Source organism: Paroedura picta, chromosome 2, assembly GCF_049243985.1.
Source record: "Paroedura picta isolate Pp20150507F chromosome 2, Ppicta_v3.0, whole genome shotgun sequence".
In the NCBI taxonomy this organism is placed as follows: domain Eukaryota; kingdom Metazoa; phylum Chordata; class Lepidosauria; order Squamata; family Gekkonidae; genus Paroedura; species Paroedura picta.
This window is the reverse complement of record NC_135370.1, coordinates 88,280,358-88,424,536: the sequence shown is the minus strand read 5'-3', so window position 1 is coordinate 88,424,536 and position 144,179 is coordinate 88,280,358. Positions and strand designations below refer to the sequence as shown.

General features: G+C 42.9%; 1 long non-coding RNA gene across 1 annotated transcript; it reads right to left on the bottom strand.

Moving 5' to 3' along the window:
- Positions 1 to 82,316: 82,316 nt before the first annotated feature.
- LOC143829912 (uncharacterized) lies at positions 82,317 to 139,161 on the bottom strand. Its single transcript, XR_013228280.1, has 4 exons — positions 139,134 to 139,161; positions 134,995 to 135,101; positions 124,453 to 124,540; positions 82,317 to 85,502 (listed from the first exon to the last, which is right to left on the bottom strand). It is a non-coding gene; the product is annotated as an uncharacterized LOC143829912 (long non-coding RNA).
- Between the last annotated feature and the right edge of the window lie 5,018 nt (positions 139,162 to 144,179).

Below are 144,179 nucleotides of genomic sequence, written 5' to 3'. Positions count from 1 at the left end.
CATCACTTAAATTTTATCATTCTCTTCCCAACCACAAAGAAAAGACAGTGTGGCTCACATCTGGAAACTGGTTTCTCAATGCTGGAACAAAGAAACAAACAGTCCCAAAAATTGTGTGTCTAAAAGATGCCTATTATGGAAGAGACCCTTTAACATATTTAGCATAACTGAAAGGATATCAAAATTAGGCAGAAGTGTTCTGGAGCCTTTACAAAACATTAATGCTTTCATTTAACTACGTGAGGGATCTTGGTAGTACAGAAACCTTCACAGGTAGAATTGTCTAGAAAACCAAATTCAAAACCTAATTTTGAATTAGGGCTCTCATCCAACAAATACACGAAAGAGGAAAGTATGGCAAAGGATGAGATGTGAGGAGGTTCCTGCACATCAAGTGGGATCCCTAGATTTTGAGGGGTGTGGCAATCCCCCACCCTTCCTGATTCTTTAAACTATGCTCAGGCAGCTCCTCTTCCTTTGTGTATAAAAAACTCTATGGGAGATATTTGAGTTCAGAGGATTTCAAACACAGTTCCCCCCCTCCCCAAGTATCAACAACTAATAAGGACTGAAGCCTTGTAAACAATGCCTGCCATATAGCAATGGCTAGTATACAAGCAGCTCTGCTACTTGCTTAAGATTAAATAATTGTTTTTAATGACATTGTTGGGAAAAATTTATTTAAGTAGGTCACTGAGATACATATTTACTCATTGTCACCTCATTCTTGCAGTAGGTGCCCTGTTCACATGACCATGCTTGAGATGTCAGGGTCCCAGTATGGGAGTTTCCACTTACAGTGGTCTTAAAGTCAAAGCATACTTGTGCAACTTTCCACAGGAAAAAAAATGTACAATATAGGCCCTTTCAAAAACTTGCAAAATATTACCCATGAAAACATCATTGGAGTAAGAGCATATTATGGATTTTCCTTAAAGTCTAAATGCTAAGTGTATTTCTTTTGCAGCTGTTGTTGTTATGAGCCCTACTAAAGTAGTACACTCTGCAGGTTTTGGCTTTGTTGATTCTTATGTCTTTAAAATGATTGTAATGGCTTCTAATAAATAGAAATTGTGGTTTAAATATGAATTTAAGATACTCACCAAAGTTCTGTTTGCCTTTGATAGTGACAGGTCTGTTGAGATAAAGTTGGCATCTATAATATGTTATTATGTCTCTTCACCCTTGATAATATTTTTGTATATCTTACACCCTCTTCTATTAATCTGGGGTCACCACCAATGATATCAGTATTGTTCTTTATTATTCTTTATACTACTTTTTGTTGAAAGTTCAGCAAACACAAAGCAAAACAAAAAAAACATTTTGCATTATGACTGGATTATACAATCAGCTAAATGAAGTGAAGAAGAATGCTTTTACTGGAATACTAGAGGATGGTTCATTATGGTCTTTCCATGGAGTTAATGCAGTCATAGCTTGGCTAAGTTCCATTGTCTTTGTGAAACATAAGAAAAGAAATTCCATTTATTACTCTCAGAAGACTTGAGTGGCTTCCTAATCATTAAAAAAAATTGTTTAGCATCTTACTTAATCCTTATTGAATCTGATGAGTCACTAGCTTGTATATATTGTAGGAAGTATAGAAATTAGGAGTCTCTTCCAAGGAGTTTCCTGGAAAAACAAGCTGAATTTCTCCAAGTGGACTTCCTAATAAGTACAGCAAACTGAATACTACCAAATACTTGTGGCACAGTTGTAAGCAAAATACACACAAACGTGTGTGTGTGTGTGTGTGTGTGTGTGTGTGTCAGCAACAGTTGCCACCATTTCAAAAAGACTCAGGAGTCATCCTACATAGACTATGCAGTTAAAATCAAATCAATTGGAGATGGAAAAAAACAGAAAATGTTAAAATCCCCCCTTCTGTCTCGTTTGAAATTCCAAAAGCAGTGCTTCTCTATCACACGGATTTGTTAAAGGATATTAAAAGTGGGATTTGTATAGAATCATAGACTTGACATGGGCTATACAGGCCATCTAGTCCAATCCCCTGCTCAATTCAGGATCAGCTTAAAGCATCTAGGATAAATATCTGTCCAGTGGCTGTTTGAAGATTGTCAGTGAGGGGGAACTCACCACCTCCTTAGGCAGTTGATTCCATTGCTGAACTAATCTAATTGTGAATTTTTTTTCCTGATATCTAGCCAATATTGTTCTACACGTAGTTTAAACCCATTACTGCAGATCTTATCCTCTGCTATAACAGGAACTTCCCTCCTTCTAAGTGACAACCTTTCAAATACTTAACGATAGAAATCATGTCCCCTCTCAACCTCATCTTCTCCAGGCTGAACATTCACTTCCCCAGTCTTTCCTCATAGGGCTTTGTCCCCAGGACCCAGATCATTCTTGTTGCTCTCCTCTGCACCTGCTCAATTTTGTCCACGTCCTTCTTTAAGTGAGGCCTCCAGAACTGCACACAGTACTCCAGGTAGGGTCAGACCAATGGGGTATGCATCAGGACTATGACAACTTGTGATTTTGATGTGATGCCTCAGTTGATACAGCCCAAGACTGCATTTACCTTCTTTACCACCACATCACACTGTTTGCTCATGTTTAGTTTACAGTCCACAAGTACTCCAAGATCATGTTCACACACACAGCTACCCAGAAGTGTATCTCCCATCCAGTATTCACACTTCTCATTTTTGTGACCCAGATGTAGCACTTTTCACTAGCCTTGAAGGATATCTGGAGATAGTTGTAGGATTCTTATCAGGTGCCAACATGGAACGAAGTCATAGGTCTCACCAACAAATCACCAGAACAGAAAAGCTGTTCAGGTCACATTTGTAGTAGAATTACATGACTGCATGAGAGAATGTGGTTACATTTCTCTCCCAGTTGAGAATCTTGCCCTTTAATGAATTCCACTGCAAGAAGCTCACAACCGTATTTACATTAATTTTGTTCTCACCTTCAAGGAACTTGTATAGGTGAAGAACTGTACTGGTCACCAACAATCTGCTTAAAACTGTCATAATCTAGAATTACAACTGATTGTTCCTTGCATAAAATGACTGTTTTGGAGGGCATTCGGAGGGTATTCTATGGCATTATCCCCTGCTTATGTACCTGCCTCCCCCATCCCCTCCCCAGGCTCTACCCCCAAATTCCCAGGAATTTCCCAATCTTAAGTATACTTCTGGTTCATTTGTGGATTTATTGTGCTCCAAACTGTATCTGAAAGGGACTAATGTTAAGACTAAAACCTAAACAATTAAGAAATGGATCATATGCCATGAACAGCCATGAACAGTACTGAAGATCATAAAATATTCATGCCAGTTTCCCATCCAAAACCTTGCTTCATGAACTGGCCAAAGTCCATGATGAACTTTAGTTCATGAGTTGGTTTATGCCCATCCCTAATCAGTTGTAATTCTGAGAGAACTCCAGACGCATCTGGAAACTGGGAAGTCTAACGGGCCATTCTGCACCCAGAAAATATTGTGAAATGCTTACCTCTTGCTGATGTCATTTCTTTTGGCATGTTGCATGACATTGTCAACATCCAGCATCCCAGCAGCAAACCTCAAGCAACATCCTCCATTTTAAAGTGCCACTTGGAGAATCACATAAAGTGGATTATGTAGCGCGAGCAAAGACGAGCAACCAGCAAGCCACATGTGAAGGAAATGTGTGGAGCTGAAGTAGCACTATCTCCACCTCTAGTGCCCGCCCTCATATTCGCCTCCTTCTCCTGGGGTCAGGGCTTAAAAAAAAACTGCCTGGAGCAATGAATAGATGTTAAATTGTCCAAGCAGAGCAAAAAAAAAAACCCCTTTTCCCCCACCAGTTAACACACAAAGCATGCCTCCCTACGCCCCCTCCCCCCAAAAAATCAGGAACAATATTACTTTATTAAAGCTTCAAGGCTCATAAATCCAAAGGGGATTGCAGTAAAATAAGCACTATGCATCTAATCATAGATGCATAGGCATAGCAACGGAGAAGTTTTACTTTAAAAAAAATTCTGGTAACCTTGGGCACACCACAGCATTGATAAAGCTGTTCTGACTGAGCAGCAAATATCAGGGCTCAAGAAAAGTGGCATATAAGAACCAACCCTTCTTCTGTGGATCAGCTGTTTTGGGCAGTAATTCAGGCACCTGAATTCGCATCTATTTGATTTTTTTTTTTAGTTTTGCCCAGCCAAATGCTCATCCCTACTCTCCATTAGTTCAAAAATGGCAATAGCAGCTGACCATGGATTTTTAAAAATCTGGGTTTTTTTCTACTCACAGAAACTGGATAATATTAAAAAATGTCTTAACTTTCCGTTGAAAACTCTGTATTAGCCATCTTTCCTTGCTTGTGGCCTGTTTGTTTCCATTCACAAAGGAAAATTGGCTTCCTTTACAACCCCATCCCCATCCCTTTCTATTGGCCTGTCATGGGGATGTACTTAAATGAATGACAAGAATGCCTTTTGGGAACAATGGAAGAGGACTGAAGGTCCACTGGATGTAATGGGAGCCACAAGTGCCAATTGACTTGTACAGACTCCACTAAAATATTTTACAGCATATAGAAGTTGCAAAGAAAATGTGGAATAGATTACAAGAAACTTGACCTGGAATGGCATCCCCCAGAGTGGAATGCCAGTCCATGAGCATACAAAACCAATCCCTGGGCCCAATAAAATACTCTGAGATTGGAATGACAGTCCCTGGGTTTGGATTCAGTGCTCTGTGGATTGACAAACTGTTAGGGACTAAATGACCAAATAATTATATCCCTTCCAGAAAAACAAATACTGATAACTCTGGCAAAACACTGAGAAATTTCTAATAAATTAACAATTTTTCTTAATATATTGTAATATACTTAATCATACATAGGAGCATAACTAATCATATACAGGAAATTAGCAAAGAGATTGAGTGGCAAAAAGAAAAAATATTGGATAAAACATTGAGAAAAGTCTTCATTCTTTGTTGTGGGAGATAGAAGAGAAGGGAATGTAGGAGGAAAAGGATTTAAGGAGGATTTGGGGAGAGAGAAGGTTGGGAGCATAAAGGAAATTGAGGGAATTAACAGATAAAAGGGACAATGGGAAAAGATAAAGAGACAAAATGTCAGGGAAGAGAAAAATATGCTTTGCACAATATGCTATAACACTCATAGAAGAGGTTAGAAAGGAAAGAGGGTTTTCAAAGGGAATTGAAGCAGGCCATAAGAGTTTGCTCATTTGAGGAAGGAATTGTTACCCACTGAATTAACCAGGTAAACCAAATGCAAAGCTGGAGTCAGTCACCATTACTAACATATTAATGTAATTATGGATATATTGACAGCTTTCACAACTTGCTTTTCAACTAGCTAAACAACTCCAAAGAACATTCCAAATGATTCACAGCTGATAGAGAAATGATACTGTTCTCCCCATGGCAGCTTCTACCTGAAAAAAATTGTGGTTGACCCATGCTGCTGACCCAAGCCAAGTAGCAAGGTGAGGTGCCCATACAGACGTATGGGGGGAGGGTACCTCATTTTCCAGTGTAGCCTCTCATCTATTTCTTCTTTCCCTCTTCAGGGCAATTGCCCCCCCCCCATCTCCACACCGTTCCCTGCTTCCTTTGTACCTACTCACTAGCCAACCTTTCCTCTGCCCCCATATTTAGCTATATTTATTATTTATTCACAACATTTAAACTCCACCTTTCTCCATAATAGGGATGAGTTCTTCCTGAAAGGCCAAATCACCCCCAGGAAAGGATCCTCTCACCATTTATTAACAGAAACCAAGGTTTGAAGACCAGCAATTCCATTTCAAATTCCATATTTGATCATAGTTGTTTGTCTTGTTGAGCTATTTCCTCCTTCATTCTCAAGACTTATTGCCTATGCACTAGCCAATGTAGATTTTGACTAATTGGGCATATTCCTTAAATTTTCCCCTGGAATTACGAAATCTTGATATTTTAGTATGCTGATTCTACATATTTGTGCCAGGTTCATAAATGCCTCCACTGGCAATTTGAGTGGAGAGGCATCTGTGATGATTCTTTGCTGATATCTTCTCCAGATTTTTATCAAATGACCTTTCACCGGGTATGTATCATTTGCTGCTTTTTCCTTGCCCTGGGGCCAGAGCAGTTTATGTAAACCCAGAGTAAGCCTGACTCTTTCAATTTCCATATCTCTCTTTGTTGGGTTGCTAATCCAGTCTGGTGAGGGTCACAGCATGATGGTACAATTTCAAGTTCAGAACTCCGTGCCCTCTCTTATTTTCTCATCTTGCAGGATCTTAAACACAATTCTTGGCCTTTTATAGTAGTTCCATATAAATCTGTTGAGTTCTTTGCCACCTCTGTAATGTTTGTTCTTTAATATCTAGAGGAAGTGTTTGAGCCAAGAAGTTCATTTTTGGGAATACAGTCATTTTTATCATCACCATCCTGGCCAACCATAAGAACTGTTGCATGGTCCACCTCTCATGGTTGGCCTTTATCTGGAACCAAACCCTGTTGTGATTACTTTGCATTAATTTTTTCAAAATTTTGTCCAGGTAAATGCCTAGATATTTGATCTTATCGAGATTTACTACACAGTCTATAGAAGATTCTAGCTCTTTTATTTTTTGATCTTCATTTGAATAAAGAAGAATCTTTGTTTTAGTTCTGTTGATTTTATATCCTGAAACTCATCTGAAATCCGCTATGCTGTCCAAAGGTTTGTAGATAGATACTTGTCCAGTTCTTCCACAGAGAGAACATCTGCATAGCTTCTTATTTCGTATTTTTGATTTTCTGCTCTTATGCCTACAATTCCTGGGTCAACTCTTATTTTATTTGCTAGCACTTCTAGTGTTATGTTAAATAGAAGTGGAGTCAGTAGGCAGCTTTGTCTCGTTCCTTTGTTTATTTTGGATTGACTCTTCAGTTGCCATCCTGTTGATCAAAATTTTAGCATCCTGCTTGGAGTATATTAGATGAATCCACTTTATAAAATTATTACCACAGTCCATTTGCTGAAGATTAGTGTATATGAAATCCCAGTGGACATTATCAAAGGCTTTTTCTGCATCCAGAAAGAGAAGGGCTGCTTCTTTATTTTTGGATTTTACTAGCTTCATAGTGTTTAATATGAAGCAAATGTTATTTCTTATATATCTTCTTGGCATGAAATATCGATTTTCTGAGTCTTTCTGCTAATAACTTGGTGAAGATTTTATGATCAACTTTTAGCAGTAAGATCGGTCTGTATGACTGTGGGTTCAGAAGGTCTGGCTCCTTCCAGGACCAGGATTATGATAGCTTGCTCCCAGGTACCAGGAAATAACCTATTTTCCTGGTTGTTCATTTCATTCATTATTTGTTGTAATGGTGGAGTAACAACATGCATCTTTTTTTTGTAATAAATTGCTGGAAGACCATATGGGCTGGCGCCTTTCCCATTTTTAAAAATGATATTGCCTCTGGTATTTCCTGAGTTGTGATCCTCTGGTTCAGTACTTTTTGATGGTCAGACATGAATTTATTCATAGAGACATTTTGAAAAAAAAATTATCTGAGCTCAAATCTTTTTGTTCCAGGAATGTAAAAAATTTTTGAAGAAATTTACAAAGCATTGTTGGATCACTTCTTCATTACAGTATTCTTTGCCCCTGAATCTAATTAAAGAGAAGATGTTCATTCTGATCCCTTTTCAAATGCTCAGTGCTAGCTGCTTCCCCAGCTTATCCTCCAGCTTGAAGTTTTGTTGTGTCAAGGTATGTAGCTTCTTCCTCATTTCTTCAGTTTCCAGGATGTCCCTTTGCACTCTAAGCATTTTAATTGATTTTAACAGAGCTTAGTATGAATTATTTCGATGACTAGCTTCCATGGCCTGGAGCTGATTTACTGTACTCTGAAGTTCTTCTTTCTTCTAATTTTTTAGAAACAAGTTGTAACTGATTAGCCTGCCCGTTATAAATGTTTTGCTCGCTTTCCATGTCACTGTAGGTTTCATATCAGTTGTGTTATTAAATTGGAAGAATTCTTTTAATTTGGCTTTGCATTTTTCTAATCTTAGATTGTCATCCAACAAGAATTCATTCATTTGCCATCTTCTTATTCCTTTCCTCTCATATCTCATTTCAACTTTCAGGGGCTTATGATCAGCGAATGCGAATGGCAGTATCTCAATGTCCATCATGTCCATTAAGCTCTTAGAGATCCAGCACTGGTTAATTTTGGAGTGTGATTTATGCTGCTTGGATGAAAAAGTATAGTTGCTTTTAGTTGGATTTCGTTGCCTCCAGAGGTTCACCATCTCATGTTGTTCCATATTCTGCAAAGCCTTCTTTGGCATTCTGGCACCTGTTATATTACTTGATGTATCAATTCATGGGTTGAGGACAGCACTGAAATCCCCTATCATCATTGCTTCATTGTCCACAAGATATAAATAATATTGAAAGAGTGTTATATAAAAAAGAATCTTTCCTCAGATCTTTCTTGCTGAGGTCTTCCGGTGCCCCACAATGTGAAGATTCTTCATTCTTCCTTGCACTTCCAGCAACTCTAGTCTGCCCTCTGCTAAGCTTCTCCACTCTTGTAGTTCCTCTACTTCTTCCACTGTCTCCTGGACCTTGTTCTTCATGTCCTTTATTTGTTTTGTGTTTGCTTCAACACTCTTTTGCAGGTGTTGTTCTAGATTAAAGTTCTTTCTTACAGTTTAATAATTCATTTTTAACATCTGATACTTGCTTCCTAATTTTGGAAGCTTCTTTTTTGTAAGAACTCTTTTTTGTAATTCAGCTTTTGTTTCATGGATTTCTCCTGTATGATTGCCTAGATTTTCCAGTACCATCTTTAGTTGTGCTTGAATTGAGTCTTCTACCTCTTCATCGCTGTCTGATCTGGTAAGCTTCTTTTTTCCATTTCCTGTTGCCATCTCTCTCTCTCTCTCTCTCTCTCTCTCTCTCTCTCTCTCTCTGAGCTATCAGCTCTGTGACTGCTCTTCCTCCTTTGGGATATTTTAAAAAATAATACCGTGTTTTAAGATGTGACATACAGGTAGACCACTTTAGGAACACACAGATCCTAGACTATGGCTCAAAACATTTCTGCTTACTATTTGTGGCAGTTCTTTGGTTACACCTAAATTAGGAATTTACGTGGAATCTTCTGCTCTCAAGGTTTTGTTAGGATTATGCTGAAAGAATTTTCAGGTAATTATTCAATCAATTATTTAATAAATCAAACATTTATGTAACTATACACCGTATGAATACCCACATTAAAAAAATTAATTCAGACTACATTTGATCTATTATTTGTCTTTAGTTGTCTATCCAATTAAGAAACCCAGTTCAACCTAATGCTGCCATATTCCTCCCCCTAGTGGCCCAAGTTACTGTTCAAATATAAAAGTAAAGATTGGAGACTTTAGGATAGAAAGTTATAGAGTACTTAGCTATAACACGCTGGCTGGGTCATCTGACTTCCTTCAGTTAACTTTGCACATCTCCCTTCTCTTTCCTTTTCCTCCGTGTCTTCCTTGAATTTCCTGGGGCTACCTGTTCTCAGCTTCTTGAATAGACTGTACTTTATCTCTGCAGCCTCAGGATTTTAAAAGTACCTGTTTTAGTATTTTTGTACTTTCTGCTTCTCTAGGCAGTGTCTGGCTTACAGGCTCTGTGGTTATTTTACTTAACTATTTCATAATATCATTCCCAAAGTCTGGAGTCGCATAAGACTTCTATTGGGATGGTTTGGAAATCAAAGAGACTGTGCAAAGAAACAGAAGCACTGTTATATTTCTAAGAAAAAGGAATAATGAGAGAGGGGAAAAAGTAAAAGAAGAATCAAATAGAGGTTGAAAAAGGAGCCTTCAAACTACTCACCAGTTCTTTGCAGGTCTCAGTTGCTAACAGTGGTTTGCCACTTGTCTCTTCTTGCTTTTATATATAGAGATGGGTCTAGCATCACCCTTGGGCAGCATGGCAGAAGTGCCGGCCAGTTCAATGCTTAAAATGAACCAAATCGGGCTTGTCTTTTCTCTCCTTCCTTACAGAACAATTGAGAACACCTCCCATGGCAAGAGTGAACATGGTGGCAAATTAATCTGGACAGGACAGTAACAGCTCCAAAATTCCCTGTGTGGAGGAAGAGGCCTTCTAGTAACTCTCCCTGAAGAAAAATAAGATTGGAAGATATAGATACCCAGATACACTTCATTATAAAAGGTTCAGATTTGAAGCAACCCACAAAGATTAAGCTTAGGCACAGCCAGTTTTAAAAAATAAAATGGTGGAGATATTAAAATAATTTGTAATTTAAGATAGCATCTGATGCGTTTTATTTATGTGTAGTATATGCTTGTATAACTACAAAACTGTTAATAAAAATATTTAAAGAAAATGAAGACTGGCAATTCCATTGTGGCTGCCTAGCAACAGCTACTGAAGGCATTTGTTTCTTAAACCTTCAGGTGTCACTTCTATTATGTGGGGGGTTAACTCCCCAGTGTTGTGTGGGGGGGGTTAATGTTATATTTTTCTGTGGGAATTCCACATGCTTGTAGAAAGAGCTGTCTTCATCTCTCCATGCTTAAGTCTCTATATGTAAGCATCAATAGATGGAACAGCATTGAGAGTTAGATATATTTATTTAGCAATTAAATGATTCTCAAAGTTCTCTTATAATTTTTTTATTTTTTATGTATTATTGAATAATATACCACAGTTCTCAACCAGCTAACTCAGGGTGGTTCACAACAATAAAAATACAAATAAACTGAACCAGAAAAGCAAAAAAGCTCAACTAACACACACACACACACCAGCTCTGCCATGCATTGTATTGTGAGCACTAACACTCCCATAACTTGGGGACACGTCAGTGAGATCAGAAGATCAATGGTCAATGTTCCTATCTATCTCACTAACTCTAAGGTGAAGAGAGTTCCTGTTAAGAGTCTCAACTCAGGAGAGTTATTTCCAACAAGCAGTTGGTTACTAAGTCAAATAAACAGATAAGAGATTGGATTCTTGGGAATGAAAAGTAAGATTGAAGAGGAAGATGTGATTTAACAGGTTGGTAAGTAAAGTAGAGACTAGTGAGAAAGTTGTAGGATTACAAGGACTGTTGATGAAAGGTGATAGTGATAAATGTTATTTAGTAGAAACAAAATACAGTCTTGGATTGAGGGGCAGGAAAATATACAAAAGCTAGTTGAAGATATGACTATGGAGTTGTTAGTTCAATTTTTGGAAGAATCAGTGAACATAAAAGGTAGGAGGAATAGTAAGAAAAGTAATAACGGTAGATGGAAGATTAAGGAAATCAGCTGGACGAAGAGAAAAGCTATTAGAAAATATGGTTATAAGAAATTGCAAGATTGTATACACAAGACAGGGAAAAGGCAGTTGAATATGTGTTGGATGGAACTACTTGGCACAAGTTCTAGATAGCAATGGAGGAAATTTTTGAAGCATATTGGAAGACATGGGAAAGTGTTAAGCAGTTTGAAGATTTAGGACACTTTCAACCATTTGGAAAAGCTGATCATATTGTTTTAGAGATTTGATTTTTTTTCAGTGAGGTGTGGAAAAATTTAGAAGTGCAGCAGGACCAAATAGGATTATGATAGCAAGTCTGAAAAGAATGGATCCTGGGGGGAGGAAGTTAGATGAATTGTTTAATGTATGATTGATTATGGGTTTTATTCCTCCAGTAATTAAATAGTAAGGTAAAGGTAAAGGTATCCCCTGTGCAAGCACTGGGTCATGTCTGACCCTTGGGGTGACGCCCTCTAGCGTTTTCATGGCAGACTCAATACGGGGTGGTTTGCCAGTGCCTTCCCCAGTCATTACCGTTTACCCCCCAGCAAGCTGGGTACCAATATTAATTCCTAAGGACTAATGATGAAAAGGATTTATTGGAATTGCAACTTAATTGGTTGTGCAGTTTAGAAATTAATCCATTTATGATTTTGTTAATTTTTATGCATGGTTTCTGGATGATATTTTCTTAATTTTAAGTGACATAATAGCCATAGGGTCTTTTGTAAAATGAGTGAATGAGCAGTTCCCCACTATGGAGGGAAGGAACTAAGAAGTTGAGCTGTACAATAAAATAATGTAAAACTTGTTGGTTATTTATTATGGTGCACAATTTAAAACAGAATTAAAACTTCATAAAAACTATACAAAACTAACAGCACATAAGACCAAACACATTTCGACCCTACTGGGTCTTCTTCAGTGGTCAGAACTGTGATGATACACTCTTATATTAAATATCTATATTAAACTCTTTATAAAGTGTAGCTGAGTGGTTAAATGGGATCTGTAAATTATGGCTCCAACCAATACCCCACTATGACATTTAAAGCTAATACTGATAAAAAAAGAAATACCTTTTTAGACACTTTGGTTTTACTTTCTGATGTGGGCTTTTTAAGTGTTTCCTCCAACAGAAAACCATTGGATAGGAATAAACTTCTAAACTTTAGATCCTACTACCCATTACATCTCAAAAGAAGCTTACTTTTTGTGACATAAAATAATTAATACAAGCCAGGAGTCTTATAACAAATCTGCAGATAACTTAGAGAAATCACTTTTTGAATGGGGTCACTTGATTGAAATCATTAAATCAGCTAGATCCAGGGCAAATAAAATCCCTCAGTAGTCTTTTCTTAGGTATAAGGCTAAGGAACCAAAAGATTAGTCAAATATAAAACAGGAAGAGAGTTTTCTTCCCAACATCCCCTTCATTATAATCCTCAAAACATTTTTGATGAAATACAATGGGCATTTCTACACAGAGGGTCAAATCATACAATGTATCCTACCTACAATAGCGGGATAGTAAATTGCGCCACTTTAAAGCCTTCCTGCCACTGCATCTCGCCTTTTCTACTCATTAGTGGTGAAAAAAGCAGAAGAGAGAGCAACACGCTCTTTTATTCACTGTTCCTCAGCCTGCCAATCAATGGAGGCAACCAATAGCACTTTTTCAAATAGCTATGCATATGAATGTTGAGCCTCTTGTGGCGCAGAGTGGTAAGGCAGCCGCCTGAAAGCTTTGCCCATGAGGTTGGGAGTTCAATCCCAGCAGCCGGCTCAAGGTTGACTCAGCCTTCCATCCTTCCGAGGTCGGTAAAATGAGTACCCAGCTTGCTGCTGGGGGGTAAATGGTAATGACTGGGGAAGGCACTGGCAAACCACCCCGTATTGAGTCTGCCATGAAAACGCTGGAGGGCGTCACCCCAAGGGTCAGACATGACTCGGTGCTTGCACAGGGGATACCTTTACCTTTACCTTTATGAATGTTGAGTTCCTGACTTTGCTAAGGTTGGTTTTCATTCCCTTTTTGGTTTTGCTATGCATATGAATTGCCATAGAAGTTAAAGCAACAAATTAAAAAAAAACAAACACAACCAGCCTTCCTTCCCTGAACACTTCTTAAGTGGGGGTGCTGCCGCCAAAGTACCTGAGCCACTGCCTACACGCCACCCAACCCACTGCCACACCGACTGAGCTACTGCCTCCACACCACCCAACCAGCCCCCACCCAAGGTAGCAGTTCAGGCAGTGTGGCAGTGGGTCAGCCGGTGCAGTAGGGTGGCTTGGGCACCATGGCAGCAGTGCCCCCACTTCAGAAGTGATCAGGGAAGAAAGGGAAAGCAGGAATCCTAGGCTATTGGGGATGGGAATGGCTGAGCAGCAGAAAAGCGGACCAGTGGGGGGAAAGAGAGAAGCAGAAGGGATGAGGGTCTGACAATCGAGAGGAGGAAGGGAAGGAGGCTCTTACTAAAAAACACTATAGATAACCTTAATGGAGGTTGAACTGACACAGGGATGGGAACCTGCCTCCCCTGCAAAGGATGAGCAGCAGGGGTCCAGCCAGGCTGAGACCCAGCTCTACATTCTGGGGAATTTTGGGCCTTGAGACAAGTGGCCTTCCAGCTTGGTTGATTTACCAGAGGAGCAGTACAGCAAGACTCAGGCCAAGACCCCAGCAAGCCCACAGCAGCATCGTCAGAGGATGCGATCTACCTTGACAGTTTTCAGAAGATCAGCATGCTTGGCAGATTGCTCTCAAGGTAGATGAGGCCTGGCTGCAGTTCCTTCCTCCAATAAGGTTAATGTCAGCTACAGGACCTCTGGCTAAGGGCTGCCCCACCCAGCTTCTGGCTCTATCAGGAGGGCCTTTAGGCAAGGTCCTTCATTGGTGCAATGTGTGCATTCTCTGCCTGTCTTTCCAGACAACCCCTTGTTCTGGTTCACTTTGACAAAGTTCTGCTTGCCTGACTCCTAGCTCCAGACCCTTGGCTCTGGTTCCTGATTACACTCCCAGCTCTAGACCTATGGCTTGGCTTCTGACTTCATCCCTGGTTTCTGGCTACAGTTTGGCTTTGACTGTTTCTCTACCCCAGCTCAGCTTGACTTCACTTCCTGCCCCATGGCTCCCAATCTTCTGGACTGGACTCTGGACTTTGGAAAACTCTCTGCTCCAGCACAACCACCCAGCTGTGCAGGTACAGCCCAGCAGGGAAGCACACTTTTGTCCTGTTCCATTTGACAGTACTTTCATCAAGTGGGAGGGTACTTCATCCTTTGTCCTAGGAGTTTGTTGGCAAGCTGGAATCAGCAGCTATGTCACCTGACTAACACATGTTGCTGGCAGAGCCTTGTGGGAATTGTAGTTCATGGGTTTTCTGTTCAGCCTTTGGTATAAGACAGTTCAAGGGAGGAGACAGAAAACACAGTAACATTTATGCATTGCCATAAAAAGCATCCTTGGAATCAGTGTAAGGGAAAAAGTCATAACAAAGCAAGTTTACAATACTGCAAGAAAATGATGCAGAAAATAAATGCTTGCTGTCATGAGGGCTGAGTGCCATGCAGAACCCCCCCCCCCCGACCATTCCTTGAGGTTCCCCTAGTGCCTACTTTTACTGTCTTTCACACACCAGATCAAAATATATCTTTTTTATCTAGGTTTTTAACTGGGGAGGGGGGATATTTCCAGTTTAAGGTCTCATCTGGGGTCTGTTGCATGCCTTGTTTTATGTCCCTGGGCTTGTGTAATGGCTTATTTTTTAATGTATTCCTAACATTATTTTCATTGACAGCCACCTTAAGTAGGACTCTGCTTAGGCAGCATCTCTTAACTAAATAAACAAGTTCATTAAGAAGCTCTTGGTGACACCATGCCCGTTAGATGATAGATTAACTGGGCTTAGAGAAAGGTTCTAAGAATTAGCATGGTCTGGCCACCCTGACTTCATACGGTAATATATATTTTGAAATTTGTATTTTGGTGCCAGTGAAACAATTCTGATCTTCAGTCAGGAGTGAAGTGTAGTTGAATGGGGAGGGGGGTAATGATAATATAGCTAGATGTTTCACTGCTAGTTTTCATTGTTATTTTTAAAACTGCTGATGCTTATGCCAATGATACCAGGCTCCAATGTGGTTACACATAAGCACACGGCAACTGCAATAACGCTATGAATGAAAAAATGTAAATTAGTTACAACAGATGGACAGAAGAAGCAAATGTTAAGTGTGGATCAAAGATGACCTCTGTAGTATGGAATATTTGAAACATTGCTCCATTAAAAATAGCCTGCTATGACTACACTACAGTGAATTTTACCTCTTCTTTCATCAATGCCATAAATCTTCACTTAATAAATGTACAGTTTTATTGTATTAAGTACTAACTTAATGCTAAGTAGTATTAAATAGTTATCCTTGCCTGATTGGCAGCTTCTCCTCTCCCACTATTTATATTCCCTGCCCATGTCCATTCATAATAGGTTTGCAGGATCAGAAAGCAAGTGCACTGTTTTCATACCCCCTGCCCTCTGCCATCTGATCCTTTCTTCATCCTCAGAAGCATTAAATAATCAGCATGATTTTTAAGGCATGTTTGAACTTGTCCTTAAACACTCCAGGAATAATCCTTGAGAGTTTGCTCAAATGTGTGTATCCCTGGAACAACAGTTTAGCCCTGGCTCTGATTAAGGTCACCCCTCAAATGGGACTGAAATGCCATTCTCGAAAGATGCCATATAACAGTGGCCCAACATGCTAGTTCTGGCGCCATTGTTTTGTCTTCCAGTGCTATCTATGTGCAAAGTGAAGCTTCTTTCAGCAGTGCTTGAAATCAAGTTTACCTTCAGAAAAGAACATACAGCTCCATGAAGATCTGGATAAGAACCGAACTGTTACTTTCCTGTATAAAGAAAGCATCTACTTAACAGCATGTGAAGGGTCTTGGGAACACTGGAGATCTATTCTCAGATGTGTAGAGTAACTTTGTAGGAAATCCTAGATATTTAACCATTCTGAATACTTATGCTGGGTACCTATAGGATCGTTTGTCTGTGTGTGTGTGTTTGTGTGCATAAACAGTTCACTATAATTAAGCTTTATTACACTCCATCAAAATATTAAATTCTCCCACTATGCCTTACCAAAAGACATGCCATTTCTGTAGAATACTGCTATTCAGCACCAGTGAGATTCAGGGGAAGGAAATTCCATTACTGAGGTAAAGCCAGTAGGAGGGAACATCTGCCTGTTTCTACTTGGAAAGATGGCATGCTGAAAAAGATATGCTTACAGACATCTTAGAGACTGCAGCCTTGGTGGTCTCTGATATATCTGAGACAACCCAAGTAGAGTTGCCAACACCCTGGTGGGGCCTAGAGTTCTGCCAAATTATAACTGATCTGCAAAGGCCTGTTTCTCTGGAGGAAATGGTAACTTCAGTGGGCAGATCCTTGTTGTTGTTATGTGCGAAGTTGTGTCCGACCCATCGCGACCCCATGGACAATGATCCTCCAGGCCTTCCTGTCCTCTACCGGCAGATCCTATGACATCTCATTTCTGCTGAGCTGCTTTCTGCAGGTTCTATCCTCTTCAGGACCCCCCCCCCCCAAATCTCCCAAAACTGAAGCTTAATTAAATTAATTAAAAAAAATAACTTCCAATCACGTTAAGCAATTATTAACTATTTGGTTTACATTTCAGATACCCTAATAGGCCTTCCAGAAACCCAGTTTTAAAAAATCTTTACATGGTAGGGATGACTCTCCAGGATATATTTATAGGGTAGCCCTGAAAATGTACATGCATCTCTCCAGTGCTTTTTTGTGTCTTCTGTATATATAAAAAGGCACCCATACTCATGTATAAGAATACACCCATTTCTACCAATTCCCTTGTCGGGATGTGGCAGAGCCCTAGAAAAAAAATGCTGCTGGTACTCAGTACCAGTGAGCACCATTGCACAAACACACACCAACCCCCCCTCATCTTCCTTTCTGATGCTAGAGAGTTCACAGTGTAACACAAAGCAGACATAGTAAAGAAACCTCTGGCACATGAAGTGTGAAGAGGCTCACAGTGTCTCATGAGATAATAATTTCTGTAAAGCAGTGGGAATGACCTCCTGCCCTGATAGAGTACACTGGAGTGCACACTGTTCAAAGGAGAATAGATCTTTTCAAAATGTTCATGAATTGGCAAAATATTGCTGCAGTAAAACATTTATGTCAAAAGTAGGTTGCTGACAATAGCCTTGTACACATTTATTGCATATCTATGTTATACCATCAACTTTCCTAGAGAAAATGCTATCCATAAGCTGTGCAGGGTCAAAGTTGTTCAGCGTGATCAAGAGATAATTGCCTCAAATGTAGAGAGAAACAGGAACACTATACCATAATGCCCAGTATTATGTACTAAGTACAACTAGGATGTATCCTTCAAATCAGTGGAACAGGCTTCCTTGGGCGTTGGTGGGTTCTCTGTCTTTGGACGTTTTTAAGCAGAGGCTAGATAGCCATCTGACAGAAATGCCGATTCTCTGAACTTAGGTAGATTGTGAGTGGGTGGGCAGAAGGGACAGTGTTCATGCTGGGCTCTTATGGCCCTTTCTTGCATGCCCAGGAAAAATCAGACTGCCACTTTGATGTAAGAAGGCAAGTTTCTTCCAGGCCAGACTGGCCAAGGATTCTGGGTTTTTTTGGGGGGGAAGTCATGATCTGGGCATAGGACTGGGATCACTGCGGATGGAAAGGTAGTTGTGAGTTTCCTACATTCTGGTTGGACTAGATGACCCAAGAGGGCCCTTCCAACTCTATGGTTCCATGAAATCCTATGCTATATTTGCTGAGATGTATAATGCAAATGTGAAATCTGTCGCAAATTCAATGGATTTCAAGAAATACTTACATATCTATTGTTCTTCGACATAACAGGACAAAGCTATTGATCAGAAATAACTCTGAGAAGCAGATTATTTTCATAACATTTAACCTTAATCTGCTTTCAAATGGTTGAAACTTTGTCCAAATCTTCTTCATAAAGATAGACTTATCTTTCCTTCTCTTTTTATGTAATGATTTATTTTAAATACTTATATCTTGACTTACCTCACTGGGTTTAATATGACTAAGAAAGCAACAAAATCATCCAACAATAAAACAAATATTATTCTTAAAACACAGAGTGCACAGAGCACAACTAAATATTTAAAAACAACTTACCCTTTACATGTGAGTGAAATCACCTATCATACCCACGCTAGTACACCATTCCAAACAAATGGACCTACCCCAGAGATTGCCCATGACCTAACTATTTCCATGTTGTTGTTGTTGTTGTTAGATTTATTTCCCGCCACTCCCTGAGAGGCTCGTGGCAGGTAACAACAGTCTTCACCCCATTAAGTTCTGAGCCTTCGGGGAGGGCGGTATATAAATCTAAATAAATAAATAAATAATAAATAAAATACCCATTAAAAGACTTTAAAAATCCCAACATGATGGAAAAACAATCTCATCCCCCCCCCCGCCCCCACTACCAGAGCGGCAGAGAGAATGGAGAGGAATGAAGTAACTTCCAATGCCAGGGGGGAGGGTGATGGCTCTAGTTTGCTGACCCCCAGCCTCAACTGTAGGCTTGGTAGAAGAGCTCTGTTTTACAGGCCCTGCAGAAAGCTGGCAAATCCCGCATTTCATACCAATTAAAGTTTCTGATACATTTTCAAAGGCAGCCTCATATAGATTATATCTCAGTAGTCCATTCTGGAGGTTATGGTAGCATGGGTCTGTGTGACTAGATTGACAAATAAGGTTTATATATAGCTGACAGAAGGCACTCCTAGAAACTACATCAACCTATGTATCCATTAACAAGGCAACTCCAGATTTTTAACTTGATCTACTAAATAAAAGAGTTAACTCCATCTAAGGCTGGCCATGTCCAGATTAAGCTTCAGCTTGTTTACCATCAACTATCAGACCACTGCCTTAAAACACTGGCCCAGAACCTTCACAGTTGTTTCCATAGGTCTGAATAATGAGATATAAATATGAATGGTATCTACACGCTATTCTTTTCTGAGTATTTTCAGCGAGCACAACAAACTGTAAATATTACCACATACTTAGAAAATTGGTCTTTCCATTACGACCAAACCAGCATTATGCCTTTTCAAGACTTGAAAATTAAGCTTCTGTTAATGCAGCCTAAACTGTGGCTGACCTCTCATGTCATAATACTCATTCATTATCAGTTTGTTATCCATTTTAAACTTTAAATCCTTCTTGGCAAGCTGGCTGTCTAGCCAGTCAGCCACCATTTTGTACTTGACCCTTTGGCTTTTCTTTCACAAGTATAACACTTCATATTTGTCCTTTAGAAATATCATTCCTTCAGGAGCCGTGTAGCTGTTCAACTCTCTAAAATAATGTTGAATGTTCAGCCTATTTTTTTTTGCAATCTTTCTAAAATTTACAACATCAATCATGTTCATGCATATTGTCTACTCTTTAAGCCAAGTTTTAAAAAAAATTGCATGTTACCAAATTTCTGCAGAACCTTACTTGACACCTCTTCTATTGCTTATTGTGTTCAAGTCAAGTGGGTAGCCATGTTGGTCTGAAGTAACAAAACAATAGCACCTTTAAGACCAACAAGGATTTATTCTACTCAATTCAATGTGTTCAACTCAGTATGCCTTTGAAATATAAGGTTTATTTTAAAAACAAGCAAATACATGATGTTGTGTTAGAGTACGTCTCTTATGATCAGAGTTGCCAAGTTGTAGCCCACAGAGTCCACCTTTGGAAACTGAACCATGAATTAAGACAGCAATGGCTTTCTCCAGCTTATTGTCTTACCAGTCTTGGCGTGTTTTGCTCTCTTATCTGTTGTACCCCCCTTGTAATTACGTAGGCATGGGTAGAACCACAGAACTGGGGGAAAGCAGGTCTGAGAAGTTTCAGTTGTCTCATCTCTCATTCCAACAACTTATTCAAAGGTGAATAGACAATTGAGGGGTTTCACAAATCAAATGCTCCTGTTTTCTTAGGAGTCCATGTGGATTGAGGTCAAGGAATTTGCTGAAGTGAGGGTATAATATGTCTACTGATGTATCAAGTAAATAAACCAGATAATGTTTATAAATTCTCATTTTTATAGTTAACACAATGTGTTCCTTTATATTTCTGTATACGTGTAAGTGCCATCGTCACAATCAACCTATGGTGACCCCAGCAAAGGGCTTTTAAGTGAGAAACAGAGGAGTTCTGCCATTGAAAACATCAGCAGAGTCTTCTTTGTATCTCCCACCTAAGTACCAACCCTGCTTAGCTTCAAAGATTTGATGAGATCAATTTCCACCATGCCACCTTCCCTACCATTATATTCCTCTAAAACCATACATGTGAATTCTTTCCACATTCAGTCTAATGTATTGATGCCAGCCCATATGCTTCAGAGGGGGAAAGTCACAAAAATAATTCATAGCATTTTGCAAAGTGGTTGCTAGTAAGAATAAGAACAATAAATAAGATGAATAGTTTGAAAGGCAAGTGAGAAACCCTAGCAACAGATCTACATATCTAGATTCATTATTCACTTCCATGTGCCAAGAAAGGCCTTTAAAGGCATTGTATTTGGGGACAGTCAAAGTAGTTCAGCAGTGGAATAGGCTGCCTAAGGAGGTGGTGAGCTCCCCCTCACTGGCAGTCTTCAAGCAAAGGTTGGATACACACATTTCTTGGATGCTTTAGGATGCTTAGGGCTGATCCTGCATAGAGCAGGGGGTTGGACTAGATGGCCTGTATGGCCCCTTCCAACTCTATGATTCTATGATTCTACAAGTGGCTCTTTGAGTGGGTATTGGTAAGACAATAGGAAGATATAACAACAGGAAGAAATAAGATGAATTTTACTCTTTTTCCCTCATGCTCTCTTGCTTTTGCTGTTGAAAATGTTCACACGTACACCCACACACACACACAATGTTTTAGGACTTGCTTCAGGGAAAAGGCAGGTATCTGTCTTTTGTCTGTGTTTTTTCTCTACCAGAGCTCAAAGTGGGCAGGAGGTCAGTTCTGATTACAGAATCAGCATGGGGAAGAATTACCCACCTTTCCCTGGTGTCATGGCTCTGATTTAGAATACAGGCCGTTGTGACTAGTTTTTGAAAGTTCAGACTATATGTCCTAAAACTCCTATATTACATGTACTTTGGCATTCAGCAACTAAACCCAACCTACCGACAATTCGTCTTCAATAACTGCAGTGATGTCTGTTTCAGACCTTCATATTAGATGTCACGACACTTTATAATATCCTGACTTCCATTCTATCATCACTTAAACAAAATCTATATTTCATTGGGGTAGCAATTAATATTAATAGATCATAGAATCATAGAATCATAGAATCATAGAGTTGGAAGGGGCCATACAGGCCATCTAGTCCAACCCCCTGCTCAACGCAGGATTAGCCCTAAGCATTCTAAAGCATCCAAGAAAAGTGTGTATCCAACCTTTGCTTGAAGACTGCCAGTGAGGGGGAGCGCACCACCTCCTTAGGCAGCCTATTCCACTGCTGAACTACTCTGACTGTGAAAATTTTTTTCCTGATATCTAGCCTATATCGTTGTACTTAAACCCATTACTGCGTGTCCTCTCCTCTGCAGCCAACAGAAACAGCATCCTGCCCTCCTCCAAGTGACAACCTTTCAAATACTTAAAGAGGGCTATCATGTCCCCTCTCAACCTCCTTTTCTCCAGGCTGAACATTCCCAAGTCCCTCAACCTATCTTCATAGGGCTTGGTCCCTTGGCCCCAGATCATCCTCGTCGCTCTCCTCTGTACCCTTTCCATTTTATCTACGTCCTTCTTGAAGTGAGGCCTCCAGAACTGCACACAGTACTCCAAGTCTGATCTGACCAGTGCCGTATACAATGGGACTATGACATCTTGTGATTTTGATGTGATGCCTCTGTTGATACAGCCCAAAATGGCATTTGCCTTTTTACCGCTGCATCACACTGCCTGCTCATGTTTAGTTTACAATCCACAAGTACCCCAAGGTCTCGTTCACACACAGTGCTACCTAGAAGCGTATCCCCCATCCAGTAGGCATGCTTTTCATTTTTCTGACCCAGATGCAGAACTTTACACTTATCTTTATTAAATTGCATCTTGTTCTCATTTGCCCATTTTTCCATTGTGTTCAGATCTCGTTGAACTCTGTCTCTATCTTCCGGAGTATTTGCCAGTCCTCCCAATTTGGTGTCATCTGCAAACTTGATGAGTAGTCCCTCCACCCCCTCATCTAGATCATTAATAAATATGTTAAAAAGTACCGGGCCAAGCACCGAGCCCTGAGGTACCCCGCTACTCACCTCTCTCTAGTCTGATGAAACACCATTGACAACAACTCTTTGAGTGCGGTTCTCTAACCAATTCCCTATCCACCTGACTATCTGAAAATCCAGATTGCAGTCCTTCAATTTATCCATCAGAACATCATGGGGAACCTTGTCAAAAGCTTTACTCAAATCCAAGTAAATGACATCAACCGAATTTCCCCGATCCAGCAAACCTGTTACTTGGTCAAAAAAGGAAACCAGGTTGGTCTGGCAGGACCTGTTGGAGGCAAATCCATGCTGACTTCCTTGGATCAACAAATTGTCCTCCAGATGTTTGCAGATCGCTCCCTTTAATATCTGCTCCATTATCTTCCCCACAACAGAGGTCAGACTCACTGGTCTGTAGTTTCCCGGGTCATCCTTCCTCCCTTTTTTGAAGATCGGAATAACATTTGCTCTCTTCCAGTCCTCCGGGACATCTCCAGTCCTTAAAGAGGTTCCGAAGATGATGGACAAGGGCTGTGCAAGTTCTCTGGAAAGTTCTTTGAGTACTCTCGGGTGCATTTCATCCAGACCAGGGGATTTGAACTCATCCAGTGCAGCTAAATGCCTCTCGACAACCTCTCTATCCATGTTAACCTGCCACCCAGACACAGTCCTTTGGCTATGGCCATCTCTAGATGTGCCTAAACCCTTTGACCTGTGGGAAAAAACATATGTAAAATAGGCACTAAGCCTTTCTGCTTTCTCTGCATCTTCCATTAGAGTTTGTCTGTCCGCACCCAACAGTGGGCCTATTGCCTCCTTTACTTTACGTTTGCTCCTCACATAACTGAAAAATCTTTTCTTGTTACAATGGGCTTCCCTGGCCAATCTTAGCTCACTCTCAGCTTTGGCCTTTCTTATGATTGATCTACAGTGCCTAGTAACCTGTAGGTACTCTTCTTTAGAGCTCTGTCCTTCCCTCCATTTCCTGAACATTTTCCTTTTCTTTCTTAGTTCCTCTTGAAGTTCTCTGTTCATCCAAATAGGCTTCTTAGAGCTCCTGCAGTGTTTTCATCTTTCTGGGATAGTCATTGATTGAGCATGCAATAGCTCCTGTTTGAGTAGCGCCCACCCTTCACATGCTCCCTTCCCTTCCAGCATTCTCGTCCATGGTATGACACTCATCATGTCTCTGAGTTTATTAAAGTTTGCCATACGAAAATCCAACATCCGCGTCTGGCTACAAGCTTCCTTGGCCCCCCATCTCAAAAATTCTATGAGGACATGGTCACTTCCCCCTAGGGTCCCCACCTCCTTCACCTCATCCACCAACTCTTGCCTGTTGGTCAGTATTAAGTCCAGTATGGCTGAACCTCTTGTGGGTTCATCTACCATTTGATAAATGAAATTGTCAGCTAGGCAGGTCAGAAACTTGCATGACTGAGGACGCTTCGCAGAGTTTGTTTCCCATCACACATCTGGGAAAGTGAAGTCACCCATGATGACAAGGTCCTGCCGCTTGGATATTTTCTCAAGCTGCTCACAAAGTGCAGCATCCACATCCTCTCGTTGGTCAGGCGGTCAGTAGCAGACACCAACCACCACACTGTTTGTTTTCCCCTTGCTTTCCCCTGTAGATATGCTCTCCTTCACTAGAATTTCCTGACAGGTAAGCCCTTTCCTCACATACAGTGCCACTACTCCACCTCTTCGATCTATTCTGTTTTTTCTGAACAGTTCATATCCATCCACCATTACATTCCAGTCATGAGAATCATTCCACCAAGTTTCTGTAATGCCTACTAGATCATACCTTTAAATATGAGTTATGTCCCAAGAGGAGTGCTCCTAAAGCAATAGCAATAATCCTAAAGACACTTTCCTGGGAGTATGCCCCAGGAATATTGAATATTGGACTTAATTCTGAGGAGAACTGCTTCGCATCCCCCCCCCCTTGTAGAACTGATCCATTTTGGGCACTATAAAAGTAAGTACTAATAATTATATCTACCACACTCTAAAATGGGCAAAGAACCAATTCTGAGTTGGTTCCAGGGAAGGGAGAAAAGTTGAGATGAATTTTCCCCAAGTGTCCTTTTCCATAGCTTCAGTAAACAAAGTGTGCAGCTTACTTCTCTGTAAATGCCAAATGAACAAGAGAAAATGGAAGAAATAAATCCAAAGATACCTTTCTCCTCATTACCAGCAGGGGTCATGCATGTGACAGCATCCATTCAGGTAATAACTGACAAGTCCTATCAGTCCTACAGCAAGAAAGACTTGCTGATCTAAAAGGCCTTTATTCCTATACAGAGCTTTTCTCAGCTTAACTCTCCATGTGCCATCCTGTCTCCCATTCCAGAATGTTTCTCCTTTGTGTCAGTTCTACTAAGACACAGAGAGTTCAAAGAATTAGCCCTCAGTGGCACTATAAATCGTAAAGGATGGAGATGAAGAAGAGGAAAACTAAAGATTTGTCATCCCCTTTTCCTCCTCATCTCTCCAAGTGTGTGGGCGTTTTACGGTGCCAATTAACAACAAGCTGGAGTAGGTGGGAGGTCAATTCAAGAAGTCTCCTTTTTGCCCACCGCAGCACTGTGTCATCTTCTATCAAGCATCTGCCAACTCAGTTTGGTTGGTGGAAGGGAAAAACCAGCAGCTTGTTTGGTTTTCTTTTCTTTGTGGGCACTTTACTACTTCAAAGGCTTTCCTTTTAGTTCACACAGGTCAGGGGGCAAAGGTCAATGGGCACAGCTTGACCTCCCTTTCACCCACCAAAGAGGAAAGAGGAGGGGAGAAACACTTTTAAAGTTTTATCTTTCTTCTCCTTCTCATTGTCCCACAGTGTTTTGTGGAAGACAACAATAGGCTCTTTGTAAGCTCACACTTCCACATGAAGCTCCCCTACACTGAACAAGTAAATAGGACACACAAAATCAACCAAAATTTCACCTGAGGGACAAATGAGATTTAAAAAAAAATCAGACTGGAATGCAGCGACTATGTTGACATTTTTTAAGGAAACAGTTGTTTTATTTCATATTTTAAACACACAAATACACAGAGACGCATGGTGTCTGAATAAAAAATGCTCACCAGCCCTAGGGTATTGAGGAATAAGTTAACATTTCACAAAGCTCTCCACAGCTGGTGATTATATCCCTTGCAATGTGTACAAAGACATTGAGAAAAGGAGCAGAGAAAGTAAACAGTATCACTTCTGGGGAAGATTGGGCGGGGGGTAGAAAGGAGGGGGAGAAGCAGATGAAATTTAATCTGGCAGCCAGCCCAGCCACCAACTTAAAACAATACAGAGAAGGGAAGCCAAAAAGGAAAGAAAAACAGAGGGAAGAGTGTGGAGAGACGGCTTTCACAAAAGGAAAGGGGGGAAAAAGAACCCTCCACAAAGGTTTCAAGAATCTTTGGGGGCCACTAAATAGCAGATTAGATTGCAGGACTAGGCTTCAGGGGGCTGCATTCCTGTCTCATTATATAATCTGTGCATGAGCATTCTTAATTGAATTGGCAGAACCCCCAGCTGTTTACCTCTCATTGGAAAAAATGAGAGGAAGGCACTGGGCCTTGAAAAAGGCAGACATAAAGTCGTGGCTTTGGCATCCAGAAAAAGAAAAGTTGAAAGGAGCAGTGGGTTGGCTTCTAGCTTTACAATTCATTTTATGATCTCTCAGCATTTAACCGTATGAATGTAATTTCAGTGTTGTGTATTTTTATGCAAATCTCACCTATAGCATTTACACAAGGCACCAGATAGCAATAGGTGTGTGTAAGTATGTGTAAGTACTGTTAAGTCAGTTCTGAGTTATGACAACCCTATGAATTAATGACCTCTAGAAAGCTCTATCGTTAACAGTCTTGCTCAGGTTTTCAAACTGAGGGTTGCAGTTTCCTCGATTGAATCAATCCATCTTCTTTTGGGTCTTCAATTTTTCTGCTTTCAACTTCCTAGCATTATTGTCTTTTCTAGTGACCCTTGTCTTCTCATAATCCGATGAGTGCCTAAATTTGGTCATTTTAGCTTTTAGGGAGAGTTCACCCTTGATTTGATCTAGAACCCATTTATTTATCTTTTTGCCATTTCCTCCATACTCACCACTCGACCTTTCTTTTATCCTCCTCCCAAAGCCCCTCTTTCTTCCCTCTTATCTTCTCACTTCCCTGTCATCGGTCCTTGTGGTTGCCTGTTCTCCCCCTGCTTCCCCATTCTTCACCTTCCAACTTTCACACCCATACATAATAATGGTGTAAATTACTGTGATCTTGGTCACTAGTGACACATCCCTATACATAAGATTCTTTTTTAGTTTCTTCATGGCTGTCCTTCTCAGGCTCAGATTCCTTGGTGTAGTGGTTAGGAGGTAGACTTCTAATTTGTTGAGTCATGTTTGATTCCCCACTCCCCCACATGCAGCCAGCTGGGTGACCTTGGGCTCCCCACAGCACTGATAAAGCTGTTCCAACCAAGCAGTAATATTAGGGTTCTCTCAGCCTCACCTACCTCACAGGATGTCTGTTGTGGGGAGAGGAAAGGGAAGGTGATTTCTGGTAGAGAAAAGCATATAAGAACCTTCTTCTTCTGATCGCATGGATGCAGTCTCACTTTTGGTTGATATGAGAGCAAAGAAGGAAAATCTTGAACAATTTGAATTTCTTCATAATCAGCGGAAAAAATTGTGTAATTCTTTAGCAGTCTTTATTTTTGAGTTCTTGATGTTTATTTATAATCCTGCTTTGGCACTTTTTGCTTTAATCTTCATCAGTAGTCAAGTCTTCAGAATTTTCTGTCAACAGTATGTTAATATATGCATATCTCAAATTGTTAATGTTTTATTCTGCTAGGGGTGTGCTTTAAAAACTTCCTGAGCTGAAGATATACTCAGAAATCACTGGTTCCAGTTCTTAAAATGATTTCCCAGAACAAATGCAAAACTGGGATTTGGGGATCTGTGTTTCCTTCCTTCCTTCCTTCCTTCCTTCCTTCCTTCCTTCCTTCCTTCCTTCCTTCCTTCCCCTTCCTTCCTTCCTTCCTGTTTATGAAAAATGCAGTCTCCACTCATGTTTTTCTTTAATTCTGCTACATTCACAAGCAATGGCCTTTCTCTAGTCTAGTCATATTCTTACAAAGGAGAGACACTTTTCCAGCCTTTCACCTTTGCAGACAAGCTGCCATGAGTTGCCATTTTCCTGTGTTCTGTAGGGTAGCTGTAGGCCCTTCATTCAGGGGCCCATAAACTTACATTGCTTGGTCTAATTCACTTGAAATTTGAAATTTGAAATTTGGTAAAGAAATTTGGTAGGTTTTTAGTGGACCATCAGCACTAATTTCACTTTAACTGTTGCGTCATTTGATTGAAAAATAGCCACTCCCCCCTTTAAAAATCCCCCCTTCTTCACTTTTTGAAAGGGAAGAAAAGAACAGACCACAGAAAGGAAGGATGGCAAGTACAGAGTTTTCAAGGGGGTTATAGGCAGTCAATCACTGTTAAAGTTGAAAATTGAAATGAAAGCTGGCAGGTTGGGGGGGGGGGAGGTTAGTGATGGAAGCTGGCACCATTTCCCAATAAGAAGAATTAGTGGAGAGAAGTGCAGCTGAGTCAAGAGGGACCTTCTTGGTCCAATTCTCTTGAAATTTGGTAATCTTTAGAGGGAGAACTAAGTTCTGTGCAAATTTAGTGCCATTATCCTTATAAACAGTGGCCCCGTGGCATTCAATGAAAGTAGAAGAATGCCATTCAAATCTCAGCATCCAACCATTTCCTTAACCCAATGCATAGGAGGCATATATAGAAAATCCATCCTCTTAAGAGAGGGGCTTATCCATCTGAGATCCACATAGACATTCATCCAAATACTGCAATTTGCAACTCAGTTGTATTGGTGACCCAATGTAAAATGAGTAAGAATAAGAAGAGTTGGTTTTTATTCCCAGCTTTTCATTACCCAAAGGAGTCTCAAAACAGCTTATGGTTGCCTTCCCTTCCTCTTCCCACATAAGATACCCTGTGAGGTAGGTGAGGCTGACAGATCTCTGACAGGACTGTTGTGTCAGAACAGAATCAAACCCAGCTCACCAGATTAGAAGCCTCCACTCTTAACCACTACACTACACTGTAGTAAGTTTTTGCAAGAGGGCCACATGGATCAGAAAATCCACAGAAGCCAACACCAAGATAGCTCAATGGGAAAGAAACATCTACATTGCAAAACAAAATATGTGGGCTGAAGTGATCTCTCCAAGACAAAGCTTTAAGTGCTCTGCCAGAAAAACTTATTTCGAATGCACAAGTACTAGAACCCAAAGCTCTCATTCCACAGAATAATTCCCTAACCAAATAGAAATAGACAGACTCATTACAGATCAGGAGCTGAGACACAGCAGAATCAAGTGAGTAGTGCATACCTCTGATCAGAACATGACATTTACTGGTGTTTCAGAATCCAGTAATGTTTACATGATATAATAGAAATTTACTGGCTGACTGGCTATCTTAGTTTGGTTGGTGGACTAGTTTTTGCATCAATTTATCAACAATAATTCCATCACTGATGTATTTTCAGATGATTGGGGATTTCCTGGCCCCCAGTGTTTGTTTCCTGCCATGACACAAAGTGGTGATAGGAGACATTTAAAAAAAAAATGCTGTCAGGCCATTAGCATGACGTCAATTTTCTCTTTGAATGACTCAAAATGTTCTGGTTTTGTCACAGAGTTTCCAACAATTCCTGGATAGGTGGGAGCAGTTCTGGGTTTTCCTGGAAGTGCTATGACACTGTCACCAGCAGCTACACTGCCACCCCAGCCTTCCCAGGCAATAACTGGCTCCCAAGGATCTAATCTTTACCATGCCTGAGAATACCAATGGCTGACTTAAGGAACAGACATAGAAGAAGAAGAAGAAGAAGAAGAAGAAGAAGAAGAGTTGGTTCTTATATGCTGCTTTTCTCTACCCGAAGGAGGCTCAAAGCGGCTTACAGTCGCCTTCCCATTCCTCTCCCCACAACAGACACCCTGTGGGGTGGGTGAGGCTGAGAGAGTCCTGATATCACTCCTCGGTCAGAACAGTTTTATCAGTGCTGTGATGAGCCCAAGGTCACCCAGCTGGCTGCTGCATGTGGGGGAGTGCAGAATCGAACCTGACATGCCAGATTAGAAGTCCACATTCCTAACCACTACACCAAACTGGCTCTCATACATCCCAGGTTATATGTTACACTTAACTGAAGCTATGATAATGTAAAAAGATGAGCTACAAAAGATAAGTAGAAAATCTTGCAATGCAAATTCAGCACCCAATACTTCTGAGAGAGCTCAGACAACTGAGAGCACATGGAGAGAGCTGCTGGGGAGTGCTGCTGCTGCTGCTGCTGACCAGGTGAGGCTATTGTGGTGCTGAGTGAGATGATTGCTGGGTGATTGCTAGGAGGATTAAAAAGGGCTGCACCTTGCCAGAGGCGTGAGAGACAAAGGGCTCTTGGCCTGTGGCTCTTAGTCTGGGGTTCTTGGCCGAATAATTAGAATCAGTAGATTATATTTCCCTAGCAGTTGCACTGCCTAGAAGTTACAATGGACCTCCAAGACACTCATCCCATCATCTGCAGTCAGTGTGACATGATTTCCTTCCTCCCAGAAGACAAGATGGACTACATCTGCCCCAAGTGTAAGCTGGTAAGACATTTGGAAGAAAGGATTAGGGATTTAGAAGAGAGGATTATTACTCTGACCCAAATTAAGAAAGGGGAGGAGTTCATAGACCAGAGCTGTGCAACTCAGAATACAGAGGATACAACCAGTCCTGAAGAGGATAAGGGGATTGACCCCATTACAGAGCCTCTGCAGATAGTTAGGAAAAAGACTCAATGGCGTAGAGTGAGATGCAAGGGTCAACAAGGGAAGGGGTCCCAAAACAAAGTCTAAGACAAAGTGAAGAGGCCACGGGGATAGAAGGAAATGGTGTTGAGAAGGAAAAAAAAGGAGAGTACTGGTAATTGGAGACTCCCTGCTAAGAGGAATGGATTGCCATGTGGCTGGGCCCGACCCCCTAACCCGAGAGGTGTGTTGCTTGCCAGGGGCAAAAATTAAAGACATTTCCGAATGGCTGCCCAAACTCCTCAAATCTACGGATTGCTACCCATTTGTGATGGTCCATGTGGGAATGAATGACATGTCCATGAATACCATCGCTCCTATTAAAACAGACTATCAAGATCTAGGGAGGAAGCTCAAGCAAATGGGGGCACAAATGGTATTCTCTTCAGTCTTGCCTGTCAAGGGAAGAGGAATGCGTCGGGAGAGGAAGATAATGGAGGTGAATTAGTGGCTGTTTAGTTGGTGCCGGCAGGAGAGATTTGGTTTCTGGGACCATGGGATAGGCTTTCTTGAGGAAGGCCTACTAGCACCTTATGGACTGCACTTATCGAAACTGGGGAAGAATGTGTTTGGCAGGAACCTGGGGAGATTCATCAAGAGAGCTTTAAACTGAAGCCCAGAGCCGTAGGGAAGGGCGGTATAAAAATATAAATAATATAAATAAATAAATAACAAGGGGAAGGAGACGTTCAACATAGGGAGTGTAAGAAAGGAGAACAATCGGGGGCAGCCCAACCAGGAAGGCCAGCTCATAGGGAACCAAAAGTAAAAGGATTCAGATGCCTTTATACTAACACCCAAAGCATGGGCAATAGGAAGGAAGAGCTGGAACTTCTCATGCTGATGGAAAGGTATGATCTAGTAGGCATCACAGAAACTTGGTGGAATGATTCTCATGACTGGAATGTAATACTGGATGGATATGAATTGTTCAGAAAAAACAGACTAGATCGAAGAGGTGGAGGAGTGGCACTGTATGTGAGGAAAGGGCTTACCTGTCAGGAAATTCTAGTGAAGAAGAGTATGGCCTTGTCTTATATATGCCACTGCTTATATATGCAATGGCCTTGTCTCAGACAACTGAGAGCATGTAGAGAGAGCTACTGGGGAGTGTTGCTCCTGACCAGGTGAGGATATTGTGGTGCTGAGTGAGGCGATTGCTGGGAGGATTAAAAAGGGCTGAGCCTTGCCTTTGACGCGAGAGACAAAGGGCTCTGGGGAGATTCATCAGGAGAGCTTTAAACTGAAGCCACAAAGGGAAGGAGATGATCAACATAGGGAGTGTGGGTGAAAATAAGCGAAGGGAAAACAAACAGTGTGGTGGTTGGTGTCTGCTACCGACCGCCTGACCAACAAGAGGATGTGGATGCTGCACTTTGTGTGCAGCTTGAGAAAATATCCAAGTGGCAGGACCTTGTCATCATGGGTGACTTCAATTTCCCAGATGTGTGCTGGGAAACAAACTCTGCAAAGCGTCCTCAGTCATGCAACTTTCTGACCTGCCTGGCTGACAATTTCATTTATCAATGAACCCACAAGAGGTTCAGCCATATTGGACTTAATACTGACCAACAGGCAAGAGTTGGTGAAGGAGTTGGGGACCCTAGGGGGAAGTGACCATGTTCTCATAGAATTCCTGTTGAGATGGGGAGGGAAGGAAGCTTGTAGCCAGATGCGGATTGTGGATTTTCGTAGGGCAAACTTTAATAAACGCAGAGACATGATGAGTGTCATACCATGGACGAGAATGCTGGAAGGGAAGGAAGCATGTGAAGGGTGGGCTCTACTCAAACAAGAGCTATTACATGCTCAATCAATGACTATCCCAGAAAGACGAAAACACTGCAGGAGCTCTAAGAAGCCTATTTGGATGAACAGAGAACTTCAAGAGGAACTAAGAAAGAAAAGGGAAATGGAGGGAAATGGAGGGAAGGACAGAACTCTAAAGAAGAGTACCTACAGGTTACTAGGTGCTGTAGATCAATAATCAGAAAGGCCAAAGCTGAGAGTGAGCTAAGATTGGCCAGGGAAGCCCATTGTAACAAGAAAAGATTTTTCAGTTATGTGAGGAGCAAACGTAAAGGAGGCAATAGGCCCACTGTTGGGTGTGGAAGGACAATCTCTAACGAAGGATGCAGAGAAAGCAGAAAGGCTCAGCGCCTATTTTACATATGTTTTTCCCCCACAGGTCAAAGGGTTTAGGCACATCTAGAGATGGCAGTAGCCAAAGGATAGTGTCTGGGTGGCAGGTTGACATGGACCGAGAGGTTGTCGAGAGGCATTTAGCTGCACTGGATGAGTTCAAATCCCCTGGGCCAGATGAAATGCACCCGAGAGTGCTCAAAGAACTTTCCAGAGAACTTGCACAATCCTTGTCCATCATCTTCAGGACACCTTTAAGGACTGGAGATGTCCTGGAGGACTGGAAGAGAGCAAACATTATTCCAATCTTCAAAAAAAGGAGGAAGGATGACCCTGGAAACTACAGACCAGTGAGTCTGACCTCTGTTGTGGGGAAGATAATGGAGTAGATATAAAAGGGAGCGATCTGCAAACATCTGAAGGACAATTTGTTGATCCAAGGAAGCCAGCATGGATTTGTCCCCTACAGGTCCTGTCAGACCAACCTGGTTTCCTTTTTTGACCAAGTAACAGTTTTGCTGGATCGTGGAAATTCAGTTGATGTCATTTACTTGGATTTTAGTAAAGCTTTTGATAAGGTTCCCCATGATGTTCTGATGGATAGGTTGAAGGACTGCAATCTGGATTTTCAGATAGTCAGGTGGATAGGGCATTGGTTAGAGAACCGCACTCAAAGAGTTGTTGTCAATGGTGTTTCATCAGACTGGAGGGAGGTGAGTAGCGGGGTACCTCAGAGCTCGGTGCTCGGCCCGGTACTTTTTAACATACTTATTAATGATCTAGATGAGGGGGTGGAGGGACTACTCATCAGGTTTGCAGACGACACCAAATTGGGAGGACTGGCAAATACTCCAGAAGATAGAGACAGAGTTCTACGAGATCTGAACATGATGGAAAAATGGGCAAATGAGATCAAGATGCAATTTAATAAAGATAAGTGTAAAGTTCTGCATCTGGGTCAGAAAAATGAAAAGCATACCTACTGGATGGGGGATAGGCTTCTAGATAACACTGTGTGTGAACGAGACCCTGGGGTACTTGTGGATTGTAAACTAAACATGACCAGGCAGTGTGATGCAGCGGTAAAAAAGGCAAATGCCATTTTGGGCTGTATCAACAGGGGCATCACATCGGGGTGTGGCTAAAGATGTCGTCCTGTGGGGATTGCAGTGCAATCACTGCAGCCTGACAGGGGCCAACTGTGGAAGCATTTGGCAGAAAAGAGGAGGGGTACACTAACCCCACCTCACCTTTCTACCCAGGAAGTCCTAGGGAACACTTGGGGCCATCTCCAATCTTTTAGGGAGTTTATCTCTCCGGGTTACAGGCTGTCAGCGTTTCAGGTCAAGAGGACGACCACCATATTCTATCTTGGACTTTTCTTTCTTTCTTAAAGAATCTGCTTAACCCTCTACTACGATTTACTGCAAATGAACACTGTGGAATGGAGGGAGGACAGCATCTGTTAGCCTCATGAAAGCCATTAATCAACGCAGAGAAACTCCAAGCCATTAATTAACTGCAAGTATTTCTCGTTTTTTTTCCGTCTCTCTCCTTCCCCCCTCTAGCTCTGCCTGAAGCCACCTCGTTATGAGGCAGGCTAATTCTCTTTCTTAAGCAGAAGAAGAGGGCTTAAATTAACTCAAATTAATTAGCAATAGCTCTTACTGCGATTGTTTTGGTTTTCAGAGAAAAGAGATAAGAGCCCTGAATGGGAAGATCCCACGAGAACTTTGTTCCAGAACGAGATTATCTGCTTCACTGACTTCAAAGTGTCACTTTCTAGTGCCAGGAATGTCGGAGGACAAAACAGACTTTTGCTCTCGCCTAGGACTGTATAGGACCGCAAAATTGTCTGAGATTGGTTGCTGACTTACAAACCTAAAACATGTCTATGTTAAAAGGAATGGCTCATCTAATAGAGAAACAAACCCAAGATTTGAAAGCATTTACAGAAGGATTGCTTAGGAATATTTTCAAGGAGATCCAAGATGGCAAGGAAGAAGTTTTTAATATCTGCTCTATGATTCTATGATTCCTCTTGATTTGATCCTTCAATAGATCTTAGAAACTCTGAATTCTTAAAAAGTTCTGTTTGAATTTTGGCCTAGAATAACATGTTTCCAAGCACGCATCCATACTCACTGAAGAACTGAAGGTTCATAGATGGTACTATTTTGAGTGAGGTTCACCACAAGTAGAAACTGCTTATTTTGTAAATGACAACTGATCCCACATACCACATATTTTCCATGCAAGTCAGGGTCCCTTCCACCTGCACGGGCCAATCCGGCTGTGCCCAGCAAAGCTAGGCGCAATCAGATTGAGCCAGCCCATGGAGCGCTTGCCTCCAGAAGCCGGCCATTAGGCACTCTGCAGCCTTGCACCCAGACCCTGCCTGGCCAACAAGGAGGGCGCTTCTGCCCTGCCTCGGTTGCCAATCAACGCAGCCTCCAGCAGCCGCCACAGAGCAACTGGCTGTACGGCCATCACCCCAGAAGCTGGCACGCCTCCCACCTTGCCTGCTGCATGCCAGGCTTACCGACTATGGGGCCGTTACCCCAGCAGCCAGCGGGAACTCAAGATTGCCTGGCGGCATCAGTGTCAGGTTCCAAGAGCTGCTCGGCCAGCCACAAGGCACTCACCAAGCCTCATGGCCAGGTCCTGCCTACCTGCGAAGGTGGCTGCTCCCGTGCAGCCCCGCCTCAGCTGCCCAATGACCCACCAGCTGCCAACCATGCCACCCATTGCATTCCTGGATGCAACATACATACATACCGTATTTGCCGGCGTTATAAGACGACTGGGCGTATAAGACGACCCCCCCCCCCCAACATTTCCACTCAAAATACAGTACTATGGGCCACTATGGGCAGCTATGTCTATCCCAACTGAAGTGCACCTGGCGTATAAGACGACTCCCCCACTTGGAGGCATGTTTTTCAGGGGGGAAAAGTAGTCTTATACACCAGCAAATACTGTACATACATACATACATACAGACAGACAGACAGACAGACAAACAGACAGACAGACAGACAGACAGACATACTAGGGACAAAGCCCATTATTCTCCAGAATAAAATGGGTGCTAGGATCTTCAGAGGAAGGAAAGGAAGGAAGGAAAGAAAGGGGGCATCATAGCTCCTCCATGCCCTCCTCCCTTGTTCTTAGTGGCAACCCCCCCCCCCCAAGGCCAGGCCCAGCAGCTTGATGGGCATGGCAATACCTCCGATGGCAGCAGTTCTGTTCCTTAACCTCAAAAAGGTTAAGGCCTTAGCCATACACTTACCTTAGCCATAGTTCCATGGAGCCTGTAAGACAGAGTTGGTCTGCCAGGCCTATGGGTGAGACCTTGAAATAACATCGAACCTGCTGGTTTCCTTGCACAAAATCCACCTGATCAATTATCAAGTTATATCAAATAACCCCCCCCCCCGAGGAGATAGCTTTTAGGTAAACCAGTTTTAATTGTTAATTGTTTAATATCAGAATTTTAAAATGTTGACTTTTTATAAATATCTTTAAACAGCCCCGTGGCGCGGAGCACCACGGACTGAATAAAGGAGTAAGGGCACTGTGGGAGGAGTTAGGGCGGGCCCTGTCCGGGATAAAAACTCGGTGGGTAGGCCTGGCTGCCTTCTCCGGGGACTCCGGAAACTCTCACCGAAAATGGCCGCCGATGGAACCGCCAGCCAGCCGAGGATGCCCCGCCGCCGCCGCCGCCGCACGCCGCCGCACGCCCTCAATGACGGCTCCGGTAAGGTTCGCTCCCTTCCTGCCTGCTGCCCTGTCCTTCCCATTCTAGCGCCCATTGTATTTGGGTTACAATGGGCTCTTTTCCTAGTATAAATATAAATCTGTACTTTTGTTTGATGTGATCTATCCTGAGCCTTCGGACAGGGGCAGAATACAAATGTAAAAATAAATAAATAAACTTGAATTGAGTTTGAAAGCAAACTAGGAGCCAGTGCATTGATAGCATCTGACACCACCTGCTTAGGAGAAGTGGCTAGAGTCCTCCTCCACCATAGTAACTTAAAGACAGCAATCATGTCCCCTCTCAACCTCCTTTTCTCCAGGCTGAATATTCCCAAATCCCTCAGCCTTTCCTCATATAGTTTGGTCCCTAGACCCTGGATCATTCCCATTGCTCTCCTCTGAACTCTTTCAGGTTTGTCCACATCCTTTTTCAAGTGAGGCCTCCAGAACTGCACACAGTACTCGAGGTGGGCTCTGACCAATGCGGTATACAGTGGGACTAGGACATATTGTGATTTTGAAGTGATGCCTCTGTTGATACACCCCATTTGCCTTCTTTACTACTGCATCACCCTGCCTGCTCATATTTTACTTACAAATCACTGATAAAAATGTTGAAATGTATAAGACCCAGGGCCATTCCGCACAAGGAACAATGTTTCTAAATGTTTGCAGTATTCAGAAATGCTATATTTAATAGTGGAATTTTGTCATTCCTTCAACTCTAGTGGAATATTGAAGCGGTCTATTCATTCCCCACAGGTTTCGCTGGAATCGCACCAAAGGAGGTGATATTTTTCTGTGCTTCTTCCTGCCCCTGGCCGTCAATCAAACTGTACAGCCAATGAACTTTTGTGTTTGTGCTCCCGAAAAGCCCCTTTCGCTTTAAAAACTTTAAAAAAAAAAACCGAAAACACCAGTAGCAATGAATATTTGTTCATTCATTGTCTCAGAAAGACCTTTCTCATTGGCATAGGAGCTGGCGCTTAATCGTTTACACGCTCTTCAAGTAAAAAAAATCCCCCCCCCGATGGGCATGATTTGTGGCTGAAATTACGGGCAGTATCGAACAGGGGGCTGTATTGTGCTCAGAAACTTTAAAGACAATTGCAGAAGGGAGCTTTGTTTTACTGTGGAGGGACTTCAGCTGAAGATGCCTTGCTTATTCGTTGCTTTCACCGGTTTAAGGGGGGGAATGGCAATCGTGTCTCCGGAAGCTCGGGAGCAAGAGCGAGGGAGGGACATTCTTTCTACCACTATTTTGAGAACGCACATATCTTTTGCTGATGTGTTGCGGCTTGTGCTCAGAAGTGTAGCAGTTTTTTCGGGGGGAATCCACTTTTCTGGATTTCCCCCTAAGCGCTATAAAATTCTGATTGTTGCGGAAGTTTGGCAGGAGTTCTGCGGTTTGTTTACGATGTCATGCAGAACATTAAATTAATAGCATTTACAAAGGGTAAGACTTTGGCTACATTTAAGTCGGGAGGAATGGCCCCCAGTATTGAGCCCTGTGGCAACCCACTGCTCTTCTCCCTCAAATCCAGTGAAACACCATTTCTAGCCACCTAACTATTCAAAAATCCAGTCTATAGTCTTCCAGTTTACCCATCAGAAAATAATGGGGAACCTTGTCACATCCCCAAGTCCCTCAGGTAAACTATAACTAAGTTTCCACAATCTAATGACCCTAGCAAGCCTGTCACTTGGTCAAAGAAGGAAACAAGGTTGGTCTGGCAGGACTTGTTGGAGACAATTCCATGATGACTTCTACAGATCAACAAATTGTTCTTTAGATGTTTACAGATCAGCCCTTTTAAAATCTGCTCCATTATCTTCCCTGCAATTGAGGTCAAACTAACTGGCCTGTAATTTCCCAGATCGTCTTTCCTTCCTTTGTTGAACACTGGGATAACATTCACTCTCCTCCAGTCTTCTGGCACCTCCCCAGTCCTCCAAGAAGTCCTAAAGATGATGGGCAAGAGTTCCACAAGCCCTCCAGAAAGTTCTTTGAGCACTTTCAGATGCACACCATCTAGCCCATGAGATTTCAACTCATGCAGTGTAGCCATATGTCTCTCAATAACCTCTCTGTCCATGTCAAACAACCACCCAGACACTATACCTTGTCCACTACCATCCCTAGATGCAAAACAGTTACTGAGCCTTTCTGCGTTCTCTCTGTCCTCTTGATAGCCAAGTGTCCTAATTAGGGTTCTTTTGCCCTGCCCCCAGTTGATCACACTGAAAGAAAAAACCTTTTTTATATTTTTACTGCGGAAGAAATATAGAGTTCCTAAATCTGTGCCGAGAACAATAGAATTACATAGTGTTAAATACCTTTTCCTTGGAAGCTGGGAAAGATGATGCCTTTACAGGTCAGGCCAAGAACCTGGGACCTCCTCCCCCACTAAGTCATCTCTTTAGACCACCCTGCAGTGGGTACATAGTGGGTACAATATTCTAACATCTTCACTCAATATTCTAACATCTAATAATCTTCTTGATGTACAATACCCTTTAACAATGGGCCCTGCACTAAATCTCTTATCCAGATGCTATATGCTCTATAAACAATTCTAAACCTCAACAAAGGGCACACCTGCCATGCATAGCCTGCAAAATTTCTTTAAGAGCACAGTATATGATTTCAGCTTTTACTCTGTCAGAATCTTTTCATTGTCACCCAACAGCAGGCTTATTTTCTTGTTTAACTTACATTTGCTTCTCACATATCTTAAGAATTAGTGGGCTTCCCTGGCCAGTCTCAGCTCACTCCCTAGCTTTGGCCTCTCTGACAGTTGATCTACACTGCCTAGTAACCTGCAGGTATTCTTCTTTAGATGTCTGTCTTCCCTCCATTTCTTGAACTTTTCCTTTTTCCCCTCAGCACCTCCTGAAGTTCTTGGCTTCTTGGATCCCCTACCATGTTTCCATCTTGCTGGAATAGTCATGATTTGAGCATGCAATAGCTCTTGTTTAAAGACAGCCCACCAGTCACTTGATCCTTTCTGTTCCAGCATTCTGGTCCACAGGATGACTCTCATCATGTCTCTGAGTTTATTAAAGTCCACCCTATGAAAGCCTAACATACACAACTGATTATGAACTTCCTTGCCCTCCCCACAACTCAAAAGAAATTCTAGAAGGTCATGGTCACTCCCCCCCCTATGGTACCTACCTCCTTCACCCCATCCACCAGCACTTGTCTGTTGGTCAGTAATGTCAAGTATAGCCAAATCTCTCATAGGTTCTTCCACCAAGTGAAATTATCAGCCAGGTAGATAAGAAAGTCAGAAAGTCGTACAACTCAGGGTTTGTTTCCCAGCACACATCAGGGAAGTTGATATCCATAATTTCAAGATCCCATTGCTCAAGGAGGGCAGCATCAACATCTTTACCCTGGTTAGGCTGTCTGCAGCAGATGCCATCAGTATAATATTTGTTAAGCACTATACACTATGCTCTTTAAGATATATATCATGTATTTGGGGTTATTTCTACCCATATATTTTAACTGGGCTCTTAACTGATTTTGATCTTAGGGTTTTTTAGATCTCACCTGAATTTCCTATAGCCTTTATTATATGTTTTAATATTGTGCTACATTTTGATTTTTCATGAACCTGAATTTCATTACAAGAATTTCTAGATTATAATTGATTTCTTATTGCATAGTAGGCAGGTCAACACAAAGGGACTTTTTGTTGTTGTTGCTTAATTACCATGGCAGCCTTATCTTCTGAATTCTTACGTAGATGCAAGCCCCACTGATGTTAGATATGTTCACTTTAGGGAAATATACAGCCTTAATTAATCAATATTTCTAAGTATTTGATCAAATTCTGTGTGATATCCCCAATTTTTTTTCATCCTCAAAACCATCTAGCCAGCGCAATTTGAATCATAGAATCATAGAATCATAGAATCATAGAGTTGGAAGGGGCCATACAGGCCATCTAGTCCAACCCCCTGGTCAACGCAGGATTAGCCCTAAGCATCCTAAAGCATCCAAGAAAAGTGTGTATCCAACCTTTGCTTGAAGACTTCCAGTGAGAGGGAGCTCACCACCTCCTTAGGCAGTCTATTCCACTGCTGAACTACTCTGACTGTGAAAAACTTTTTCCTGATATCTAGCCTATATCGTTGTACTTGAAGTTTAAACCCATTACTGCGTGTCCTCTCCTCTGCAGCCAGCAGAAACAGCATCCTGCCCTCCTCCAAGTGACAACCTTTCAAATACTTAAAGAGGGCTATCATGTCCCCTCTCAACCTCCTTTTCTCCAGGCTGAACATTCCCAAGTCCCTCAACCTATCTTCATAGGGCTTGGTCCCTTGGCCCCAGATCATCTTCGTCGCTCTCCTCTGTACCCTTTCAATTTTATCTACGTCCTTCTTGAAGTGAGGCCTCCAGAACTGCACACAGTACTCCAGGTGTGGTCTGACCAGTGCCGTATACAATGGGACTATGACATCTTGTGATTTTGATGTGATGCCTCTGTTGATACAGCCCAAAATGGCATTTGCCTTTTTTACCGCTGCATCACACTGCCTGCTCATGTTTAGTTTACAATCCACAAGTACCCCAAGGTCTCGTTCACACACAGTGCTACCTAGAAGCGTATCCCCCATCCAGTAGGCATGCTTTTCATTTTTCTGACCCAGATGCAGAACTTTACACTTATCTTTATTAAATTGCATCTTGTTCTCATTTGCCCATTTTTCCATTGTGTTCAGATCTCGTTGAACTCTGTCTCTATCTTCCGGAGTATTTGCCAGTCCTCCCAATTTGGTGTCATCTGCAAACTTGATGAGTAGTCCCTCCACCCCCTCATCTAGATCATTAATAAATATGTTAAAAATACCGGGCCGAGCACCGAGCCCTGAGGTACCCCGCTACTCACCTCTCTCCAGTCTGATGAAACACCATTGACAACAACTCTTTGAGTGCGGTTCTCTAACCAATTCCCTATCCACCTAACTATCTGAAAATCCAGATTGCAGTCCTTCAACTTATCCATCAGAACATCATGGGGAACCTTGTCAAAAGCTTTACTAAAATCCAAGTAAATGACATCAACCGAATTTCCCCGATCCAGCAAACCTGTTACTTGGTCAAAAAAGGAAACTAGGTTGGTCTGGCAGGACCTGTTGGAGACAAATCCATGGTGACTTCCTTGGATCACCAAATTGTCCTCCAGATGTTTGCAGATCGCTCCCTTTAATATCTGCTCCATTATCTTCCCCACAACAGAGGTCAGACTCACTGGTCTGTAGTTTCCCGGGTCATCCTTCCTCCCTTTTTTGAAGATCGGAATAACATTTGCTCTCTTCCAGTCCTCCGGGACATCTCCAGTCCTTAAAGAGGTTACGAAGATGATGGACAAGGGCTGTGCAAGTTCTCTGGAAAGTTCTTTGAGTACTCTTGGGTGCATTTCATCCGGACCAGGGGATTTGAACTCATCCAGTGCAGCTAAATGCCTCTCGACAACCTCTCTATCCATGTTAACCTGCCACCCAGACACTGTCCTTTGGCTATGGCCATCTCTAGATGTACCTAAACACTTTGACCTGTGGGAAAAAACAGATGTAAAATAGGCACTAAGCCTTTCTGCTTTCTCTGCATCTTCCGTTAGAGTTTGTCCATCCGCACCCATCAGTGGGCCTATTGCCTCCTTTACTTTACGTTTGCTCCTCACATAACTGAAAAATCTTTTCTTGTTACAATGGGCTTTCCTGGCCAATCTTAGCTCACTCTCAGCTTTGGCCTTTCTGATGATTGATCTACAGTGCCTAGTAACCTGTAGGTACTCTTTTTTAGAGCTCTGTCCTTCCCTCCATTTCCTGAACATTTTCCTTTTCTTTCTTAGTTCCTCTTGAAGTTCTCTGTTCATCCAAATAGGCTTCTTAGAGCTCCTGCAGTGTTTTCGTCTTTCTGGGATAGTCATTGATTGAGCATGCAATAGCTCCTGTTTGAGTAGCGCCCACCCTTCACATGCTCCCTTCCCTTCCAGCATTCTCGTCCATGGTATGACACTCATCATGTCTCTGAGTTTATTAAAGTTTGCCCTACGAAAATCCAACATCCGCGTCTGGCTACAAGCTTCCTTGGCTCCCCATCTCAAAAGGAATTCTATGAGGACATGGTCACTTCCCCCTAGGGTCCCCACTTCCTTCACCTCATCCACCAACTCTTGCCTGTTGGTCAGTATTAAGTCCAGTATGGCTGAACCTCTTGTGGGTTCATCTACCATTTGATAAATGAAATTGTCAGCCAGGCAGGTCAGAAACTTGCATGACTGAGGACGCTTCGCAGAGTTAGTTTCCCAGCACACATCTGGGAAATTGAAGTCACCCATGATGACAAGGTCCTGCCGTTTGGATATTTTCTCAAGCTGCTCACAAAGTGCAGCATCCACATCCTCTCGTTGGTCAGGCGGTCGGTAGCAGACACCAACCACCACACTGTTTGTTTTCCCCTCGCTTATTTGCACCCAGATGCTTTCCACTGCAGATATGCTCTCCTTCACTAGAATTTCCTGACAGGTAAGCCCTTTCCTCACATACAGTGCCACTCCTCCACCTCTTCGATCTATTCTGTTTTTTCTGAACAGTTCATATCCATCCACCATTACATTCCAGTCATGAGAATCATTCCACCAAGTTTCTGTGATGCCTACTAGATCATACCTTTCCATCAGCATGAGAAGTTCCAGCTCTTCCTTTTTATTGCCCATGCTTCGGGCGTTAGTATAAAGACAACTGAATCCTTTTACTTTTGGTTCCCTATGAGCTGGCCTTGCCGGTTGGGCTGCCTCCGATAGTTTTCCTTCCATACACTCCCTATGTTGATCGTCTCCTTCCCCTAGTGGCTTTAGTTTAAAGCTCTCCTGATGAATCTCCCCAGGTTCCTGCCAAACACATTCTTCCCCAGTTTCGATAAGTGCAGTCCATCAGGTGCTAGTAGGCCTTCCTCAAGAAAGCCTATCCCATGGTCCCAGAAACCAAATCTCTCCTGCCGGCACCAACTACGCAGCCAGTGATTCACCTAATTTGCCTATAGAAGAATAAAAATATCCCATTGGCTGGTTACATTGGATCTTGAGATACTGGTCTTCATGTCCCTGCTCTGCTGCAGGTGTTATTTGTGAATCTGTTTATTTATTTATTTATTTATTTATTTATTTATTTATTTATTTATTTATTTATTTATTTATTTATTTATTTATTTATTTATATTTTTACTTCTATATCGCCACTCCCAAATGGCTTGTAGCAGTTCACAATAAATCCTGTATGCAGGATATAATAATACATTTCTCTTCATGGACACTGGTGTTGCATATTATCACACGAATTATAATTTTCAAAGAATGCTTGATAAAGTCAGAAAGGGTTCGCTCAAAATCCCCTTTCCACCATTTTAAATCTTTCCGTGAGAAATGAAGCCACTTGATTACACTTCCTTTCTTCATTGAGGTTCTCAGTGTATGAAACTTGGGAGACTGTGACATACTGAGTCAATGTACACTACTGTGACCTAAAAATCAAGAGTTCTCAGTAGGGTGGTGTGCAATATGGTATATTTGTGAATACAAACTAAATATTTATCATCACTCTTGCCAACACAGTATTAAACAGTTCTTTATCAAAATAAACCCCACCTACTTCCTGAGCTGTCTAACTGGAACTGACTTTACCTTCTGAAATTGGTCTCACTCATCAGTCTCCTTCCAGGTCATGTTGACCATGAGCTCAGTAAAGTGGGCTGAGTCATCACAGCAATGGGAAAGTGAAGAGGGGAAAGTACCATTTTTTAAAAAAAAATCCATTCAACTAGAGAAGAGGGGAAGTTTTTAACAACAGACAGACACATATTTCACAGCAAACAGAATGTAATCTCTATGGGAAAAAATCATTGTTTTTCTCATCTTTATTTAGGTTATGTTGAATACATGTTATAGGATAAACTATGTAATTCAGCATTACCAATAGTATAGAAAATCATCTGAAAAATAATTACAACTGTATGCCATTCATATTTTCTATGCAGAATGCTCCACATACAAGATCTCCAATCTTTCTGAGGCTGAAGGCAGCATTGGAATTCTGAAAAAGGGTAGTGAGCACCACCTGCTGCAAGACAGTTTTGCTGATAATCTAATCTGTAAACTGTTCTGTGGGAATGGTAGTAATAATGCAGTAAGGGTAATGTGAGAAGAGAAAGGGGCGGGGCGAGTCCAGGATAAAAACTCGAAGGGGTCAATTGGCCCCTTCGAGTGTCAGTCTGGGAGGTAAGGAGTCCGGGGGAAGAGCCTTCGCTGCTGGGAAAGGAGCAGGAACGCCACGTCTCCTTTTGCTGCTCCAAAGCCGGGACCTCAGAGGGGGGGAGGGTGGAAAGGCTTCGGCGCAGTAAAGCCAGGCCCTCAGGGGTGAGGCGGTGGGGCTGGCGTGATGGAATGGGCTCACCAGGAGCCCAGCAAGGCCGCTGGGGCCAGAAGTGCCCAGGCTAGTGCCCATTGTATTAGAAAATGCAATGGGCTTTACCTCTAGTAATAATAATAACAACAACCACAAAACGGTTGCCAAAAAAGGGACTGCCAATCAAAAAATGACTATCATTGAAGGAGGAAGTAACCACAAAATGCCAGGGAGTTAGGTTACACATAACTATAGTTTCACTAATTGAGGATTTTCAGAAATTTGATACTTTCATTCTGAAAATAACAGAAAAGGTGGATCAATTAAGGAAAAAAACAAAATTTGGAAATTAAGACTGTGAATATAAGTACATTACATTAGATTAGATCGAGTGCCCCACCCTGAACAAGGAGGGATTACAAGAGCGTATGGTCAGCATCCTGTTATTTTAATTGGGATTTTATTGGGGTTTTATTGTTTTAGAATTTTATGTGGTGGGTATTTCATCAAAAGATCCTCTAACTATATCTCAAAGCCCTCCCAGAAGGCCTCTATCTGTGCTTTAGTTCCTCCCGGGGGACAGTAGATGTTAACCAGAAGGTAGCATGCATGTTGAAATGAGATAGCCACAGCCATAGATGACTGCCCATAATTTGGTAGAGCTTCTGATTTAATCATTAGTTGAGTGGACACTAAAATAGCCAACCCCCCTTTAGATCTTCCGTGAAGAGAGGGTTCTTCTGGGAGATCAAATGTTTTATAGCCAGGCAGATATGGTGGGAGCAAACGCCAAGTCTCCTGCAGCATAATGATATCAAATTTAATAAGAAAACTAAGAACTTCCGGGTCATTACTTCTACCGGCCTGTCCCCTGGAATTCCATGACAATAAGACAAGTTTCTGCATGCCCACATTCCCACCCCCGAGTCTTGACTTATCTAGTCAATCCCAGTTGATCAGATCTAGTTGTCCCTCTGGCTCAGAGTAAACGCAGCTATTTCTTGCAGGTAATGATGTCTTAATGCTTTTCGTGAGATGTTGTTGCTTTTGCTGCGGGTTCCCTATGGGTAGAGATTTTCCATTAATGTCACTATTCCTTTCATTTTGAGGGGGTGTCTCGGAGCTGGAATTTGTGGCTTGTTCTTCCAGCTGTGAACCTTCAATACGCGGGGATATTCCTTTGGAGCCATTTGGTTTTTCATGCTTCAAGGGTTTCTTGGGTGGAAAGTCTGTCTCTTGTCCTGGATCTTAAGTTATGTTACCATTTCCCATAGAGGTGGTGTGTGTCACTTCCATGTTGATTTCACCATCTGTGGCTTCGAGGCGTTTGTCTCTAAGAGAAGATAGGCGTGCTGTGATTGCATCCTGTTCTGGCCTGGGCAAATTCCCAAATGAGTGCAGAAGCTCCTCCTCTATTGAATTGTCCAAACTGATTATCCCCCCTTTGCCAGTCTCTGTGGAGTTTTTCAGGTTAGGCTGTTTGCTTAAGACCTGTTTAGCAGTATTTTGTTCCCGTGAACATCTCTCTGTTGTGTGTCTTTAAATTGGTTAGGGTAGCGATCCCCAACCTGTGGGCCGTGGACCACATGTGGTCCTTCGACTAATTGGAGGTGGGCCCCGAAGGACGCCTTCTTCCCCCCCCCCGGTCCTTTACTTCATCCCCCCAGCCCTTTACAACACACTTCATTGTTGTGGCGTGTCTGTATCTTATTTTGAAGGAATGTTTAAACATTACCATAGCGATCAGAGAGCGTTAGGGCAGTGGTTGAGAATAAACTACCCCCCCACTGGGCCTCAGTAAAAGGCGTTGAGTGGTCCCCGGTGAGTGTTCCCTGGCGTTGAGTGGTCCCCGGTGATAAAAAGGTTGGGGACCACTGGGTTAGGGGACTAATAACAGTGTTTTTAAATACTCTGTTTGAGAACACTCCCAATTGCTCCAGTCTTCCCCTCTGCGCCAAAATTAGTTTGGGAATTGTTGCACTCCGGAAGGTTAACAATACTTTCATAGTTTGGTTCAGGGTGCTCAAAATCTCTGTAGTATTCAAATCAATAGAGTTTATTGGTTTATTTAAAATAACACTCAAGTGTTTTGTCACTTTCCAGGTGGGCCCTCAGGATGGTATACGGGCAGACTGTCAGGCCAACATTTTGTTTTTGAAAGATAAGATTTTGGAGCAAAGAACCTCCATTTGATAGCTAAGTCCTTGGCTGTTCAGTGCTATCAGCTGATGATCCTAGAGAATTAGTTAAATGCTTAGGTGCACCTTGCATCCTATCCTCGCCCTGGACCAGCTGTTTCTCTTTAATTAACAGATCAGTTTTCAAGGAAAGGGCACTTATATCTTTTTTTTTAATTCAGCTATCAGACCAAATATGTTTGTAACTGTGTTAGCCGTCAGGTCTACCAACTTTATTATTTAATCAAGTTTACTCTCATTAAGTCTGCTGTCTTTATAGGTTAGTTCCCTTACTTCTGGGTTTAATTTGTCCTTTTCCCTTTCTGACTCTTGCCTGCTATTGCTTTCCTGGCTCTCTGCCAGACCTGTATAGTGATTTGATATTGGTATTTTGTAAAGGTGGGAGTCTTTATTTGGAAAATAATATTCAATCTTCTTTTATTTACTGGCTGGCAATAATTCTTCCTCCTTAGAGTCACCATTTCTTCTTTGTTTGTTTCCACCCATCTTTATCATTCTAATGACGATTTTACTAAGCAGCCACAACAAAATACAGTGTTCCAATAATTTCAGGTGTGCCAAAACAAGGTTTGAAGATGGAACTTCTTGTCTGTGAGTTCTAATTAAGGAGAGTCGGGATGTTGCTATTTTCCACAGCTGGGCGGGACGAAGGCGAAATCACAAGCTGTCTGCTGATTTTTATGTGCTGGCAGATTCCTTCAAGTACCGCACACCAATATTCACTTCTTTTTTTACTTTTATTCTTCTTTCCTTATTTGGTATTTTGTATCTTTTGTATCATATTTTGTATTATATTTCCCAGAGCCACTTATAGCTGTGAAAGTTGGACAATGAAAATATTAGACAAGAGAATAATAGATTCATTTGAATTGTGGTGTTGGAGACGACTTCTGAGGGTTCCATGGGCAGCAAAATCACAAACAAGGAAATACTACTGCATATAACATCTGATATACAACTGGTAGACAAAATCATGAAGCTCCAACTCACATTGACAGGCAGGTGGGCATTTTGGCACCAATAATGATGCTTCACACCACTTTTATTGGCATAACCGGCCACAGCTTTATTAACCTGGAGTGTTGGTGGGGCATAGGGAAGAGCCTATCTTCTGGTCAGCCGACCACACCCCAACCCGATCTTCCTAGCAGCATCCCGGAATCCTTCCCCTTCTCCCAGCTGGGAGTGAGGATTCCAAGCCACTAGGGTCCTTATCTGGGAAGTGTCGCCCACCCAAGGTAACACAGGGGGCACACACCTCCGTTGGTCCAACCTCAGGCCACCCAGCTGCGTGAATCATCAGCCCTTTCCCCAAGGGTCGGGTGTTCAAGCCCAGCCACCTCTTAAGAGACCCCAACCTGGGAGACGGGCACACTCCGTACTCCTCCAAAAACTCTGGCTCTCCCTATGCCACCCCGCCAGCTATGACATATTAACAAAAACCGAACCACACTACGTAAGACATCCAACCTAACCAAACAGTAGCAAGTCTCTCTCTTTCTTAAAATTAATTTCTTGCAAAGGGAGGGTGGGAGGGAAACCTTCCATCTCTGGCAGCTCCCAGGGGCTAATGAGGTGGGCTGGTGCACATGGCGCTATTTATAGCCCACCTCATTAGCCACGTACTGCACACTCTGCAGCTTGCCATCCTCAACATGCCTTTGCACGTCATCTCCCCACGTCTCCATGGTGCCGGTTCCCCCGCCTGTCAATACGCGGTCCAGGTAAGTCTCGTTCTTATTTTTTGGCCATATCATGCAATCCAACTCAATGGAGAAAGCAATTATGCTAGGACTGGTCAGTGGAAAAAGGAAACCAGTCAGACAAAGAACACGGTGTTTAGACATGATCAAAAATGACACTGGTCAGAACATGGCATGGCTGAGAGAGCAGTGCAGGATCAGGGATCATGGCAATAGTTGTGCCATGGGATCATCAAGAGTCAGACTCGACTGAACGGCTGACAACAGCAATCTTCTTATCTATGTTATATTTTGAATAAAAGATTATTTTTTAAAAGTTATGTCACATATTAGCCAATGGATGTGTCTTATGTTTGAAATGTTAACCTCTTGGATCCATCCTACCTTTAAATTTATCTTCACTCGCTTCATTTGTAGTACTAATCACCAAGCTCCATTCTGGGATATTCCACTGATTAAAATCTGTCACTCTGTAATAAGTTCCATAAAATGTGGATTATAATATTTATTTGGTCCATAAAATATTTTCAGAACTATGTAAAATGAGATTCTAATTCCCATGACAGTGCTGAAGGTTGGGCCTCAAATATCCATTTTGGGCATTCATCAAGCCTTGACCTCTGAGTTAAACACAATGCATTTGACTGGAAATTATCTTATTTTACCTGTACTTAACCTTAAATTAGCTGATACCAGGAAAGATTTTATGGTTGCCAACTCCAGGCTGGAAAATTCCTGGAGATTCAGGAGTAGAACCTGGGAAGACCAAGGTTTGTAGACAGAAGGGACCTCAGCAGGACACAAATGCTATAGAGTCCACCATTTTGTTCTCCCTTTTCTTCCAGGAGAATTCTAGTATTTAGCTACAGGTGGTAACTCTAGTAGAATTTGATATTTGAATCTATTCCATCTACTTCTAAAAGCAAGAGCCCTACCCATAGATTATCTAATAGTCTATTTAAAGATTGCTAAAGATGCTGAGGAAAGGCACAATTTCCCTCCTCAGGATAATTTCCCCCCTCATTAAAAGGTTAATGAGAAATAGAAGAAAGTTAGGTTAGCCAAAAGAATGAAAATAAATGGGTCCCCTTCTCTCTACAGGTCCGAGCCCTTAGTTGGAAAATGTGTGGTTTTGGTTTGCCTGCAGGTGATTGCTTCATATCAACACAGACATTTTGTTGCAATGATCTAAGCCAAGATTTTTTTTTCTTTTTTATTTGTGTGGAGACAGATTTCTCACCAGTTTCCCCTGAACAGTATATGTTTCCTTAAGTAAGGAGCAGTCCAGTCAGTGATTTATATTAGGGTTTTTTATCCTTTCTGTAGAATGCATATAACATTTAGAATTGAAAAGCGGTTCACACTAATAAAAAAGTAAAATTTGGCACAGTTTGATTGGGCTAGTTATACTTCCGAACAAGCTCCTATACTAATTCTCAGTATAGCTTCATCTCTAGATACTTAAATGGAGAGAGAAGGCAAAACCATAGACAGACAAGGCAGATCTTCTTACAAACCATAAAAGAATGTCTATTTGGCACACATAAGACATCTAACTGCACATACCAATAACGGCAAATAATTTTTTTGACTATGACCTAATGTCATGTCACTCTACAGTGACCTTCCTGGCATGATTGATACAGAAAGGGAACTGGAGGCTCCTTGGCCGCCTCAGAGGGATATATTTGACGGCTTCAGGTAGCTCTCAGAGACCAAAGTGAACAAGTTGCTGGGGTCGGTGAGGGCGACCACTTGCCACCTTGGCTGCACAAGATGAGTGACCAGTAGAAAGGTAACCTTGTTGGGCAATCTCCCATGCCAGCTGAATAGGGGCAGTTTGGCTGTCCTTGTGATGTTAGACCTGTCATCTGCATTTGACATGGTTGATCAGGAATTGTTGGATGTCTGTCTCATCAGGGCCGGGATTCAGGGGACAGTCTTTCAGTGGCTGTGCCCCTTTCCCCGAAACCGGACACAGAGGATGGCAGTGGGGGAAGAGTTGTTGCATCCCTATAGACTCCCTTCTGGGTTTCCTCAGGGAGCGGTTCCCTCCCACATATTGTTTAACATCCTCATGTGCCCTCTGGCCCAGCTGATCTGGAGTTATGGGCTGAGCTGTCACCAATATGTGGATGACACCCAGCTCCAAACTATCAGTTTAAAATAATAGCCAGCTTAGTGTAGTGGTTAGGAGTGCTGACTTCTAATCTGGCGAGCCGAGTTTGATTCCGCGCTCCGCCACATGCAGCCAGCTGGGAGACCTTGGGCTTGCCACAGCAGTAATCCCAGGTCTCTCTCAGTCTCCCCTCCCTCAGAGTGTGTCTGCTGTGGGGAGAGGAAAGGGAAGGTGAATGTAAGCTGCTTTGAAACTCCTTTGGAAAGAGAAAAGTGGCATATAAGAACCAACTCTTCTTCTAACTTTTGATGGATGGACACCAGACCCCCCCCCCCCAGATACACTCATTGTTTGGAAGACATAGCTGGATGGTTAGAGCAGAGTCACCTGAAACACTGCCCCTTCAAGATGGAGGTCCTGTGGCTGGGCAGGAAGGTGACGGATCTGGAAGTGTGCCTACCCACCTTGGCCAGGGTGCAGTTTAACATCATGCCCTCTGCCAGGAAATTGGGGGTGATCCTAGATGCCTCCCAGTCTATGGAGATCCAGATCACAGGAGTAGCATATGCAGCATTCTTCCATCTGCGCCATGCGAAACTACTAGTGGCCTATCTGTCCTCAGACTGCTTGGCCACAGTCATCCATGCAACAGTCACCTCCAGATTAGACTTCTGTAATTCACTCTATACAGGACTATCCTCGTCCTTGATGCAGAAACTGCAGCTGGTGCAAAATGTGGTTGCTGGAGTCCTCACAGGAACGTCTTGGATGTTGCCCCAGTCCCCCACATCCAGCCTGTGCTGAGGCACCTTCATTGGTTACCAGTTGCTCTCTGGATCAAGTTCAAGGTTTTGGTATAAACCTTCAAGGGCATCTGCAGACTGGGCCCCTTTATCTGTGGGACTGCCTATCTCTTTATACCCTCCACAGAATCTGTTGTAGGTCCCTGGCACAGGGGAGGTTCACTTGGCCTCGATCAGGGCCAGGGTCTTTTCGGTTCTGGACCCCACCTAATGGAATGAGCTCCCAGGAGAACTGCAGATGCTGTCAGAACTTTCTCACTTCCATAGGGCCTGCAAAACGGAGCTCTTCCACCAGGTTTTTGGTTGAGCCCAGGGCATGTAAGATCTCCCCCTGAGATGCCCCCCCTGAGACACTGGAGTCAGACGGTCCTTTGAGCTAGGAAGGGGGGGGGAGAAACTGAAAATAACATAGGGCCCCATTCATTACAGTAGCCCTCCCCTTCCATAGATCCACCCACAACCCTGACTCAATTCTTTCCAGTCCAAGAGCAGTATCACTATTATTACTGTAAGTGCTCTCTGTACTTTTCTGGAATGCATTTGAATGTTACATTATTGTGTCTCACCGATGCTATATTTCCCAAATATTATTTCATTTTATTTCCATTTTAAGTATTATTTATGTATTTATTTATTATATTTATACTAGCTGAAAAGCCCATTGCATTCAGGAATGCAATGGGCATTAGTGTGCAGAAGCAGGGAGAACGGGCAAAGGGGGGGACCTACCAGAAGCGATGGGAGCATCAGTGGTGAGCAGGCTGGTTGCGGGCAGGCCGGTGGGAAGTGGGGTGAGTAGCGGTGGGCTGGCAGGTGGCATATTCGTGGGGGAGAGGGCGGTGGGTGGCTAATGGCGGCAGTAGTAACGTGACCTCGGTGGCCAGTGTGCGGAGTATGGCGCTGGCAGCCGGGGCCATCAGGAGTGCCTAGCTCAATGGCGGGCAGCCAGAGGGCAGCACGGCTTCAATGGCAGGAAGGCCTCTGTAGTGGCAGCAGCTCCGTGGCATGCAGCCACAGGGCTGTGGCGCGACTCCACCAAGAAGGCGTGTGGTGTGGGTGGATCCATGGCAGGCTGTGGGCTACCATTGCCAGGCACAGTTCTTGGGATCGGGTGCCTTGGCGGCAAGCAGGTTGAGGGCTGCGGGGCACCCTGGAGCCTGGAAGGAGGTGAGTCGGGCAAGCACAGCCCTCAGCAGCCAGGAGCTGTATGGTGGCGAGGCTGTGCAAGCAGTCCCATGTGCCTGGAGGAGGTGGGCACTCTAGATTGGTCTGCTGCCTGGGGCCGGACAGACCCGGACAGCAGACTCGAGACTTGGACAGCAGACTCTAGACCCAGACAGCGCCGCCCAGATGGCCATTTCAACTTTATTTAAGAGCCAGTGGTTAAGATACCATCCTTCCCTGAGGCTCAGTAACATCTGTAGCATTTAAATAAAAACAGTTCTTAAATATCCAGGGGAAAAGCTACTTTCCTAGCAATGCTATCATAAAAATAGAGAGATAGCTATAAAACCCCTTAATCTAGCTTTTTGACCTTGCTGTTTATAGGGTGTTTTTTCTATATAAATTGGTTTATATGTATCTGCTAAGTGAGGACCCACCACATGCAGCTGATGTGCTGTACGCTAATCCACAAAAGTTTATGCTAGAATAAAATGTGGTAATCTTTAAAGTGTCAAAAAAACCTGTTTATCTTTGCTGGAATAGACTAACATGGTTAGTCTTCTGTCCACTGGCTTGGTACAGCTTAGAAAATTTGCTTCTATCTCCAGCTGGTTGGTGGCCAGGTGGCAAGAATACATGTTTGAAAACTGTCCTTCCCCTTTTATCCTCAGCTGTTCACATCAGAGCAAATACCTGTTTTCAATGTACATATATTGCTATAATGGGCAACAGAAGAGGACTCCCATTTTATTGAAAGAAGATGAGGGATAAATTATTCTCAGAGTTTATAGAGGTGTATGTGAAAGAGACTACCAGCTTTGCTCTGTGTGTGTGTGTGTGTGTGTGTGTGTGTGTGGAACATGAAGACACTCATAACAGTGGATTGTTCTCATTAGTTTTACCTATGGTTTTTTGTTACTTGTATGAATCAATGATGGGTGTATGAGAAGGAAGGACGTGTGGGCTGCCCAAGTGAAATGAGTCGGCAAGTTAAAAATAGCACAAAGTATCACAGCTCATAACAGAAACAGCAGAAATCGTCGCATGCTTGATGCCTTTGGTATAGATGCCTTTGGTCAGTGTAGAATCCTCTTGGGATTCTATATCAGTATGCCTGTACTCTGTATAATTCTACCATAGGCTGCACTCGTATGGGGAGTTCTCCCTTCATGGATGGCAGGAAGTCCCAGCCATAAAGGAGGGCATTCCTAAAATGTTGAGGCCAATTCTGGGGAAAATATAAACATTTGCCAAAAAGTAAAGGGAAAAGTCTGAGTCAGTTATGATTCTGGAGCATCCATTTAAATGTTTTCCTGTCACCATCATGGGTGGAAGTAAGTTCCACTTCTCAGTCATTTCAAGAGCTTCTTCCCTTATCCTTGTTGAGGCATGCTTTAGAGATGTACTGCAACTCAATAAGAAAAGCAAAAATAAGAGTGATTGGTGATTTTCAGGCTACAAGGAGTCCTATACTTCACTGCAAACTTGAGATGAGAGGGGGAAGAGCAGGGAGCAGCAGCCGTATCCATTGGCCATGGGTGGGTGGATGCTGTTCACACCCATTAACATGCCACCAGCTCCAGTTGCCACTATGGCACCAAGTTTTCATATCCCCATAAAGTTATAGTCCTAAAGTTCTAGCAGGATCTGAGAAATATTAATGGCAGAGAAGATCTGATCAAGTCTGCAGGCCCTGTACCATCAGTGGCTACTAACCACAAGGTATAGATGGAACACTATGTCTGGGATAATGATGCCCTGTATTCTTGGTGCTTGAAGGAAACAATTGGAGAGCTTCTGGAATTCTGACCCCACTGATGGACCTCCTGATGGCACCTAGGTTTCAGCCACAGTGTAATACAGAATGTTGGACTGTATGGGTCATAGCCTGATCCAATGTGGCTTATGTTCTTATGTGCTTTCATATTTATGAACACAACACCTACATCTTGCTGAGAACTACTGTCAGGAAACCCAAGCCTGGGTCCATCTGAACCACTGCCTCCCAGACTAGTAAGCAGTGCTCAAACTCAAAAGAAATCACAACCTTTAGAAAAATACACACAGGTTTATTGAGCAAATGAAATTAAAAATGCTAGGCAACACAGTCTCTAGAGTTAATTAGCAAAGCGCATAACAAAAGCTAACTTTTCCTTCTGCAGAATCCAGAATAAGGGTTTATGTGCCTGTCACAAGGGATTAAAGGTTAGCGTAGCATCACCCTTATCTAAGGCCCAAATATAGTTTCTTGCTTTCTGGCATCATGCAGACTCTGGAATCCAATCAGAGTGCTTGTTCACTGGAGTCCTCCAAGAGATGATGCAGCTTTCTCCTGGTTCCCCCATCCCAACTAGTTACTGAACTGAGTGCAAGTTTTTCACTTAGCTAGTGACATATCAGGCCTTGAAAGAGATACAGATAGTATCCATGAGAAAGGCTTATTAGAAACACCTGCAAGCTGAAGGAGATCCACTATTTTTAAAACTAAGGTCCTATGCCTCACAATTACCTTCTTGGATGCAGGTCCATACACATAGTATGTCCTCATGCACAAAAAGCCACATTTAAACATGGCAATGTATCTGTACTGTGATCTGGCTCAAGATGCTGGGAAGGAATTCAAGATAAACAATGTGCACAGATTTATTTTAATTAGTGGGAAGCTGCCATATGCCCAATAATAAAGAGACATCTGCATAAAAGGTTACTGATTCTAGATTCCTTCTAAGAACATGTCGTTTTGTCTTTCTGTGCAATTAAACCTTCTCAGATATTGCTGCTGTACAGTGTCAAATTGAAGGAAACCAGCTCCCGAGAGACGAGAAAGAAAGGAAAGAGGCCCCATAACATCTAAGGTTGCTACAACTATTTGAAAAAGACAAGGCTGTTATATACCTGCTGTTCTTGTGCTTCAAAGATTCCTTGAAAGAATTGGAGAAAGGTGTGTTCTGCTTTCAGGACAAGCCAGTCTTTTTGATGTAATCACAAAGCACAACAATGATCTTTTTTTAGGGGGAGAGGGAGAAGTAGTTAAATTTTACAAAACAACAAGCTAATCCCTATCAAAATCAGGGTTTGAACAGCGAGTTTTTTTTTTAAAGGTTATTCCAGGAAAATAGTATAAGTATTACACATATACTGTGAAGATGTTTACCACACACTATGATCACATAACCAATCAATCTGTTGTAGCACGTACCATATGCCAGAGAGATACAGCAGATGCATAATCGGCCTGATATCATGTCATAAATATGTGTAAATGCAAACAGATGTTTGTGAAACAAATTAGCCAAAATGAGGTTTCATTCATATCATTTGAAATGCATAATTCAGTTACAGTAGGAATTGGCACAGGTTTATCTTCCTTCATTCTAAACTCTCTATAACTTCCTGGATCTGCACCACAGCCTACAGAAATCGATCACAAGAATCACAGTTGCTACACTCAGTCCTGGTGCATACTCGAGGCAATCAAAATCTGATGCTAAAGGATCTCAGTGTTTTAGTGTAGCTGGTTTAATATTCCATTGGAAGGCTTTGTCTAGGACTGTTGTCTTTCCTTCCGTAGATCGACTGAGCCATTAAAAATGTGACCTCAGGATACATTTAGCAATTAGGGGCAATACATTTGTTATATTGAGCCAGGCTTCAACTTGGTTACTTTTGCCCAGATATATCTATAATAAATCAATTTACCAAGATTTTGAGATCTCAGTTTCCTGAAAGGGATGTTCACTTGTAAAGTTTATAATGCAATCCCAAACAGATCTATTGACTTCAATAGACTCAAAAGGATGTAACTGTTAAGGATTCTACAGTTAGAAGATAATGGAAGAGTACATTGGCTACATTGATTTTGTGAAACCCTGGGGTTTCTTGATAGCCCTGAAAGGATTCTCAACCATATTCTGCACGATCACACCACATCTGGGTTTTCTCAAAGCCTGAAGAACCTTTCAGGAGTTTCTCAATGATAAAAAACATGAGAAAGGCTGGACCAGATGGAATATTCAATCTCTATTTAATGGTCTATCCCAAGGCGAAAGTGGTTCCACTATATATGTTTAATCTGGGGTTTACACCGTTTTTAAAAATTTATTTAACAGAGAATCTTGTTAGCTACCCAATATATTCTAATGGTTTCTATGTTGTTTTTGTGATTATTTTTTAAACTTAAAATTCAATTGCTATGCATTTCTGATGTGAATAGCACAGTATAGAGGTTTCTCAGGTCTGGTATCCTGGTAAATTTTCCTTCCTTCTTTCTCATTTCAGATTATTTAATTTATTTATTAATATTTTGACTTTTATTTCCCCCTTTCTCAAAAAGACATTAATGCTTCTCTCCCAGCATGCATTAACCAGCTCTAAACTATCTTGCTGGTCGTAGAAATGGAATTTAAATATTGTTTTTTCTCATTCTATATTGCCAAATCCATTGATCATTTTTAAAATTGCTGTGTTGCAATCACATGATTACAATCATAAGCAATAAAAATAAAAATGAACAGTGATTTCAGCTGGCTATAAGGGGGGAAAGCAGTACTAAAACCCTTGCCTCTAAACAGGGAACAAAACCAGGATACTATAGTCTCAGTATCTTGATTCAAGAATGCCTGAGAGATTAAGCTAGCCACTAGAGAAAAAGGAACAATACATTGTGCTGAAACCAAAGGAACAAAAAGAAATGTACAGGGAATAGAACCTATGCTGAAGGAGGTTTTCATATTTAGCAATCAGTGTTCCATTATCATCTGGAATTGAGGGCACCAGTTGGTAGCTGGGATGTCCATCATCTGTACAGGAATCCCAGAGTGGGACCATTTATAAGAAAACAGATGCATATCACAGCACATTCTGAAGGAATCTCCATCTAAAAGCTACAATGCGTTAGGCTATGTTATCCAGCTTATGGTGCCTTATGAATATAGACCCAGAGGCCTATGTTATCACTGTACAAATGTCCTCCATTGGAGCATTTCTGCTGAAGGCAGTGGATGTGGCCGAACTATACAGTGAGTGTGCTGTGATGCCCAAGGGTGGAGGTAGGTATTTTGTTTCATAGGATGCCACTATTCATTGATGCAGCTATCTACTTAGTGATGCTTTGAATACTTTCTCATCCTGAGCTATCAAGTGAAATGCCACAAATCAGGAATCTGCCTTGCTCAATGGAGATGTTTTACTTATAAATGTACATATACATATATTCTCAGAGGTCTCCTTAATTCTCAAATATGTCATTCTTTTTCCCTGAGGTGAGAAGGATTGGGGCAAAAGGTTGGGAAACTTCTATGAAAAGAGGTATTGACTTTTGGAATTACTGCTACCACTCCAGGAAAGGGCGGAGTATAAATGCAATTAAAAATAAACACTTAATATTTGTGAATATTATTATTATTATTATTATTATTATATTTATATTTATACCCCGCCTCCCCCCGAAGGCTCGAGGCGGCTTACATAAACCCGTCCCCTAAAACCATAAAATGACAATAAAACCAATGATTTACAATAATTGTAACAGCGATGGCGTAGCCTACTCATTTGCTCTCCGCATCCTCATCTACGGTGGGGGGTGACGCTCTCTACCACCAGTTTGTGAGGGGGGGGCTGATCTTCTTCCCGCCCGGCCTCAGTTATAAGCCTGGCGGAAGAGCTCCGTCTTACAGGCCCTGCGGAATGCTGGTAATTCCCGCAGGGCCCTCAGCTCTTCCGGGAGCTCATTCCACCAGGTTGGGGCCAGGACCGAAAAGGCCCTGGCCCTAGTCGAGGCCAGGCGGGCTTCCTTGGGGCCGGGAACGACCAGTAGGTTAGCCCCCGCAGAGCGTAAAGCCCTGCGGGGGATATAGGGCAAAAGGCGGTCCCTCATATATGCTGGGCCTAGACCACGGATGGCCTTGAAGGTCAAAACCAAAACCTTGAACCTGATTCGGAAGGCGACCGGTAACCAATGCAGCTGCCTCAGAACTGGCTGGATGTGAGCCCTCCATGGTGTAGCTGTGAGGACTCTAGCAGCCGCATTTTGGACGAGTTGCAGTTTCCGGATCAAGCCCAGAGGCAGGCCGGTGTAGAGCGAGTTACAGAAATCTAGTCTAGAGGTGACCGTCGCATGGATCACTGTGGCCAGGTGTTCAGAGGACAGATAGGGCGCTAGTAGCCGAGCCTGGCGAAGATGGAAAAATGCCCGGCTAGCTACCTGTTTAACCTGTGCCTCGAGTGTTAGTGAGGCATCGATGGTCACCCCTAAATTCCTGGCCTGAGATGCGATATTAAGTTGCGTCCCGGCCAGAAAGGGTAAGCGCGCTTCCTGATCTGCCCCCCTACGGCCCAACCACAGAACCTCCGTCTTGGAGGGGTTGAGTTTCAGGCGACTCTGCTCGAGCCATCCAGCTACGGCTTCCAAACATCTGGCAAATGGATCTGGGGGGGAGTCCGGGTGGCCATCCATGAGGAGAAAGAGCTGGGTGTCATCAGCGTACTGGTGGCAACCCAGCCCATAGCTCCGTACCAGTTGAGCCAGAGGGTGCATAAAGATGTTAAATAATGTAGGAGAGAGCACTTATATACATATAAGCCTCAACAAACAGAGGATCCTTAGAGTTCTAAGATCCTATTAGCTGATGTCATGGATACTAGAACATTAAAGGTCATAAACTAAAGAGATGCTTTTCTTAATGGTTTAAAGGGAGGTCTAGATAAGGCTTGGAGAACCACATTCGTTTCCACAACAGAATGAGATAGAATCATAGAGTTCGAAGGGGCCATACAGGCCATCTAGTCCAACCTGCTGCTTATTGCAGGATCAGCCTAAAGCATCCAGGATAAGTATCTGTCCAGCCACTACTTGAAGACAGTCAGTGAATGGGAGCTCACCACCTCCTTAGTCAGTTGATTCCAATGCTGAATTACTCTGTGAATTTTTTTCCTGATATCTAGCCAATATCATTCTCTACATAGTTTAAACCCATTTCTGCAGGTCCTATCCTCTGTTGCCAACAGAAACCTTTCCCTGTTCTCCAAGTGACAACCTTTCAAATACTTAAAGCCAGCAATCATGTCCCCTTTCAATCTCCTCTTCTACAAGCTGAACATCCATCTCTCTCCTCTGAACTCTTTCAATTTTGTCCACATCCTTTTTGAAGTGAGGCCTCTAGAACTGCACACAGTACTCCTGGTGGGCTCTGGTATATAGTAGGACTATGACATGTGATGCTTCTGTTGATACAGCCCAAGAGTGCATTTGCCATCATTACTGGTGCATCATATTTAGCTTACAGTACACAAGTACCCCAAGATCACGTTCAGACAAACTATTACACAGAAGTATATCTCCCAATCAGTACGCATGCTTCTCATTTTTGTGACCCAGATGTAGAGTTCTACAATGAATTCTACACTGAATTCCATTATTGAATTGCATCTTGTTCTCATTTGCCCACTTTTCCAGCATGTTCAGATCTTGTTGAACTCTATCCCTGTGGTGTTTGCTAGTCCTTTAATGAGGAATCCTCTTACCCCCTTGTCTAGATCATTGATAAAAATATTGAAAAGTACTGGACCCAGTACCAAGCCTTGTAGCACTCCTCTGCTCACTTTCCTCCCCTCTGATAAATGTCCTGATAAAATTAATCATAGGGTGACAGCATAGGGGTGCTCCTTTGAGAAATATCTTAACTTGGTAGTGCCTGGAGAGACACTCCCCAGTGGGACGAAGGTCAAGCATACATCTTCTCAGGCTGTACACCTTGGGAAAGGCCATTTTTAGAGTATAAATAGTAGGGGTCCTATGTGGCCTTGATACTCTTTTTCTTGCACTACGTATGAAAGGCTTCCCAGGTACAATTAAAGATTCAGACCATTAAAGTACTTATGGATTCAAATATTCTCAATCACCTTTTTGGGTGATCTGCTCAATTTCCATGCTCAATCTTAATCAGAGTCACTTGGGTTCATATGTTGATATATGGGATCCTGAAATGAGACTTTAGCCCAGCAGTGAAGCCAAGGAAATTGAAGCGAGAATCCCAACAGAATCAAGAAGCAGGGGCAGTACCATTAATGAGGTATGACAAAGCTCACTTATGTCACCTCCTGAATTATCTTTTTGAGCATCTTGAGAATGGCTGGAAATGGGGGGAAGCCATACAGAAAAACTTTGGGCCAAAAAGAGATGAGGGCATACAGTTGCTGTACTTCCTGACACTGGGATTGGATGAAGAAGCAGGTGGACTATTTGTTCTGCCAAGAGGTAAAGAGGTCAACTAATGGATCACCCAGCTAGTTGTAAATCTTTCTTTATACTTGAGTGTGTAGGTGGCTTGCTAATTGACTATGCTTGCCAAGTTGTTCTGAATTTTTGGCCACCTTATCCATTCAAGCATCTAATTCAACATCTAATGCTGACAGAAACATCCTCCTCTTCCAACTTCCAGACCCATCCCTACTCACTTTATATGAATGAGTCATATTCTCACCTCCTGCTACCTGCTGTTATGACAGTCCTGATGGATATCCACAGGGGTTTAAAATGGCTGCCTCCACCCTATTCGTAGTTCTCATTAAGTGGGCTTCAGCTGGCAATGCCACTTATGTCTTCTGCAGAAATGAGTGTCTTCTGTAGAGGGAACAATTGAACAAGTGACAGCAACAGTTTGGATCCAGTATCAGCAGGCAAAGCAAACAGTCAGGGTGAGAACAGAAAGTAGAAAGGGAACTTTGCTTTTAAGGTGTATTTTTTATTTTTAAGAACAAACGTATACAGAAGGATTGCAACAAGAGAGCTAGAGGTGTTAAATATGGAATGGGGGTTCCCCAACATTCCTGAGCCCACAGGCATCTAATAAAGAATGATGGGCACAGTTATTAATTAGCTGCTACAGGAGGTAAAACCAACCACAAAATGGCTGTCACAAGAGGCAGAGCAAACAACAAAATATCAAGGAGTAAAGTCATCCATAACTGTAATAATTGTAATTCTTCAGCATTTCAAGCAGAAGTTCTGTATCACAGGGTACCTTTTTAAAGGAACACATTCTGTGAAGATCCTTGTAATGTTATGACAGCTGCTGCCAAAGCAAATTTTAAAAACCTGCACAGCCAATCAGATTTCCAGTGGTCAATCAAGAGCACTGCTGGGCTAAAAGCCACACTTAGCTTGGCCCACATACTGAAGACACTTTACAGGCACCAGGAAAGGTATTAACGGCATCATGGTGCCCACAGGTACTACTCTGGGAACCTTTGGTATAGAATAAAAGAATAAAACACAGTAGGAAATGGAAACAGAGCTCCCAGATATCCTTGCAGATTCATTGAAGGCACAAAAAGAACCAAATAAGAGAAGCTACAAAGGGAAGGGGAACTGAAGGACCTTGTTTCCTTCCTCACAGGATGATGGGAAAGTCTCTCAGCTACCAAAATTATGCCCTTCTTTCCTTATGAAAAGATTTATTAATGAGTTAATGAGTTATGAAAAGATTTATTAATGAATTATTAATGGTTAATGAGTCACTATCAATTCTCCTTTTGTCCTTGACCATATACTCTTTCCTCTAACTTCTGAGATTCTGACCACTTTTCTTCAGTATACAAACTATCTTTTTGATCTTTAAGCAAAACATGTGTGGTGGTGTTGGAGACACTCCCTTGTGACCACACTGATGATGCTGGGCACACATGGATCCCATCTCTGGCCAGTCCTGGCTTTACTCCAAGAACTTCACAGGCTTATCACATTCACAATATCCTACATGACCATTCTAGTGCCAAAAATAGCAAGGGTAATCTGAATGGCACTAGAGAGAAATGACTGTGGCAGTTATGCAATACTCTTTAGAAAATATTAAATGTAAACTATGAACAAGTACTGTCTAGAATAGCTCTTTTAAAAAAGAAAAGTTCAGTAATTATCTTTCTCTGCTGTTCAGTTCACTTTCATCCATGTTTTAAAGTGAGCAGTACTTTAAGTGAGAAGTGGCTTTGCTGAGCCCTCCCTGCTTTGGAAGGGTACTGATGTTTAGAGATGCCAGGCTCCAGGTGGGATCTGAGGATCCCCTGAAATTACAGCTCATCTCCAGGCAACAGAGATCAGTTCCCCTGAAGAGAATGGTTGATTTGAAAAGTAGACTTTGGGGCAATGCACCCATTGCCAGGGAGCAACAAACTTCTCCAGATCAGAGCAGCACAGCATCCTCTGATCCCTAGCTTGTCTCAGTGCATAGGAGACTTCACAGGGCTCACCTCTCTGCTGTCACCAAAGGGCTGGCCAGAAGTGAGCAAAGTCTGGATCCAGGCCCAGCCTCTTTGGCCTGACAGCCAAACCACTCTGAGCTGAAGTGGTCACCTCCACTTCCACCCAAACCCCTCATCCCTTGACAGCTAATCCAGGAGAGTCGCCTTCAGCCTACCTGGCAAAACTGGCCTTTGGCTCCTGGCTGTGCAGGCTGCCCAGTGAGCCAACAACCCATGTGCTTGGGATCTTCAGGTTCCTTTCTTTTCCCCAGGGGTCAGAGCAATGTGGTGGCAGTGGTTCCAAGGGGCAGCCGGGACCCCTCTCAGAGGGTCATGGTCGCCAGAGGTTGCCTAGGCATCTCAGCCTCCCAGTGAAGTGTTCAGAAGCAGGTGACAGCTGCTGCCACTGCAGCCAACCTTCCTCTCTGTGCCCTCTGGCGAACAGTCTACCTGTGATGCTGACCTCTGGGGCTGGGACACAGTATCAGATAGGCAGCCCTACAAGGGCAGATTGCCCAAGGAGAGTGGAGCAACTGCACAGCACTCTCTTGGCGTGTTTCTACCAATAGGATAAAAGCAGTCCAGGTTGCTCAGCGGTTGCTGGGTGGATCTCTTGGACTGCCTTTTTCATATTGATGGGATACTTCCCTACTCAGGGCCAATAATCTCTGGTTTTAAGGAGTGTGTCGTCTGGGTTGCAAACCATGTTTTATTAGGGGGAAGATTTTGTTATTATTAAAAATAACAATACCTCACATTATCACCACAAAGAGCCTAATAAACCAGTGAAATCAGAAGAATGCAGATGTGGTAAGAGTTAAAACCAATACAGAATTAAAACAGAGTTTAAAAGCCTATGAAAATGTTAACACACCTAAAATAATTTACCCTCCACCAGAGAACTGAACAGTCTTGCACACCTTCCTGAATGCAGCACAAAGCCTGAAATAGTTCAACTCTTTGACAGCTTCAGTTGGATTTCTTGCCATTTCTGCACACCAGAGCCTTCTCTGCTTGCTGTTTCTAAGACTCCTGGAGGCTGCACTTGGGGGGGGGGGGTGCCTCGCTCCCAAAGCCTTTTGATCCAAAGGAGCCCAGCCATAGTGTACAGCTATGGGCTGAATTCTGCACTCCTTGTGGTGAGTCTTATTTGCTATTGGGGTTTTAAAGTACAATAAAAGTTATAGTAAAATTGATTTTACATAGGAAACTGTAATTAGGTTTAGGTAGGTTCATTTAGCTAAAGTTGGGGTTGTCATGGGGGGGGTACATTACCATGTTTAGTAATGTTACAATTGCTGGTACTTAGTCCTGGCTTGATTGTTTCAGTTCCTGCATTTCTAACCTAATTGCTGCCTGCCCTGGAATACTGCTTGCCTTAGGCTTTCATAGGGTCAGTTGTGTTTTTGCCACCCTGCACGGTTTATTGTAGATTTATAATTTTCAGTTAACATCTTCATTACTGGGTTCATCTGGTTTAAATACGCTCCATTTCAGCTATTGTAATTAGATCAGCCATAGTTAAGCTGGGAATTTCCTGCAGGCAATTTTAATTCAGTGTCCCACAGGTAGAAGCATATTTTTATTTCCTATTTTTTTAGATTAGTTTGTAATTTTGTGATATACATCTGGTAAAGTGCCTTCAAAGCATTATGCTTCTGTCAGAAAAAGCAGGGCAATTGAGAGCCAGGCACGTCCTGCAGGGGTGAAACTCTCCACAGAGATTGCTGTCAGTTAAAAAGGAAATTTAAACATAACTGTGATGCCTGCTTCAGCCCAAATCCTAAGCTGTCCTGGTATTGCAACAGTTCCCTGCCCTTTCAAGGATCTGAGTCCTCTTCCAATTCCAGCAGGAAAAAGGAAGCAGGACTGAATAATTAACATGCATCTAGCAGTTCATATAGGACACTTAATGCATGTAGGGCCTGTTTTTCTTTAACGTGCACCCAAATTTGCTTCCAGGCTCTACAACCTTTGTTGCATCTTATCCAAATAGGAAAATAGCTGCCTGTTTATCAGAGGGATGCATGAGTTAGAATTCCTGTTTGTGGTCCACAGTTACTGACAGAGTGCGGGAACCTCAAATCGGCTAGGGTAGACAGAAGAAATGTTGCAAGAATATGCTAAGGTTAGGATCACAGGACCTTTTGCATCATCATCATCATCATCATCATCATCATCATCATCATCATCATCATCATCATCATCACTTCGATTTATAGCCCGCCATTCCCCTAAGGCTCGTGATGGGTAACAACATATAAAAACCCATAAAACCCCTAATACATAAAACATCCTACAAAACAGATACATCGTCCAACCCAACCAACCCGGCAATGGTGGCATTCCCAGGGAGGAGACCACGGGCATATATAGCCCTGAGAAGGGCATCGTCTCCCTTCAATAAACTCAGGGTTTCCCTACTGGGGGTGGTCCCTAAGAAGGCTCTCAGTGAATCCAGCCTTATATAACACCTCTCCTACCCTAAGAGATCATCAGTTAATGCAGGCTGTCTCAACCAAGGTTTCGTAAAATCCTGGGGTTTCTTGACAGCCTTGGAAGGGCTTCCCAAATGGGTGAGAGTTAATTAATTTTAACACATTTTAAACGTGTTAAACATTTATCGGATGATAGGATTATATATGGTCATGTTGACCCATGCCTCCTCCCAAAATGGCCAATAATAGGCCTGGAGTGGCTGGGAGGGCATGTACACTGCTATGCTTCCCAACCATATTCGGCATGATCATGGTTTCTCGAAGCCTGAAGAATGTTTCAGGGGTTTCTTAACAGTAAAAAAAGTTGAGAAAGGCTGAGAATGACACAATTCCCCTGAATTCTGTTCAGAGAAATATGCATCCTTTGACCATGCAGTTTGTTTGTTTCAATCCTGTGGTGCAGGTGTTCTCATGATAAAAAGCTACATTCAATATTCATTTCATCTGCTTCCAGTTTAACCCTCTGATTTCTACCTTTTGGGTTTTAAGCTGGATGTTTTGTGATATGTTGATAAAGCCATGCCGATGGGTTGCTCCATCTTCTGTACTACTTTTGAAGCATTTAGTTCCTTTTTATGAATTTGTGGTAAAGGGCCAATCTCATAGCCTCCAATATTACCTATTTAGATTATGTCCAGTTTGTTGACCTGTCCTATTCCCCAGACTGTGATTCCATGCTCCCCCACATGCAGCCAGCTGGGTGAACTTGGGCTCACCACAGCACTGATAAAGCTGTTCTGACCAAGCGGTAATATCAGGGCTCTCTTAGCCTCACCCACCTCACAGGGTGTCTATCAAAATTCTTTGTCTAGTCACATCAAGATTTCTTCTGCAGTATTATACTGCATATTGGTAGATTATTTATCTAAATCAGGAAAAGATAGGAACTGAAAGCTGTGTCAAAAAGCCTATCCACTATGCTTTGCATAAAATCAAAATGTAGACAATGGAACAAGAGAAATTTCTACTCTTCAAATAGGATCAGCTATTAGGAATTCCAAAATCTAGAAAGAAATTGAGGCAAAAAGTATTATGGAAGCATTCCTAATTTTTCTCTAGGAGACAAAATATTGAGATCACATTTACAACAGTCAGATAAGTGTGTCTCTCTCAGTTGTCAGGCTATTCTGTGGCTTTTATTATGCATAATGATCAAAATATACTTAAGTACTTTCAAATATTTACCTTTTACAAAGCTCCCTCAAGATAAAAATTGTAACACAAGACACACTTTAATGACAGCCAAGAATTATAAAATCCGAGTAATACCAATGTGAATGTAATTGATACTGGAAAAACATTCTCATTCTTTGACTCTACTGTTCAGTGCCGTTCAGAATGACATGGTTTCAAAGGTATGAAAAGCTTGCTGATTTGGTTCTATGAATTGATCCCCAAGCTACTATTAAATGCTGCAACTATATTTTGTCATTGTAAACATTTATTTTGAAGCAGTTAATTTACTGTTACACCAGCCTTTCAAGAGTACTTGAACTCTTGAACAAGCAGTACTTGACCAAGAATTTGCAAATAAGAATTGAGAAACTGCTTAGAAAATATCAAGACACAATGATAGGGGGGGATCATTTAAAAGCTATGTCTGCAAATACTGCATCCATACTACTGTGCTTTTCTAGTATAGGTATAGACTCTCCCCTCTTTAAGGAACAGTTTCTAGGTAGATTTACAAGGCTACATTTCTCCCACTTCGTGTGTTTAACACCATTAGAGAGAAAGAGCAGAGGGAAGTCAGCTTTAGGGTAACTTGGAGAGAAATTCTAAGCAATTTCTCTCTTTTTTGTCCAACAAACTAAAAAGAGAAGGGCTAAAACAAGCAGAAGTTAGAAAACATTTATGATCACAATGGGTGGAGCATAATATTAAACACTCCAGTGGCATTGCTAGGCCTCCCAGAAAGGGGCTTCCATCAGGAATGTTTCCCAGCAGATGCTATCTCAGCTGAGAGACCGGCAGTTCTGGCCCCATTGTGGGCCACAGTGAGCACAGCGGCTTCACCTGCGGCTTTTATTCCTGTGAGCGTTTTCTCAAGAGCAGGATGTGTAATGAGATCCTGAATTAGTTCCAACCCAAGTCCCCAAAATACTGGTGAAACTGACTGGAAAAGATAAGGGACTTTTGCCAATTTCTGTCTAGTCCAAAGTGGCACTGTGTATAGGACATTGCAACCTTGGACGGTTGTGATATTGCAAACACAATGATTAATCATAGAGACCATTGGCTGGATTTGTTTGAAATTTAACGTGACTGTGCTACATTGTTTTTGAGTGCATACACAGCCCTTTTCCAATGCAAATGACTGTTGAGCTGTTTCCTGGGTCACGTTACAAGAACACTGACTCTGGTGATTCTGCAATGGAGAAGATTACAACAAAACACAAAACAAGCTATGTATACATGAAAGGCACCTCAGGAAAGCATCTTTCACTTACATCCAAGAGAAGAGAAGGTTTTTTTGGGTGGCTTCTATTCCTTTTTTACCCAATATCAAAATCCATATAAGTCTCTGAGAGATTCTCTGCATTCTCTGACCCTTGAGGGGATTTGAGAGAAATTTGCCTAATGGCAATTGCAGATGTTGGCGGAAGTGACTCTGGATTAACTTGCTTGTGTAAATTGCTTTTGGGGGGATTGGGATGTTTCCCTTAATTGAGAGCAATGTAAGAATTTGTGCCACACTCCTCTCTTTGGGAATGTGACTTGATACACAGCGGGGTTCACTTTTTTTACTATGGGCACAGAACCCAATCATTTTGCATTAAGACATGTTCTTTTTCAGAAAATTTTCTGTACATCCCCCTTGAAGTCCTACTGTATTCCTCAACGTGGTGAGGGGATGAACTGCAGAGCTCACAGCCCGCAGGCCAATTACAGAGGCACAGGGAAGGAACTGGCAAACCACCCTGTTTTTCTTGCCAAGAAAATTCTATGGAAAGTACGCCAACTATGGTATGGAGTAGTAGGCTCCCCAGGCCACGAATTACTGAACAAACTACTGGGGAAGGGCGACAGCTCTCTGCCAGTAACCTGGGCATTTATGGACACCTAGCTGCCGATGTAGCCCGCGGATAACACAGAGGCCTGAGCCAAAAGAAAACCAAAAGGACTGCGACATGGAATGTATATAGAATGTCACAAGGAAAATTGGATATTGTGAAATCAGAAATGACCCGACTCAACATCAGTCTGCTCAGTGTCAGTGAACTACACCAGACAGACAATGGCCACTTTCTATCCGAAGACTTCACAGTCTACTATTCTGGTCATGGCAGTATCAGAAGAAATGCTGTGGCCTTTATTGTGGATAAGATAACAGCTCATGCATTGGAAAGTTACACAGCATTAAATGACCAAATTATGTCCATCCAGATTTGGGGAAAGCCAATGAACACAACTGTTGTACAAGTGTATACACCAACCACAGCTGCTGAGGAAAATGAAATTGAAGATTTCTATGTGAAAGTGCATGAAACAATTAAACAGATGCCTTAAAAAGGACATGACATACATTATTGGCTATTTCAATGCCAAAGTTGGAAATCAACAAGAACAGGGCATCTGTGGTAGGTTTGGATTAGGTGAGCGAAATGAAGCTGGTGACAGACTTATCCAGTTCTGTCAAGAAAACCAACTGACTATCACTAACACCCTCTATGAACAACTGAAATGACATTTATACACCTGGACATCTCCAGATGCCATACTCCATAATCAGATTGATTTTATCCTTTGTAGTCAGAGATGGCAAAGCTCCGTTCTAGCAGTAAATTGTTTCATGTTTAATTCTTTCATGCACTTTCGCATAGAAATCTTCGATTTCATTTTCCTCAGCAACCGTGGTTGACAGACTTATCCAGTCAGATTATGTAATATCAAGAAAAATGCACCCCCAAAGAAGTTTGATGTCACCAAGATTCTGCCAACATATGCCATAGAAGTGAAGAACAAATTTGAACTGCTTGATACTACTGAGAAGCTACCTGAGGAATTGTGGCAAGAATTTCAGTCTAATATCATAGAAGCTGCTTTAGAACATATACAGAAAGCCAGAAAGAAGATGGAAATGGTTATCTGATACCATCAAAATTGCTGAAAAATTAAGAGCAGCAAAAGCTGCTGGCATGAGAGATGAATTCAGGAGGCTAAATGCAGATTTTCAACATGCTGCTAGACAAGATAAGGAAGTGTATTGGATGCAACAATGCAAGTGACTGAAAGAGGAGTGTACTAGAGGCCACGCCAGAAGCCTCTTTGCTCAGGTGAAACAAGTTTGGATCACCTTCACTGCTTGTAAAGTGACCATCAAAGACAAGAATGGAAAAGACTTGACTGACCCAACCAATATCAAGGATCGATGGCAACAATATGCAGAAGAATTATATGCAAACACCAAGGTGCCTCAGTCACCAGCCAAAAACACCCGACACAGATTGGAACTGCCTGTACTGGAAGAAGAAGTGATCTGGGCTCTGAAACAGCTCTCAGATAATAAGGCTCCTGTCAGAGATACCATTCCAGTGGAACTACTCAGATCTGTTCCACCAGCAGCAATCACAGCATTATGCCAAAATGTCTGGGAAACTGGCACATGGCCAATAGACTGGAAAAGGTCAGTTTTTATCCTATTGTTGAAGAAAGGTGATGCTCAAATCTGCTCAAACTATCAAACTATAGCCCTGATCTCCCACACAAGTAAATTCTTATTGAAGATCATCCAGAACCATCTCAAATCAACCATTGATGCTCAGCTACCAGATGTCCAGGCTGGTTTTCGACATGGTTGCAGCATTGCAAATTTGCGGTGGAATCTTGAAAAAACACATGAATATCAAAAGGCCATCTATCTATGCTTAATTGATTATTCTACAGTGTTTGACTATGTTGATCACAAGAAGCTATGGGATGCCTTAAATGAATTGGGAGTGTCGTCCCACTTAACCCACCTCATCAGTTCATTGTACACCAACCAGGAGGCCACAGTATGAACAATATATGAAGACACTGATGGGTTCAAGGTCAGCCAAGGAGTGAGACAAGGGTGTATCTTATCACCCTTTCTTTTTAATCTTTATGCAGAGGTAATTATGCGGAAGCTTAATCTGGAAGAATCTACAATCGGAGTCAAAATTGGAGGTCGTAACAGCAATAATCTCCGCTATGCAGATGATACAACACTCCTTGCTGAATCGGAGCGTGATCTGAAGACCCTGATAAAGAGACTAAAAGAAGAAAGTGAAAAGATGGGACTATACCTAAATATCAAAAAGACCAAGATCATGATAACTACTGGCAGTAGCACCAAAGTCAGATTGACAATGAAAACATCAAATGTATTGATGATTTCATCTTTCTTGGATCTATGATCAATCAAAGTGGTGGATGCAGCTATGAAATCAAACAATGAATAACACTGAGCTGGAACGCAATGTTAGGCATGAACTGAATATGGAAGAGTAAGGATATCATCCTTAATACAAAGTGCCGGCTAGTCAACGCCGTTGTCTTCCCCATAACAACCTATGGATGCGAAAGATGGACCCTGAAGAAGGAAGACAGGAGGAGAATAGATGCTTTCGAATTATTGTGTTGGAGGCGAATGCTGCAAATACCATGGACAGCCAAAGTTACCAAAAACTTTGTCATTAGAAGGGGAAATATTACGGCTAAAGCTCACTTACTTTGGACACATCATGCGATCAAACTTGCTAAAAATATCATTAATGCTTGGCATGGTCAGTGGCAAAAGGAAACATGGTCACCAAAGGATCCACTTTTCCGGAGATGTTCTGATGGATAAATTGAAGGACTCCAGTCTGGATTTTCGGATAGTTAAGTGGATAGGGAATTGGCTAGAGAACCGCACTCAAAGAGTTGTTGTCAATGGTGTTTCATCAGACTAGAGGGAGGTGAGTAGCGGGGTACCTCAGGGCTCAGGGCTCGGTACTTTTTAACATATTGATTAATGATCTAGATGAGGGGGTGGAGGGACTACTCATTAAGTTTGCAGATGACACCAAATTGGGAAGACCGGCAAATACTCCAGAAGATAGAGAAAGAGTTTGATGAGATCTGAACACAATGGAAAAATAGGCAAATGAGAACAAGATGCTAGGTAACACTGTGTGTAAACAAGACCTTGGGGTACTTGTGGATTCTAAACTAAACATGAGCAGGCAGTGGGGTGCAGCAGTAAAAAAGGCAAATGCCATTTTGGGCTGTATCAACAGGGGCATCACATCAAAATCACAACATGTCATAGTCCCATTGTATACGACACTGGTCAGACCACACCTGGAGTACTGTGTGCAGTTCTGGAGGCCTTACTTCAAGAATGATGTTGATAAAATTGAAAGGGTACAGAGGAGAGCAACGAGGATGATCTGGGGCCAAGGGACCAAGCCCTATGAAGATAGGTTTAGGGACTTGGGAATGTTCAGCCTGGAGAAAAGGAGGTTGAGAGGGGACATGATAGCCCTCTTTAAGTATTTGAAAGGTTGGCACTTGGGGGAGGGCAGGATGCTGTTTTCGTTGGCTGCAGAGGAAAGGACGCGCAGTAATGGGTTTAAACTACAAGTACAACGATATAGGCTAGATATCAGGAAAAAAATTTTCACAGTCAAGAGTAGTTCAGCAGTGGAATAGGCTGCCTAAGGAGGTGGTGAACTCCCCCTCACTGGCAGTCTTCAAGCAAAGGTTGGATACACACTTTTCTTGGATGCTTCAGGATGCTTTGGGCTGATCCTGCGTTGAGCAAGGGGTTGGACTTGATGGCCTGTATGGACCCTTCCAACTCTATGATTTTGTGATTCTGTGATTCACTGGCTCAACATGATCAAAGCCGATACAGAGATGACCATGAACCAACTAAAAGAAGCAGTCAGAGACAGGGGCGCATGGCTAAGACTTCCTATAGAATTGCCAAGGGTCAGACATGACTGAACGGATAACATCATCATCATTGTTGAGGGTTTCTGACACAGCCTAATCTTTTTTTACAACTTTCTGAGCTAGCTGAATGGCAACTATTTGATGAATGGCAGCAACTTCTGTGATGGACCCATTCATAATTTACAATGACTTGGTCAACGTGGCTGGTGCAAGAGCACAAGATTCACAGGAGAAGGGGGGGTTAAAATCAGGTATCTATAGCCCTATACAGACATTCTTAATCACAACATAACAACTGCTAATAAGAGATAATTCTAATGAGACACCTGAAGCAAAGAAGAATGTCCATAGTGTTAATTTTACCAAGTTGGTATTCCATCATAAATTTGGATTTTGCACTAGCTACCTATAGCAGCAGGACCTATCACATCACCATGGATCACCCTGATTTAACATAAGCAGGTCAATCCTCATTGGAGGAGGAGGAAGATAACCCATCCCCACACCATGCCTTGACAGACCCTCCCTATGAGCCCAGTGTATTGAGCCTTCCCCAAAGGTTTCCTCTTGAGTAAGCACCATTGCTGTTCTGTGAGACAGCAGGGCTCTCAAGCCAGGAGAAGGACTTACCCAGTGCTAGACCAATCACAGACTGCTAGAGGACCCCAGGAGCAGAGGAGAAGATGAAGACAAAGATGACGACAACAGGGGAGGAGGAGGAGTTGGTGTTTAGACCATGCTATTCTCTATCCAAAGGAGTCTCAAAGTGGCTTACAATGTCCTTCCTCTCCCCACAACAGGCACCCTGTAAGGTAGGTCAGGCTGCTTGGGTAGAACAGCACTATTAGGGCTATGATGAGTCCATGGTCACCCAGCTGGGTTCACCAGATTAGAAGCAGCTCCTACTAACCATGACACCAATTTGGAGAAGGTGAAGGGTAAGTGCTGAGTCTTGGATGAGGCGCAAGAGTACATGCTCGGCAGTCCAAGGCCTTCCCTCTGCTGATAGAATGCCAGGAAAACCAATAAGTCATTGCAGGATCCGGTCCCTGATTCAGCTTATGTAGAGGAGTTTGACTTGGAGCCAGCCTAACCTGCAGAGAAACGTCTTATGGAAAGCTACAATGAGGTTATAGAGCTAGTGTGGAATCAATGTTTCTGCAGTCTTGTAGGTGGTCCCGCCAGTTGTCTGACCTACTTGATGCTGATTTGTGGAATCTCATGACCTGACTTATGACTTGAGAACCTTGTGGTTGCTGGGACTTGCCTCCCACCTGAAAGCCAGAAGACATGTACATAATTGCCTAATAAAAGCCAGTGGCTGAGGGAAGAATAGACAATTTGAGCCTGGCATGGATATGTAGATATACAATCATTGAATCATCCACCACAAATCATTTTCTCCCGAATCATATCTCACATTATCAAAGCTACCAAAATGTGAATGGCTAATCCAACCAAACCACCCAGCCAATTGGAAACTGTTCCCCCATTGAAAGCCAATGTTCATAAATTAGAATAAATGACATTCATTAGAGGAACTCTCAAAGCTTGTCAAGGCCTTCAGAATTTCTTCCATATTAGATTCAGATGTAAATGATGAAGAAAACAGGGTTGAGATGTGTTAGGATTACAAATATGTAACTGCTTGGTTGGCTCCTTTCTTAATGACTAGCATCTGGGTGCAAGGGCTGTGCGATGCGAAACAATTTCTTAATGTACACTGAGCAAAGAAAAGCCCTAAAGCAAGCATACCAGCAGAACAATTAGATGGTTAATCATAATTCTGGCTAGGGGACTCTTTCTCAATTTTTTCCACTTCAAAGAAACAATTATTTATAAACACTGTTGTCTCTCCTTAAGCAATGACTCACTCTCCAGCCCACATTAGGGTTATCCATATACTGCTACACATTTCAGGGTTACAGTATTGAATGTCAGGATATACAATAACACATTACTTAGATTCCATCTTGAGAGCTTCTCATTAGTGCTTCTGAGCTGAGGTTTGTTTCCATAATTGTAATGAAGAGTTACCATAGGAAGCATGTATGCTTCACTTTGGGGTTAGTACATTTTAACTATGTTGCTTGCTATGCTGAGTCACTGTCATTCACTAGTTTTGTTGATTTCTCCATACCTGGCCTTTGCATGCCACAGACCACAACCATTACAACTGTTTACATGATCCTCTATCAGGATAAGAAGATAAATTAGTCAGTCAGAATGCTTGGCCTTTATAAGGGACTCTGAGCCCATTGAGGCCCACCACTATATAAGCAAATCAAAGATTTAGTAATCAGTTCTGCAGTTTGGGAGTGCAGCTCAACACAGCAATTACACCGGCTTCTATTCCACTCCCAAGGAATGGCTTGGGACTGGGGTATCTGTTGAGCCATCTTCTCCCACACGTTCCTGAGAAATAAGGGTTGGATCACTGACACTGCAATCCAGGAGACAGAAGAATAGAAACAAAAGAACAGGAGAAGATCACAAATCACAAGACCTACAAATAGAGTACCTCCAGGAGAAGAAAGTTACCATTGTTGTCATTAGAGCAGTGTCTAGAAGTCACAAGAAATGCTCATTCTGGGCATTTACCAAATAACAGCAACTCATCTCCAGAATATGATGTTGCTTGGAACAGCAAAATGATAATGTACCTCTGCAATTCCCAAGAACTTGGCTAGATTTAGAATTGCAGAATGCCATCTGCCACTTAGCTTCAAATATAGCTTCCTTTTCATAAAAGGGTTCCTTTAGTATTCTCTATAGACTGCTCTGATGTGCCATCACTTGTTCTATCTTGATTTACTCATTAATTAATTAATCAATTTCTAGGGTCCTGGCCAGCCAGCTCGCAATGGCTTACAACATAAAACTATAAAAGAGGAATAAAAATTTCATAAAATCCCCACCCACCACGCTGCACCAAACATTCCTAACCCACACCACCTCCCCAACTATCACATATCTGGGCGATGTTACCATGGGGAGGGGCTAAGATCTTCCCTCCACCTGGTCTCTACCAAATGCCTGGTGGTAGAGCTCTATCTCCCAGACCCTGTGGGTCTGTAACATGGAACCATGTTAGTTCTGGGAAGACCCTCAGCTCTTCTGAGAGCCCACTGGTGCAGTGGTTAATGGCAGCAGCTTCTAATTTGGCAAGCCAAGTTTGATTCCCTGGTCCCCCACATGCAGTCAGCTGGGTGACCCTGGGCTCATTGCAGAACTGATAGAGCTGTTCTGACTGAGCAGTGATATTAGGGCTCTCTCAGCCTTACCTACCTCAAAGGGTGTCTGTTGTGGGGAGAGAAAAGGGAAGGTGATTGTAGGCCATGTTGAGATTCCTGGTAGAGAAAATGATCATATAAAAACCAATTGTTCTTCTTCTTCATGCAGTGCTGAAAATCCCTGGCCCTGGTCAAGGTCAAGTAAACATCATGTGGACTATGGACCTCCACCCTGTTAGCGCATAGTGAGTTAGGCAGTCTCACTAACTCACACATTCACTCCAAGGAAATGATGGGGTGGATACCACAACTGGCCCCATGTGTGCAATTTCCTTCAAATGACTGGAGTCCTCTGGAGAAACATATAAGGGCTCCCTGTGCAGACATAATGCTGGCCATATGGACATCATAGGTAGGGCCAGTGGACCTGGTCACAGTATGTGTGCTTAATGAATTGGCAGAATAATCTCTGCAGAGCATTTTAGATTTTGGCAACTCAAAACTGCCCAACCCTCACTGTTTTTCATGCCCCCATCTCTATTCACTGCCATTGTTGTTGTTGTTAAGTGCGAAGTTGTGTCCGACCCATCGCGACCCCATGGACAATGATCCTCCAGGCCTTCCTGTCCTCTACCATTCCCCGGAGTCCATTTATTCACTGCCATTAAGCAAACATTAATGTTCTTTAGTCAAATCCCTGACTCCCCTTAAGCAACACACTTAAAACAAAGTTGCATTAACAGACCCAATAACCAGACAGCTAACACTGTGGTGCCACCCTTGCCTTTTCTATTGATATCCAAATTCTTGTCCACAAGGAGCACAATAAGGCACTATCCTCCCCCCCTCCCCCCATACACACACACAGCTATTTAGCAGGATTTCCCTACACATTGGTCAGTGCTCTGGCCTGGAGAAAAGAACCCAATAACTTGGATTTCACTCTGCTGGGCCTCTCTTCATTTCCCAGACTCTTTTAAGGCTTTCCCCCTCAAGGACAATTCTGGGCTGAGTTCCCAGCTTAAATTTTAACTTCTATTTCAATACATTTCATACTTCAGCTGCTGTAAATTATTGTATGACAAGCTTTCCTCCCCTATATTTTGGCGCATTGGTTCATAGACTATATGTATCCTTCCCTATCCAATCCTTCCTTTATATAACTGTCAAGTAGATTATTAAAATACTAGAGGTTTGCAGCCAAAGAATTAGCAGTCTAATTCAAATCAATAATTGGAAGTAACTTTCTCTTCCCACCCAGTCTTTTAGCCCTCTTGGCTCTCTTTACAGTACCGTATCACAAGGCTTCATTTGAAACCACAACTGACAGAATTCTTCTTTCTGAGACCAGATGTTATGAGGCAACCAGCTGTATCTTCCTCTGAGGATGCGTAGAGGGAGGAATCAGGAGCTGCACCAGTGGAATGACCATCTGAACAGCAAAAGAAGCCTCAGGGGATGAAGGCTGTTTGTTCTGGCAGGGGACAAAGGACAAATCAAATATCAGTTTCTCTCTCACTTCTAGAGTCTTCTGAGCTGGCACAATGTTGGCGAAGAAAGGTGAGAGTAACAGCTCAGGAGAGGTGGAGGAGTGCATCATTCAGTCTTGGCTTCCACAACACAGTTGATGACTTTTTTCTGTGCCTTGTTGCTAATATTGTGTTTGTTTTCCAGAGAGATCCTTCCTGATACCCCGCCTTGCCTTGGGACCTTGAATCTCTGTCCTCCTTGCTTCTTTGACTTTGGATAGAATGCCTGGCTCCATGATCAGTCATGAACCAGTTTTCTAAATAGCTTGTAATTTCCTCTGGGCCTCCCAGAAACTCCCAGGGAGAGTAAAAGCATCAGGTACCAGCCTAAATAACTGATTTATTATCATTGTCTGCATGTTTTCCAAATACTTTGTTGGCAAACACCAGACATAGCCTTGAACACAAAACCAGACCTAATAGCCACATGCCCCTGTGATCCCCTGGCTTAGCTCCTCAGCCTTTACACCCAGCTTGGTGTAGTAGTTAGGAGTGCAGATGTCAAATCTGGTGAGCCGGGTTTGATTCCACGCTCCCCCACATGCAGCCAGCTGGGTGACCTTGGGCTCACCACAGCTCTGATAAAGTGTTCTGTCCAAGCAGTGATATCAGAGCTTTCTCAGCCTCACCTACCTCACAGGGTGTCTGCTGTGGAGAAAGGGAAGAGAAGGTGATTTTAAGTCACTTTAAGATTCCCTCTGGTAGAGAAAAAGTGGCATATAAAAACCAACTCTTCTTCTTTCAAAGCTTCCTCCATTCTCTTCCTACTAGCACTGCATTACTCTAGTCCCACCCCATAGGTCTCTAGATAAATGAACATTATGTTGAGTGTATTGTATATTCTCATTTTTATGGATTTTATTGTATGGTTTTGTATTGTAATGTATGGTTTAATTGGGGTTTTATATGCTGTAACTCGCCTCAAGCCTCCAGGGAAAGGCGAGTAACAAATCAAATTAATAATACTGCATCAAGAGTGCATTTCATGTGTGTCAGAAAAAGGTTACCCACTGCCACTCCGTATATCCCAAGCAAGTGGATAGAATCCTTGGCAATTATTAGGAGGTGGCCCAATACATGTTTGAAAAACACAGAATTGAACATTCTAAATATTGTAGCCTTCAGGACCAATGCAAAATGCCATTTTTATCTCCGGAGTACAGAGTAGCAAGGAGCCTTGTGATAATTTTTGAAATATTCCCTCAATAATATTGTCAGAGAAGGCTTGCTATAAAAAGAATAATACATTAAGTTTCAATATCTGTTAAATCATGTTACTTCTATTTCTCTAGAGTCCTTGGACCTCTGATTACAACATGATCTCCTACGGACACCCACCCCAACCTAACCATAGCCTTGACATAGTCTCATTACATTTTCAGGACATTAAAGAATATTTTTTTCTGACAAATTTTTAATTAATTGTTTACACTATATTTTTCCCTTAGGTCACAGGAGTGGCAGCAGGACACAGGAAGGGTATTCCCTCACCCCAGAGGGAAAATACAACCCTAGTTGTGTACAATTATACTATTTTGAGGGTTTTTAGATTGTCTCTTTACTGCTACAGTAAACATTCTGCGTTTCCAAAGGGGCAATAGAAGAGTAATCAAAGGCAGTGATCCCCAACCTTTTTATCACCGGGGACCTGTCAACGCTTGACAATTTTATGAGGCCCGGGGGGGTAGTCTTTTGCCGAGGGACGTTGCCACTGCCTGAGCCCCTGCTTTCCATTTGCTTTCCTGCCGGTGCCCCTGACTTCCCGCCACCCACTGGGGGGGGTACTGCGAGCAGCAGCTGTGCAGTGCCACGCCGAGAAGGATCCCCAGCAATGGCGGCCACCAGAGAGCACCAAAGGTGAGCACCAAAGGCAGCCCTCCAGGCAGCAGCCAGGGAGGAGGACGAGGAAGAGCCGCCGCCCGGTACCGACTGATCCACGTACCGGTACCGGTCTCCAAATCGGGGGTTGGGGACGACTGATCAAAGGCACCCTTTCACTTAACAATCAATGAAGAGAAGGGATTGAGCATGTGTGGTAATATTACTATTAGACATACTATTAAGTAGTCCACTTCTTTCTTTCCCCATCCTATACCTCTTCTAAACAAAGTCATAATGCTGAGATGCATCCTGATAACAAAAACATGTTAAACTCCATTTTATATTCATTTAATTCCACTTAACATTCAGAAATGTTCCTGCTAGTAAATAAAACCATGTGACAGAATGGACCCATAAGCACCGCTCCTTCAGGGCCCAGGGGAATCAGAAAACACTGTGGCCATAGCAAATCTCCACTCAACAATACTACCCTGTTTCCTTATTCATGAGTGGTACCAAAAACAAACTGGCTAATAACTACCAATGGCAACAAATCAGACAGTTTCCCTGGTTGGATTTTCACATCCAAACAATCTATACATTTGTTTCCTTTAGAGGCTTTACCTAGTTGTTGCATCTGCTTCCTTGCTCCTTCAAGCTGTTGACTGATTGTACTCATGCCTTTTGAACAATCCTGGTCAAGGAATGGCAACCTTACCCTCGGAAACCTAGTTTCAGCCAAGGGGGAATGCTTGCCATTATGAAAGGAGACTTCCGAACATAGTTTCCCCATCCTCATGTTTCTCGCAGCCAATGGCAGTTAGTTTACACAGTCTTTACTCAGTGCCATAAAGCAGCCAGGTCTCTGAAGAAGAGGGCAAGGGAAAGAACAACTGTGCTAAAAACTGGAATTGGCAAAACAAACCAGGTTTCACTGAGCATCTAAAGGCCTGTTTGTTTTCAAAAACTAACCACAGTGAAAATAAGCCATAGTTTTGCGTTATGTCTGAACTGACCCCGAAAGTCTTTGCTGGCTTCCCCAGACTGGAACAGTTAAGGCAGAGAATGGGAAATGGGGGGGAAATCATACTGTAAACAAAAGCAATTCAAATACTCCAATCTGGAACAAACACATTATTTGGAACGTCTTCTACCCTTACTATTTAGGTTTCTCTCTCTCTCTGCAACAAGAAGCAAAACAAAAAGAGATTAATAAAAAAATGTTTCCTGTTTTGGTTTCTCACTCAGCTGTTCAGCTCCATCCCAAATCAATTTATGCCAGGAAAGAGCCTGGCTCTCTGTTTTCTGTAAATAATAGCTATTTAATTTTAATACCAACAGCTAATTAGCTTGAAAGAAGCCAGTATGCATCCTTATTTATACGATAAACTGTGGCACAATACCAAAAATATTCAATTCTCCAGCAATTCAAATAAGCAAATTATTTTAACATGACACAGAACTACATGGTGGTCAAACAGAGAAATTTAGATAAATCTGGTTCAGAAGAAGAGGAGGAGGAAGACGAGCTAGTTTTTATATACTGCTTTTTTCTACTAGGAGTCTCAAAGCAGCTTGCAATCACCTTCCCTTTCCTCTCTCAACAGACACCCTGTGAGGTAGGTGAGGCTGAGAGAGCCCTGATATTACTGCTCAGTCAGAACAGCTCTAACAGTGCTGTGATGAGCCCAAGGTCACCAAGCCTGTGGGGAAGCCCTGAATCAAACCCAGCTCATCATATTAGAAACCACCACTCTTAACCACTACACCAAACTGTCAACCAGGAATAGAACTGTATTCTACTGCCTCATGTGACTTTACAGACTTTAGATCATGGCTTTGATATCCTCACTCCCAATATTGTCCCTAGTAATTCAGATGCCCCCTTATATTCCTTTGGTTCAGATGGTATTAAAACTTGTAGGTCACAGTTAGCTTTGCTTGGGCCAGCAGTCTGAATGCATCTTACCTACTAGCTATTCTTGACTCCTGTTCCCTTACCTTTCCCCGTGCTTACTGGGTTCCCTTCATAAATATTTGTCTAGAATCCCCATGGACCAAAGCATCTCAGAGAAAGGGACAGTTTCAGGAAAAAAAGAGAACAGAGAAAGAAGTATTCCTTTCCCTTCCCCCGTGGTAATGACCCCTCTCTCTTCACTCCTTCTCCAAAAGCCATTCCCTTCTGTGGGCATTTTGTAAGATGAAAAAAGATTGCATCATATAGCCCATGAGGAGAACAATCCAGCCAGTAAAACAAAAATCTAACCATACATAGGTAAAAGCTGTTTGCTTCCTCCACTGAAATCCACAAGACTTCAGAATGCTGATCTGTGACTGAATCCCACCATAAACCAATGGCATCATCAAGAGTGGAACTCCATCCCCTGTTCTGTTTAATGGACCATGCCTTTTGCAGGAAGCTTGAAGAGTACAAACCTTTTTGTTTTGTTTTGGTGGATTTCTATGCTTGTTCTAATTACCAATTACCAATCCAGGAAATCCTCCATTCAAAGAATATAAGGCAGCAAGACTCAGGGAGGTCTGTTGCAAAAGTGTGCAGGACAAATGGGGCTGCCTTTGGGGAACTTTGTTATACTCAGCTACATTTATGCAATGAATTGAAGAGAAGCCCAAAATGTAACTAATATGCAATACACAAGCACAACTAGAACCTTAACAAATAATAAATAACATGTTCCATATGTGTGACTCTCAATACTCCCTCCCCCCCCCACACACACACACACTTTTTGGCTAGTAGGTAAGGAATGTACATGGTCTGCGATTTCCTAGCAAACTGGGGGTAGGGAAATGAAGCAATAAACTTTTTAAAACTGAATAATCCATTATTATGTTCTCTCCAACATGCCTACATCACACCTCAGTTTCTTCTGCAAATTTACCTGGTTGGTAGCAGTGGCCAGGAGTACCTTTAAAAGGGTTCCCACACCTGACCTGACAATCCAAGGTGCAGGGATCGGGGGGATGGGACATTTCTGGGAAAACCAGAAATGTCACTCCTCTCAAGAACTTGCCAAAAACTCCTTTGGCAAATGCTAGAGAGATAGATGTCCCTCTCCCAGAAGGCATATGGCTTTGGCTGGTGAGCCACCTGAAGTCATTCTCCTGAGTCGAAGACACTACAGTGGTGCATGCACTGATAACCTGTAGATTAGATGACTGCATCCCTGACCTGAATACTCTAGACTAGCCTGATCTCCTCAGATCTTGAAAGCTAAACAGTGTTGGCTCTGATTAGTATTTGGATGGGAGGTCATGAAGGAGTTTGAGGATCACTATGTAGAGGAAGGCACTGACAACCCACCTCTGTTAGCCTCTTGCCTTGAAATCCCTGTGAAGTTTCCATAAGTTAGCTGTGAGTTGCCATCACTTTATTCACACAATCTGCTCCACATGGGGCTGTCCTTAAAGGGTGTCCAGAAGGTACAACTAGTACAGAATGCTGCCTGAAGAACATTGACTTAAGTAGGTTATGAAAACTGTATCAATCCAGTCTTGTTCCACCTACACTCACTCCCAATTTGCTTCTAGACCAAGTTCAGGATATTAGTAAAGCTATTTAGAAGAAGAGTAGTTTTGTAAACCCTGATTTTCTCTACTTTAAGGAGTCTCAAAACAGCTTACAATCACATTCCCTTCCTCTCCCCACAACAGGCACCTTGTGAGGTAAATTGGATTGAGAAAGTTCTGAGAGAACTGTTGTAGCCTACCATCCTATCAATATAATCAACCATCACAGTAATCTCCTGAGGGTTGGTTTGGGTGACCTGTCATCCTAGGTAAGAAGATTGGCAGTCCAAGAAATGGCTTTTTTAGATGCAGGAACAAAATTGTGGAATTCCTTCCTGGGGAAGATGAATCTGTCCCAGCTATCATTATCTTCTTCAACTGAGTGAAAGAAGGTGAAGACCTTTTTAGTTCTTTTGGTGTACCTGTATTGAACTTTCTTCCTATTTGTGTTTTTAATTGTTATATATAGGCACACATTCATGTATTTTAAAATTTTATTTTCATGTTTTAATTGTTTACCACAGAGCAAGAAAGACAGTGCCCAAGAAATTTAGCAGATGGAGAGAAAAGTAAAATTTTATAAGTTGCAAACATTTTGGAGATCTGCATATGTATGGCTGATGTCTACATGACGTTTATGTCTGTTCATAGTCAAGTTTTACCATGACATCCTCCTTTCTACAGACACACACCATCCATTTTTTACCCTTTCCTTCCATTGCTGTATTCTTCTTTTATTGTCAGTTATTGTTACAGTCCTGCCTAGAGGCCTCAGTAGAGATTAGGTCACCATATGAGAAACTAGGCAAACCTATTTGTCTTGCCCACAGTTTAAATGGAAAGGACAGGGAGGGAGGGAGAGGAATACAACTTGAAAAGCAAAGAAAATTGGGGGTGGGGGATTCCAGGCCACCACACACTATCCCAAGTCACAGTTCAGAATTCTCAAGCCAAATAAACCACAGCAAGAAACCACCCTCTGGTGTCTCCCACAGCAAGCTACGGTGTCCACCTGAACAGCCCACAGCAGCAGCCCCAGAGCGGAGTGCTGCCTCCCCTGCAATGCCTCTTAGGCAGTTGTCAGGTTTGGATAAGTGTCTCTAGATTTCCTCATGGAACGTGCTGTTCCTCTTTGTACTATTCCTGCTTGTACTGTTAACCCTGATTTTCCACTGCAGTAAACAATAAAAAGGCAAGACAGATAGCCCTTCAGCCTATTCCAGCTGGGCAGACACACTTGAGCCATTATCCATCTTTCCTCTCCCCCCTGCCCCCATTCACAGCCTCATTTTCTTCTCAATTCTTGACTTCATCTGAACTCTCCAGTGTCTGTTTCTGAAGGAGACTGTTTTCTTTACAGTTTGCTCTTAGATACAAAGAGTTTCTCAGCAGGAGATAAGACTCTGTCCCATCCAGCCACCCAATCTGAACCAAAAGCCTGCACAGGCTTCTGCCAACCTTCCAGCGAGCCTCAAGAAACGTTAGTGCATGGCACAGATGCTAGAACGAGATGGCTCAAGGGTAAAGTCTCTATGTCTCTCCTGGTTCATTCCCCATTACTTATTTTGCTGCTAGGTTTTTTAGGAAATTAAAGAGATGTCGATTACTTCATCTTCACATGCCCCTATTTAATGCTTCCAGCAGGATGAAAGAGACGGAGACTGCCAACAAAAGGAGACACCAGTTCATCTTCTGATCCAGGGCTTCTTAGTGTATTCTCACAATGCACCATGCAGTAGGACTAATCAGCTAATACGTGTGGCATGAAAAGAAATTGTGTTTTATGGCATGAATGTGATTTTCACTGCAAATCTTTCCTTCCCAGTTATGTCCACGTGCACTTAAGGGGGGTTGCATGCAGTGATCATTTTCTCTGTTCCTTTGGCCGTCGCTGTGAATGCAAAGGCCCAACACTTACCTTGCCTGAGATAATTGTAGCCACCATTCCCCTACCCTGTGCATGTACCACCAGGGGGTGTTTCAAGATTTTTTTAAAGACTGGTAATTGACATGTCATCATAATGCAGCATGACAGCAATATTTCAGCTTGCCATTTAGGAAGCCTGAAAGAGTACAAAATCCTTATTCAAAGGTTGTTAATTATGGAACAAGCAGTAGACAAAAACATTTAAGGAAAGCAGAATTCAAGATCATGTTACCAGACTAAGATGGAAATGGTAAGAAGCGTACAATGGTACGGACAGTTTTCAGAAATTTCAAAATGGCATCAGCCCCCTTCTCCAGAGCAGCTTTATCCAGCCTGCCTCATCCACATCAAGAAGCTGAGAGAGAAGAAGGCATGAAAGAAGATCTCTTTGTACCTGAACCAATTAATTTCACAGAGGCAGGACTTGTGAAAGGCTGGCATCAATAGGATTCCCCATTCACCAGAAGGAATATCAACTCTCGACCAGACTCCGCAGGAATTGCATCCTACTACAGAGTTGCATAGCTTTTGCCTGGCAACCATTCATATTGCAAATGAGGGATTCTAGAGAAGTTGAATTTCAATTGTGTTAAAATCTGCAATCTAGCTCTCTTTCTGAGATAGGGAATAATACAATACAGTAATACAATATAACTGGCTACTTTGCTTGCTCCAAAATGGAGGGGCTGGGTTTAAAATAGAAGCTATAATACGAAGGCCTGTATTAAGTCCAGATCATCACAGGACTAACTTCATGATGTGACATCACATAGTGTACTACGTTATCCTATACCCGCTCCATATTACTGAATGCCATATCATGGGAGTTCGAAGTTAATAAAATGTCTAATAGATTGCTTAGGAGATACCTACCGTTTTCCAACCATGCAGCATTGAAGTCTCAACGACTGGTATAGTGAATGGTGATTTTTATTGATTCATTCCTCCTGCTTCAGTTTGCTGATCCTCCAAGTGGCTGTAGCTCTAAGTGGGAATGTTATTCAAAAGAAACACATGGCATCAAAAGAGACACATGGTCGCACCCAGGACAACCCCTTTTGTTCCAGGCTCTTCAAGACCTCTGATGATAAGGTGGAGCAGATATGGCTTTAAAAGGGCTAGAAGCTGGCCAACAAGGACATACATGCCTCCCACTGTGAGGGGCAGCATGTGAAAGCAATATGGAAGACAACAAGAACAACAATGGTGGTATGAGGTAAGATGAATGAAGAAGAGGAGTCGATTTTTACATGCCACTTTTCACTACCCGAAGGAGTCTCAAAGTGGTTTACAATCACCTTTCTTTTCCTCTCCCCACAACAGACACCCTGTGAGGAAGGTGGCCCTGATATTACTGCTTGGTCAGAACAGCTTATCAGTGCTGTGGTGAGGCCAAGGTCACCCCAGCATGCGGGGGAGAACAGAATCAAACCCAGCTCATCAGATTAGGAGTCTGCACTCCTAACCCCTACACCATGCTGGCTCTCAGGATGGACTGCCCTCTATGCATACAACAAAAGTAAGGTGTAACTCTTCACCACCACCCCATCTTGTCCACCCCCCAGTCACTTTCCACATATCATACCTGGTACCTGCTGCAGTCTCTGAACAGCTTGTATTTGGCAGAAGAAGAAAGATGAGAGAGCACCCAGCGTGGTGTAGTGGTTAAGAGTGGTGGCTTCTAATCTGGCAAGCCGGGTTTGATTCCTTGCTTCTCCACATGCAGCCAGCCAGTTGACCTTGGGCTCATCTCAGCCTTGATAAATCTGTTCTGACCAGTCAGTAATATCCGGACTCTCTCAGGCTCATCTACCCCACAGGGTGTCTGTTCTGGGGAGTAGAAAGGGAAGGTGGTTATAAGTCAGGGGCTTTCCGCACCGGGATCCTTGTAGCAAATTGTTTGCTGAACGAAAAATCGCCATTTAAAATAGTGCAATTCGTCATTATGCATACCTGACTTTGTAGTGGAATCCAGTTGCGTTTCTATCGTTTCCCACAAGCTTCCGGTCTCAGCAAAAATCGCTAGAAAGGAAGCGCTATTGCCGAGCTCGTCCCGCCCCTGGCCGTCAAGCAGCCAATGGGCAGCCGTTAGCATGCTCCAAACAGCCCCTTTCCCTTTAAGAAAGGTTTTTTTTTTTAAACACACACATTGCAACGAATATGTGTTGATTCGTTGCAATGGAGAGACCCATCAGCTGGCAGGTGTGTTTGAGCTGTCGTTTCATCGTTGCCACGCTCCCCCCAAGTGAAAAAAAAAATCCCCCCCCCTCACGGGCCCGATTTTCGGCCGAAAACAGTGTAAAAAATAAAGGGAAAATACATCAGCAAACGGGCTTCTCTGTTGTTTGTGCTTAGTGACTAAACAGCTCTGGGGAGGGACTGAAGCCGGGGAAGCCTCTAAACAGGCTTGCTGGTGGGTTGAACTTCGCTCGCTCGGAGAAAAAAAAATGGCGATCGCTTCGCCGGAAGATCAGAGGAGAGAGCCAGGGGGAGGGACTTTGTAGAAACCACAACAATGGTAACGCACAGAACTTTCCCACTAGTGTTGCAGATTGGTTGCAGGAGTGTAGCGCTTTCCGGAGGGTGAATCCACTTTTGGGGATTTCCCTGAAAGCGCTACAAGGAAGCGCTTTTTGCGGATCGGTTTCAGGTGTGTGGCAGATTGTCAACGACGTTGCGCATAATGGCAAATCAGTAGCGTTTTCAATTGGCAACCATTGTGCGATTTTGAAGGCATGCGAAAAGCCCCTCAATTTAGACTCCTTCTGGTAGAGAAAAGTAGCATATAAGAACATACTCTTCTTCTTTAGAGGAAGTGCTGGAATTGCAAGGAGGGGATTAAACTCTACCATGTGGGGATAAACAAAGTACTAGGTTTCATGCCAGGTGAAAGAGCAACCGCTGTGCAAGGTGATGGCTCCATACAGTTTCCAGCTGGCATGGACTTCACTCTCTAGGCTATGGTTGTTGAGTCCAGTATGGAAAATTCCAGGAAATTTGGGGGTAGATCCTTGGGAGGGTAGGGTTTGGATGGGTAGGGATCTCAGCAGCGTATAATGCCATACAGCCCACACTTCACTGCTACCATTTTCTCTGGGAAATTGATCTTTGTCGTCTAAGGTTAGTTGTAATTCTGGGGCATCTCCAGGACTCACCTGGAAGTTGGCAAACTTATTCCAGACACTCATCTGACTCTATTCTGCTTGTATCGAGGGCTTGGCTGGTGGGTTCAGCTGCTTGCCTCCTTGTATGACTTTGCTACCCCTACTCAAATTCTGATCCTGCTTCTAGCTATGATTTTGCATTGTGATGGCAAAAGAGAGTTATATTTAAGCATTGCCAGCATCCCAACCCCTGAGACTCATGGGATGGGTCCTGATAATGTCATGGGCGTGAGGGCTGATGTCAGATACTTTTGCAGTGAGGCCCACTTAGTTACAACAAAGCTCATTTATGGCCCATGCAACAGTTTGAGTCATGCACCCTGGCCAAAATTAATTATGGGTCAGCCAGGATGCAGCGCTGCAGACATTGGAAGTAATTAAGTATTGCATTGTAGCACTCTTTCATGTGTGTCCTCACACATCTGGACAAATACTAGTGGTGGTAATTTAATAGCATAATTAGTAGGGATGCCAAATTCACAGTGGAGGCATCAGATCCCATTGTCCCTATCACTCCAGCAGCCAGCAAGAGAGGGGGGGGAATTTAATTGCCTTCAGTACGGCAGCATTATGTCACCTCAAGAAAACCCAGATGCAAACCAGAGATCCTATGGTTTCACCAACCAACCCCCCATCCCCCCCAGCACTGGCTGGCAACTCTAGGATTTTGCCTGTTGTTTTCGTACATAGAAGAAGAAGAATTGGTTCTTATATGCTGCTTTTCTCTACCCGAAGGAGTCTCAAAGTGGCTTACAGTCACCTTCCCTTTCCTCTCCCCACAACAGATACCCTGTGAGGTGGATGAGGCTGAGAGAGCCCTGATATTATTGCTCAGTCAGAACAGTTTTATCAGTGCCATGGCAAGCCCAGGGTCACCCAGCTGGCTGCATATGGTGGAGTGCAGAATCAAACCCAGTTTGCCAGATTAGAAGTCCACACTCCTAACCACTACACCAAGGTGGCTGAGTATAGCAAGGTTCTGTGTCTGCAATTGCAGATAATTAGCTGTAGTTCCTCATATTTATTACAAGTAGTAAAAGAATAAATAAATAAGCCAGATAGATGTATACTAAATATCATTGAGGTATATGCAGTGCTGTGGAGTATTTTCATCCTTCAGTTGCCAAAACCATGTATCACAGTTATTACAATTCTGCTGCTAACTTCTTTAATACATAGTTATGGACCAGCAAACCATAACCTTTCTGTTTTCCCCAAAGTTGTGCTCAGAGGTAAAGAATGAAATAAATAACCCAAGGTAAAAGCTCATAGCCAGAACTGGGGCTTGATCCAAGAATTAGAGTGAATAAAACCTATAGCAGGGAGCCAGAAGGTTTATCAAGGTCTTTTCTGTTTCTGGAAAACCTGGTTTTCATTAAAGGAGGAACTAGCACCAATTCTCCACTCCCACAGCCCAATAACGCATAACACACCATCCTCATCTCTTTCATTGCCAGTTTGTTCTAATAAAAAGCAGAATCACTGGGAGAGGGGGACATTATTGTACGAAGATGGCCCCTTTGCGCAGTCAAGAATCATAGGCACATGAGCCAGGACTTACATACATGCATACGCACTTCCATTGCTTGCCTGTAAACAAGAGAGAGCTCATGATAACTTTCATGCTCTGATTGAAATATATTCTGCCAGTATCTTTGGGTGGAATCGGCTGTCAGCCATGAGGTAGCCACTTTAAAACATACCCCATAGAAGCTCTTCTTGCAGCTGCTTTTGAGATTATCTGTGCTCTCTAGCCATTGCGGGGGAAACATGAAGTGGATCATTTTTTTTTAATTTCTCACGGGCCGAAAGCTATAGATGATCCCTATTCCATGGTCAGGTATGTTCACTTGCATCACTTGTAAGGTAGGGGATGGGGAACAAGGCAACAATATGGCAGCCAAGTCTCAAAGTATTAGGGCCATATCACTAACGGCTTGGCTTCTGAACAGACCAGCTGTTACATCCTGCACACCATGGGAAACATAACTACAAAGCAGGCATCATGCCGACATCTGACGTGTCTTCTTCTTAATTACTGTTTTTGTGACAAAAGTCATAAACAGGTCTTCCGACATGCATGTGTTCATCTCTGAGTGATGACAATATCTAGGCTTTGCCGGCATGATTGAAAGTGCAATCCCAGATTATACAGTGCACAGAACTTTTCTGTTATTTGACATTATTTCAAATATAATCCTTTTTATCGACCAATGGTACAAACTGGTGATATTCTTCTCCCCCCATTACCACCTATGGGCATGAACCCACCATGGTAAGTTGCAGCTTGAGAAATGGCTGTCTGTACACATTCTTACAGGTGACACAAGTAAATGTTCCACACACATCTTGTCATATTTGGATGCATTTACTATATGTGTTGGCCTTTTCCATGTAGCTTTAACTTTCCAGTGAACAGCAACCAGGTGGATAGGTTGCCAAAATGCCAATGTTCATGTAAATTGCTGAATTCACATCATAAGTGTATTTAATAAATATGACAGAGTGCGCTTAATATAATTTATTTGTACCTCATGTCATTTAGAGATCAGGCCTTAATGAGAACAAGTAAAGAATTAAAGTGCCGTAATTTTCCTATTAAATACTGCTTCTCTGCTTCTGTAGTCCTTTCCCTCCTTTCCCCATAACTCTTCTCGTGTTTACATTTTAGTGCACCTCTGTTATGCCTGCTACGATTTAACCACAGGACAGCAAGATAAAAGCAAGATAAATAAAGACTCTAACATAATTTGAACTCAGAAAAAGCAAGGTGAATGATAGAAATAAATATACATTAAAGCTCAATATCTTGTTTTTAGTTGCTTGAGTTGGGAATAAGATCTTCAGTGATGCTGATTGAGTCATACAGTTCCTCTGTGTCATGGGGGGGGGAGGTGACAGTGTTCCTTCCCACCCAGGGTGATTTCGGGTAAACACATCAAAAATTGCGAAACACACAGTACAATTGTAAATCCAACAGAGTGAGGAGCTCCCAAAGTAATTAACATAGAGCCACTTTAATAGTAACATCCAGAATTCAGTTCAGCCAATGTGTCTATCATGTCTTCTCCCCTATCAGAGAGACCCACTACAGTATGTATATGAAGTGTTCACTTTGCCATCCTGCCATTCATATTTTGTGACTAGGAATGCATAACGTTATCTTTGCTTAGATTAAACCTTGAAAAAACGTAATACTAAGCAGTGACGAATAGCCAGGAAAAGTCATACACAGTTCAACATTTTGGGATACAGCAATAATTTGTTTTAGGGTTTGTGAGACATTCTAGATTCATAAACATTTTCTCTTGCTACTAAGAGGTTATCCAAGTGCAAGCAGATCCAGTTATATGACTCCATAGAGACCACCAGCAGGGCCTAGTCAGATGGTCTGTTTGCTAATATATTTACAATTCTGTTTTTCATTAGCCCAAAAATGTATTTGATGATGTCCCTTTTTAGGAAAAATTATAGCCCAAAGTGCAAAGTATGTTTTAAAGTGTCATTATCCATCAGAGTGACCTCCGAACGGTACATGACGACTTTCTCCTTGCAGCTTATTTTGCAGTTAAGTATTGCCGTCATCTCTATCTGAGATGTCAACGGATGAGGTCCATAAAACAGCTTTATTATAAACACCAGCATCCTGTCTGAATTGATTTGAAGCTTTGTAAAAAAAAACCAATGAGATTTAAATTCAAGCCTAGGCCCATTAAACCTGCTAATGTTACAGTGTTTTCTGAACTGATTGGGCCTGATTCCAAGCATGCCAGAGGGGAATGAGGGATACCAAAAAAAATGACTAAAACCTTTTGCTGTCTCTTTTCAACACCATTGTAAAAAGAAGTGCAAACCTAAAAGTTCCAATTGCCATGTTTTAAACAAAACACAGTGTTTTATTGTACTGTGCTTCTGAAATAGGAGCTGAACTCAGGAATTTTCAGACCTCTGGAGGTTTAAGGTCTACAGATGCTGGCTCCTCTACTAACCAGGCCTAGGAATTTTTGACCTTTTCCCCTTTTATGACCGAAAAAAGTAGAATGCCATCAATAAGTAGAATTTAAAATAAAATGGTCTGTTATGTTTTGTACCCAGGTAGGACATGAAAAAATATTACAGCCTTGTATATGCTCCTATGAGTACATATATGGGTTCATGTGCTCAGATCTCTTTCTTCCTTTGGAGTTTGAAAAGGAAATAGAAACCCTTGTTTCCCAAAAGTTGCCTCAGTTACTTTACAGAATGTGTCAACATGAGTAATGATAGTGAAAGATCTGCCAGAAAGACCATAGGAAAGGGGGGGGGGGAGAGAGAGAGAGAGAGAAACATAGGAATCTGCTGTACTCTAAGAGCTATTCATAAGGTATTTCTAAGCTTTAAAAGCTCTACAGCAGGGATAACCTGAATATAAATATGTGAAAAAAGCCACATACAGAAGTTAATGGACAGATTCAAAAAGATATTTATTGCTTATAGAAGGTAAGACCCAATTTGAAGTAAAGACCTTTTCCTCTTTGTAAGGAGCCCTGATATCTTCAGTATGTGGGTAGGGATCTCTAGTGTAGAAAAATTGATCCTGTCTCCTTTTGAACTTGTGCACATTTACTTCTTGTGTAAATCTTCAGGCCGCAATTTTAGGATATACGTTTACCCACACTGCAGCTAGAGGTCATCAGAACTCCAGTCTTACAGAGTCCTTTCTAATTGTGCATGTGTGGTCACGTGTGTTTAGTGCAGGAGCATTAGAAGCTTTTTGAGGGATTAGAAAAAGCATTTCACCTCAAAATGTTTCACACCCACAAGGATGGCACCTTAGGATGCTGACATAACAAAAATAAAATCAACTGCAGAATTGTCCATAAAATATTTGTTCTTGATCTCAAACACACTGAAGAAAAAACAGAGTATTGATCTCAAAACTTACTCACTCCAGGGTCTTCCAGGCTGAAAATCAAATAAAGAACAAGCAAAAGTCTGGCCAGCCAAACTTCAGGGGAAAATCTAGGTGAGGAATTTTTACTGTAGTTGTATCACTGAATACTGAATTTTTTGTAAAATGCTATTACAGTAATATATTTGTGCTAATCTATTCTTAAATGCAATCACATTTAATTTCACAGAGCTCCTGCCAAGCACAGGGCCACATATTTTCTGAATAAACCAGTTGTATTTTAGGTTGCACTTTCTTTGCCAGTGTGTTTTGATGACCTTTTCCCATAATCAGGACATCAAGATTGGCTCTATAAAAACAAAAAGTAAATCATCTCAGGAAGTAGATCTAGGGAGGGGGGAGTGACAACCCCATGACTCACCATTAGGGTTGCCAGCTTAGACCGTTTCTGCATTAGGAGATATACGATGTTTTAGCCTCACTTTGGATTTCCTTTGGATGGTGTGAATTGAATCTAGCCTTTCTGCCTTTGGGCTTTCCTCCCTTTATTTCTTGGGATGAAATTCACAACATGCTTTTCGCACTGAGTCCAATGGAGGCAGCGTCTCATCATGCTTTGGTCCCTTACCCTAGTGGTCCCCAACCTTTCTGAGGCTGGGGACTGGCAGGGCATCGAGCCGCGGCCACGGGCTGCGCCTGCGCATCGGGCCGTGCCCACGCATCAGGCTGCCCCCGCGGGCCACACCCGCACGGGCCGCACTTGCGCGATGCGCGGCCTGGCCCTGATTCCCTCTCCCCGCCCTCCCGCAGTAAGAAGCTTCCCAGGCCGCAAGCTTGCGGCCTAGGAAGTTTTTTACTGCGTGAGGGGGGGGAGAGGGAGCCGCAGCCTGGCGCCATGGCCTTCGCGGCCCGGCACCGGGCTGCGGCCCGCAGGTTGGAGACCACTGCCTTACCCTGTTCCAAACTTCCCTTAATCCCACCATTCTGCATCATGGATTGTAGCCAGATGCGGATGTTAGATTTTCGTAGGGCAAACTTTAATAAACTCAGAGACATGATTTGTGTCATACCATGGACGAGAATGCTGGAAGGGAAGGGAGCATGTGAAGGGTGGGCACTACTCAAACAAGAGCTATTGCATGCTCAATCAATGACTATCCCAGAAAGACGAAAACACTGCAGGAGCTCTAAGAAGCCTATTTGGATGAACAGAGAACTTCAAGAGGAACTAAGAAAGAAAAGGAAAATGTTCAGGAAATGGAGGGAAGGACAGAGCTCTAAAGAAAAGTGCCTACAGGTTACTCAGTCATCAAAAAGGCCAAAGCTGAGAGTGAGCTAAGATTGGCCAGGGAAGCCCATTGTAACAAGAAAAGATTTTTCAGTTATGTGAGGAGCAAACGTAAAGTAAAGGAGGCAATAGGCCCACTGTTGGGTGCGGATGGACAAACTCTAACGGAAGATGCAGAGAAAGCAGAAAGGCTTAGTGCCTATTTTACATCTGTTTTTTCCCCACAGGTCAAAGGGTTTAGGCACATCTAGAGATGGCAGTAGCCAAAGGATAGTGTCTGGGTGGCAGGTTTACATGGATAGAGAGGTTGTTGAGAGGCATTTAGCTGCACTGGATGAGTTCAAATCCCCTGGGCCAGATGAAATGCACCCAAGAGTGCTCAAAGAACTTTCCAGAGAACTTGCACAGCCCTTGTCCATCATCTTCGGGACCTCTTTAAGGACTGGAGATATCCCGGAGGACTGGAAGAGAGCAAACGTTATCCCAATCTTCAAAAAAGGGAAGAAGGATGACCCGGGAAACTACAGACCAGTGAGTCTGACCTCTGTTGTGGGGAAGATAATGGAGCAGATATTAAAGGGAGCGATCTGCAAACATCTGGAGGACAATTTGTTGATCCAAGGAAGTCAGCATGGATTTGTCTCCATCAGGTCTTGCCAGACCAACCTGGTTTCCTTTTTTGACCAAGTAACAAGTTTGCTGGATCGTGGAAATTTGGTTGATGTCATTTACTTGGATTTTAGTAAAGCTTTTGACAAGGTTCCCCATGATGTTCTGATGGATAAATTGGACTGCAATCTGGATTTTCAGATAGTCAGGTGGATAGGGCATTGGTTAGAGAACCGCACTCAAAGAGTTGTTGTCAATGGTGTTTAATCAGACTGGAGAGAGGTGAGTAGCGGGGTACCTCAGGGCGTATTTATTAATGATCTAGATGAGGGGGTGGAGGGACTACTCATCAAGTTTGCAGATGACACCAAAATGGGAGGACTGGCAAATACTCCGGAAGATAGAGACAGAGTTCAACGAGATCTGAACACAATGGAAAATTGGGCAAATGAGAACATGATGCAATTTAATAAAGATAAGTGTAAAGTTCTGCATCCGGGTCAGAAAAATGAAAAGCATGCCTACTGGATGGGGGATATGCTTCTAGGTAACACTGTGTGTGAACAAGACCTTGGGGTACTTGTGGATTGTAAACTAAACATGAGCAGACAGTGTGATGCCGCGGTAAAAAAGGCGAATGCCATTTTGGGCTGTATCAACAGCGGCATCACATCAAAATCACAAGATGTCATAGTCCCATTGTATACGGCACTGGTAAGACCACACCTGGAGTATTGTGTGCAGTTCTGGAGGCCTCACTTCAAGAAGGACGTAGATAAAATTGAAAGGGTACAGAGGAGAGTGACGAAGATGATCTGGGACCAAGGGACCAAGCCCTATGAAGATAGGTTGAGGGACTTGGGAATGTTCAGCCTGGAGAAAAGGAGGTTGAGAGAGGACATGAAAGCCCTCTTTAAGTATTTGAAAGGTTGTCACTTGGAGGAGAGCAGGATGCTGTTTCTGTTAGCTGCAGAGGAGAGGACACGCAGTAATGGGTTTAAACTTCAAGTACAATGGACGTGGTTAAACAAGAAATGACAAGACTGAAAATCGACATTTTAGGAATCAGTGAACTAAAATGGACAGGAATGGGTGAATTTAATTCAGATGACCATCAGGTATACTACTGGGGACAAGAATCTCGCAGAAGAAATGGAGTAGCCTTCATAATCAATAAGAGAGTAGGAAAAGCAGTCTTGGGATACAATCCCCAAAATGACAGAATGATCTCAGTTCGAATCCAAGGCAAACCATTCAACATCACAGTGATCCAGGTCTATGCCCCAACCACTGCTGCTGAAGAGGATGAAGTTGATCAGTTCTATGAAGCCTTACAACACCTTATAGAAGCAACGCCAAAAAATGATGTGCTTATCATCATGGGGGATTGGAATGCTAAAGTAGGAAGCCAAAAGATAACCGGGATAACAGGCAAGTTTGGCCTTGGAGTACAAAATGGAGCAGGGCACAGGCTGGTAGAATTTTGTCAAGAGAATACAATGGTCATAGCAAACACTCTTTTCCAACAACCCAAGAGACGACTCTACACATGGACATCACCAGACGGTCAACACAGAAATCAGATTGACTATGTGCTCTGCAGCCAAAGATGGAAAAGTTCTATCCAGTCAATAAAAACAAGACCAGGAGCTGATTGTGGTTCAGATCATGAGCTTCTTGTTGCAAAATTTAGGCTTAAATTGAAGAAAGTAGGGAAAACCACTAGGCCACTCAGGTATGAACTAAATCATATCCCCAACGAATACACAGTAGAGGTGACAAATAGATTTAAGGAATTACATCTGATAGACAGAGTGCCTGAAGAACTATGGACGGAGGTTCGCGACATTGTACAAGAGGTAGCAACTAAAACCATCCCAAAGAAAAAGAAATGCAAGAAATCAAAATGGCTGTCTGAGGAAGCTTTACAAATAGCTAAGGAGAGAAGGGAAGTGAAAGGCAAGGGAGAAAGAGAAAGATACACCCAATTGAATGCAGAATTCCAGAGAAAAGCTAGAATAGATAAGAATGCCTTCTTAAATGAACAGTGCAAACAAATAGAAGAAAACAATAGAATGGGGAGGACCAGAGATCTTTTCAAGAAAATTGGAGATATGAAGAGAACGTTTCATGCAAAGATGGGTATGATAAGGGACCAAAATGGTAGGGACCTCACAGAAGCAGAAGAGATTAAACAAAGGTGGCAAAACTATACAGAAGAACTATACAAGAGCGAGCTTAACATCCCTGATGACCACAATGGGGTAGTTACTGACCTGGAGCCAGACATCCTGGAATGTGAAGTCAAATGGGCCTTAGGAAGTCTGAGCAACAATAAAGCTAGTGGTGGTGACAGCATTCCAGTTGAACTATTCAAAAACTTAAAGGACGATGCAGTAAAAGTGCTACACTCAATATGCCAGCAAATTTGGAAAACTCAACAATGGCCACAGGATTGGAAAAGGTCAGTTTACATTCCAATCCCAAAGAAGGGCAATGCCAAAGAATGTTCAAACCACCGCACCATTGCACTAATTTCTCATGCTAGCAAAGTTATGCTCAAAATCCTACAAACTAGGCTCCAGCAATATGTGGACCGAGAACTTCCAGAAGTACAGGCAGGATTTCGAAGAGGCAGAGGAACTAGAGATCAAATTGCCAACATACGCTGGATCATGGAGAAAGCTAGGGAGTACCAGAAGAACGTCTACTTCTGCTTTATTGACTATGCTAAAGCCTTTGATTGTGTGGAGCACAACAAATTGTGGCAAGTTCTTAAAGAGATGGGAATACCAGAGCATCTTATTTGTCTCTTGAGAAATTTATATGCAGGTCAAGAAGCAACAGTGAGAACTGAACATGGAATCACTAACTGGTTCAAAATTGAGAAAGGAGTTCGGCAAGGCTGTATACTGTCGCCTTGCCTATTTAACTTGTATGCAGAGCACATCATGAAAAATGCGGGATTAGAGGAGTCACAAATTGGGATCAAGATTGCAGGGAGAAATATCAACAACCTCAGATATGCAGACGATACCACTCTAATGGCAGAAAGTGAAGAGGAACTAAAGAGCCTGTTGATGCGGGTGAAGGAGGAGAGTGCAAAAGTTGGCTTGAAACTCAACATCAGGAAAACAAAGATCATGGCATCCGGCCCTCTCAATTCATGGCAAATAGATGGAGAAGAAATGGAGATAGTGACAGATTTTATTTTCCTGGGCTCCAAGATCACTGCAGATGGGGACTGCAGCAAAGAAATTAAAAGACGCTTGCTCCTGGGGAGGAAAGCTATGGCAAATCTAGACAGCATCCTAAAAAGCAGAGACATCACCCTGCCAACAAAAGTGCGTTTAGTCAAGGCTATGGTCTTCCCAGTTGCAATGTATGGCTGCGAAAGTTGGACCATAAGGAAGGCCGAGCGTCAAAGAATTGAGGCTTTTGAACTCTGGTGCTGGAGAAGACTCTTGCGAGTCCCTTGGACTGCAAGGCGAACAAACCGGTCAGTCCTAGAGGAGATCAGCCCTGACTGCTCTTTAGAAGGCCAGATCCTGAAAATGAAACTCAAATACTTTGGCCACCTCATGAGAAGGAAGGACTCCCTGGAGAAGAGCCTAATGCTGGGAGCGATTGAGGGCAAAAGAAGAAGGGGACGACAGAGAATGAGGTGGTTGGATGGAGTCACTGAAGCAGTCGGTGCAAACTTAAATGGACTCCGGGGAATTGTAGAGGACAGGAAGGCCTGGAGGATCATTGTCCATGGGGTCGCGATGGGTCGGACACGACTTCGCACATAACAACAACAACACAATGATATAGGCTAGATATCAGGAAAAAAAATAGACAGTCAGAGTAGTTCAGCAGTGGAATAGGCTGTCTAAGGAGGTGGTGAGCTCTCCCTCACTGGCAGTCTTCAAGCAAAGGCTGGATACACACTTTTCTTGGATGCTTTAGGATGCTTAGGGCTGGTCCTGCGTTGAGCAGGGGGTTGGACTAGATGACCTGTATGACCCCTTCCAACTCTATGATTCTATGATTCTATGGATCACCTCCTCCCTTCTCCCCAGAGTGTTTTGAATGTACTTAAAAAAATGAGTTGTAATGTTAAAACATCATAACACTGCAGTGTAAGCCTGCAAGACTGTTTTTAAAAAACCTTAAATGCAGCATAGTAATGCAAAGGCAGACTTTTTGGAATGGAGGGAGAGAGGGGGAGGGAGGAGGAGGAGGAAGAAAGGGGTATTTGACAATTACTCAAAATGGTGGGTACAGGGAAAAACCTGATTGCACACATTTCCACATTTGGCAACACCAAATCAGACCCCATTAGTCCCCACTTAAAAAAATTAAAACCATTTTTCTGGGGATTCCTTTGCAGTGGCGCAAGTGAGGGGGCAATTTGGGTCTGTGCCCTAAGGGGAGAATTTCCATGCAGAAATGGACAAAAACCCCAACCCATTAAAAATGCAAATCTGAATGCTATCCCTAGTGCAGAAACATCCCAGTTAAGAATGGCAGCCGCATATCTTGTGAGCTGGATTGGAGCCAGCTGGGTGACCTTGGGCTAGTCACAGTCCTGTTAGAGCTGTTCTCACAAAGCAGTTCTGTCAGAGCTCTCTCAGCCCCACCTATCTCACAGGGGATCTGTTGGGGGAAAGGAAGGGAAGGCAATTGTAAGCCACTTTGGTCTATTATGTACGGCCGCCGTAACGGCAGTTGGCAAAACGCGGAGGAGGAAGAAGTGAGGCAAACCACAAATTCACGGGACAGAACGCAACGGCAGCAAAACCCGGAACAGCCACTGGCTGCGGCCGACGAGGAGGCGATGCAGAGCAAACAGGAGGGGAGGCGAGTTCGGTGCTGACTGAGGCTTGGCCGCCAATCAGGGTGGCCATGACACATGCAGGCTCAGGCCCTGCCGGCAGAACCAAAGGGCATGGAAGGGGAGAGAACAAGCACACCCAGAAGCCTTGTACACCATGGACCTCCCCAATTATGCACACGGCCACTCCGGCGCTGCTTCTGGTTGCGCCCTGGTTGCCCGGTAATCTGCACTTTCTTCCACGTTTCGCTAACACAGCTTTTTCGGCGGCAGTCAACTCTGTGGCCGGCTGCCGTCGCCGGCGTGCATTATTGGTGATTTTAGCTGCCACCATTCCATCTCGAATGCGGACCTTCCACTCCGTGCATACTAGGCCTATGAGAGTTCTTCAAAAATCAGAGTATAAAAGCCTTCTTCCATATCTGGAGCCAGAAGTGGAAGGGATTTGGGGGGACCTCAGTGGAGCCTTCTCTTTAGGCAAATAAAGTTCACCATTTACCACGTGACCACAGAGAATCATTCATGTGGCAAGTAGTGAAGAGAATGTTATCTCTGTCCTACTTTCATGGGTTTCTTATTAGCTGCATGCCTAAATTCTTTTTACTACTTACCAAGATGTTACAAATAAAATTACCATGTGGCCTACTTTCCAAGCTTTCAAAAATCTAACAAAACTTCAAAATCCAGATTTTTTTTTAACCTCAAAATTCTGCATTCAAAATCTGGCATCAAACTGTTGACACTAAATAATTAATGAATCAATACAAAATTTAGTAAATTCTATTGTAAGTTTTCTATCAAATACTACTGATTTCTGCTCCCTGTAAATATCGCTACTCTCAAACACTGTCAAAGGCTGATGGCCAAATGCCATATAGTAGCGATCCCCAACCTGTGGGCCGTGGACCACAACTGCAGGTGGGCCACGGAGGATGCCTTCTCCCCCCCCCCCCCGCCGGCCCTTTACTTCATCCACAATCCAGCAGAGCTCCGGGCCTGTGCTCACTTGCTTGGCAATGGCTGCCTCCCTTCCCAGCCCCAGCAAGCTAGCCTGGCTGAGCAGAAGTGCTGCCTCGGCTTCCCCGCCCACCTGGAGTGCCAGCGCTTAAGGAGCGCTCATTTCCTTGCCGGCTGCCTCCCTTCCCGGCCCCAGCAACCCCGCCTGCCTGAGGAGAAGCCCTGGACTCAAAGGCAATTGGAACTGGGTGAGGATGTGTCTGAAAAGCATGTTAGTTCCTTGTTGACTATAATCCTTGTTGTACCTTTGGCATTTTTAAAAGATCGTCAACAGAGAAACAAGCTCATGGTTCCCATTGACTTGTCATTGTTATGAGTTAAAATTTCTATGAAAATAAAATGTTCCTTATGTTCATTGTTGTGGCGTGTCTGTATCTTATTTTGAAGGGATGTTTAAACATTACCATAGCGATCAGAGAGCGTTAGGGCAGTGGTTGAGAGTAGAGGAGTAAACTACCCCCCTCCACCGGGCCTCAGTAAAAGGCGTTGAGTGGTCCCCAGTGTTGAGTGGTCCCCAGTGATAAAAAGGTTGGGGACCACTGCCATATAGCATCAAATGTTCATTAATGTTACATTCGGCAGTCAGATACTGCCAGATGATATTGCACAACCTTTGAATGTCAAACACTGATGATGAATATATTTGGAGAACATTTTTAAAAGTCTGCAGAGGCAGAGAAATCTCATATAATATTTGATATTACAATTTTAAGGTGTTTTTAAAACATATCTATCTAGTTAACTTACTACCCACTGTGTTAAAAATACTCAGAGCCATGGATGGGGATTCTGGTGGACTTGCTATTATAGACCAAGAAGTCTGACAGATGAGAAGACCTCAGAAAGGTAATCTCATAGCCAGGGATCACACAAATTAGATTCTGGAAAAGTAATTCCTCGACAAATGACTGCTTGAATTTGCTTGTCAAAATACATTCACCAGTTTAAGAAGGAATATGCTGAATTCAGATTCTGGCTATGGTCCCAGCTGTGTACATAGTTTATCTCAGTTTCAGTAAAGCTTTTGATAAAGTTCCACATTATATTCTTGTTGACAAGTTGTTAAAATATGGTACGATCCCATTACTGTTAGGTGGATCAATAATTGGTTAACACATCACACCCAAAGGGTGCTTGTAAATGGTTCTGGGCCCTATGATGTTCAACATATTTATAAATGATTTGGATGAAGGAATAAAGGGGGTGCTTATTACATTTGCAGATGATACTAAACTGGGAGGGGTAGCAAACAGCAGAAGAAAGGCTGGAAATCTGGACTAAAATGAATTTCAATAGTGATAAATGTAGAGTACCACACTTAGGTAGGAAAAATCAAATGCATCATTAGAGGATGGTGGAGACCTGTCTTGGTGAGACTTGTATGTGCAAAAAGTATCTAGGGATCTTAGTGGACCATATACTTAACATGAGTCAGCAGTGTGACTCGGTGGCTAAAAAGACAAATGAAATTTTGGGCTATATCAAAAGACATATAATGTCCAGATCACACAAGGTGATGGTATCGCTTTTTTCTGCTCTGGTTAGATCTCACTTATAGTACTGCATTCAGTTTTGGGCCCCACAATTGGATGTAGACAAACTGGAGCGCATCCAGAGGAGGGTAATGAAGATAATGAGATGTTTGGTGAACAAGTCATATGTGGAAAGGTTGAGGGAGCTTGGTCTGTTAAGGTTGGAGAGAAGACAACTAAGAAATTATATGATGATTTTCAACTACTTGAAAGACTGTAGAGGATGGAGCAGAGTTATTTTTTATTGTCCCAGAGGTTTAGACCAGAACCAATGGGGCTAAACATCCAGACGTTCCTGACAGAGCAGTTCCTGGGAGGTTGGTTCTCCTTTGAAAGTTTTTAAGCAGAGGCTAGATAACCAGCTGATAGAAATGCTGATTCTGTGAATTTAGGCAGATAGTGAGTGGGTGGGCAGAAGGGATTATGTCAGTGATTGGCTCTTGTGGCCCTTTCTTTAATTGCCAAGAGAAATGCCAATCACTGCTTTGGGGTTGGGAGGTGAATTTATTCCAGATCAGATTCGGGGGTGGGGGGAGACATCATTTGGGCATGAAATCGGGGTCACTGTGGGTGGGCAGGTAGTTCTGGGTTCCTTGCATTGTGCAGAGGGTTGGACTAGATTACCCTAAAGGTTGTTGTTGTTAGGTGCAAAGTCATGTCCGACCCATCGCAACCCCATGATCCTCCAGGCCTTCCTGTCCTCTACCATTCCCCGGAGGCCATATAAGTTTGCACCGACTGCTTCAGTGACTCCATGCAGCCACCAAATTCTCTGTCGTCCCCTTCTTCTTTTGCCAAACTCCCATCATTAGGCTCTTCTCCTTCCTTCCTTCTCATGAGGTGGCCAAAGTATTTGAGTTTCATCTTCAGGATCTGGCCTTCTAAGGAGAAGGCAGGGCTGATCTCCTCTAGTACTGACCGGTTTGTTCTCCTTGCAGTCCAAGGGACTCGCAAGAGTCTTCTCCAGCACCAGAGTTCAAAAGCCTCAATTCTTTGATGCTCGGCCTTCCTTATGGTCCAACTTTCACAGCCATTCATTGCAACTGGGAAGACCATAGCCTTGACTAGATGCACTTTAGTTGGCAGGGTGATGTCTCTGCTTTTTAGGATGCTGCCTAGATTTGCCGTAGCTTTCCTCCCCAGGAGCAAGCGTCTTTTAATTTCTTTGCTGCAGTCCCCATCTGCAGTGATCTTGGAGCCCAGGAAAATAAAATCTGTCACTACCTCCATTTCTTCCCCATCTATTTGTCAAGATTTGAGAGGGCCGGATGCCATGATCTTCATTTTCTTGATGTTGAGTTTCAAGCCAACTTTTGCACTCTCCTCCTTCGCCCGCATCAACAGGCTCTTTAGTTCCTCTTTACTTTCTGCCATTAGAGTGGTATCATTTGCATATCTGAGGTTGTTGATATTTCTCCCTGCAATCTTGATCCCAATTTGTGACTCATCTAACCCCGCCTTTCTCATGATGTGCTCCGCCTACAAGTTAAATAGGCAAGGCGACAGTATACAGCCTTGCTGAACTCCTTTCTCAATTTTGAACCAATCAGTGATTCCATGTCTGGTTCTCACTGTTGCTTCTTGACCTGCATATAGGTTTCTCAAGATACAAATAAGATGCTCTGGTATTCCCATCTCTTTAAGAACTTGCCACAATTTGTTGTGCTCCACACAATCAAAGGCTTTAGCATAGTCAATGAAGCAGAAGTAGATGTTCTTCTGGAACTCCCTAGCTTTTCCCATGATCCAGCGTATGTTGGCAATTTGATCTCCAGTTCCTCTCCCTCTTCGAAATCCTGCCTGTACTTCTGGAAGTTCTCGGTCCACATATTGCTGGAGCCTAGCTTGTAGGATTTTGAGCATAACTTTGCTAGCATGAGAAATGAGTGCAATGGTGGGGTAGTCTGAACATTCTTTGGCATTGCCCTTCTTTGGGATTGGAATGTAAACTGTCCTTTTCCAATCTTGTGGCCACTGTTGAGTTTTCCAAATTTGCCGACATATTGAGTGTAGCACTTTAACTGCATCGTCTTTTAAGATTTGAATATTTCAACTGGAATGTTGTCACCACCACTAGCTTTACCACTCTATGATTCAATGATTCTCCTCCTCTGTTATAGGAGCTCCCTTCACCCCCCCCCCCGCTATTCTCTTTAAAAGAATGTGGATATTTTTACTAGTACAGTATTGCTCACTCAGACCCATCAACAGATCCCTCGTGGGGTGAGGGCACTGATCTTGAGACTCCAAAGTGGCCCTCTTGTTTTAAAAAATGTCTAGATAATGTATCACAGTACCAGATGGACAAAAAAACTGTGATGATAGAGAAATTCCTGGAATGCCAGCATTGTTTTGATCAGGAGTAATACTGGATGTGGTTGGAAGAACATGAAAGTCTGGACAAACAGACTGAAATTAAAGGATTTCCACACTCATGAGCCCTGTGACAGAAAATCTTCACCTGATTGCATCCTAAGGCTGAAACTGAATGATTTGCTTCGTGGTGGTGCTGTCCAAGAAAAGAGCTATTTTGTTGCTGTCTAGCCAATATTGTTTAGTAGTAACAACAATAATTTTTACTGTACACCCTTCCCAGTTGACTCAGAACAGGTCACAACATATAAATACATAAAATTTAGAATTATATAACTAAAATATATCTATAAAATTTATATTAAATAAAAATATTTAACATCTTTATGCTCACTCTCGCCCAGCTAGTGTGGGTGCTCGGACTTGGATGCCATCAATATGCAGATATCACGCAGCTATTTCTCCTGATGGATTACTACCCTGATTCACTCCCAGAAGCTTTAGTCAGATGTCTAGAATCTGTGACAGGATGGCTCAAGCAGAGCCATCTGAAGCTCAGCCCTTGAAGATGGAGGCCTTATGGCTGGGCAGAAAGGGTCCAAGTGAGGAAGCATGACTACCCAATCTGGATAGAGTGCAACTGTCAGTGGCTCACTCCACCAGAAGTCTGGGTGTGATTGTAGATGCCTCCCTCTCTATGGAGGTGCTGGTCACAAGAGTAGTGTGGCAGGCATTCTTCCACCTTTGCCAAGCCAAACTACTAGCACCTACTTGGCCCCAGAACACCTAGCCACAATGATCCAGGTGACGGTCACCTCTGGACTGGACTTCTGCAACTTGCTCTATGTGGGCCTACCCTTATCCTTGATCCAGAAACTACAACTGATCCAGAATGCGACAGCCAGGGTCTTCATTGGGACCCCTTGGAGGGTCCACATTTGACCCGTACTCCCACAGTTGCAATGGTTACTAGTTGAATACTGGATTAAGCTTATGATGCTGGTAATTACCTTTAAGGCCATACATGGTTTGGGTCCAGCATATCTTCAAGACCACCTCTCTGTCCATGCCCCTCAAAGAGCACTACACTCGACCAACACCAACTGGCTAATAATCCCTGGCCCAAATGAAGCACACGTGGCCTCAACCATGGCCAGGTTATTCTCTGTCCTGGCTCCCACCTGATGGAATGAGTTCCCAGGAGAGATCCGGGCCCTAACGGAGCTACCACAGTTCTGCAGGGCCTACAAAATGGAGCTCTTCCACCAGACATTTGGTTGAGCTCAATGACAACACCTATTGGGTCCTCAGAACCCCTCCCCTCCAGTTACGCTCACTCTGAGAGTACGGCCATAATGTCACTGTGATTAAATGTTCTGTTGTTCCCTGTGCTATGTTATGATTATTGTTGATGATGCCACATGGTTAATTCACACAGTTATTGAACTATGTTGTATCGTATAACACAATTTATGTTCTCTGTATTGTATAACACAGTTTACATTCTCTCTGAACCACAGTGGAAGGTGATATAAAAATCTAAATAAAATAAAGAAATAATTTAAAAGCCAAATCTTAAAATGCCACTAGAGGTGATTAGGTTGTGGCGGCAGATCAGTATTTTATAAATGGGGAGGGAGGCCAGCAATCTTCAGTGTTAAATTCCTGGCCTCTGCCATGTGGAATTAGTATATCTAAATGTTATCTCTGTAACTAAAATCATGTTGCATGTTAAGAGGGTCCTAGTTACTCATGCCAAAATGGTTGCATAATATTACCACACTGTTAATAATCTAATAGTTGCTTTCTTACTACACTGACTTTCACTTACAGAAACTTTAGATTAGCATCTAAGGCTGTTTAAACACATTTTTGTTTATTGTGCATTCATTTGCAACAGGATGAGACCAGCCTTACACACCCAAAAAATACCATTGTGCTGTATAGATCACCAATAACAATTATCCAGTCATGTGTACATGCAGCCTTAGTGATGATATAGCACACATGTTGTACTATTGCAAGGAAGGGAAAAAGAGAGGTAGCATTTTGCATCTCATAGCAGCTATCCAGTTTCCAGCATGCTTAACTCTTGCCAAAGTGCAGACAAGCAGTAAGCATTTGGTTTACTTTCTTGTTCTTAGGTTCATATGAAAAGGCCCTGTTTCACTGCTGCATTCAACTCATTCCACTAAATAATTTCAGGGAAGGTTATTTTTCAAAGGAGGAATATGTAAGGAGGGCATTTTCTTGTTGCTTAAGTTAATAATTTTCTACTTCCATGCCGAGCCACAAGGCACATGGCATTCTGCCACTGATGACCAGATCAATATCATCATATTTCTGAAACAGTAAAAAGAGAATACAGTGACTCCTTCCAATATAATCTCTTGAGATTTAGAAAGTCCATTGGCTCATAAGAATATAGTGACAATAATACTAAGGAAATTTAATTTAACCAAATTGTTTTCCAGTGATATTAATTCTGTTTTGAAACCACAAGCACAAAAAATGCTATCACTGCCATTGCCCTTCTGTCTATCATTTGCCCTGTATTGGTTGGGGTAAGATAAGGACAGTGCTACAGCATCTTAAGACTTTCCTGAGATTTCCACATTCTGGATTTTACTAAACGAAAATATTTTTCTAACACCTGAAAAGGCAGGCATGCTGCTTTCTGGACAAAGTTCATAGCACATCCCTTAAATAAACTATTGATAATTGAGCTAGGAAAGTGTGACCATGTTGAGCACTGGCTAACCTCTAAAAGAGTGTTCTGTGTTTGGGTTCCTGGCATCTCCACTGAGGCATCTCTTCTCTTGCTGTTGCCAGTGTGGATGCATGCACACACATAAACACACACACACACAGACAAAGTCCATTTGTGAAGCAGAAATGATTCCCTTGTCTTCAGACAGGAAATCTCAGTTCTGATCTTGTATCTATTTCATGTTAATATGATTTCACCACACAGATACAGAAGTTGGTGTTTGGAACAGAAACTAGCACTCTAGAATATCAAGATTCCCCACCTTTATCTAAGCCTTGTGGTTGTAAAGAAAATCCTACTCACAAGCCATCAGAAATCCGTGAGCTCAATAATGGTGTCTTCCACACAGGGGCAAGATGCTGTGTTTTTCCTCACTGCTGGTGTGGTGCAGATAAAGAGTAGAGCAATAAGGCTCTCACATGGCACGTTTCACCAGAATATCCCTGCCCCAATCCCCCAGAAGTCACCCTGCGCCACCTGGGCTTTTGCAGAGTTTTAAAAAATCAGTATTCAAATACTGATATATCAAGGCCAGTCTCATCTCTTTGGGGCCAAGGATCCAAAGAAGGTCTTGGTCAGATTTTGGGGTATGTGAGGTGCATGATGACTTATGTGCCTTTTCCCTTATATATATGTAAGGGAAGGTGCTAGACTATTGTTATAATATTGTTCTATAAATAATGTGCTGTTGTATTGTTATAATGATATACTGATATAAGGTAAAGGTAAAGGTATCCCCTGTGCAAACACCAAGTCATGTCTGACCCTTGGAGTAATGCCCTCTAGCATTTTCTTGGAAGACTCAATACAGGGTGGTTTGCCATTCCCTTCCCCAGTCATTACCGTTTCCCCCCCAGCAAGCTGGGTACTCATTTTACCGACTTCGGAAGGATGGAAGGCTGAGTCAACCTTGAGCCGGCTGCTGGGATCGAACTCCCAGCCTCATGATCAGAGCTTCAGACAGCATGTCAGCTGCCTTATCACCCTGCGCCACAAGAGGCTCTTAATACTGATATAACAATATCCAAATTTGTTTAAAATAAAATAAATACATAAATAACCCTTTGGCCAAGGGAGGAAATGGCTATGCTAACACGTGGGCCAGAAAACTTGAATTTTCTCACCTACATAGCAGCCATCCAAGATTTACTGTGATCTTTCCCAAAACTTTGGAGCAAAGCAGGATTGAAAAAGATGGGAGAAAAAACAAGGAAACCACCAAAGGTGAACAAATGCACCAAGATGCTGAGGAGAAGCAGGAAAAACACGCATTTCCTAAAATTTTGGACTTGGGATAGATAATTTGTGCAGAAGTCATCAATGTCTAACATTGTGTTGTGTTGTATTGCAACACGATTGTGTTATGTTGTGGTTAATATTACCAATGCTGCTGAAACATCAAAAGTAGGAGACACTTATAAAGAGCTTCCGTTGCCCATGTATCACAAGGATATCTTGTGTGTCCTTGTGATATTTTCAATCCTGTTCTCAGATATTCTTTATCTGGCCACCTGCCTTGTTTGTCTGTTACATTCATGTTCCCTCCTTACCTCAAGAGGTTCTGGGTGGTATATATAGAATGTTTCTATTTTTGATCCATGAAGTAATTTAAAATTGTCCTTGGCTGCTTCATGCTAGGATGTGTTTCCACAATGCTCTAATTGCTTATATAATTGTATTTGAAATCACCTTTGCAATAGAGATTCTAGGTGGCGAAGGGTAATATTTATTTTCAATGTTAGCTATTGTTTCCCTTTTACAGTTGACATGCATTGGCTTTGAGACTCCTTCGGGGTACAAAAAAATCTCTTCTTCTGCCTCACCCCAATTTTCTCATGTGATTCTTAGGGCCATTCCGCACGATGGGCAATGTTGCTAAATCTGTGCGCTATTGAAAAGTGCTGCAATCAAAAGCTGCAGGTCTCGGTAACACACACAGCCGTTTCTATCGAAAAAGGCTCTCCCACTAGCGCTGTTCTCGTAACGCACAGGTTTCAGGTCTCGCTGTAAAGGAGGTGATATTTTTTCGTGCTCCTCCCACCCCTGGCTATCAATCAAACAGAGCAGCCAATTAACTGTTGTGTTTGTGCTTCCCTTTAAAAACTGTTTTTTAAAAACCCGAAACACCTGTAGAAACGCATATTTGTTCATTCGATGTATCAGAAAGTCCATTTTCACTGGCGTAGGAGCTGGTGCTTAATTGTTTACATGCTCTTAAAGTTTACATGCTCTCCCCCCCCCCTCCATGCAATTTCTGGCTGAAATCGGGCAGTGCCAAACAGGGGGCTGTATTGTGCTTGGAAATTTTACAGACAATTGCTTGTGGAGGGATTTCACCCAAAGAAGCATCACTTATTCATTGTTTTTGCTGGTTTAATGGGGGGAAATGGCGATCGCGATGCCGGAAGCTCAGGTGCGAGAGCTTAGGGAGGGACATGCTTGCTACCGCTATATTGAGAAAGCACATGTCTTTTTCAGATGTGTTGCAGGTTGTTCTCAAGAGTTTAGTGGTTTTTAAAAGCGCTACAACAAAGCGATTTTTGCGGAAATGTTGCAGGAGTGTTGCAGATTGTGTACGACGTTGTGCGTAATGTTAAAAAATAGCATTACACAATGGTAAGACTTCAGCAACATTAACGCTGTACAGAATGGCCCTTAGGATTTTCTGCCTACCCTGGTTTTTAACTGTATTTTTATGAGCCGAGGTAGCACCCCTATGAATAAGTCAATACTTTTTTTAACACTTTTTTTAAAATCCATTTTTGGCAGAAATACCTCTATGATCCTCTCCCCCTCCCCCACTTAAAAGGCAGACTGAAGTGTGGACAGTTCTCCTTTGTTATGGTAATTCCTACAATTGCTGCAAGGGATTGGAGCCCTTGTAGTCAATAATGAAAACAGTAATTGACTAGTACTTTAAAATATTTAAAGTGTCCACAAACTTTTTGGGATCAGGCAGGCAAAACACAGTCCCATTTATGTTTTCTGGAGGTGGGGAAATGGGGGCAGTATATGTTGAAGCAGCCCTCTCCCGATCATCTAGGCATGCATGTTTTTAAGCCCACTGTTCACACACAATCACTCATCAGGGTCCAGTTACCATTTCCAGCTTCTCACACATCTACCCAGACAGAGAGTCTGAAACACCACTAATCCCCAAAAACGGTTGGTAATGCTGTATTGTTCTAATGTTTCTCCATAGCAACATGGAAGTATTAATTTTTATTGAAAATGCTTTTATTGAAAATGTGTTGTGGTATTACCACATAGCAATATGGAAGTATCTTTTTAAAAAAATTCGGGGCTCAGAGAGGAAGAAAGTTTCAGTCCACAAGAGAACCACTGTGCTGTGATTGGTGGCTTGCTGTGATTGACAAGCCAAGGAGTGGGAGGAGAAATTTGGCTGGTTTTTCCTTGCAGCTTCGTCGGGAGGCAAAAAGCAGCAATGGGGCAGAGGGGACATGCAGGAGGGATCTCCCATAAGGAGGGCTGCAATTGTGAAGTTTGCGTTTGCAAGCAGGAGGACATGCATGTTTTCCCCCTCCATATGGGAATTCTCTTAGGGCACAATTTGCCTATAGCAGTCTTAAACCAGTAGCTATCACACAGAGGCAAAAACTCATGCTTAACATGATCTCGTAAATCAGATGTAGAACTAAAACTTTGTTTATTAAACCTTCCATTCATCCCATATATTTTAGGTGATAGTGAAACATTAAAACAAGCTTGCCAAGACTTTGATTTGTCAGGTATGATAATTTCAGATGATACCTTGTATGTGTTACATGCAAGTTGCAGGTGACTGACAGTGACTAATTTCAAGACGCAACAATTTTATAGAACCCAAAGTTCAGACATCACAGCTGTACAGAATATATTTGACTGACAGCTTTGCTAGATATTTCATTTTCAGTATATTTGTTTGAGTCTGATCCAGCATCTTTAATGAGCCAAGTGGTCTTCTACCTATGGTGCTGTAGCTATTGTACTGACTACATATTCATTGCCTGATTGCTTTCCAGTATATCTGCACTCACTCTGGTGTCCTGCTTTCATGTTCTTTCAATTACTTGAAAAATTTTAAGTTATTCAGATTGAATGCTACTAAGTTCTGGAATTCACATCTCATAAATTGAGATCAATGACTAAACAAACTCAAACCCTACCACACCATGGTGTTGTTTGTTTGTGAAATAGTATTCTGGTACAACTTAGGCTCCAAGAATGCTTCCTCACTGTTAATATGGAAGAAGTCTTATTGGATGATGGTCTCATATTAAGGCCAGATGCGGTAGACTATGGATACAGAGAACAGATTTTTTGAACCAAAAAATACAAGGCTTGCTTCTCAGGAATGCTCTCAACATTATTATTATTAATTTCAAAACTCTTTCCTTCATTCAAAGTAGACTACCAATATAAATAACACCACCCAAAATTAAAATCCAAAACTGCAAATATTGCACCAAACAATAAATACATTAAATAAATACAAAAATACAAAAATAAGAACAGACCATAAGAACGGATCCAGACTTGATGAAATGAAAAAAAAAAGGCTTATGCAACACTGGAAGAAACATCATGCCAAAGCTGATTGAACATAGTCTGAAGCCCACTTTCAAATGTACAAAGTGGCAGTGATGGCAGGTCATCAGTTTTACTTCTCTGCCACTATTGCATCTACTCAGGCCCTCAGTGTGCTGCTTTGAACAAATCAGGAACTTTTAAATTCTGGCCACTAACTGGATTTTGACCCCTTGACAGCTTGTTGTGATCAATTACACTCTGCAGATAAAATTGCCCATTCTACCTGACTTGAATTTTGCATTAAAATGCAGTTGTGGTGAACGTTTCTCAGCTTCTGCTGGTCAATTTTTCTGGGCAGAATAATTGGAGAGGTACCAACCAACATACTGTAGTGGTTATCGTGTTAGACTAGGATCTGGTAGACCCACATGTAATCCCCATTTTACCCTGGAATCCTTTGGGGGGGGTGGGGGGTGACCTTGGTCCAATTATACACTTACAGCCTAACCACAGGATTGTTGTGAGGATAAAATTCAGTCCCTCTCTGACTGGATATGGCGCCTTCCCTTTTTATGGCTCCAACCCCACCTGACCTGGATCTGGTATCCTTCTACCTACTTTATCTGGGGGATATGAAAGGAAATGGAAATCTCCCTTACATCTCCCCCCTGCCTTCATGCCCTGCTCCTTCCCCGTGAAACTCAGGGTTGTCTCATCTTTTCTCATCCTGGCCATCTCCAAGGCTGGGCTAAGTTTCACCTTCTGACCTTGTCCCTCTGTGCTGCTGCCTGGCTCCAAGCCATCTTCTTGTTTGGGATGGGGTGCTCTGTCTGGGTCCTGGCTGCCTCCCTCTCCTGGCCTTCCTCAAATGAGTGAGTCAGCCCACTGGCTGGCCATGATTCGGGCAATCAAGGTGGGGTCAAGTTGAGACCAGGCACTAGTTCCCGACAATATAAATGAAAACATGTATCCCCAGACATTATCTCAGACTGCATACTCATTTTGGTCCACAGCTTTATATGAATCAGAGCAACTGTTTTGTACATCTCAAAGAGTGCTGATACGTAATTAATCAAAATAGAATTTTTAATTCTAAAAGCCATTTTTCTGTTTCTGAAAAAGACTGTAGATTTTATCCCATCACTCAGCAGCAGGCAGCATGTCCCACCAATACAAACATGCCCCATCAGTGCCAGAAGCTCCTTCATCCATGAGTCATGGCTTGTGGCACACACAGCTAAGGTGAGTGGCAGGAAGCAACTTATTTTTAACAACTAGCTGCAAGTTGCAGGAAGATTACCAATATGAAGGACAGGAATTCATTACAAGCGCTAGGGTCCAAGGCCATTGCATTCATGAATACAACGGGCACTAGATTGTGTGTGTGTGGTGGGGGGGGGATGGAAGAACACTGCAGATGGCCTCCCCCTCCCCCCAGGACCTGCAAAGGCTGCAGGCAGCTGTTAGGGAACTCACTAGCAGGGGCAACTCTCACGCAGCAGGGATCTGCAGCCTCTGAGCCTCAGAGGGAAATGGATGAAGGAGGGGCTGGTCAGGGATGGGAGAACGGAATGCAATTGGCTGGCCACTGGACAGGAAGGCAAGCCAGTTGGAAAAGGAGGCACTCGGGGGGAGGGAACAGTTGCCCTTAAGCCATGAGACACGGTCCTCCTCCGAGTCCTTACCAGAAATATATTATGTGGAACAGATTGTCAACTATTTTCAAATATTTTGCAATGTTCCATTGACAGTTATAATCTAGATCTCTTACTTGTCTGTTTTAAGTCTTTGGATCTGAAAGGGTCTCATGCAACAGCAAGGCTTTTTAGTTCCAAAGAGTCATGTGGCTTAGTAGTACATAGAACCATCTATTGGGTGCCTAGTCCTCTTCTCCACCTTCTCTTAAATACCACAGCTCCTGCTGGGCTAAACTGAGTCATGGATGATTTTACCTACTGGAAAATGATCTATGCATATCCCAAGAGAGCCTGGGTAAAAGTACACAATTAGTATGCCATTTTTTGATGGCAAAGAACAATTTGAATGAGTGAAATAATTGAAAGACTCCTAGATTCTACAGTACAAATTTAGCCAAAAAACGGTGTTTCCTGGATGTTATATTGCAACATTCTGGCACATGCCTTGGAATACATTCACGTCACACTGCAGAGTTGCAGCAAACTATGTTCTTTCCCCTCTAGCCCAGATCCCTTCAGGAATTAATGTTGAGGGTTTTTTGGTTTCCACCTTTCTCCATGGCTGAGGACAAAAAAAAATGAAGGTCATTAGAGGAAGTTTGTGATGTCATATATACTTCAGGGCTCACACTGATCTTTTTGGTTCAGTGATTGGCCTTGCAATTACCCTGACATCTTTCCAGTGAGGACGAAGATTATGGCTCATTACTTGAGTTGACTCAAGATTTCCTGGGATATGATGAAGCTGCGAACACTGACACTTGATGTTGCATTTCTGTACTTACATAATTGTGTCATTCTCTCATATTATATCATTTTTTTAAACTGCAAAATGCAGATTATCCAAGCAGATTGGTAGCCATTATCTAAGGACTACTTAGATGGTCACCAAAAGGATAGGATTTTTTAAAAACCCCACAACATTGGTTTATGACTGATTTAAAAAAAAGGTAAAGGTATCCCCTGTGCAAGCACCGAGTCATGTCTGACCCTTGGGGTGACGCCCTCTAGCGTTTTCATGGCAGACTCAATACGGGGTGGTTTGCCAGTGCCTTCCCCAGATATGGCTGTATTCACACAATGAGTCACCATTTTTCCTGCATGCCACCAGAAGGCTTCTGGTTAGTGTGTTTTTCAAAAAATCAACAATTGTTATTGCATTATTGTGATTAAACTTTCTACTGATGTATTACTCTAATTTCCAAGTCTCAGATTTCATTTATTTTTTTAAATAAGTCTCTAACCCCATCAACTGTGGAGTTACAAGGATAAAGGTATTGCCTTCACCTTTTCCCTTATAATTCTGGAATGGCGAGGGCTAGTTCCACCATCTCACAAGTAAGATGGATGGATGCTGTGAAGGCCCATTTCTTCCAGGAGGGCCTCAGTCTGGAGATCCTCAAATGGATATTGCAGTAGGACAACACACAGACCCTGATGGGTTGGTTGCGCCTGGCAGGGGACATCAAGAACCAGCTGCAGGTATGAAAATTATCAAATAGCACCAGGCCAGGGCCAAAGTGATAGAGAACATAGCCAAACCATCTTACAAGCCAGAACGGTGCAAAGGAGTTTCTGGCAAGATGGTGGAACAAGCCTGTCACCCAGGATGGTGGTTTGTGCCTAGTCTGTGATGCTGCGGAGCTCTTCCTGGTGGAATGCCCGAAAACAAGCCCTGCCTGAGGTGACTTGGTCAGTGTGGCTCCCCATCCCATGGTGTGGGGGGAACAGAAATGGGAAGAGGAGGCTCGTTGAAAGTCAGGAGGACATCCTGACTAGGCCCTGGCCAAGTCAGAGACTACCTCTTTCCTGGATGAGTCACTGGACAGGGAGCCCTGGGAGGCCTTGCAGCCAGGAAATAGGCATGACCTGCTGTAACACATGCATGACAGCAGGTTCAGAGAAGGGGCGCTTGCTATGTCATGTTAAGTGCACTGGTACTGGTTCTGGTGACTCTGGGCAGACCCCTCAAAGGTCTCTGGATTAAATTGCATAGGATCCTAAACTTCAGCTGCATATTGAAACCCGGCCAACATGGCAACAGCATCTTGGAAATATGGTGAAGGTGACAGCAAAAAAACAAAAACAAAACCCATATGTAATGACAAGAGAGGGAGTATGTAAGCAGCTCATTAACTATTACTGCACACTGGGTGATAATACAGAAGTCTTTTCAATGCATTCTAAGAGATCAAAGTGGTGATTCCAGTTTGTGTTAATTATGAAAGAATAAATAATAAATAATGCAGAGCAAAGTGTTTCTTTATGACATGCACTGCAGGTTTATTGAAATCCTTCATACCTTAATGAACTCATTTCATGTTCAATGAGGAAGAAACCCATGAGTGTTGATGTTTCACATAACTGAGCTGAATGTATTCTCTAGTTACATGTATTCAAGGTGGTGATGGTGAAAACTGCTCTCAAATTACAGCCAACTTATAGTGACCCTGTACAGTTTTCAAGGCAAGATTTGTTCAGAGGTGGTTTTCCACAGCCTGTGTCCACATTGTGACCCTGGTATTCTTGGTGGTCTACCATCCAAATGCTAACCAGTGCTAATACCGCCTCTTTTATGAGATCTGATTAGATGGGGCTAACTTTGTCTGTCTGGTCTGGCATGAAACTGATGAAAATGCCGTAAGATCAGTTTCATGTCAGGGGGATTAAAAGTTGTTTCTGTGTTGCCTGTTGAGTATGAAAGTGCAAGATAAGTTGATGTTGGTAAGATAATAGAAGACAATTTGCTTACAAGGTGGCAGAAAGGAAATATATGTTGTCTTGGACACCAGTGAATCATAGAAGCTAAGAGCAACATACAAATGTATGTCAATAAGATAAATAGAAACAGAATTTTTAAATAATGTATTTTCATTGACATCTCTTAGGGGTAGGGACTGGGAAGGGAGGGAAGGAAGGATATTGACAGTTTTGAAATATTGCATTTGCTTTATTTGCATGCAGATGGATTGGCAAAAGATCTTTACTAAGCTTTCTAAAAACCCGCATGATAGATACCCTCCTATCTTCATCTGGCAAGCTTTTCTACCACATTGAGGCCACTACTGAAATTAATCTGGAATAACCAGCAGTTTTCATCTCTGAAATAGTATCCTTACTAGATACCAACTAAGCAGAGTTGCCATAGGAGGACACAATGGTTTTTGCCGTCTTACAGATATATGGGTCCCAGCCATGAAGGACTTTATTATTTTATAGATAATAATTGTGAATTGAACCTGGAAACTAATTGATAACCTATAGACGTTTTGTAACAAGATGTAAAGTGTGCAGTATACATTGCATCTTATCCTTATTAGTAAATGTGCTGCTGCATTTTGAACAAATTTAAATTTCTGAATTGTCTTCACAATAGTCCCATGTAAAGGGCCTTACAATTATTCAGTCTCAAGGTTACTGTGACAGGCATCAGTGTGACCAGGTCAGCTAATTGTTATGTTCCATGCACAATGAAGATGGGAAAAAGCTTTATTCCTTGCTGAGCTTACCTGTTTTTCTAATAATAAAGCAGAACTCAGCATGACCCTCCCAGCACATGAGACCACAGAGATTTCTAGAGCACCCCTACAGAATAAAGCCCATGTCACCAGCTCCTGAAACATTCTGGGCCTTTCCAGTGATGGTATGAAACGGTTTAATCCACTTCAGTGTGATCCTCTACTTCCAAGGGTCTTGACAGGAGCCCTGGTAAATATACTTCTGCTTTTTTATATTCTTATAGTTGAGAGCATGAGTCCTCATGTCAGAGATCAAAACTTGCTTCAAGGATCTTAGCAGATATCCACGTTAGGATTCAGGAGGCCTACCTGGCCTTGTCAGGAGCTAAATCTCAGTCCACTGGGGACAAATGATGTTCTAAGACAGTGCTAACCAGACCACCTACATTTTAAGCCTTTCATCATCTTTTATTAGATCTGTACAAACAAGTGGACATCCTTCTGCCCATCCCTTAGGCCTATGTATTTTCTCTATAGAACGCTACTGCCCTCCTGTGACCGCATAGCAATAATGACAATCACAACACTAAAATACTCTGCATACATATACAAGTGGAGAGACCTGCAGGGGCTTGCAGGGGCATTTTGTTTTCCAATCCTCCTCTATTTCTTCTTTCCCTTTCCTGAACCACCCCCCCCCTCGGTACTTTCTTCCCTTTTCCTCCTCCCCTCCACATCTACTAGCCATCCTATATTTATCTGCCATCCTAACTTCAGCTTTCTCTCCATCCCGTGACAACCTCTACCAGGAAAACTATGTCTCAGTTGCTCAGCCAAAGACCCAGTTGCCCAGTGCCAGCTGCTGAACCAGGCACAGTTGGGCAATGGGGAACTAACAATGACTTACAAAGGATATCCATTCTCCCCTCTATCCTCCTCCCCACGCTATTTCCTCTTTCCCTTTTCCTGACAATTCCTATATCTTTCCCTGCTTCCTTCTCTTCTTCCCACCCACTGGCTAACCTTTTTTCTGCCCTCCTCATCTTGAGCTATATTAACTATTTATTCTTATAGCCCACGCTTCTTCACAGGGGACCAAAAGTAGCTTCCATTGTTCTTCTTGCTTCCATTTTATCTTCAATGCAATCATAGATCAGTTAGACTGAGAGTCTGCAACTGACCCAACATCACCCACTGAGGACTACAGAAGAGTGGTGATTCAAAGCTGGGACTACCATATCCTAGTCTGACAATACACCACACTGCCTGTTGAGAGGTGGCTACTATAGAACAGTGGCAAACAGCCATTCCTGGGTAAATCAATGCCGCTTGAGCCTAGTGATTGCTGCTGGGCCAGGCCTCAATAAATCCTCATTCAGAGCCTAATACAATCCTGGAAAGATTCATTCTCCATTTATTGCCCCATTTATTCCCCATTTATTGACAGAAACCAAAGCTTAAAGGCTAGCAACAGCCATTGAGAGCATTCATTTCTTAAAGCTACAGTGGCTGCTTCTGTTATTTTGAGGGACTAACCTTCCCCACACCTTTTGGGGGGGGGGATTTCAGACTTTATAGCAAACCTGGGGCATTTTCCAGGTTTGTAAAAATATCTATCTTGTCTGTTCATGGCTCCACAGGTTTGGCTGTGTTGAGAATAAAATGTATTGATATACATTCAGATACAATGATATTACACATAGGTGTTCTATCAGAAGCTTGGTAATCTTCCTGTTTTGAAGAGAACCCTCTTCCTAGATTATTTGTTTAATGGCATTTCAAGGACATTTATCACTAGATGGTTCCTGTATGAATCTGGAAGATAAATTCCTGGGATCATTTACTTACAAACAACTCTGTGGTTATTAATTGAAAACTCTATATAGTTGCCATAGGCTGAAGTTAAATTTTTTTGTAAAATGACAAGAAAACCTGGAAGTTATGAATTTGCAGTGGTGTATTTCAGCACCTGTGCCTTAAACAGGGCTAATGGGGGCTAAAGATTCCCTCAGAATTCCCTCAGCTTCGTTTCTGTACAGATAAATAAAGGTGAATGGACTTGCAAGCCTAGTCAAACTGCTCTCTAATTAGAATACAAAAATGATATATACATCCTAGTATAGTGGCAATGGGAAAACAGTAAGAGATAGGCAGAGAATAATTTTGATTTATTTATTATTATTATTATTATTATTTATTTGATTTGTATGACCGCCGCTCTCGGAAACCGGCTCGCGGCGGTTCACAACATTTTAATACAAATACAATATATTAACCATTAAAATTCCCCATTAAAACCCCATTAAAACCCCATTAAAACAATGACTAAGTCACAATGATGGCGATTAAAACTATTCCCGTACAGGCCCACTGGATGAGCAGAAGGGAACGGAGGATAATTGGGCATAGGATGGAACACTCTGGGGAACCAGGTCAGTTTAGTACTGGCCTCCCCCCTCCGGGGAGAGGGGTCCGATCTTATTTGATATTTAGGATATTTTAGGGCTAGCATTCACTTCCCAAACCATGATATACATGAATATACCTAACCAGAATTTCATTCCAGTACTGCTCTCCTAATGGGTGCGTGACACACAACATTATAAAAGTAAGGTTCCATGTGCTGAAATAAAAGCAACAGTGAGTGAAGGGTTAAAAATCCTCATTAAGAGAGAGCCAAAGTAACAGGTTGCTCCAAGTGCTCTGATTGGCCAGCAACAGCTGGGAGGGAATTGTTATAGTAATTGTATCCTGGAGGAAATTAATTCTTATTTTGATTTGCATACTGACAGAATCTGTCTATGTTTAACTGAACATCAACTCTGAGGAGAAGCTTTAGTTAAATGAAAGAATCTTTACTAAAGGCTGAAAGCTGATCCACACAATGTCTGAAGAACTGAAACAGATATTTCAGCAGAAAGAATTTGGCACTTAAAAGGAGAGAGAAGAATTCTTTTAAGGAGAGAAGGAACCCTGCCCATTAGAAAAATGAAAACTGGTGTGAGAATTTTCTTAGATGTTTGTTAGAGAAAGTTTGCTGTAGTCTCCTCAGAAGTCAGATGAAAACTTCTAGGAAGGGAAAGTGGAGGTAAAAGCTTAAGATACCTGCCTTTCAGAAACCAGGGAGTTCAGAGGAACTCATAAAGATAAAAACAAAACTCGTGTGCTTTGAATAAATACAGGTTCTATAACCTCACAGTGCTAAGAAACTTAAGAACTAAAGAAAGTTTAAAGAAACCTCTCAAAAATCAACTGACAATGATTCTCATCCCTTATGTGGAACATCTAAATAAGGGACAAGAATCCTTGTCCCCTGCCCAATCCCTCCTCCCCTCCACACACACCCCACTCTCTTTCCCTACTTGTGTGTGCGGGTCCTGGGTGCAGTGGCTGGTGCAGCCTTGGTGGCTGGGGCCTGCACTGAGGCATGCTTGCTGCCATGGCCCCTGCCAGTCTTCTAAGGCTTCTCCCACTTTCTGGAGCATGGGAGCAGCCTCCAAAGCCTAGGGGAAGTGGTGGCAGCACACTGAGCCACAGCAATGAGGCAAGCTTGCCTCATTGCCTCAATTTCTTCCATTCACTGGAGCATGGGAGTGGCTTCAAAAGCCTAGCAGAGGCAGCACCAGACCAGTGGCCCCGCCATTCTCCCAAGGCTTATCCTGGTCTCACCAATCACTGGATTGTGGGAGCAGACTCAAAAGGCTAGGGGAGGTGGTGGCAGCACAGCAAGCCACAGTGCTATGGCACACTTGCTGCCACCACTCCTGCCAGTCTCCCAAGGCTTCTCTCAGTCTCTGGAGTATGCTAGTGGCCTCGGAAGCCTCATGGAGACAGTGCCAGCACAGTGAACCCCTGTGCTGAGGTGCACCTCCTGCCACTGCCCTGCCAGTCTCCCGAGGCTTCTCCCACTCACTGGAACATAGGAGCAGACTCAAAAGGCTAGTGGAGGCTGCGCTAGCACAGTGAGCCACAACACAGAGGTGCACTTGCCAACTCTGGCCCCTCAAGTCTTCCAAAGCTGCTCCCGCTCCTCGGATAGTGGGAGTGGCCTCGGAAGCCTTGTCGAGGTGGTACCAGCAAAGCGAACCTCTGTGCTGAGGTGCACTTGCTGCCACTGTCACCACCAGTCTCCAGGGGTTTCTCCCACTCACCAGAGTGCAAGAATGAACTCAAAAAGCTAGCAGAGGTAGAGCCAGACCAGCAAGCCACAGCACTGAGGTGTGCTTGCCTCCGCTGGCCACTCAAGTCTTCTGAAGCCGCTCCTGCTCCTCGGATGGTGGGAACACCCTTGGAAGACGGGCAGCGTTGGCAGCATCAGAGCAATGAGCATACCTCAATATCAATAAACCTCTCAAAAGCAAAGATCTGATTTGTATTTAAAATTTTAATTTCTTCATTCCTCAAATAAAATCTTTTCTTTGTTGGTTGTTAACAAAATGTCTCCAGACTGACGCAGCCAGCAAATATATCTGCATTGAAAAATAATGCTTTTATTGGAATCTGATCTTTCCACTCCTTCTCCTCCTCTTTGTCTCCTCCTGCTTGTCTTGAAAATCCTATCTGAGGGTGAGGGGGATGATTATGAATGAAATGGAGCATAGCATAGGGGCTGCAGCAAGGAGTGGGTATCAAAAGACATTGGAGCAAGCTAGAAATAATACAATGAATACTTCAATCCATCCTTCTGTCCTGCAGCAAGATATGAAATATCCTAACAATTTCTTGTCCAGTTTTCATAGAATCATAGAATGATAGTTGGAAGGGATCTCCAACCCCACACACAATTCAGTCCAACCCCACATACAATTCAGGACACTCACAACACTATTGCTCATCCACTGTAGCCTGCCACCCCGCTGAATCTTTACAGAATCATCCTCTCCGTCAGACGGCTATCCAGCCTCTGTTTTAAAATTTCCAAAGATGGAGAATCCACCACCTCCTGAAGAAGCCTGTTCCACTGAGAAACCTTACGCTTGATGTTTAGATGGAATTTCTTTTGAATTAATTTCATCCAGTTGGTTTTGGTCTGTCCCTCCGGCGCAAGAGAGAACAAGTCTTCTCTATCCTTTATACAGCTGCCTTTTAAATTCTTAAAGAGGGTTATCATATCCCCTCTCAGCTGTCTCCTCTCCAGACTAAACAGACCAAGCTCCCCCAACCTTTCCCCATACATCTTGGTCTCCAAACCCCTTACCAAAGTTGTTGCCCTCTTCTGGACACACTCCAGTTTGTCTACATCCCTCTTCAACTGGGGTGCCCAAAACTGATCATATTATTCCAAGTGAAGCTGAACAAAGTGATACCTGGACCATGACCTGGACACGATACTGTATTTGATACAGCCCCAAATCCCATTTGCTTTTTAGCCACCAAATCACATTGCTGACTCATGTTCAATGTACTAAGACTCCTAGGTCCTTTTTGCACATACTACTGCCAAGACAAGTCTCCCCATCCTATATTGGTGTATGTAGTTTTTCCTGCCTAAATGCAGAACTTTACATTTGTCCCTATTGAATTTAATTTTATTCAGTTTAGCCCACTTCTTGAAACTATCAAGATCATCCTGTAACCAGATTCTGTATTCTGTTGTGTTTCCTACCCCTCCCAGCTTAGTATCATCTGCAAATTTAATAAGTACCCTCTCTAATCCCTCATCCAAATCATTTATAAATATGTTGAACAACACAAGCCCCAGGACAGATCTCTTGTCACTTTTCTCCAAGAGGATGCTGAACCATTAACAAGCACCCTTTGGGTACGATCTGTCAACCAGTTATTGATCCACCTGACAGAATTAGGATCCATACTACATTTTACCAACTTGTCAACAAGGATATCATGTGGAACCTTATCAAAAGCTTTACTGAAATCCAGATAAACTATGTCCACAGCATTCCCCCAATCCAGGAAGGTAGTCACTTTCTCAAAAAAAGAGATAAAGTTGGTCTGACATGACTTGTTCTTACGAAACCCGTGCTGAGAAATCACAGCTCTCTGTTCCAGCTGCTCAAGGACCAACTGTTTGATGATTTGTTCCAAAATTTTGCCAGCTACAGACGTCAGGCTGATGGGTCAGTAGTTACTCAGATCCTCCTTTTTCCCTTTCTTGAAGATGGGGACAACTTTTGGCCACTTCTAATCATCTGGCACCTCACCTGTTCTTCAAGAAGCATCAAAAATAATTATGCAAACAAATGAAATATGATGAGTTGCTGGAGCAGTGTGATTTCATTTGCTTAATAATTCCAGTGCCAAAGTCTAACATACTAAATGTGACAGGTACACTTCAAACAGCAGAGGAAAAAGACCAGACCAATCCATTTCAAATGTCAAATGATTCAGAAAAGATCAATAAAGGAAACAACAACTCATTCTGCAGGACATCTACTTCAAAGGAGAGTGAAAAGGAAGAGTGATGGGCCAAGTTTCTGATTCTCCAGAGTGGACCTGCGGCAAGTGACATTGGCATAGACACAACTTCCTCTGCAAATTGAGTTGGCTTCTATGGAGCCAGTTTATGGATCTCTATGAAACGTATTTGGGCCTGGATACTTCATGCCTTCAAACTCATTACCTTGGAATGTAGTTCTGGGTAAACAATGAGGAATCAGTGCCATACTGGAGCTGTCCAGCTTACATATCAACTGAGGGCCAAGAAAATCTGTGCTCACGCAAAGGCAATAGGAAGTTACCAAAGTGCCGCTGAGAGAGATGAGAATGCAGACAACAACAATTGGTATAGCCTTGTGAGTGGGATGGCCACTGAAGGAAGGAAACATGAAGCTTGTTTACAAGACCAGAAGAAATGGAGAGTAGCAAATACCAAAGGCCAGTGGTTTTTTCTTTCTTCCCTCAAAAGTCACTAAGAGTCGGATACTTGACTGTGCTAAGTGTAAACAAGTGAAGAAGGACACAAAGAAAGCAGGGCAACTTCAGAGGTTATAAAAATATCATTTTGTATAATTAGATTGAATCAAAACACATGACTCTGTTTGGAAGAAGTACTTGTTTTGCTCTCCTTTTAAACTTTTTTTTTCATTTACAAAAAATCCCAGATAAACAAAAGCCCTAGGATATTGGATGGCTGTTGCCACATTCTTCCAAAAGCAACCAAACAGAGAAAATACATGCCTTTGGAGGCTGCCCTGGCTGCTTTGCATGGTCTTGCTTTCGTCATCTCTCTCTGCCTCACACAGTATGGTTTCACCAGTTCCTGTCCTTTCCCTAATGTGTGGCATGCTCTTGCTGAGTCTGGTTCAACATCACCTCCCATAGAGGTCATATTTTGCTAAGTAATATAGGGCCTACACTGTTTCATCTTACAGTCAGAGTCTGTATGTTTCCTCAATACCTATGTTTCCTGAGGACTTTTCCTCCAAGTATAATCCCCACTTTATTCAATGGAAGTTGCTTCCAAATAAACGTGCAGAGGATTATGTTAATTCTTTCATCACTGAATTACCTTAATGCACTTAGGTTGGCTCTGACACATTTTAGTACACGTCCTGCATGGTGCAAGAATGAGTAATGTAAAACCATCAGTTTGCACCTGTAGCTCCCCAACACTAGCCAAAGAAAAACAGCAAGACTGTCAGAATTTAGCAACGGTGTGCCACTGTGTTTTCAGACACAGAGAAAACAAACTCCAGCATTAGATGACACTTCAGTACATAGTGCCGTCATTTATACACTGGCCACAATCCGGAGAAGTTTTCATACAGTGGTCTTCAGTGTTGCCAGCCAGCCTGAAAAAGTCAAGCATGGTCTGCTCTTGTATCTGAATACACAGAAGCCAGCCGGTGAAGTATTTTCTGGCATGAAGCTAAACAATGTTACCTACTGATTGATGCAGGAGACAGCTGCAAGAATCCATTGTACCCCTTTTGGCTATGTATCTGCTTCCGTGCAAGATTCTTCCCAGGTCCCTCCTGCTGGAAAAGGTGATGGTAATTGTTAGTTCTGGTAACTCTGTTTGTTCATTGAGAGAAGGAGGGTTCATCCCTCATAACTATAGTCAATTCTGACAGCATCAATTCTGAAAAAAACATCACCTTTGCAGTCCTAAGTCACTGCCTTCTAAGTACTTGCATAATAATAGGATGATAATCTGAAAAAGTGATCTAAGTACAAAAAAATAGTTTCCATGAATGAATCCTTCGAAGATTAGGACAACAGAACACTGTAGGACTGCATTGAAAGGGGTATTTAGGGGGGGGGATGTTTCATAGTACCCCTCAGGAGAAAAGCTAAGCCCAGTTCAGGGGACGGTAACATCACAAAAGGCAATTGTTCATTTGGTCTGCATCTCTTGAGTAAAGACGTGAAAGGGCTATGGAAATACTATGCACAGTGACTTAATTGCATTTTTGACATAACCTAATCCTTTCAGCTATCTGGTGTAATGTCTCATAAAGAGACAGGTTTCCTGAATACTCATCAATGCAGCCACCTCATGGTTTGTATTCAGACAGTGTTGCTATTACATTGCTTGGTCACAGTGTTAAAGGCTGATTCGTGCATGCAGAGTCTCATGTGAAATCGTCCTGCTCTCTATATCACCTCAGAATGTGGAAGGTGTTTGCTTCAAAGGATGAAGTCCTCAAGACAGAGAAGTTGTAAATTATCTACCCTATGGGAAGAGAATTCTATGAAACTATTGTTTGGAACACTATTAAGGAGGAGAAAAACTAAACTGCTTTCAAAACAAAGGTGTGCCCTAATGTTCTCCAGTAGCTGACTGGTTACTATTCATTACTAAAAGTAAAATTCTGGAGGGAACTAAACCTACAGATGGCCTGTATGGCCCCTTCCAACTCTATGATTCTACTCACAACCTCAAACGCTGGGTAGCCTAATCTCACCAGCAGATGTCCTGTCCATGACACAATGAGTGCCCACTGAAAAATATTGAGGACTCAGAGCAATGTCCCATTCCCCACAAGAACCCACAGGAAAAAAATAAGTCATGTGCTATGGATTTTGCATGTGTGCTTCCCTCATGCTTATAAAATCTCTGTCAGCAGAGAGGAATAGAACAGTTAGATTTGAGTCCAGTAGCACCGTAGACACCAACAGGAGTTTCAGTATATATACTTTCAAAAGTCAAAGCTCCAAGCTCTAAGGTGCTACTGGACTCAGATCTAAGTAATCTACTGCAAACCAGCGTAGCTGCCCCCTGACACTATCGATCTGCAAGTCCTTGGCTAAACCCCTATTCTCCAACATTGCAAACATGGATACTAGTGGTTGCCTAACACTTATTGGGCTCAATTTAAAGTATTGGCTATCTGTCTGGAGTCCAAGATGAACTACAAACTATGTAAATAAAAAATAAAAATAAATAAATAAATAAGTTTGGTGGAAAGCTCATGTCTTCCACTCCTGATGAACACTTGAACAAAACCATTTTCTGATACTCACTACACATGAATAGTCATTAAGACACATCACCCTTCCCCTTGTACAGTAAGACACACTGAGTCACACTGATCAGAAAATACCATTTACAATAACAATAATGATTATGGTGTCATGTCGAAATGAAGAAACTGAAGCTGAACTCTGATGGAAAGGGGGAAGGGAAATCTCAAAGGCTTCCCCTTAGAACAGTGGTTCTCAGCCTTGAGGTCGGGACCCCATTTGGGGTCGCCTGGCCCCTTCCCTGGGGTCGCCAGGTTGCCCACAGCCACAATGGCAGGCGGCAGCGTGTGGAGGCATGTGGTGGTGGTAGAGGCAGTGGCTGGCAGCCAGCGGAGGTGGGCAATGGCTGCCTCAATGCCACCTCGATTGTTGTGCGCATGCTTTTGTACACGCATTCCCAGCGCCCCAATGGCTCCTTCTGCAGCTGTCCAGCCTGCCCGGAGGGTTGCACCAGCGCCTGACAAAGAATGTGCCAAAATGCTTCGCTCAGCTCTTTCAGAGCTGGCAAGAAAGCGACCCGCTCCCCCTGTGGGTCCAAAGTCACCCCATCCCACCTGACTCCATCCAGCAAACCCCGCATGCTCTGCAGCAGGGCTTCCGCGGAACCCCCCATAGGTAAAAGAAGGGAGAAAGGCGAGCCAAGGGAGCAAGACGCATGGCGAGCAATGTGGATGCAGTGGCGGTGGCAGCAGCAGTCCCCTTCCCCGGGAAGGACCCTGCCCCCCCCACAGTCACCTTCTGCAGGGGGTCGCTCATGGCCACAGCTGGAGGGTCCAGTGGAAGCACCACCGCAGTGCTTGCTGGAAGCTCCTCCGGCTGGGTCCCCGCTGGGCTTCGACGCCAAAGTTGGGGTCGCAGCAAAGCACTGCCTTAGAATATCATCATTTAGACTAGTACAGTCTCCCCGTGAACATCTATACATGTAGTATGCTGGTACTGTGTACTGTGCACAGATACAGCCAGCAACAGTTCACATAATCACGTCACAGCTTTTTCAGCAGTTTCTCTGATTCCAGGAATTATTACGGCTGCATTGGTGTTCAGCCCCATTTCACATTCCTATTTCCCCACATCAGCAGCCTTCCAAGAAAAACTCAGGGAAGCCGTATGCTTACAGAGAAAAATGACTTGTATGAATCAGCTGTTCATGAGCCCTTATTGACAAGCAGTCAAGAATATTTGCTGCAATAGAAGGAGCACAGTGTTCACACTGGCAACTTTATTGGTATATATTTTGGCTGCTCCCTAGAGTCAAAACCAGGTAAGGCCAATTGTCGAGGGTACACAATGGTTGAAAACATTCAGACACAGGCTTCATGTACTGACTGTATGCCTGTCCAAGGAAAATATGGAATAAAATGAAAATGTCACAGCAGTTAATGTGGTTGTTTCCAGTAATGCTATTTCTACCACAGGTATCTTTTATAAGGGAAACTGAAAGAAAGAAAGAAAGAAAGAAAGAAAGAAAGAAAGAAAGAAAGAAAGAAAGAAAGAAAGAAAGAAAGAAAGAAAGAAAGAAAGAAAGAAAGAAAGAAAGAAAGAAAGAAAGAAAGAAAGAAAGAAAGAAAGAAAGAAAGAAAGAGCTTTTTTCCCTACACACAAACCCTGGCATACATGTCACTCATGTCGAGAATGCCTGAGGTTCAATTGAGATGTAGCTGAAGGAGCTGGATAAAATGGCTCATTAAATCTTCCTTCTGAGTGTCCAACTAAAGTTAACAACTTGAACAGAATTTGTAAGCAACAACGAAAGACCAATGTCTGTGTACTATGAGGGTGCATATTCGGTTGCTTATGTGGTACTTTTCACTCAAAGACACAGGATGATTTCAAATGTTAACTCAGCAAACATGGCCAACAGCAAAAACATGAATGCTGCTGTGGTATCACCTGGGTCAGTTGGTTCACTTGCCACCACATGGAAAACTGATTCTGATCTTGACTCATTCACATGAAGTCCAATTCATATAGAAGAGTTTTGGCAGCAACCAAGCTACTAACATAGTGCTTTAATCAGTTTATAATTTTTAACTTAAAATTATATTCATGAGATAGTAGCCCTGAGAATCACCAAACTGGATGATACTTATAAGATATGGAGCATATTAGAGCCACCTTTATAAGCCCACACAAAGAAACAATGAAGTAGGAGTCCTTTGAACTAGTTTCCCCACTCTATTGAAGAAGGAAGGAAGGAAGGAAGGAAGGAAGGAAGGAAGGAAGGAAGGAAGGAAGGAAGGAAGGAAGGAAGAAGAAAGAAAGAAAGAAAGAAAGAAAGAAAGAAAGAAAGAAAGAAAGAAAGAAAGAAAGAAAGAAAGAAAGAAAGAAAGAAAGAAAGAAAGAAAACATTCAGGCTGATTCCCCACCGTCACAGAATGTTGCTACCATCCCAAACCCACCACAGGCCCTCATTTGCCCCCATGCAGAGGGAATGCAAATGTATCCACATTCCTTTTTTTGCTGCAAGGGCCAACATGGTGGTGCCACAGGGCGGAGTGGAGCATTGTTTTTTTCCAGGAAGGTGGGATTGCATTCCCATGGGATCCCACCTTCCTGCAAAAATATCCCTGCCACCCCAATGTGGCAGAACCTTTCCGCCATGGCTGCATCACATTTCCACCATGACTGCATCCATGAGGATGCAGAAATCCAGGGCGGACACAGGAAGCGGAACAGCATGCAGCTCTGCTGTAATGCACCAGTGGCACCCTGGAGTGGTGCTGTTGGTTCAGAATAGGCCTCACTAAAACAAAAATACAGCAGAAGAGTTCAAGGCTAGAAGGATATCTGAAAATCAAGGTAACTGCTGTGTTTCTGCTGGTATCTTGGTCAGTGGCATCATCAAATTATCACGTGCAAAAAGATTTGCATCTTTATTCTAATTCCTGAGCAATTTCCTTACTTCCCAAAAGACTGCTAATAGTATAACTAGTCAGAAAGGCCTCACATCTCCTAGTTGATGAGCCATGCAATGTGTAATAGCCCTTCCTGTAATAAGTTGCAGATATTTTGGTTATCATCAGTTTCATTAATTCCTTATTCATGCTGGAAAAAAGATGATAGAAAGATGACAGACTTCTGATAGAATCATGACTTGTGTAGAACAGAGGCAAGACAATGAAAACCAGCAGGTTTATAAACTGGCTGGAGTGCTGCTGGTAGTGGCTGTACATCTTGCCACTTCCCTGGTCTGTCCCCACTCTGTGGAGGGTGGGGCCAGGCTGGGAAGCAGAGCACTACTGCCAGCAGTGCTCCAAGGCCCAAGGCTGGGGCTTGGAGCACCACTGGCAGCCACCATGTTTCTCCCTGCTTCCCTGGCCTGCCTTGTTTTGTGGAGGGTAAGACTGGCCTGGCGTGCTTCTTAAGGCAGGACAACTCCCCAAGGCAGGACAATTTCCTTTTGAGGGAACGCACAAGATGTGTTCCAAGTCAAAAACTGATATGGAATGTAAGTGTGGAATGGGCTAAGATGTTTTAAACTGGGCCTCTCTCCAAGCTTGTTGGTCTCTAATGTGTTACTTTACTGGAATGTAGTTGTTCTACTACAGATCAATATGGTTACTTTCTGAAACTACCTGATTCTACTGGCAGGAGGAGAAGCTCAACCATAATGAGTGCCTCTTAAAATCTTATTTGATCTAGACAATGCTTGTGATGTGCATTGCAATGTCTGATTGGTGGACAGCTGGTAAGCTGAAGTTCTAACTCTTATTTTTGTGAACGTGACAGACACAGTTTGCTTTTGTTCTCATCTACATCTTAGTTTTGTAAAAGTAACTGGCTTTTGTTCTCATGGACAGAGGAGCCACAGCAAGCTTTGGAATGCATATGCCTAAGTACTTAAGGAATCATGTCTGTTGATCACATTTATGCTTGTAGGAAATACTGTTTTATAGCACCAGTCTACCAATGGCCAGCTTAGTAGCTTCATGAAATTTGGTGCCCCTTTCAGCTGAGCCAAACCCATCCTCTTGTCCCCTGGATGTTGTACACAGAAAAAAAAACTAGAGGTCTGTAGTTAAAGGATAGTTCTTTTTAATTTGATGCAATTTGGAAAAATAAATTAGAACTGAAAAGATGTGGCTGCATAGGTGGCATCCTCTAGTTATTATTAGTTGTGCCAAGGATACAGAAGACAAATGAGCAACAAGCCAAATCCTACTACAAAATGTAATCATCACACATTAACATCTGGGCTTCATTAATTTTTAGGAGTCTGCTGTGGGCACAATGCTCAGTAGGGGAAGGGAGTTAAACATTTTACTGAATGCTTTTTGCTGAAGTACAGTTCTTGGGGGACTCTGAACCACACCTGAGTCTTATTATTACAGTTTCAAAATTAATTACCCAAACTTCCTGTTCAAGTTTGCATAGTACATTATCTAACGTTAACTCTTTAGAATATGTGAAGTACACACATGAAAGATAGCTCAGTAGATGACACTGTCAATCGAATATGAATCTTATCTAAGTCATCATTTAAAATGTTTGTCCTTTTGAAGATTTTTTTAAATGACATCACCTGAGTTCTTATAAGTTTTTTCTATTTAAATAATTTACTTCATGGTGCCAACAAATGTGTTAGTGCTTTAAAAAAAAATCAACAAATGCATTATGGCATCGGGTTTCTTGGCCAAAAGTCCCCTTACTCAGATATATCAATTAGCTCAGCTATGTTTAAAGAACACTCTAACATTTCACTACTGGGCAATAATGAAAACATGCATATCATTATGGTCTTGTCTAAGGGGATGGCTAAAGACTGGCTTTTTAAAATTAACTTAGTTGTACCATGCATAGATTGGAAGACATTTCATCCACTGTAATACAAACAAAATAATGAGTACTATGGCACTATGTTAGCAAGTATGTATGCATAAACGGAGCTTTAAATAGCAGAAGGAGGAATAATGATTGAGGGAGGGCCAAAGACCCAGCATCCCAGGCCACAGGAATATGTAGAAACATCTTCCTTGTCTGTAGGTGGCCTGGTTTTATTGCCGTTGTGACATTAGATATGTCTACTTTAAAGCAATTGTGCATGTTCACTGTGACCTACATAGTGTTCTTTGCTTTTAATCCAAAAAGGAAATGAGGATTGCTTCAACCAGCCAATGCTTTAGCTAAGTGTCAACTATATTGCTTGTTTTCTTGATTCTTTATAGTGAAACAGTATTTCCGGGTGATCATCAGTGACATGTGACTCATGAATCTGAAGCTCTTTCACAATCTTTCCACATGGTTTGATTTCAGGCCTGGCCTGTCTCATCATACTCATGAAAATGTGGTTAACACATATTCTTTTGCTGTTTCTGCATTCAGAGCAGAAGTTCCATTGCAACAAAACTACATATAGTTTGCCAAAATCTTACTAATGCTATAGTTAATGTAATGTTCACAAATGTCTTGTATTTATATGTATCATATACAGTGTGTAATATAAACTCTCCATTGGAAACTCCTTTTACTATGCAAACACATGATTAAAAATCCACATTTCTGTACATTATCTGATGTTTAATCATTCAGGGACTTCAAACTGAACATGTGAAATCAGTGTGACATTATTTGAGGGGCACCATCTTCAAGAATTAAAAAGTATAAAACTGGAATATATTATTAATTCCATTTTTAGGCCACCACTCCTGGACTGCCATAAAAAAGCAATATACAAATAAAAGTTCATTTAAAAACTCACCTACATCCCTGCGCCAGTCATTTCCCCCCACTCCACCTCCCCAACCACCACATGGTCTGGAGTTATGGGCTGGGGTGTCACCAGTATGTGGATGACACCCAGTTCTATCTCTTGATGGACAACTAGCTGGATCTTCCACCAGAGTCATTCACCTGTTGTTTGGAAGCAGTAGCTGGATGGTTAAGGCAGGGCCATCTGAAACTCAACCTCTCCAAGATGGAGGCCCTGTGGCTGGGTAGAAGGGGACAGAACCAGGCGGCTTGTCTCCCATGCCTGGATGGGGTGCAACTTATACTGGCACCAGCGGCCAGGAATTTGGGGGTGATCCTTGATGCCTTCCTATCTAAGGAGGCACAGGACATGAAGGCAGACAAACAGTATTTTTCCAACTGCGCCAAGCACAGCTACTAGTACCCTACATCAGTGGACCCCAACCCCCGGTCCAGGGACCGGTAGCGATCCGTGGATCAGTCAGTAACGGGCCGCAGCTCCTCCTTGTCCTCCTCCCCAGCTGCTGCCTCAGGGGCTGCCCTGCCACACTGCCACCGGCTCACCTTTGGTGCTCTCCAGCGGCCGCCGTGGCTGGGGCTCCCCATCGGCATGGCACTGAGCAGCTGCTGCTGGCAGCGCCCACCAGCGGGTGGCGGGAAGTCAGGGGTGCCGGTGGGAAAGCAAGTGGAGTGAGGGCTCAGGTGATGTCCCTCGGCAAAAGACTACACCCCACCCGGGCCTCAGTAAAATTGTCAAGCATTGACTGGTCCCCGGTGATAAAAAGGTTGGGGACCACTACCCTACATGACCACAGAACACTTGGCCACAGTGATCCATGCAATGCTCATTTCTAGATTAGACTTCTGTAACTCACTTTATGTGGGCCTACCCTTGTCCCTGGTCTGGAAATTGCAGCTGGTACATGCCCAGCCGATGCTAAGGCAGCTGCATTGGTTGCCGATAGCTTCCAGATTGTTCAAGGTTTTGTTTTTGACCTTTAAGGCTATACATGGCCTGGGTCCTGCCTTTCTGTGGGACTGCTTATGTTCTTATTCCCCCCATAGGCCTCTTTGCTCTGCAGGTATGAATTTGCTGATTATCCTGAAGCCCCAGGAAGTACATCTGCCCTCAACCAGAGCCAGTGCCTTTTGGGTCCTGGCCCCCGCCTGGTGGAATGAGCTCCCTGAAGAGCTGAGGGTTCTGCAGGGCCTGCAAGATGGAGCTTTTCTACCACACATTTGGCTAAGGCTATGCTGAAACCGGGGTAATAAGATCGGGTGTTCCCCCTATTTTCTTTGGTTATCAGTTCCCCCCTGGGCCGAATATCACCTGAGATCAACTACTGGACAGGAAACTCATAGCGGGTGAGTTGAGGCACTGGGGTACGATGGAGTAGTGTATATACCTCCATCAATGCTACTTTAAGTCATTTTAAATTGTAAACTATATTTTGGGAAATTGTATGGGTTAGTTTTAATATGGGTGTTTTTAAGGTAAACTGCCACAAACCAGCCGGGCTAAGAGTGGTATATAAGTCAAATAATAAAATAAAATAAATATCCAGGGAGATATTACTGTGGGGCACATCAGAGGAGGAGCTAAGCTCTTCCTTCCACTGGCCTCAATCAAATGCCTGGAGGAAGAGCTCTGTCTTGCAGGCACTGTGGAACCACCTTAGTTCCATCAGGGCTCTCAGCACTTCCTGGAGCCTATTCCAACAAGTGGTGGCCAGGACTGAAAAGGCCCTGGCCTTAGTCAAGGCCAGGTGAACATCACAGAGGCTAGGGATCTCTAGCTTATTAGCATAACATTATAACCTTCAGGGGAGGGTGGTATATAAATATAAATAAATAAATAAATAAACAAACAAGCAAACCATGATAAGTAGATATATAACTTGGAATCTTAAAGTTAGCAGACATGTAGTGAAAGCTCTGTGATCGAAGCTGCCAGGAATTTTGCAAAATGTAATTTTCAAGCAAGTGTTGGTTGAAGCCAGTGTAGACAGTTCCAAAGGTGCCCATGGGCTCAAAATCGATGGGGATCCCTGCTTCAAGCCTTCTTCCCTGAACCCCTTTTCCCACTCTAAAATGGCATTAAGGAGCCACCATTTAGCCTAAGCTTGCCAGCCCCGCCCCACACACTGCGCTGACAGGATGGTGGGAAGTATTGCCAGCTCCAGTGTGGGAAACTTTTGAAGACTTCTGGGTAGGGCCTCAGAGGCTAGGGACCTCAGTGGGGTCCAGTGCCATAGAGAACACTCTCCAAAGCATCCATTTTCTCCAGGTCAACTGGTCTCTGTAATCTGAAGATGAGCTGTGATTCCAGAGGATTCCCAGGTCCCACCTGGAGGCTAACATCTCTAAGTTATCCTTTTGAACAATGGGGCAAATAGCAAGAGTTTCTAAGACCAAATTGAATAGAAGAGGCCACAGATAAGTAGCAAGCAGCTAATTGTGGTCATTTCATGGCAGGAGAATGTCATGGAGGGAAGGCTTAAAATTCTTCTCTCTGTACACCACAGAAATTACAAATGTCAGAGCAATCCCAAACAACAGCACCACATTTGCTAAAGGGCAGCCATTCTTGGTAATGGTCCCAGTGACCACATTTCCAGCATTATTTGTTGCCGAGAAACTTGGTTTTACAGGAAGAGGGCATGCATGCACAAGCCACTAATTCAATTGTACTAAGTAATCATGTAGGAATACATATCCCCCCCTTTCCCTTAAATAGTTTCTCTAGTCTTCCCCCTGTATAAAAGAACAACCATTAAACATTATAATATTATTTATCAACGGGATTGTCTTTTCGGGGGGTGAGGGTTTAACTGTAAGTCTACATGACACACTGTAATGCCATATTCAACTGTGGCTGAGTTGCTGTTTTAGGAAGCAAGAGGAGATGAAGAAATTAGAGAGGCAGTTCCATTAATTATTTTAAACATGACCCAAAAGAACCTGTATTCTGCCTATGGGGAAGATATTATTCTTAGAAGTTCAGTGTTTACAAAGTGGTTTAATTCAATCTAAATGACCAGATTCAGTAGCTAAAATGGAAGACAAGGAGAAACCTGTCATGTTTGAGAAAAAATCCTTTGAAAACCAAACCTGCTCACACATAATTGCCCCCTCCTAGTTAAAGAAAATGGAATGCATAAAGCTGGAAAAAATGTAGGTGTTTCAAGAAAGAATTGCTTGGCAAAATGACTTTGCTCTTTGATTCTGAAAAGGATTTTCCAGGACATGGAAGAAAGGAACACAGTTTACACACCGGGAATTTGGCTTGACATGCTGCTCATCTGGTCATGGGGCTAATTTGCACTTCTGCATGTTGTTGGTGTCGGTCCCAGGCCTGTCCTAACTCCGGCCCTCATTTGCCTGCGGTAAGGGAACGTGGATAAATCAGCATACCCTTCCTTGTTGTGGGGTTCATCGGGGCCTATGTTGAGCCTGGGCCATGTGGCTGCAGAAGAATCAGGCTAACCTGGCCTGATTCCTCCCCACCCACACCTGAGTATGGCATCCAGAAATGGGGAAAATGCCCCAGGCAGCAGTACCGTGCTGCACAGCACAGTGGAGCCACTTGGGGCATTTCTATTTATTTTCAATTACAGTATTTAAATACAGTATATACATTATTACAGTATTGCATACTTAAACAATTACACATTATTTTTTTGGGGGGGGGGGAAATTAATGATCCTCACTGCCCCACAACATGGAGGAACCTTGCAGCCCCAGCTGCTTAATGTGGGAGCATGAATCTGGGACAGATTGATCTAAGATATGAATAAATGGTGACAGCATGGGAATTAAGCAATGTTTGAATCTTAACTTCTTTTTGACCCCTAATCCCTTTATGAGTGAGGGCTTGCTATTAAAGAGGGAAGGACTACTTTGTCTGTGGATGTCTCTGGGAGTGAGAGAAAGGACCTGAGATATGAAATTGTCATGGTTGTTTTTATATAGTATGAAACAAGAAGAGTGGCAAGTGTGATGTCCTGACCTACATGTGATCTATAATCTGCAAGAGGTTTAAGAGTATGGTGGAATGATTCTCACGACTGGAATGTAATAGTGGATGGATATGAACTGTTCAGGAAAAACAGAATAGATCGAAGAGGTGGAGGAGTGGCACTGTATGTGAGGAAAGGGCTTACCTGTCAGGAAATTCTAGTGAAGGAGAGCATATCTACAGTGGAAAGCATCTGGGTGAAAATAAGCGAGGGGAAAACAAACGGTGTGGTGGTTGGTATCTGCTGCTGACCAACGAGACGATGTGGATGCTGCACTTTGTGAACAGCTTGAGAAAATATCCAAGCAGCAGGAACTTGTCATCATGGGTGACTTTAATTTCCCAGATGTGTGGTAGGATAGTGATCCCAAACCTGTGGGCTGCGGACCACATGTGGTCCGTCGACTAATTGGAGCTGGGCCGCGAAGGATGCCTTCTCCCCCCCTCCCTTGACCCTTTAATTCATCCCACCCGGTCCTTTACAACACACTTTGGGTGTCATTGTCTCCCATTACTCCCAGATGGGACTATCTCGTTGCAGAGAAACAAGCTCAGGGTTCCCATTGATTTGTCATTGTCATGAGTTAAAATGTCCATGAAAATAAAATGTTCCTTATCTTCATTGTTGTGGCATGTCTGTATCTTATTTTGAAGGGATGTTTAAACATTACCATAACGATCAGAGAGCGTTAGGGCAGTGGTTGAGAGTAGAGGAGTAAACTACCCCCCCACCAGGCCTCAGTAAAATTGTCAAGCGTTGCGTGGTCCCCGGTGATAAAAAGGTTGGGGACCACTGTGCTAGGAAACAAACTCTGCAAAGCGTCCTCAGTCATGCAACTTTCTGACCTGCCTGGCTGACAATTTCATTTATCAAATGGTAGATGAACCCACAAGAGGTTCAGCCATACTGGACTTAATACTGACCAACAGGCAAGAGTTGGTGGATGAGGTGAAGGAGGTGGGGACCCTAGGGGGAAGTGACCATGTCCTCATATAATTCCTTTTGAGATGGGGAGGCAAGGAAGCTTGTAGCCAGACGCGGATGTTGGATTTTCGTAGGGCAAACTTTAATAAACTCAAAGACATGATGAGTGTCATACCATGGACAAGAATGCTGGAAGGGAAGGGAGCATGTGAAGCGTGGGCGCTACTCAAAAAAGAGCTATTGCATGCTCAATCAATGACTAACCCAGAAAGATGAAAACACTGCAGGAGCTCTAAGAAGCCTATTTGGATGAACAGAGAACTTCAAGAGGAACAAAGAAAGAAAAGGGAAATGTTCAGGAAATGGAGGGAAGGACAGAGCTCTAAAGAAGAGTACCTACAGGTTACTAGGCGCTGTAGATCAATCATCAGAAAGGCCAAAGCTGAGAGTGAGCTAAGATTGGCCAAGGAAGCCCATTGTAACAAGAAAATATTTTTCAGTTATGTGAGGAGCAAACGTAAAGTAAAGGAGGCAATAAGCCCACTGTTGGGTGCAGATGGAAAAATTCTAAAAGAGGATGCGGACAAAGCAGAAAGGCTTGGCGCCTATTTTACATTTGTTTTTTCCCACAGGTCAAAGGGTTTAGGCACATCTAGAGATGGCAGTAGCCAAGGGATAGTGTCTGAGTGACAGGTTAACATGGATAGAGAGGTTGTCGAGAGGCATTTAGCTGCACTGGATGAGTTCAAATCCCCTCGGCCGGATGAAATGCACCCAAGAGTGCTCAAATAACTTTCCAGAGAACTTGCAGAACCCTTGTCCATCATCTTCGGGACCTCTTTAAGGACTGGAGATGTCCTAGAGGACTGGAAGAGAGCAAACGTTATTCCGATCTTCAAAAAAGGGAGGAAGGATGACCCGGGAAACTACAGACCAGTGAGTCTGACCTCTGTTGTGGGGAAGATAATGGAGCAGATATTAAAGGGAGCAATCTGCAAACATCTGGAGGACAATTTAGTGATCCAAGGAAGTGAGCACGGATTTGTCTCCAATAGGTCCTGTCAGACCAACCTGATTTCCTTTTTTGACCAAGTAACAGGTTTTCTTGATCGTGATAATTCGGTTGATGTCGTTTATTTGGATTTTAGTAAAGCTTTTGATAAGGTTCCCCATGATGTTCTGATGGATAAATTGAAGGACTGCAATCTGGATTTTCAGATAGTTAGGTGGATGGTTAGAGAACCGCACTCAAAGAGTTGTTGTCAATGGTGTTTCATCAGACTGGAGGGAGGTGAGAAGCAGGGTACCTCAGGGCTCAGTGCTCGGCCTGGTAGTTTTTAACGTATTTATTACTGATCTAGATGAGGGGGTGGAGGGACTACTCATCAAGTTTGCAGATGACACCAAATTGGGAGGACTGGCAAATACTCCGGAAGATAGAGACAGAGTTCAACGAGATCTGAACACAATGGAAAAATGGGCAAATGAGAACAAGATGCAATTTAATAAAGATAAGTGCATCTGGGTCAGAAAAATGAAAAGCATGCCTACTGGATGGGGGATACGCTTCTAGGTAACACTGTGTATGAACGAGACCTTGGGGTACTTGTGGATTGTAAACTAAACATGAGCAGGCAATGTGATGCAACGGTAAAAAAGGCGAATGCCATTTTGGGTTGTATCAACAGGGGCATCACATCAAAATCACAAGATGTCATAGTCCCATTGTATACGGCACTGGTCAGACCACACCTGGAGTACTGTGTGCAGTTCTGGAGGCCTCACTTCAAGAGGGACCTAGATAAAATTGAAAGGGTACAGAGGAGAGTGACGAAGATAATCTGGGGCCAAGGGACCAAGCCCTATGAAGATAGGTTGAGGGACTTGGGAATGTTCAGCCTGGAGAAAAGGAGGTTGAGAGGGGACATGATAGTCCTCTTTATTTGAAAGATTGTCACTTGGAGGAGGACAGGATGCTGTTTCTGTTGGCTGCAGAGGAGAGGACACGCAGTAATGGGTTTAAACTACAAGTACAATGATATAGGCTAGATATCAGGGGGGGGAATTCACAGTAAGAGTAGTTCAGCAGTGGAATAGGCTGCCTAAGGAGGTGGTGAGCTCCCCCTCACTGGCAGTCTTCAAGCAAAGGTTGCATACACACTTTTCTTGGATGCTTTAGGATGCTTTGGGCTGATCCTGCGTTGAGCAGGGGGTTGGACTAGATGGCCTGTATGGCCCCTTCCAATTCTATGATTCTATGATTCTATGGTAGGCACACTGTGTGAATGGAAGCTAAAAATGATGTCATTGTACCAGACCAATGTTTGAGGATTCACTCAAAAATCTCTGGTTAAACTGGTTTAACACTGAAAGTGACAAATGATTTAAAACACCCTCCTGATGTCCCCCCACTACCCTACTGAGTAGCAGAGAGAAATGGGGTCCCGAGCAAGGAGATGTCTCTACTCACACAACTGGACATTCAGAGAAGACATCCTTATCACCACTGTTATAGTTCAAGGGGGGGAACCATTCACGTGCCACTTATTTGGTTTTGGCAAGGTTTCTCCATGTGGTACTCCTCATTCACCTTCCTCATTCAATGGATTGTTGGGGAACAATCAGAACAGGAAGTGACATCATGATGCTTTGGAAATTTGCATATTTTTATGACAAACAATGATGCTCTAAGAATTTTAAAACCACAAGGATCTGAACATTCCTAGAGTGTCATGATATCATGTCCAATTCCAACCCAGGAAGTGATGTCCTAGAAGTGTTCACTCCTCCAATCCCCCTGGGGATAGCCAGCCCAGGGCTGGCAACCCTCCTTGAGTCCCAGTCATATATTACAGCATTACATGTAGGTCATGCCTTAAACACTACCATAATCTACAGCAATTTGTAGAATTTAATTCAAAATATATTATGATGGTTGTGCAATGTCATATGAGGTTAGGTGGGGAGGGGGTTTGTTGAGCTGGGGCTGGAATATGGTTTGGGAGTTAATTGCTAATTGTTGGATTTCTGCCACTTTTATTGTAATTTAATGGATTTTATGGTATTTCATTGTTTGTAAACTGCCACAAACGGCCCAGAGCAGCAGTTAACAAATTTAATTAATGTATAAAAATAAGTAGTTCAAGAAATATGCAATATCACTTAAGTAGCAACAAAGAAATATTGTAAAATACATACAGAACAGGATGAGATTTGGTACCCTTGCTTTCTGTGCATATGCACAAGCTAGATCTTTCAAAAAGCAGTGCAAATGGTAGTTACATATGAGTCTGTGACCCAGCTGATTTAATACAGTGAGAAAACTGAGGGCCATTACTGATGGGTTGAAGACCATCAACCTATGGAATTGTAACAGCATACTTGAGAATCTTTACCCCGCTCCTAGCGGAGTGGATTAAATAATCGGTTAAGGGCCCCGAGGGTGGGCCCTGTCTGTGATGAGGAAGGTTGCCCATAGGCCCCTTCCCCAGGACTGACACTCGGAAGGCTTGGGCCCTCCGAGTGTCAGTCTGGCGGCAAGGGACACGCGGCTCTCAATTGGTCCCTTGCTGGCGGACTGACTACTTGGGAGGCGCAAAGCGCCTCCTGAACCGCCCCCCTTCCAGCTCACCTATCTGCCGCTGCCCAACGCCATTCCCTCGCTGCCATGCAGCCCGGACGGTCGCTGTCTTGCGACGCGCCCTGCGCCCATCAGCTGCCGCAGCCCTGCCCAGCCTCTGCCAAGCCTGGCCCTCGCACACACTGCCAGGAGCACCCCACGATGCCACCCGCTGCACTGGCTGCCGCCCGCTGCTGCACCTGCCACCCCGGTCCCTGCCCCATGGCCGTGCTGCCCGCCCGGCCTCCCACCCTCCAGCACCACCCCCGAGCGCCTCGCCGCCGACCCACCCGCCCACAGAACAGCTTGGCCACAACAAGGTAGGCTGTGCCGCTGGACCGCGACGCCCAGCCCGAGCCGCCCCAGCCCCAGTGCACCTCGCCAGCCCCGCTAGCGCCCGCTGCATTAAGCCTGCAGCGGGCTTATTTACTAGTAGTTTTATAAATGGAAAACCTCCATTTTAAAAATGGAATAAAGTCAGAAAACCTTGAAAGTTAAAAGTTGAACAATTGCAATTTTTGGCAGGGAAGGAATTAGGGAAGATCCTGCTAGAAGCAGCTGAACAACATCTTGGTAAGCCTATTTGTCCTCTCCTTCTCATAGGCATTTGGGTATGCTCAGAGGTATAAGCCAAAAAGCTCTTGTTCTCTGGCTCTTAGCCTAGAGTGGAGCAAAGGGTCTGCCAACAGAGGAACAGCAAGACCTACTTTCCTGTTTGAAGACTCCCCTTCCCTCTTCTTCTGTTTTTCTGTTTTATTTTTATTGTATTTTTGTATTATGAACAGCTTTTGGTCCCCATGGAGAGAAAAGCAGAAAATAAACAAATGAATGAATGAATGAATAACAGTTCTTACCATCAGTGGCTATTCCAGTAACAGGAGTCTCTGTTAAGTACCAACTTATTTTGAGGCCACTTTGACCCAATAATTTATTTATTTATAGTTTATTTCAGAATTTTTTTGTGCTGCCTTTCTAGGAACCTGCCTGAAGCAGCTTACATTTAAAAAAAAAACATATTAAAACCCAGTATTAGAACAAAAGCTCAGCCTAGCATAAAAACATAGACCATAAAACCTAGCCACAAACAACTTTAAATAACAGTTTCCAGACAAACATTGTGTTAAAAATCAACCCCATAATTAAAAGCTTGGGTGAAATGTTTTGGCCTGGCACCTCAAATAAAACAACATATGTACTAAACCAGATATTATTGGCATTCACAGATTCCACCCATGGCTGTCACTATTTCAGAAAAGAATTTGGCTACTTAAAAAAGGTCTCACAGGCCCAACCCTGATCAGGTCCATAGGATGGGGAGATCAGGTGATCTGGTTCCTCCCTCCCTGCATCTTTTCAAGTACCAAAACAACCATAGAGGACTTAAAAAGGCACTGGGGAAACAAATCTACTGGTACCCCAAACACTGTGGTCCCTGTGGTGGTGGTAGAGGAAAGTGCTCTCAAGTCACATCTGACTTATAGTGGCCCCTGGTGTTTTCAAGGAAAGAGATATTCTAAGGGCATTTGCCATTGCCTGACTCTGCATGGTGCCCCTGGTATTCTTTCGTGGTCTCCCATCCAAAAATAGCCAGGACTGACCATCACTAGCTTCCAATATCTGAGAAGATGAGGCTTACATGGGCTATCCAGGTTAGGGCAGGGGGCTCTGTAGCTTTTTTTAAATGGTCAAATCCATGGTCACAGTCTAGTTTGCCTCATATGAACCAGTCAAGCCTCAAAGGATAAGGGTATTCTGTAAATGAGGTACCAGTACTGAACAAGCTCTGTTTCTGGTTGCCATCCACCTCACATCTGAAGGGGGGGCACAGAGTGCTGGGCTTGTGTGGAAGGCTGAACAATATGGGAGGAGGTGATCCTTCAAGAAGCAAAATCATTTCAGTTGCTTGCCTCAGAGCTACATATCATTTATCCTTGGGCTTTTTGCCTCCCCCCACATTCTGTGGACAGGTAAAAACTTTCAATCAGCCTTTGGAAATTAGTCGTCAAGTTATTTGCCATTTGACCATTTAATGTTTGCTGCTTCTTATGCTTTTCCCCAATACTTTGAACATGTATTATTTTAGTTGCATTTTATTAACATTTGTTCCACTTAATATTTCTGGTAAGGCCTTGGAGGAAGAGTGTGTCTCATGGCTTAAGTGCCACTCAGCGCTTAACACCCACTCAGGGCAGCTGTTCCACTCCAGAGTGCCTTTTCCTCCAACTGGCTTGCCTGTCTATCCAGCGGCCAACCAATGGCCTTCCGTCCTCCAACCCTGACCATTCCCTCCTCCTTCCACTTCCCTCCAAGGCAGATGAGAGAGTGGCCTCTGAATGTGCAGCAGGGGAAGGCAGCACAAGTCAGCCAGGCTCTTCCCAAGAGGTATCTTTGGTGCATCCACAGATGCTTTCCAGCCCTGATACCTTGCCTGAGCGATGCAGGCGAAGCAGAAGGGTGGTGTTTGCTGAACGCCGAAGGAGCCAGAGACTGCAGGCACGCTGTCAAAGTAGATGGGGCCCAGCTGGGATAGCTCCTGGGGTGGATGAGCGAGTCCTCCCCCAGGTGCAGCCAATTAGCTGGGCTGCTTTTAAGAGAGACAGCAGCAGCTCTTTGGTGTGGATGCAATCTATGCAGAAACCCTCCTGTCCAGCTTGGATTCCTTGGTCTGCGAACTTCTGACTCCCATCGGCTTCCCTGATTCCTGGCAAACTACGCATCTGGTAATTGGACTGGCTTTGTTGAATATTTGCTTATCTGGACTCTGACCTTGGCTTTCCCTCAAGTACTCTTTGCCTCGCCCTTATCTTTGCTTGCTTTGATTCCTAATGACTTGGACTGGACTTTGACTTTACTCTGGTGTGGACTCTGGCTAGGCTCTTTAGCCCAGGCAACTCCTGCCCCTGGGTGTGGCCAGCTAGAGCAGCATAGTGGGTTTGAAAGCTAGACCTGAATATTACTAGCCTACTGGGTTTTTTAGGAAAAACCTACAGGTACAAATGAAGTCTGGGGGGTGGGGGACAGAAAAATATCCAATGGAAAAATATATATAGTATATCAAATATGGGGCCCTACTTAAGAAAGCGTAGCTTTGCTAGCCTTAATTCAAATCACAGGCTTCTTTTTAGCTACAGAACAGTATTTTGGTTGAATCACTCTCCAAAGATTAGTAATGTAGAATTTTAAGGACACACATTTTTAAATCCTACAACCATATGGTACTGACAGCCATGCAGAGATATTCCTAAACTCAAACATGTTTATGGAAGAAATAAATACTGAAGCTAATTAGGAAAATTCATGTCATTAATACGCAGAAGGAAATGTTGCCTTCAAGATAACAATGGATCGATTGTCACCTTGGCAAAATGAAATATCAAACAGAATCTCATACAGCTTTACACCTGTCAACATTTTCATCAGTTATTTGAATAATCAGATAATGTAATTATTATATTTTACATGATATAAAACTGTTTCATGGACAGATCACAAACAATTTAGTGAATGAACCAAAAACACAAGAATGTGGTAAACCAAGGAGCTGGAATGGAAATAATACAATAAAGCTGATAAACTTTTACATATGCCATTTTATTAACCATCAAGTTCTACTACCTTCATATCACACAGCAAAATAATGGGATTTGTCCTCTGCAATAGTAATGCAAAAGGTGCCAAGCAGTCATGTACCGGGTACTGTTATAGCCCCCATTCATTCTCTGTTCTGTCACCACACCACATTTCCATAATGATTTAGCAAGTTATTCCTCTGATTCTTGGGGTGGATTTCATCTACAAGGCATATTCTCATACTAAAGCAATACAAGATAATGTGATGTGGTTGTATAAGGAGGCAAGAGGTAGATGCTCATATGTGCTACCCAAGTACTTTCATGC